This window comes from Amaranthus tricolor, chromosome 3, assembly GCF_026212465.1.
Source record: "Amaranthus tricolor cultivar Red isolate AtriRed21 chromosome 3, ASM2621246v1, whole genome shotgun sequence".
NCBI lineage: Eukaryota > Viridiplantae > Streptophyta > Magnoliopsida > Caryophyllales > Amaranthaceae > Amaranthus > Amaranthus tricolor.
In genome coordinates this window covers 28,753,679-28,869,341 of record NC_080049.1, presented here as the reverse complement: position 1 = coordinate 28,869,341, position 115,663 = coordinate 28,753,679, and the positions used below count along the sequence as shown (strand labels likewise).

General features: G+C 31.9%; 8 protein-coding genes across 8 annotated transcripts; 5 read left to right on the top strand and 3 right to left on the bottom strand.

Moving 5' to 3' along the window:
* Positions 1-8,121: 8,121 nt before the first annotated feature.
* LOC130807442 (serine/threonine-protein kinase STN7, chloroplastic) lies at positions 8,122-17,064 on the bottom strand. The gene is made up of 10 exons (XM_057672649.1): positions 16,216-17,064; positions 16,017-16,109; positions 15,024-15,143; positions 14,797-14,892; positions 10,966-11,134; positions 10,784-10,877; positions 10,205-10,298; positions 10,035-10,091; positions 9,069-9,482; positions 8,122-8,565 (listed from the first exon to the last, which is right to left on the bottom strand). Exons 1-10 carry the CDS (start codon positions 16,648-16,650, stop codon positions 8,404-8,406), a joined length of 1,734 nt encoding a protein of 577 aa, XP_057528632.1. The 5' UTR covers positions 16,651-17,064; the 3' UTR covers positions 8,122-8,403.
* Positions 17,065-24,555: 7,491 nt separating this feature from the next.
* LOC130807441 (peroxidase 57-like) lies at positions 24,556-27,185 on the top strand. Its single transcript, XM_057672648.1, has 4 exons — positions 24,556-25,067; positions 25,305-25,484; positions 25,578-25,737; positions 26,448-27,185. Exons 1-4 carry the CDS (start codon positions 24,726-24,728, stop codon positions 26,852-26,854), a joined length of 1,089 nt encoding a protein of 362 aa, XP_057528631.1. The 5' UTR covers positions 24,556-24,725; the 3' UTR covers positions 26,855-27,185.
* Positions 27,186-28,689: 1,504 nt separating this feature from the next.
* On the top strand, positions 28,690-33,105 carry LOC130807440 (uncharacterized protein At1g26090, chloroplastic). Its single transcript, XM_057672647.1, has 7 exons — positions 28,690-29,071; positions 30,427-30,570; positions 30,657-30,731; positions 30,824-31,017; positions 31,137-31,308; positions 31,388-31,807; positions 32,560-33,105. The coding sequence occupies exons 1-7, from the start codon at positions 28,838-28,840 to the stop codon at positions 32,689-32,691; spliced, it is 1,371 nt and encodes a 456-aa protein (XP_057528630.1). The 5' UTR covers positions 28,690-28,837; the 3' UTR covers positions 32,692-33,105.
* Positions 33,106-33,248: 143 nt separating this feature from the next.
* Positions 33,249-40,107, bottom strand: LOC130807439 (uncharacterized). Its single transcript, XM_057672646.1, has 11 exons — positions 39,705-40,107; positions 39,532-39,618; positions 39,289-39,456; positions 38,105-38,184; positions 36,917-37,005; positions 36,652-36,755; positions 36,492-36,573; positions 36,307-36,382; positions 36,093-36,207; positions 35,237-35,768; positions 33,249-33,579 (listed from the first exon to the last, which is right to left on the bottom strand). Exons 1-11 carry the CDS (start codon positions 39,949-39,951, stop codon positions 33,492-33,494), a joined length of 1,668 nt encoding a protein of 555 aa, XP_057528629.1. The 5' UTR covers positions 39,952-40,107; the 3' UTR covers positions 33,249-33,491.
* A 1,195-nt stretch (positions 40,108-41,302) lies between these two features.
* On the bottom strand, positions 41,303-47,598 carry LOC130807438 (protein decapping 5). Its single transcript, XM_057672645.1, has 8 exons — positions 47,309-47,598; positions 45,437-45,537; positions 44,384-44,464; positions 43,379-44,311; positions 42,394-42,465; positions 42,121-42,306; positions 41,847-41,957; positions 41,303-41,755 (listed from the first exon to the last, which is right to left on the bottom strand). Exons 1-8 carry the CDS (start codon positions 47,451-47,453, stop codon positions 41,606-41,608), a joined length of 1,779 nt encoding a protein of 592 aa, XP_057528628.1. The 5' UTR covers positions 47,454-47,598; the 3' UTR covers positions 41,303-41,605.
* A 3,575-nt stretch (positions 47,599-51,173) lies between these two features.
* On the top strand, positions 51,174-69,773 carry LOC130807437 (oligoribonuclease). The gene is made up of 8 exons (XM_057672644.1): positions 51,174-51,409; positions 52,833-52,967; positions 56,151-56,227; positions 58,283-58,364; positions 59,355-59,410; positions 65,169-65,255; positions 66,827-66,917; positions 69,151-69,773. The coding sequence occupies exons 1-8, from the start codon at positions 51,316-51,318 to the stop codon at positions 69,273-69,275; spliced, it is 747 nt and encodes a 248-aa protein (XP_057528627.1). The 5' UTR covers positions 51,174-51,315; the 3' UTR covers positions 69,276-69,773.
* A 1,446-nt stretch (positions 69,774-71,219) lies between these two features.
* LOC130807436 (nuclear matrix constituent protein 1-like) lies at positions 71,220-80,944 on the top strand. Its single transcript, XM_057672643.1, has 8 exons — positions 71,220-71,717; positions 72,935-73,144; positions 73,960-74,213; positions 74,361-74,631; positions 74,718-74,801; positions 75,762-77,791; positions 80,118-80,280; positions 80,377-80,944. The coding sequence occupies exons 1-8, from the start codon at positions 71,436-71,438 to the stop codon at positions 80,638-80,640; spliced, it is 3,558 nt and encodes a 1,185-aa protein (XP_057528626.1). The 5' UTR covers positions 71,220-71,435; the 3' UTR covers positions 80,641-80,944.
* Positions 80,945-92,373: 11,429 nt separating this feature from the next.
* Positions 92,374-96,497, top strand: LOC130807435 (piriformospora indica-insensitive protein 2-like). Its single transcript, XM_057672641.1, has 2 exons — positions 92,374-93,084; positions 94,885-96,497. The coding sequence occupies exons 1-2, from the start codon at positions 92,863-92,865 to the stop codon at positions 96,124-96,126; spliced, it is 1,464 nt and encodes a 487-aa protein (XP_057528624.1). The 5' UTR covers positions 92,374-92,862; the 3' UTR covers positions 96,127-96,497.
* The last annotated feature ends 19,166 nt before the right edge of the window (positions 96,498-115,663 follow it).

The following is a 115,663-nucleotide window of genomic DNA, read 5'->3' as shown; positions in this document are numbered from 1 at the left end:
AATAAAATATCATTTAAAATGGTTTGAGTATGTGCAACAACGAAGTATAAAATTTGAAAATAAATGTGAAATATACATAGATATCTTTACATGTCTATGTGTTATTCTCTACTTTTTTAAGGAAATGTTATTTGGCCATTAAATATTTTTTTGTGTCAATCTATTGTTACACTTATTTAGTAATATTTCGATTAAAAAGTTCTCACATCAAAATCAAAATGTGACTGATTGAGTTTGTTAGAGGAGTAAGTCGAGTGTCAAAGATTCAATAAGGGTATTTAAAGTTATCACACATACTACATCTCCTTTTGAATTAGCATCAAATAGAAATATAATATTTTAATAGGAAAAAATGGGTATGTGATAATATGAAAGAAAATGAATTGTACAGATAAAATTAATATATGAATTAATTAAAAAAATAATAAATTAATTTTTAGAAGACGGAAGAAATAAGTAATGCCCTACAAGGAGATGATTTGATGAATGAGAGCGACTAAGCCATGAATAGCTAGCTCTTTCTATGGACTTTGATGTTGGATTTGATGGAACAACGAATATGCTCGCATTACTATTGTCTTCAACTATGAGTAATTAATCTACACAATACTATTATAATGCTTTGTCTAATCAATAGAGCGTCTAATTTGTTTTAAAAAAAATCAATAGAGCTTTGAATTATACAAAAATCAATTACTATTATAAACTAATTATTGAAATAAAAAATTAGGTAGGGCAAGGTTTAAAGTTTGAATACATAAACTCTTATTTAGAAATTATACTTTTAATCTCCACAACCACAATTTTTATTCTAAAATGTAAAAAATATTTTTATTTTATAAAATGACTTAAAAATATATGGGAGTAGGAAAATCCGCCTCTAATGCGATTGACATATGTAAATTCAATTAATAAGAAATTTTTTAGGAAAAATTAATATTAATAATTCAATATTCACTCATCTGTTGTGAATAATTTCACCTTTGGATTATTTTTTAATAATCGAACCTTTATACTTAATTTGCTATCAGCATACTAATAGGGTATGTTGATAGTAGAGACAAAGGTTGAATTATTATAAAATAAAAAGTTATGCTGCTAGCAAACTAAGGACAAAGGTTAAATTATTAAAAAATAATTTAAAAATAAAATTATTCAAGGCGGATGAGTAAAAAGTTGAAATATTAATATAATTTTTCCAATTTTTTATCATTCACGAATTGTACTATTGCTATCATCATTGATCATTAACAATTGAACTTTAGCTAAAAATTCAGCGAGGAATTTCTTAAATAAGTGTCAGAAAAAATGAAAAATAAATATAAAAAAATTTAGTTGACTAAGTGGATAAACTATTATTGTTAATAACTAAATATTTAACCAATTTTAATGTTAATTAGTAATGTGTTGTTAACAGAGTGGACTATACTAAATAATTGTTTAGAAGTGCAAGTTATGACATTCACATACCCATTAATTTCTTTATTACTCCATTAACCCAAAACAATAATTACGCATGTTTTATTAATAAATTCTAAGTTTAAACCCTAATTAAAAATTGAGAGTTATTTTTAATATATACCACTAATTGCCTAATCTTGTGGTCATCTCCCATCTCACAAGGAAATGCAAACTCCAAAGACTTTCAGTTTTATTAAAAATAAACAATTTTGGGGCTTGCTTATTGATTTTAGGCTGTCAATTTTATCATTGATCAAGAGCTCAGGTTATTTCTTTGTTGCTTCAGTCACCTCCTTAATTCAAGTTCAAGTTTACTTTAAATTTATATGTGCATTTTTAGAAGAAATTTTTGTATTACACCTCATAGCCTCGATCATTCCATTTAACATAAAGAATTAATGTTTTCATCTGTTAATTTAAGTTTACTACATTACGTAAATTGAAGTGAATGTTATTTAAGTGTAGCGTAGCAAATTCAAATTGATGGAGAGAGTATTGTGCGTTGAAATCAATTAAAAATGGAAAGCAAAAATATTAGATAATCTTATATTCTACCAAGTTGCAGTTTGAACTGTATTTTTGTATGCGATAGAATGCTAGATAGTCGAGAGAATTGTTAAGCATAAGATGAAGTAGTAGAGATAAAAATGTTAATGTGGATGTATGGACAAGATTAAGAATCATAGTTTGAGAGAAAAGGCTATGGGAGTAGAGGTTGCACCCATTTAAGCAAAGATGCACAAAATTAGAATGAAAAGGTTAGGTCTGAGCATGTGCAAAGGAAGATCATGACAAACATGTGAAAAGAGCGGAAAATATCACAGTTGATGAGATAAATTGTGGTAGACCTAAGAAAATGTGGGAGAATCAGATTAAGAGTGTCATGATCAAGTTGCACATCTTTGAGGATTTGACTAGATAAACTAGTTGCAGACACCCAATTCGTGTCCCTAAGCTAGACCATCGATAGTTTCCACGCTTATTGTTTATACATGTATGATTGTTATTTATAGTTCTTTAGTTTCCACGCACTATCCATGTCATGTTTGCATTGTCTTACCTTGCTATTTGTCTTGTTTTTGATTACATTTGTAGGTCTTTTTAGATGAGGGTCTTACTTATTGCGGCCTACTTTGACAAAAAAGTTGTATGTTATCATATATCCTTCCTTATATTCCAGACCCTATATTCAGATCATAAGTTTTATGAGTTGGATATACAAGGTATGATGGTATGATGATGATAGTAGAATCATGTCTTTGAAACTACTTTACTTAAATCCTCAGGCCGAGTTACTAATCTAGTTTCTCAATTCTAATGTTAGATACAAACAAGTCACTAAATCTGATACTCAAACTGAATTACATAGATAGATCACTTTATGATTACGAATATTTCACCTAAAATTATAATTTTTCAAAAGAAGGGACAGCATAGATATGAAGTTAGCAAAAAAAAAAACAAGTATGCAAAACCAAAGACATAAGCATGCAACACTTGGGAAAAGAATGAGATGTGGAGTATTAGATACCCTAAGCATTGGAACTTCAACTTCATACCAATAAACTTATTTTAATTAATCCCTCCTTTGGACCATTATTTCTAATTTTTCTATTTCACTTGAACCGTCTCAAACTGGACTTCTAGTACAAAAATATCTTTTTAAATTCCCAGGTTTTTTTTCCCAATAGAACAACTTAGTCAGAGTTGCACGTGAACTTCTCGTGATTGACAACTTCGTTGCCATTCATACACTCCAAATTAAATTAATATTAAACTGAAAACAAAAAAAATAAATTTACATGGATCATAACGTTTGAATATTTGTGTGTAAAATTGACATAATGAATTGAAATTGTCTAAATTATTTATATAGAAAAAATTAAATTAAATTGTCCTTTTATTTTATATATATATATATATATATATATATATATATATATATATATATATATATATATATATATATATAACTGTTGAGACATCAAAGACATGTTTAGATATTTAAATGTACATACTCTTTTTGTTTTTTTTTGTCCTTCTCATTTACTTTTTATATAGTTTTTAAAGTAAATTTTAAAACCTCAATATTTCTAAATACGCATGATAAAAAATTATAAAAAAGTATACATTAAAACGAATCTAGTGAGATTTGACATGAATATATTTTATCTTTTAAATATGTCTCAAATACATTAATTAAATTTCTCTCTCCTAAAGGTAAAATATTCAAAATGAAAAGAACATTAAAGAGTATTATATTTTAGGTAATAAAAAAAATTTTAACAGTAGACTAATTTAAAATTATGAAATACTTAATGGTATTAATATTGTTAACATTGCCATTTGTACTTGTTGTTATTGTTACTTAAATTTGAAGGATTATTAATGTAACCATACATAAAATTATTCTGCCACTACGAAATGCTAATTAAGATACGTTAATCTCGATTAACAAACCATATTTGAAGGAATATGAAGTATTTGTCATATCTACAATATTTTATGTGGTTATTGTTTCATGATTTCATATAAAAATCGGAAACATCTGTCATCTGAGTGACATTTGGATTTGACAGGCTTTCAATTTGATTGGAATTTTAGTTTTGCATGTTAATTGCTTGGGTTTGATAAATGTTTTTTTTAATAAATAACTACTTTAAAAATCTCAATACTCTATGAGTTTTTTTTAATGTTCTTTTATTTGGAATATTTTATTTTAAATAAAGAAATTTAATTAATATTTTTAACATTTATTTAAAAGGTAAAATATATTTATGTGAGATTTTCTTATATTCATCTTAATGTATACTTTTTATTATATATTTTTTATATTTTTTTCTCATGTGTATTTAGAGATATTAAGGTTTAAAATTTGCTTTGAAAACTATATAACAAGTAAACGGAAAAGCAAAAAAACCGTAAATAATAAAAATCTCACTATGAATTAATATATAAATATTTTACCTTTACATCATTTTATTCATCTAAACTATTTTCCGTTCGTTTTTTAGTTGCATCTATTAAGTTTGTATAATTATAGCAAAAAATTCTCCTTGTAATGGATGACGTATTCACATTAGTAACTAAAAAAATGATATTAAGGTAAGAATTTTATATATTAATCAAATGTGAAATTATTATTTTTTTGGCTTTTATCTTTTTGGTTGGCACATATTTTGAGAGTGCTTAGCAAATGACTGTAAACTTTTTAGTTAACTTTTTTATCAGCTGGAGTGTAGGTGGTTGTTGGTTGGTTTTTAAGCTAATTGGATAAGCCAGTGATTAAAGGAGATATTTGGTAGAATTAGATTTTGCCTGTTGGTTGTTTATTGAAGAAAAAATAAGTTTGGCCAATAAGCAAAAAATAAATAAATAAATAAAATAAAAAAAATGCTTATAAAGTTAGCCTTTTTATTTTAGATTAAAATCCAACTTTATAAACTAGCTAAAAAGTCATTTACCAAATATTTATTTTTTTCTTTTTGACAATTCAAAAAACTAAAATCTAAACTTTAACCAAAAAATCAACTCAAAAGGCATTTACCAAACACCCCATTAGTTTTGGGTACTTGTATCTTTTTGAATTCCCGAACTTGAAATACTTAAAAATGAGTTAAATTAAAAAAAGAATTGAAAAAATTATATATTTATGTGTAGAAATATACACTTAAAAAATAGTTAATTAATAAAATCAGGTGAGTAGTAAATAGAATTACAAACTGATATTTCTCTATTGAAAAAATCCTGCTTTTATGTGTAGATATATATCCGATTAAATTATTGGACATTTTCAAAATTTAGTACGATAATTTTGAAATTTGATTTTTTTTTTTCATTATTTCAAGTAAAATTTCAACAATTTTAGACTGAATTGAGCTTCTGATACTTAAAATTGTCGAAGCATATAAAAAGTCATATTTATATCATTCATTTTTTCTGTTATACTTCTTATATTTAGCTTTTTACGCAATTTAATATTTTGATTATTTATACATTTTAACTTCCAAATCTAAAAATTATTCTATAATATATAAAATAAGTTTGAACGATAAATAGTATTAAGAACCACAATGTAACAAGTATTTCAGAAAAGAAGAAGTATATGATTGGAGTAGTATTTAGAGTACTAGACAATTTTTGATAATTACAAATGTTTATTTCCTGGACAAACAGTTCATTCCCAAGCAATATTTTCCAATAGGAAAAGACATTTATTTGTACAGTAAAAGCTAGGTTTCTTTTAGGCTTTTGGCCGGGTTTGACTATGCAATCATAGAAAAACAGCAGAAGATAATCGGCCCTATAAGTTTAGTTCATACTTCTACTAAAGTTTTAATATTCTCAAATTTTAGTCAAAAGAATGGACTTTAATAAACGATAGAAAATTCAAAATTTTAAAATCTCACATTACCCTTTCAGATAAAATTAATTTTATATATAAATTTAATATATAAAAATTTTATCATTTATCTATTTGAAATATATTATGATCGTTTTTTTATTATATATTTAAGTTTGTGTAGCTGCATTCAAGTTTCTTATCATTACACGACAAATCCGCATTGATAGAGAATCACAAGAACGATATCAAGAGGTAAAGTAACCGATTTCTATTTAGTTTTGAAGCATATAACACACCTCGTTGGAAAAGTAGCGTTCTAGAACTAAATGTACACTAGCTTAACTTGTTTTATACCAATGACCTTGACGATAAAAGTCGTTTCTCATGTATTGAACTTCCCATCATCCATTTCTTGGAAGGTCTTAAACCAATATTTGTCCTTTTGCATATGCCTTATTGTTTCAAAATCGATTTATAAAAAAGACTAGCCTGTACACAAATCTTATGAAAATTTACTGAAATTAATTTTATAGAAAAATTTACCTTAATAGACAAATTTTGTTTCTAAGTCTTGTACATCACCTTCCAAATATTTGACCAACAAAGTTAATTAGCACTCTCAATTTTAACGACTTTGTCCCATTTAGTTTGAGCACATTTGCCAAAGTAATTATTGACGTTTTAATATCTCTGATTGTGCATAATTAAAAATTATAAAAAATTAATATTAATAATCTTTGCATTAAGATGAATCAACCAAGATTCCATTTAACTATATTTTAACTTGTAAATTATAAATAAAACACAAATTAAGTGTAAATGTAAATAGTGTTAAAAAGTCAAATGTGACAAAGTTATTGAAATGGATGGAGTATATGATTTTTTAAACAATAGATTTAAGTATTTTACAAATGCAACATTTATCTTTAATTAAAATTTATGTACATACATATCCTAATATCCACGTCTTGCAACGAGATTGGTCAAGGCTCAACGTCCTTCATGATGCCCATATTGATGACTAAGACAAGAGGATTCCATCCTTATTTTTTCATTACTATCATTATTTTATTTTGCCATCTTTTCCTTATGACCAAACAATTAGTCACCAAAAGAGAACGGCTAAGGCATAGAAATAATCGTCTAAAATTGACCCAATTAATCGAAATTGAACATGATTTGATCTGAAAATAACTTGTATATAACAATCAAAATGAATTTGTCAGGAAATTGACATTATAACCTACAATTTAAGAAACAAAATTAACTTGATCTGAGATATTATACCCGACAAATTAACCTGATTTGAGATATTATACCCGACATCCATTGAAATAGACACCTCTAGGCAAAGATGATATAGGAGACGGTGATGATGATGGTTAGGAAAATGGTAACTCAAAACAAGAAGCAGCACTAACTGTCTAGGACCCACATATAGAATAAGGGTCCCAATGAGTAATGGGTTATTACTCAAAGTTGTCCAAATATGTCCAAAGTTGCCACATGTGGGTAGGTTATTGCTCATTTTTTTCCTTTTGTATTCATTGAATGAAAATGAACCAAACAGGAGATATGTACATTTCAGCAGACAGAATTTAAGTGTACCTTATGGCCTTTCTTATTCACTGGGCTCCACTTAATCAATACCCTTTGAAGTTTTGGAACAGGATCTAACCCCTCTATCCTTTACTCTTTCTCTAGGCTACTTATCCTTATACTTGGAAAATCTTGTTTTGTACTACCATTTATTGAGCTGTCTTCAAGAATTTGTCCTAGGAGATAATAAAATTGTTGGAAAATAGGCTCATCAAGAAGATAATTTATGATAAGGGTTAAGCGTGTGTTGTTAGATGCGAGCTTGCTGATTCGGCTGCACTCAATCCTTTTATTGTAGAACTATCTCTTTTTGATGATCTTTCATGATCCGAAGGACTCTTTTGACCGCATCCTTCTTTATGGGTATGAGTTGTTGTCTTATTTTCTTACCCAAATTTAATTATATTCCTATGGACGAAATACAATGAATACAACGATGATACTGATGATGATGGAAGGAAATTCTATTTTTTTTGTTAGGAGTTGTCATTGATTGCTATGATTTTGAACAAATTGAGTCAATTTTGATCATTTCTTTTGTTACTTAACAACAATGTCAAAGTCATAATTCTAGCAATGGATCAAAAAAATCGACCTATTATCATTGTTGGCCATTAGGACGGAACGCAGATCCAAAATGTGAATTAACAGGTGAATCATGTCACAGTGACATCGATAGATTTGCATAAATGTAGAGAAAGAGAACGCTGGACACATAAATTAAACTTCCACAGATCTATAAACATGGGGAAATTACACCCTTTAGTTGCTCTGACAATGGAAGGTCGGAATTAAGTAACATAGGAAAATACACTACCAAGTAATCTGTACATGATTGCTAGCTGTATATGATTGAAACCATAAAAATAGGCAGAAAGAAAATCTGACACCAACTAATTATTAAGTCTGGACTCTGGACCATATGACAGGTATAGACTTTACAAACTTAACATATAGATGTAGTTTTAAACTCAATATGTTCACTATATATACTGTTCTTATTCCTCTCTAGGGATCCATCTGCTCCACCACATACTCTTCCTTCCTTGATTGAGTTCATCGATGCTCTCGTTCAGTGTTTTTATGATCTTCCTTTGCAACCTAAGAACCGACGCCATAGCATTTCTTCGTGCACCCCCCTTCTTTCTTGGCTCCATTTCCTTCAAACACAATTAATACATAAAGCTTTCTCTGAAAATTTTGATTTTGAGGCTTTTATACATAACGTCATGTTGGTTATAGTTGGGAGTAGGGACAGTAAAGTTGGTATGAACGCATTCATTTGCAGTTGAAAAATGAGGTTTTACCCATTAGAAAAAGATAATGTCATCATCATCATATTACCCAGTGTATCCTGTTCATAGAAAACAATGATCGGAGTCTGGGGAAGGAAGGAATGTGGCAACCCCATACCCATAAGGAGAAAGATCAAAAGAAAACTCCTCAGAAAAAGAGGTTCAACGAAAAAGACCTAATGGAGCTTTTGCTCAAAGAACAGCAAAACCACTTGATTTTGAACACTTCCTAGATTAGGGAATATCCCATGACCGCCAATAAAAGAACACCATTGGTGCATTAGGGTTATATTTTCTTGTGGGAAATTATGCAAAAAGTGGTTAGAAAACAGTAACGGTAAAAAAACATCATTTCATTATATGCATACCCGGAGTTGCTGCAGCTCGGCTTCTGTGAATCCGCCATCTTTTTTAGTCCCTGATCTTGCCATCAACTGAGTAATCCATTTGGCAGCCTCCCCGTAGTCCTGTTGTGTTGCTCTGAGCAGTTGTAGCCTCAAACTTTGCATGAAGGATAAAGCTAGGAGGCCTTCTCGATCAAAATATGGGTGGGCCAGGGCAGCTTTTGCGCTCAACCGTTGTCTTGCTTTGTATCGAACCATTGATGTCAGGAGCTCCCATCCTATCCCTCCATCTAAATCTAATAGTTCGAAGCCTCTTTTAAGGTCAGCTGCTGCTCGTGGTTCAGCTGTACTCCTCCATGCATTCAGATCATATCCACACCTCTTCAACTGACGGTTGAACTGGATAAGGTTGCTGTCAGAACGTAAAGAAGGGAAGGCCTGCGCAAAGAAAATATTATTCACAAAGACCAATGATGAGATTGCGGAAAGAATTTTTTGAAAGACTTAAGTATATTTTAGGCCAGTAACAAACATCTCTATGGAGTTCCAGTTCGAGAGATGTTTCAATATGTCATCATCATCATCGCGCTCAAAAAACTATGATCAGGGTCTAGGGAGGGAGAAAGACGGCAACCCATACCCATAAAGGAGGATGCGGCCAAAGAGACCTTCAAAGACCCATACCCATACTTATCTATGGTTATCCAGAGAGCTCCATCTTCCGATGGCCTGAAGACTAAAATCCATTGTTTGGACGGTATCTGTATCTCTGATTTTAAGATAATCTACATGTTATTGTTGCTAGAAATCTGACTAGACAACAAAATGATTAAACAGTAGGCAACTGTTTATAGAGCGATATTTTCCGTCCATCTTTCGTGCAGGACTGCTAAAAAGTAGCATGCATGAACAACATTTGCTTATAAATTGTTTAGGTTTCTCATCCAATGATATTTCTATCATTCAGTTAAAAAAAGTCATGATTCTTACCATCTGTAGAAACATGAGGCCAGTGCTGTATATGTCAAACCTATCCGGTAAATTCAACTGTTAAGCACAAAAACTTCAGTAACGTCAACAGCCATATTACAGCATAAAAATTAAATTAAAAATAATAAGGCGTTCAATTAAATGTCAAAAGTTCATATATTTAACAGAACCTGCCATAGGACTGGGGAAAGTGCAGTGGCCACAGGAGGTGATGGTGCTGATGGAGTTTGAGTGCTCATGATGTATTGCTCTGGTGCAGCATATCTGACCATAAAACCCAACATAATAATTTTAAAAACTCAACGGGTATCAAGGACTAGGGATGATAAGAGACTACATCATCCAAAACAAAGATGGAACAAAATAACAAACCCATTTTGGTTTTGCTCTCATGAAATGGAATGTTTTGCTCAAGTTTTAAATTTTAACAGTATGAATATGATACGACAACTTAAATATGTTGCACATGACACCTCTATCATAGTGTAAAAACAAGACCACATCGCATCAGCCGCGTTGTAAAGATTTTAAAATCAAGGTCGCATCAAGGGATATCTTATGATTAGGCGTTAAGATAAGCCCATCACTCCCATGAACGCATCATCATTCCCGTTACGCAATCACGACCGTTAAAGCATTTTTACACTATGACATCTATTGCATCAATTTGAAGGAACCATGCGGGTCCAATCCTAAACCAAAACCAATAGGCTAACCAGGAGATACGATATACTGGGAATGGTATTCACCTTGGGTCTAAAAGGAACTCTTTAGGAATATAGTTGATGCCTACTCGTAAATCTGCTGCAGCCCCCAGATCAATAATCTTGAATGTGCGAGAACCTGGAAAAAAATTAATAAGAGGAATAAAGCAAATCAGTAAAGACAGAAATCAGAACCAACAAAGCATAGCGTACTCATGAAGCATCACCTTCAGAGAAAATTATATTCTGGGGCTTTATATCTCTATGAACAATTCCAGTTGAGTGAAGACCATCCAATGCGAATAAAAGTTGCCTCAGTATTGTTTGTATAATTCTATTCTCACGTTCTATTCCTTTGGGCAAGTTCTGCCGCTCTCCAAGGATTATTGTTTCAACCTATAAATCATGTAACCAAGTAACCACACAAATGATTGTCGATCATACCACGGCATTTTATATGAATGACGTTCATTAGTCAAAATAATTTATCCCAATATGCATTCAGAAATAGCAACAACTATACAATATAACCTGAGCAAGTGTGCTATTCGAAGCATAATAGGCAATGATGCTAGGCACTAGCAACTATTCATTTCTGATGATCAGTATGCTACATATCCAACTTTTATTATCCATTTGATATTCGGATTGCAATCACTTTCAGCAAGTATTTTATTAAAGAAGTTAAAATCACCAAACATCTCAGAACGAATCAATGTTTTGAAATCCCAAGAAATTCAGTGTTTGGGACAACTTGCAAGGCGAAAAAAGTGATTTAGGACATGTCACAACAATTTAATAGTTGCAGTCCAAAAACTAAGCACCCAGGAAACTTATTCAGAGGTCTACTAAAAAACAATTCTTAATATAGGAAAGTGAACAAACTTTCAACTTTTGACTTGTTTTCTCATAATAATCCTAACCACAAATTACTCCTATTTTGTAACACCCCGACAACAAAAGAGGCCTTCTCAAAATGAAATAGGGATGTAAGAGTTTGGTAGGTCAACTAATGATGTTTCGAGTTAGTGCAAGTGCAAAATCACCTATGCTTGGAGGTGATGTTGATGACCAAATGACTCAAGCCAAGGCACACCATGTTGTGAGCAATGATGGGAGTGCAAGGGGGTTGAGTGCATTCAATGGTGGGGCTTCAAGGAAGCAATGAAGGGGGTCTTTGATGTGCCATGGTGATGGAGCAACAAAGAACTTAAAGATATGAGTACAAGAAGGGTGCCTTGAACGAGGCAAGAAGGTTCACAAGAAGGGTGGATTTGTGTGTCATGGACGAGGAACAAGATTCTTGGATGATGCCTTAAACGACGCAGCCAACAACAGGATTCAGTAATTGGTGTTACTGTTACTAATTTTAGGCTTATTACTTGTTGCAATACTTTCCTTATATGCATTACTAAGTTGATTTGTGTGAGAGTGAGCAAAGTTCTGCTTGATATTATTTCCTATTCGTTAGGGACCTTAAGGGTAAGAATATTAGGCATAATATTTTGTTTTGCCAAGAGCTTGAAAAGAATCATAAGAGGAAGATTGCCCTTCTAGTTGTCTACTCAAAGTTGATCTTAAAAAGGTGTGTATAGATTGAAATTTTTTTGTATGAAATGCTTATTGCTCTAAGATTCCCTGATCCCTCGGTAAAAGCTATCTGGAATTGTGTTGCTACAACAAGATTTTCTGTCTTAGTCAATGGTCCCTTTTTAAACTTGTTCAGGTCAAGAGATGTCTTAATCAGGTGGCCGTATGCCTCCTCTCCTATATGTGATGTGCATGGAAAATTATTCTAAATTATTAAGTCAGCTGAAAGTCACATCTATTTAGATTCCATCATTAGTGCAAGTCCTTGGCTATTAATCACCTCTCTGCTTTGCTGATGACTTTATTATTTTCTCCAAGACGTCTATTTCTCTTATGGTTAATGGCCTTAAAATTTTTGTTAACATATCTAGTTTAAGGGTTAATGAGTCTAAAGCTGCTGCTTTTATTGTTGGAATATGAAGTATCCTAATGTGGTGAATAATATTGATGAGGCTGGGTTTGTTAGGGGAAAACTACCTTTCAGGTATCAAGGAATTACCAAATTCCCCTAAGTTTAAGAAAAAGATGGGGAAGAGCTGTTTGATACCTGATAGAATTACCTGAAGAATTAAAACTTGGACTAGTAGGCTTATGCAGTAAAGTCCAATTGATCAATTATGTTTCCTGAGAGTTGATTATCCTTCCTAAGGATATTCTTCACATGAATGCTGTTTGTAGGAACTTTCTTTGGCATGGAGGTCATGAGTACCTGACTCCTTGTAATGTGGCTTGATTCAGTTGTAAGCTCTTCCAAAAAGGAATGGAGTTTGGGAATCAGATGCACTGATTCTTGTGACGATTTTATATGGATCAAATGGGTACATGAGAAGTACATTAGAGATGGATATTGGATGGATTTTGATGCAAAGACCAATGTCAATTGGTCTGTAAAACAGCTGTGCAATATCAAATTGCAGGATTTGAACCTGGAGCATGAATTACTGAAGCCTTCTTATTCTGTCAACGGAATGTTTAATCTGATGCATTCTAAGAGAGCTCAACAGGGTTGGGCAAAAGCGATCTGGAGCAGACTATCTGAGCCTAAACATAGGATAATTCTTTCGGGTCTGGTTACTGATGCTTCGTGCCCTATCTGCCATGATAGTACTGGATCAGTGCATCACTTCTCCTCCAATGTCCTTTGGGGTGAAACTGCAGGAAGTGATGAAATGGGGGATGGAACCGTGGGGGTGGGGGGTCTTAAGGATAGTTTTAACCTTGATGCTTAGATTAAAAGATGCAAGAAAGTTGGTTCTAATAAAAGAAGAACGTGCTGTATGCTGCTGTACGGGGTTTGGTGTACTGGATATGGTGGTTAGGAATCAGGCTCTTTGGAATGCAACTGTCCACAGAAATCAGTTTATTGTTCAACAAATTAAGTCTGAAATTGGTATGAGGTTGAATGGTTTAGAAGAAAAAGAACATCGAGGAATAATGCTTATTGGTTAGAGAATTTATGAGCTTAGAGCTTGTTCCTTGTCCTGTAGTTTTGTGGTTTAAAGTTTGTTTCTTTGGCTAGGGGTTGCAACTCCTCTATTGTATTGTTGTTTGCTCCAATGGGTGATATAAAAATTTTGTTTTACCGAAAAAAAGATTTTTACCAAAGACTGAGTAAACACATACCATTGCACACGGAATGATGCACTCCTATCCCCATGCATCATATCATAACAGCTCTAGGGGAACCGATCACTAAACTTTATACATTTTAACAATCACCCCCCTAATTAGAGTATTCTCTAAAAGGCCTCAAAACACTTATATGCCAAACACAAACTTATTTCACATATAAATGCCGATGTCACTAATATTGAACAGACAATAAGTGAACCATGCTTGAGAAGCAATCACAAGCGTCAATATCCTTTCGTATTGAATCAACCAAGTGTATAAATGTATTTCATCACTTGAAGAAGTAACACACATAGATTAAATAAGCATACGCATCGTGCCCAAGACATAAAGGTCATGTATTCATATCTATTCATGAATTCACCAAGTCAGAAAGCTCATATTGGCAGTCAAACCATAGTCAAGAACAAGGTTGCAACACATCACATTGGCCACATTGTAAAGGCTTACTAAAAAGGAAACTGATATTTCCCATGTTTCAAAGTTGTGAAAAAATTGTGTTTTGGGTCGTTTCAAGGGCTATCTCATTCTTTCAATCAATATTTGGCGTTACGCTAACCTTATCACTAGAAGCTACCACATCACCGTGTTTGTACCATGATCGCAATCATTACCACATTTTTGCATTTTAGTCAAACTTGGAACTCATACAGGTAGTTTCTCAGTACATAATATTGTGTTTTTCAAACATGTGTAGATACTGATAGATAAAAACATCAAAATTTTCAAAAATTGAGTCTCCAGGAACTACCAATGTAAATACAACCATCGAAACAGACATATGAAGAAAAACAATTACTTATGTCATAATGCATCATATGAGACAGATTACCAACATTGTATGGGAAATCCCTGCTCGTCATCAAATCCGCCAGTGTTGACTCACCCTCAAAACGCCATAAAAGCCAATATTCATCTCCTCTCTTAGAACTCTAGGACATGTCCAAAGAAAGTACATTTAGCACAATAGCTAAAAAAGATAGACCATCATAACAAAAAAATGCAGTTGCACACCAACAGTAAGCAGGCTATAAAATTAAGCTACTTGAGAAAACAAAAGTACCTCCCTGAAACCGTACAAAAAATCAGCACAACTAATAGCACATGCCCTCCGCACACGCTCATTCATCCAGATTTCTACAGCACCATACTCGGTAGCCTTTTTTAAGACCAAATCACCTTCCTTTCATACGAAAATGAACACATTTTAGTATTTAAGTTAACAGTATTCTTTTCCCTCCAAAGTTAAATAAAAGAAATCTACAAAACCTCATGGCACTGCAGTAAGTACAAATTGAAAATAATCATACACAATATTACAAGATAATTCATATGCAAGAAAAACAATCTATAAAGAACTATAGTCATTAACGCTAAGGAGGTGTTTGGTAGCTCTTTTTGGAGGGTTAGAAATGAAATCAAATAAGCACATTCATTACCTAATGTTTGTTTTAGTTGTGTGGATGTTTCCATTACTTAGCCGTAAGTAATTCCTTTAATTTGTAATTGCCAAGGAACCAATTCAACCAAAAACTTAAGCTAAGGAAGGAGGCTCCAGGATATGTTATATACTCTAACACGACCCCCTCACACGAAAGCCCTTTGGGATAGAAGCGTGGATACAACAGGCTATCCGAATACCTGGTGTGAAATATTTTACTTCGAAATGAGGAGTGGATGAGATTCGAATCCATGACCTTCTGTCATGTAGGCTTCTGATACCATGTCAAGAAACCAATTCAACCAAAAACTTAAATTAATGGTTGAGGCCCCAGGTTATGTTTCATAGTCTAATAGTTACACCAATGACATCAAATAAACAAGCAAACTCATTCTCGTCATCTACTCTCTCACTCTTCTCATACAATTAACCCTCTTTATAACAAACAATAATACTTAACAATACCATTACCCATCATTTCCACTTCTCATACCAAACACCTTATAAGTATATAACATCAAAAACCATCAATCAATGTTTTACATACAAAATATGGTAATATAAAGCATAGCAGTCAAGAATTCTCAATTATTAGAGACTCCATTACTAAAGTACCTTCATAGAGGGCTTTGAGGTATTGGCTAACGAAACTTTATAAACAACTCCAAAAGCTCCTTCTCCCAATTTCTTCCCCAAAACAAGATCATCCTGTCAACAAAACAACAGAAAAGCAGTAAAATTAAGTACCATATCCAAATGAAACAAATGCAAACCCTAAAGCTTCAAAATCACAATAATCCCACAAATTTAAGACCTTTTTGAAGGTGGGTCTGAAAATTCTTTCAACAAAAGCAAGCACAAACATATCCCAGAATCCAGGAGCCACACCAGGTGTTGCCCAAAGGTAAGAAACAGCCCCCAAAGCCAATATAACTCCAGGAACAGTGAGTGTTAACCCATCTGACCTTGGAAGAGTACTTCTATAAATAATGTCTCCACACTCCATAACAGTACAAGGAAGCCCAACTCCCACACCCAGAAAAAGGTCTCGAATCGGGTCGAAAAACTCAGACCCAGCAGCAAAAATCAAGCATTTTCTCTTAGATTTTAAGGTAGATGAAGAACTGAATTTGGGTTTAAAGTAAATAGGTTTTCCCAAGAAAGAAGAGTGGGAATTTTTGGGGTTAAGGGTTTTAAAAGAAGGGTTGATTTGCCCTAATCCCACCCTACTTGCAGCAATTGTTGCCATTTTCTTGTGCCACTAAAAGGGGATAATTTTAGTAAGTTCTGGGAAACATCTGATTAAAGCTGTTTTGAATGTAAAAAACTAAGATTTGCATAAAAATTTACAACATTCCTCCTTCTTGGTATATAAAAATCTGGGTTATGATCATGATGGAAAATTACGTCAGTTAATTCTGGTATTTTTTGTGATTGGCAAGCCTTTGCAGCCATTATTTTTTAGAAATTAAAATTTTAGGTTTTGTTTATGTGGAGCTCAAGCATTCCTCACTTCTGACAGTGACAATATCTACGACAAATTTCGGGGTAGATTAACGGCAAATACACGCCACCCATTACATAGCCTTGAGGCATGAACCCTATTATATGGGTGGAATTTGGGTAGAAATCTAATTGGATTTATATTTGAACTCTAGTCGGAAACTCAAAGGGTAAAAAAAAAAAAAAGAGTTTTTGAAAAATATTAGTCAAAATAATAGTGGTTCATTTAACGAAATCAATATATTGCCAAAATAATAGTGGTTCATTTAACGGAATCAATATATTTATTTATAAGGTAGAGGATTGTTCTCTGTTACTAATAATGGTTTGTTTATAAGGTAGAAAATAAACTTAAAAAGTTATCAAATGGAATGATGTTAATAGTAACAGTGGGCAAGTGAGCAATTCACAATGTTATTACTGAAAAATTCTAGTGCTGCCATTGAAGAAAGAAAGAAAGATGTTGCTAGTTATGAACAAAATCAACATGTTACTGACATGTTTATTTATTGTGTCTGTAATTCAAAAAAAAAAAAGATATGTTACAATTTGCAAATTATTCAAAAATTAGTTATAATTTGGAAAATTTTATTGAGTTAGTTATGATTTGGAAAATAAGGTAGGTTCAAGGTAATAATTGAAGGTAAATTATTGAGTGGAAAATTTTATTCAAAAATTAATAATTGTGGTAAATTTTATTGTGGTAAATTATTCAAAAATTAGTTATGATTTGGAAAATAAGGTAGGTTCAAGGTAATAATTGAAGGTAAATTATTGAGTGGAAAATTTTATTTTGGAAAAAAAATTTCAATAGGAAAATTGTGCAATAGCATATTTTCATAGTTTAGTATCTTTCTCTGTATCGTTCAATTTTAAGTTCGCAATTCGACTATTCATAACTTAAGAATTTACCGAAAAAGAAATTTATGACAAATTATTCAAACCGACATAAAGTTCAACTAACCCGAATGATGGTCTGAAAGAGAGGATATCCTAACTGAAATATAATTGCTATTTGGATAATTAAAATTAATTATTGTAACTCAAACTCAAATTTCATCTAAGTTAATCTTATTGAACTCAAGTTAAGCAGATATATTGATATCATGCCTTCCATTTTGTAAATGATACTGAGTTTTTTGAATCACCAACAAATTTATTTAGCTCTGATACTAAATCAAAAACAATAGACACATGATTTATTATGAGTTGTAAAACTATGTATTTTACGTTTCATATGACCATTTATAATAAATTTTATAACTAGGAGAGATCTTAGAAAATAGGTTGTTATAACTTATAACCATCAACCTATTTTTCAAAACATCCTTTGACCGATAGTAAATTGGTTGAATTCTCTTATTGCAATAAACAAGCTAAGCACTTTGGAAATTATAAACAGATAGTCTCTTGAGAGATCGTCTCTTTGAATGACGAATTTCAAATCTAATTCATAAAAGATTAATATCTGTTTATCGTATCTATAATGTCTACTTACATTATCTTTAATGCTTACTTACATATCCTTAATGCCTACTTTTAATATCATAAATGTCTACTTACATCATTTTTAATGCTCACTTACAATGTTTTTAAAAATATATAATGGGCCGGCTCAATTAGAGATTGTCTCTTAACAATTTGTGAATTATAAATTCAAGAATTTTGAAGAGCTAACTTGTATATATGTTTATGGTATTCATCATAGGTATACTTCAAATATTAGTTGATAATTTCACTCAATTATTTTTTTCATGATGTACTCTTTTGTTAATTGTTTAGTAGGTATTTATACTGAATAATTTTTAAAGAAAATTTGATTTTAAACGTTTCACCTTTAGATGATTATATTTTAAAATCTGACCTTTTTATTTATTATTTAAAAATTTGATATGATTTTTCTCATAAATAAAATTTTTAGATGATATATAATTAGATTTTACTCAAACATGACGATTTTGCACTAAAAATTATTGCCAATTTATATGTAAGCAATGAGGTGAGCTAAGCTCCAAGAAACTATCTTTTTTCCAATCAATCATTCTTATCTACGAATGGAGTACATATTTTAAGTGTTTAAAATAATGGTGCTTATTATAAAAGACTTTTAACTAGTATCTCAATATATCCATTACCAAATCATGATCCAAACTCAATCACCACCAGCTTAATGTCTAACTGTATGTTAAGTGACAATAATTGGTACGGATTTCCATACTAACATTCTGCGTAAGTTAAAATAATCGGTTATTCTCACTAGTGGAAAAAACTTTATATATTACACAATATATACTGCGGTTTTATAAAAACGCAGTATAAAAATAGTAAAAAAATTAGGCAAAAAAAAAAAGGTATATGCTGCGGTTCTCAGAGAACCACAGCATATACCCTATTTTTTTGACAAAATTCCGTCTTTATTCATATAGCAGATTCAAAACCCACGAAAATATATTTATTTGTTTTCAAAACCCCCTTACTTCGACATTTGCTCATTTCTCTTCGTCTTCTTCAACCTTCTTCAACCCATGAAAATTTGTTGTTCTTCCTCTTCTTTTTCTTCAACCTTTAACTTCTTCAAAACCCACGAAAATTGTTGTTGTTCTTCTTCTTCAAAACCCACGCAATTGTTTCATTTTTTTAAGGTATAATTTCTTCTTCAAAACCCACGAAAATTGTTGTTATTCTTCTTCTTTTTTTAGTTTTTCAAGCTTTATGGTGTTTTAGGGCTTAGTTTTTATATGCAAGTTATGTGAATCTCACTTAGGTTTTTTTATAGTAATGGTATTCATTGTTGTCTTCATTTTTTAAGGTATATATTGTTGTCTTTGTTTTTTTATGCAAGTTATGGAAATCTCACTTAGGTTTTGACAAATTGGTGTTTGGAGATTGGTATGTGAAGGTATTCTTAGAAGCATACAATATATGAGGCTTCTTAAACAATCTAAGGTATAATTTCTTCAACCTTTTAGTTTTTCAAGCTTCATAATATTTTAGGGTTATTCAAGCTTCAACCTTTGAACATATGTTGTGTATGAGTTTGTTTTTGTGTATAAGTACGAATTTTAAAGTATAATTTTATAATTTGAATGTTGGGTATAACTTGAAATGTTGTGTATAAGTTTATTTTTGTGTAATATAAGTATGAATTTTAACGTATAAGTTTATAACTTGGAATGTTATGTTTAACTTAATTGTTGTGTAAAATGTCATTGTGTATAAGTTATACAAGTCATCATCATAATCCTACCCAGTGTATCCCGCTCATAGAAAAACTATGGACAAGGTCTGGGGAGGGAAGGACGGTGGCAACTCATAACCATAAAGGAGAGCGCGACCAAATGAATCCCCCGGCTCGAGAAAGATAATAAGATGTAGCTACACGGAAAAGATAAATGAAGAGCATATAAATAAAATAAATAAGTAGAACCAACTACAGAAGAAAACAAAAGAATACAAAACTAATAATAAAAGAAACGAGAGAAGCAAGATGGCAAGAACACCCGAAGATGACCTATGGGGACATCGGTAGTCTAAAACATGGATATGACACCTCCAACTACCCCTATCCCTAGTCAGGCTCTCAGATAGGTTTAACTCATGTAAGTTAAATCTTATTTGCTCATCCCATGTTCTCCTGGGTCTTCCCCGACTCCTCTTACCCTCTACTATAATGCTTTCTCTAGGTCAATGAATATCATATGCAGATCTTTCTTTCGCTCTCTATATTTCTTCATCAATCTCCTCAAAACATGAATTGCCTCAATGATTGACCTTCCTGGCATAAAACTGAATTTGTTCTCTTTAATCACCGTTTCCTATCTAATTCTCCTCTCTATTACTCTTTCCCACAATTTCATTGTGTGGCTTAGAAGTTTGATACCTCTATAGTTCCCGCATACTTGCGCATCGCTTTTGTTTGGAATGTTGTGTATATAGGTTTTTTTTGAGTATTGTAAGTATGAATTTCAAAGTATAAGTTTAGAACTTGAATGTTGTGTATAATTTGAAATGTTGTGTACAAGTACGATTGTAAGTATACGTTTATAACTTAAAATGTCATTGTGTATAAGTTATGTAAGTATAAGTTTATAACTTGGAATGTTATATAAGTTCGTTTTTGTGTATTAAAAGTATGAATTTCAAAGTACAAGTTTCTAATTTGGAATGTTGTGTATATGAGTTTGTTTTCGTGTATATAAGTATAAAGAAGTATAAGTATAAATTTTAGCGTTTAAGGCATTGTATAACTTGGAATGTAGTGTATAACTTGAATTGTTGTGTATAACTCATTAGCGTTTTGTAAGTAATTTATCCTCTTTCCCAACAATGTTTTTAAATATTCATGGTATATATCAAAAATGTTTGTGAATCTGATTTGGTTGAGCTCTTATGGATTGTTTTTGTTATGTGAATCTCATTTGGAATGTTGGCAATTTTACTAGTTGATGGATATATGAAATAAGTAAGAATTATAGTATTGTGCATGTATAAGTATGAATTTTAAAGTTTAAGGCATATTGAAATTGTGTTGTATTTGGTTGCAAATTGTAGTAGGTTGTATAAGTATGAACTTTAAAGTTTAAGGCATATTGAAATTGTGTTATATTTGGTTGCAAATTGTAGTAGGTTGTATAAGTATGAATTTTAAAGTTTAAGGCATATTATTTTTGTTTTAATATTAAGCTTGGTATGCACAACAAATTTCTTGTGTTATGTGTTTTGTATAACTACAGTGTTGAGTTGTCTTCCTTGACATGCATCAAGTTATCGATGAAATGAAAGACAACTTAGATCGTTGCGTTTCAACTGAATTTTTGCGTAAGGTATTAGTAGATCATATATATATATATATATATATATATATATATATATATATATATATATATATATATATATATATATATATATATATATATATATATATATATATATATATATATATATATATATATGATTAATTTGGATGATGATTGGGGAAATATTGAATGATTATTAGTGTAATAATTATTATGTATATAGTTATTAATATTTAGTGGTGAATTAGTATAAAATAAAAAATTAAAAAAAAATATATGGACTATATGTTGCGGTTCTCCTAAAACCGCAGCATATAGTCTCTTATATGTTGCGGTTTTGAACCGCAGCATATAATATTGTGTCATATGTTGCTATTACAAGTGTTGCGGGTCAAAATCGCAGCATATAACGGGAATAAAACCACAGCATATAAGTTTTTTTCCACTAGTGTCATATGAGAGACTGTTTATACAAATTATTGTTTAAAGTGATCTCACCGTAAAATGTAAATGTGTGTTATGTGTATCTTGTGCAAATTTTAAGAATAAATAGATACAAAATAAAATGTGAATGTGTAAAAGAGTGGTGGACCCACGTGTCGTAAATAATCCACATTTATACGATATTGTCTATTTAAGATCAGGCTTGTACGAATTATTTATAGACATTTTCTCAAAAGACCTTATACTAATTTCTAAGTCAGATCACTCAAGTTATATAATTATCCAATTTTTTCTTTTTTCCGATGAGGTACTTAGAATGTACACCCAATAAAAACGTAAGGAAAGCAATTTGATTTATGAATAAAAAGGGAAAATGAGGTGTGAATGTTACGTGGAGTATCCAGTGCAAATTTCTAAGGGTAAATAGATACAAAAGGGTGAGTTCAAGAGAATTTACATGATTCCAAATGATGATAAGATATATCGTTTTTATGTCATGAAAATTTATTTAGATTATCATATTTATTCATAAATTAGTGAAATTAATTAAGAAGAATTGTAAACATTTTAATTTATGTTTTGAAAAACTCATTTACATTTTTTCATATACTTTGACTATATACGATTTATATTTAAAATATGCATTCATGACATTAGTAGTGGAGCTAGGTTGGAGTCCACGGGTCAAGTACCCCTAGGCATTTTAAAAAAAAAATTAAAAATAGACTTTTTTATTGGTTAGAGTAAAAGTGTAAAATTGATATTAAAGTCTTTTGATGATAAATAATATTCTCTCATTTTAATAATTTTGTCTTATTTATTTATTTTATCTCATTTTTTTATTCGGTCAGTTGATTTATTTTGTTCCATTTCCTTTTATGATATATCATATTTAAAATTTTAGCACGTAAAGGTAAAATAGTTGTTAATTTTACGAATGAAACTCTGTCGAAATTTCGTTTATTAGTTGGTGCCCCTCTGGATCCGCATGACATGAATATTCAACTTACTATAATGAGCAAACTCATAAAAACAAAAAGAGGAAAATTGCTTTTAGACTTTTTGGGATATACCATTTATACAATTGAGACAATTTGAGTCGTTTTAGGTACTTTGATGGATAGACAAATTCAGAGACAAATGAGTTTTGATTACAATTCTTCACACCAGATAGCATTAAATTTTTCATTATTATTCATATATAAATTGTTCCATATTGAAAAAAAAAAGACATTACGGTCTACTACTGCTAACTATTATTAATTTTAATAGTAAATATCTTTAATGATTATAATTGCGTTATTTCTTCCTCTTCAAAAGAAATTAAATTACCCAAATTCATTTCTTCAATTCTTTTTTTATAGAATAGGATTATCTCCTAACCATAACTCCAAAAATCTTGAATAATACTTCCAAAAGTAGGCTCACATATTACTTAACTTCTTATGGAATTCTCATTATTTATTTTCTTGGGTAGCAAAATCGATCTTCAATTTGCCAACGCTAATAAGCACAAACCAATATCTCACAAGATTCGTCAGTGATCAGACTTATAAATTAAATTAAATTTATTTTATTAAAGGCCACCGAAATTTTAAAAATGCAATTATTCTATGCTGTTATTAATTTTGTAATATTCTACTTGTTTTGATGCGATTTTTCCGATGAATAATTGATATTTGACATTCTTCTGCAAAGAGTATGATATGTCCATCTGTACTTTTGATATTTTGCGAAAGTCCTTCCTGTCCCATATAATTTCCCTGTTAAATTTTTATTTTGAGTTGTTTTATTAATTTTGCATGTTTTTTTTTTTGTAATGATAGTCTGTATAATTTTTTTTATTCTCGTCTACAAATACTTACTCTCTTTAATTCTCATTTACTCAATTCTTTACTTCACTTATTTCACCAACTGCTAATTAACTTTAAGTGTTCAACACTTTAAATATGGTGCAAACTATTTTGAATTTGTACTTTAGTTAAAATTTAAATATATAAAAGTTTTTTGAATCTTATGATGCAAACTCAAATAAACAGAATAAGTATATACTTTCTCCGTTCTGATATACTTACTACATTATGAATTTTGGCACTATTTATTGTTCAAGCTTATTTAATATATTGCGGCTAATGTGTAAGAAAATATAGTCAAGTGGGATCTTGTTTGAATCGACTAATTGTATACTTTCATAATATTAACTTTTTATAACTTTTAAATATGCAAATTTAAAAACATAAATAATTAAAATAACACAAAAAATTACATAAAAATAAAATGTAGCAAGTAAAATATAACAAACAATGGAACTATAAAGTATAATTACGAAAGGATTATGTCTTATTCTGACATATATATTGGCATTGTTGAAAACAAGCATCCCATTGCATGTGTTTGCGTGATTTTTGCTACCAAGTTGTAGAAATGTGTTCAAATAATGGGATATGAAGTATATTATAGTATCAAGTAGACTATTTTAAATTGGATTCTTTAGCTACTACAATTCATATAAATTTATTACAAATATCAAATTTTCTTTCAAACACCCTTAGATAAATTATCGAGTTGAGAAAGCACAAAAATGAAGAATTTAGTAGTTATCGTTGTTATTGTTGGGATAATCTCGACTTTTAGTAAAGTGAGTCATTGTTATCGTTATAGAAGTAGTTTGCAAATAGGGCCTATCATAATTGGTGGAGGGGGACATTCTCGTTCACCACCACTTTCGCCACCACCTCCCCATTCGACTCCTCCTAGTCCTACTTCTTCTAAGTTGAAGGTAGGATTCTATAAGGGGTTATGCCCTAATAAAAGTGTTGATATTGAGGCAATTATTAGCGTTAAAGTTGAGGAAGCATTTGACAAGAAACCCTCTATTCTTCCGGCCCTTCTTCGCATGCAATTTCATGATTGTTTTGTCCATGTAAGTACTTACTCTTCAAAACTTCATGTTATTATATTCATTGCTTTTATTAGTCTTCTTAATCCCTTGGATTCGCCTCTAATTTTTAATTCTATATATAAGACAAAAAAATATGTTACTAGTATCAATATGTGTGTATTAGTAAATTATTATCATTAATTTTCATAATTGAAATTCTATTATGATTTATGATTCATTAAACTTAAGTTTGTATGTTGTTTTTGTTGAAAAATAAAGGGGTGTGATGCATCAATATTAATAGACGGACTTTCAAGTGAGAAAACCGCAGGCCCAAATCTTAGTGTGAGGGAATATGAGTTGATCGATGCTCTTAAAAAGGTTGCTGAAGCTCAATGTCCAGGAGTTGTTTCTTGTGCAGATATTATAGCTATTGCCACTAAAGAAGTCATTAAAAAGGTAAAATAAATATGATTTATTTAGCTATTAATTAATCGATATGTTTAATTAATAATTATAGAATAATAGAATAATAATTTCATTTATTAATAGGGTAAAGGACTTGCATATCCTGTAGAAACTGGACGAAGAGATGGACTCATAGCAAGAGCCCAAGATGTTAATCTTCCAAGTCCTTTTGGTTCCGTCTCTGAAAGCATTGCGGCTTTTGACAAAAAGAATTTCACTATTGAAGAAATGATCGTTCTTTTAGGTATATTTCATATAACTCACCTAACCCCTCTAATCTCATTCCACATAACTCACCCTACTCTTTAATCAAAATAAATTTAACAACACGTTTTATTTTGTTTTTCCTTTTCTACGCTGGGTGGGCCTCATTTAGGGCTGATCATTGTTGATGATGATTGATGAATTGAAAAATAACAGGTTTTGCGAGAGACCGTCTTACTGTGAAACCAATAACTCAATCACCCTAATTATATTCTTTTTGCAATATGCGATCAGTAATTGACCAATTTTAAGTTATAATTAATATCTTTAAGGTTAAAATTGATTTTTAAGTTATAGCTGATCATTTAATTGATCATTTTATATAATTTTGATTATTTTAAGGTTTGAATTAATTACTTTGAAGTCAAAATTGAAGACTTTAAAAAGATCATAATTGATCCATTATTTAACGTCAAAATAGATCATTTTTAGGTCAAAATTAATCCTTTTTATGTCAATATTGAATGTTTTTTATTTTAATTAATCCATTTAACGTTTATTTTAAGTTGAAATTGATTACTTTAATATCAAAACTGATACCCTTACCTTACGGTCAAATTTAAATGTATTTTATTTTGAGTTTGGGTCAGCCCATGAATATCCGCCTCATAATAACGCGGTGTCTTATGAGTTTTTGCTATTGAGAAATGATAGTCCAAATAATAAATTGTTGAAATAAATGAATAACAGGTTGCCATACAGTGGGAATATCACACTGTGTGTTCTTCGAAGATCGGCTATACGAAGGAAAAAGCCTATTCGACCCAGAAATGAACTCAACTCTTAAGGAAGAATTAAAGCAAGTATGCCCACAAAACAAGGGATCAGATAACTTCACTTTTCTTGATCAAAATCCAATCAGCTCAAATCTTGTTGATAACTCTTTTTTTGAACAAATTGTAAAAAATAGAGGAATCCTCCCCATTGATCAAGCACTTGCTCGAGACCCTCAAACTAAAGATTTTGTTAATCAGCTGGCACAAAATCCTAATTTATTCCCTACTTTGTTGGTTGATGCTATGATTAAGCTACAAGCACTTGATGTTCTAACTGGTGATCAAGGACAAATTAGGAATGTTTGTAGTAAATTTAATTGATATTTTTTATATCGCACTTTGCGGAAATTAATTAATTCTTACTGTAAACGGTGAACGGGATGATGATAACGAGTTGGTTATACTGTTTTGTAGACCAAGTTAGGTGAGTGGGTTTGAAAAATATACTCGTATGTTCCTTTGATTTTACAACAGATAGATTTATAAATATATAGTGTAGTAAAATCAAAACAATAAGGAGAATACATACTAATTTGTTACTCTCTATGTTTGTATTTAAGTATTTTCAAGTTTTTTTAAAAAAAAATTCTGATTTATGAAAGGAGTAACGTAGAGTTCAAGATAATGAGAAAATAACAATTTTATTCTTATTTATTAATGGTTTTATTCATATATGGATTTTTTATAACTCCATTTAATTATATAGTTTTTGTTCCTTTAGCCGTTATATTTATTATTTGGTATTTTTTAATTATTGATCAGTTAGATATTCATGTAATACACAAATGTATTAGATTAGTTGGTTAATACTTCCTCTTACTAATTAGCTTAGATGCATTCTTTTATGGTATTAAACGATCACTCATCGTGCATGTTGTATTTTACTCTTTTTATGGCTCAACTTTTAATATTTTCATTTATCTAACTGTAAAAGTTATAAAAATATTATTATAAAATTTGGCATCTAAAATATATTCAATAAAAGGATAAATTGAGATTAGCAATTCCAAATTTTACCAATCCGAAAAGAATTTACTAAAAACAGCTTTAAAATTTAAGGCTTTTAGAAATTATATAGCAAAATTTGTTTTTACGAGTTGTAACCACTAAGGTTCAAAAAGCAGAAGTACTAAAGCCAAATAGCTGAATTTCAGTGGCTTTGAACGAAGATGACATGTTTGACTTAATTTTTACTTTTGACTTTATATGAGTAAGCTTTGACTTTTTTATTTTAAATCTTTTTCTAATTCATTTCCTTTTTGTACAAATAAGTATAAACTGATTTTATTTTTCAAATAAAATCTGTGACCTTTGATTTAACATAAAAAAATTTCAGTTTTTAAATGAAAAACTAATGTGTTGTAAAAGGTCATCAATTTAACATGACTGTTTTGAGCAAATAATATATATTATAATTATTATCAGCGAATAAATAAAAGCTAATATTATTAATATTAATTTTATTCTACGGAATTTCATTTGATTGTATTTTTACCTATACATTTATTTATTTATTTATTTATAATTTAAGATAAATTGGACATCAATAGGTAGGGGTGTTTAAAACCGGATACCGGATCGACCCAAATCCGAAAATTCGGATACTTGGTTTTTCGGATAGTGAAAATCACTATCCGGTTCCGGTCAAAAAAACGGATGCCCGGAATCCGGATATCCAGTTAATTTCGGATTGAATATCGGATATCCGATTTTCAATTTTTTTTTGTCTTTTTTCCACATAAATATTTATGCTCACATTGCTTGTTTTTTTTTTAATCAAGCTTATTTTTTAAATCATTTCAAAAAAAACTGATTTTTAAATTTTGAAGGCAAATCATATAGGAAATATGGTTGGATTTTTAAAAGTCTAAATTAATAATAATAAATTAGTAATACAATTTAGTTATAATTGAGAATTGTACTATTAATAAATTTAATAACCAAAAAAACTATGAAAAAATATTTTATATTTTAAAAATAAAAATAATAAATTATAAATAAAGGTAGAAAACCAGATATCCAATTTTACCAATACACCGATTCGGATCTGCATCCAATTTTAAAACTGGATACCCGATTTTCAAAACCCAGATAATTTATCCGATTTGTAAAACTGAATACCAGATATTCCGAATTGGATTTTCCCATATTTTTGAAGAACCTAATAGGTAGCATATACTCCATAAGTGAAAATAAGTCAGTAGTTGAAAAAACGTTTAAAATCTCACCCATATCCAACAATCATCATCTTTGTAGAGCACAATCCTGTCCTGGATAGCTCTACTGTGATATTAACTGGCGTTAATGGCTGCCTTTCTACAACCTCTGACATTTCTTCCATTTCTACCTTCCCCAAACTCTGATTTCAATTTTACGCGTTCGAATCCCACCAGAAGTAGAAGATTAAGGAAAGCTAATGTTTTGATTATGGAAGCTAACTCCAGTAGTGAAATTACCGACGCAAAATCGACTAAATTGATCACTTTTCTGGGTAAAGGAGGTTCTGGAAAGACCACTGCTGCTGTCTTTGCTGCACAGGTTCATACATTTTTTATTTCATTTCAATTCAAACGGTATTCAGAAATATAATCGTTGAATGTTGACATTTGTTTCGGCGATTTTTATTCCTTTTTCTTAATATTTTTTTGTGTTGATTATTGCTATTGTCTAGATTAATTGAATATTTAAGGCATAGGATATTATTCATGGATTTTGATTTTTTTTTCAAGTTCTGATAATTATGATTTTGAAAATGTTGGAAATTACTCCTAATCTGTTTAAATTTTTGGATTGAAAACAGATGTTTCTTTCATTTCATTATGATCAGGCTTCAAATTTATGATTGATCCTCAAATTCTAATTATGATTAAGTGTTGGAATACATTATGATGCTGAGGCTTGAGATGCTTTAAGCAAAGCTAGAGAATGTAAATACTCCTTAGTTTGTTGGATAGTCAAGGGTTTTTCATTTCATTTGATTTCTTTATTTCTTATAGTCATATTTCAATCCAGGTGTAACATAATTCGCTCAAAATAGCAGTAAAATAGCCTAAATCCAACTATAATTTGCTTTTTTTAATTTATGATACGTTGGGAGATGAATCATGTCACAGTGATCTGGTGTAAATTTATACAAGAGAATGAGAGATCTGTATACAAGAGACATAAAATGACTAAAAAAATACACTGGGCATTACTTTGAGAAGGTAAGCCGAACTTCAGAATTCTTATTTGATCAGTATTTGGATAAATTCTTGGAGAAGTTTAAAATCTCGATTGTTATCTATTCCTAGCAAGTATAGTAATTTTTGTGTACATTTTTGTAATGGGTGAAAGATGTACACTTCTTAACATTAGATTACTAACATTGTGTTTGGTAAAAAAAATGACAGTAATGCTGTAATGGTCATGTATTTTAGCCTAAATTTAGTAGAGAAGTCCCATGTTTGTAGTGACAAATTTCTATTGCCACTCAATACCACCATTCCAAGTTGTGATAAATGGGAATGAATTTTATAAAGAAAAAGTGATTTTAAGGATTGCTAAGCATTGCCATGAAGCTGCATAGGAGTTTCCTTGTAAAATACAGTACATTTTCATTGCCATTATGACTCTTTATACCAAACAGGGCATAAGAATAATAAAATGCAGCACATCTATGCCTAACATTCTCCTGTTTGAAGAAAAATAATTCAATAACGGTATTTGTTCTGCAGTAAGATAAGCTTGATGTTAGGTTCATTTCCCTTTGCATTTATGGTTTTCATTGGAGTATGATAAGATTGCTTTTAAGTATACTATGTGTTTTCTTTTCGTGAAAATTATTCCTTATAATATACGCATATTTAGCTTTATTTTTAACTTCAATTAACATCACTTCTTTTTTCAACCAGCACTATGCAAAAGAAGGGCTTAAAACATGCCTGGTGACACATTCTCTGGACCTCACAACCGAATACCTTCTGAATTGCAAAATTGGAACCACTCCAGTCATATGTAGCGATAACCTTTCAGCTGTTAGATTGGAAACAACTAAAGTGTGTATTTTGTTACATCACCTTTTCTGTATCCAGAGGACTTTTGCATGTCCGTTCTCAAGCTAATATTTTTGCGATAATTGCAGATGCTCCTTGATCCTCTTAAGAGGCTAAAGAAAGCAGATGCTCATGTGAACGTGACACAAGGAGCACTTGCAGGGGTGGGTATGTGACAATGCTCTTCTTTTGAACTATATGGTAATAGTTATGAGCTTCATGAATGAAGTTCTATTTCTTTTTATTGTGTATCTAGATTGTTGGGGAAGAGCTGGGTGTGCTTCCTGGAATGGATTCTATATTTTCTGCGCTTTCCCTCGAAAATTTTGTGGGAACTTTTGGAATCAAGTCTCTGAGTACTGACTTCAAGAACAAGTTTGATGTAGTCGTATATGATGGCATCAGTACTCCGGATACATTACGAATGATAAGTGCTGCACGTAGTGCAAGGTGATGAGATTCCCGATGCTCTCACTCCCTATCTTTCTGATACCTTCAAACATAATGGAAAAGTACATCTTCGTTGATCTGACTTTTGTCTGTAATGGACTTGTACCCCTGTGTTGCAGGCTGTATGTTAAGTATCTACGTAGCATAGCTGAAAAGACAGATTTCGGAAGATTAATAGGTCCATCTGTGGTAAGATTGGTAAATGAAGCCATTAATCTGAGTGGAAGTAGCTCAAATTTCAATGGGAAAATGAGTTCAGAAATATGGGATGCTCTTGAGAGAATTCTCGAGGTATTAAAAATTCTTATCCGACTGCGATAGTTAACTGTCAAATATTGTTAATTGATTGGAATAGTTTTTCTATCTTCAGAGAGGAGCCTCTACTTTTGCAGATCCTCAAAAGTTTGGCTGCTACATTGTAACAGATACGAGCAATCCACTTTCTGTAAACACGGCATTGCGTTATTGGGGTTGTACAATCCAAGCTGGCGCTAATATTTCTGGTGTACTGGGGATCGCTTCCAAACCGTCTTCTGTAGAGTCTTTGGAAAGTGTCAGAGAGACTTTCCTTCCTCTACCACTTGCTTTCTTTCCAAATCTCTCGAAAAATTCTTCCTTGGATTGGGATATGATACTTTCAGATATTGAGAATAAGAATGCAAGAGATCTTCTGCATCTGCCATCTGTGAAGCCTAGCAACATTACGCCACCAGTCAAGTTTGATCCATCTAAAAGAAGTATCACTCTTTTCATGCCTGGTTTTGACAAGTCAGAGATCAAACTCTATCAGGTATGTCTGCAGTTGGATCAAATAAAACATTGTGAAGATCAAAGTGATTATTAAAGAACGTCCGATTAGTTTATTCATTTTTAGTAAATCAGGGAAAGTAGTATGAGTTTATTAACCATTTGCAATTCCAAATTTTCCTTCTATTTTTAGAGGTGGGTCGTATCATCGTATGAGGATTGGCAAAGACAGTAATGACTAGTGAGGACAGGAATCAACAGGACTGCACTAGCCCTTTTCTTTGACACTACTACCATCCCCGTTAAGCCTTGATTGATTCTTTGTGAGAATTTACACCTTCGGATGGGAATGGACCTATTTGAAAACAATTGGATGATGACAAAATTATTAAATATTGAGACTTTTTGTTTTACCCTACAACTTACCAAATCCCTTCTCATAATCAGCATGTATATAACCCACTTTTGGTCTAGTATAAAATGAACTTATAATCATGAAATCGACTCAATCATCAGATTCTAAATTACAAGTTCATAACCCTAGCCATTCCATTTTTTTGCAAAACAGATCTAAATTCTTTGATTCCGGTTAGTGCCTAAGTGAAAAAAGATGGATACAGTAATACACAGCAAAGCTACTGTCATCAAACATCATACGGGTGATCCAAGCTCTTGTATACATGCTTGTTCATTGTTTAACCTTCTTGCATATTGGCATCTCCATCTTTATTTGGTCTTGTAGATTTTACTTTTCTTTTGATCATTCTTAGTAATGCTTACCTATATAAAATGCAGTACCGGGGTGGCTCAGAGTTGTTGGTGGAAGCCGGGGACCAGAGACGAGTCATAGTGTTACCTCGTCAAATTCAAGGAAAAGTGGGAGCTGCAAAGTCTACAGACAGAAACTTAGTACTTACAATGCAATAGAGATTGTGCCAAGACATTTGGTGTAGGAAGAACAAGGGGTGGTGATCAAGTTCAAAACAAAATTTATGTTGAAGCTGACCCCTTTCATGAACGATAGAAAACATTTGTTAGTAACTCAACCATTTTATAGAGCTGCATTTGTTCTAATGCAAGGTGATCCCATTTGATCTTCGGAATGAATTTAGTGTTATTCTCTAGTGCAATCATCATCGAATGCTTCCGATATGACCTTTGTTAGATCTCCAATTTAACAAAAATAATAATACTAATAAATTAGATCAAAAAAACTGTTCACTACTAGCAATGAGCAAAATCAGAATAAGAAAAGAGCTTCACAGTCTACAAGCACTGAAAATAACTACCAAATATTGTCTCAATTCCATGATGGCCTTCTCTAATGTGAAATAGAAAAAGGTCAAATAACCTGAAATTAACCTTGTGATAAAATTTAAAGCTATTAAGCCGAATAGAAAAACAAACACAAGGGATGAAAGTTCCACACCAAACGACGTTTACAAGATAAATGTTGAGATGTTGAAGGGGATGGCAAGAGATCATTTAAGAGAAATAATTTTTTCATCATGATAACTCGTGCATAATTGCTTTACCGTCAACATATATATAAATTACAGAGTAGACTGCCAAAATCAAGTGACATTGTTCCAATTTGGTTGTTGTGCATGACTGCTACCGAAGGCAGAGGAACACAACCCTAGTCTAACCACAAATGTACATGGTCCCTATGACTTTGTGTACTCAAGCAACAAAAATAATTCTTTGTCCCAACTCCTAAAGCACTATCATCTATCCCATTTCCATCGTCGCCCCACCTCCTCAAGAACCTTCGACCGCGCTTGGCTTTTCCTTGCTTCATCTTCAATCCAAGATCTGCATTAAGAGGTAGCAGAAAAACCAATGAGAAAAACATGCATACGAAATACTAATCTCATAATCTGGCTCCTTTGCTGATGATTCTCAGTAAAGCTTTGCCAAAAACTCATGGCAACTGGCAAGAGTATGCAATAGTCCGACATGTCAGCAACTCTAAAGAGGGTGAATAGGTAACTTTGTGTTATATCCTTATAAAATAAATTGCAAGCAAAAGGAGTCTGGATGAAAGGAATAAGCATCACACGGGATTTTAAATGCTAAGATTACTGAGGTAACAAACACCATGCACTTGCACTCGGTAATCATTTGACCTTCTACAACGTCATTAGAAACTAGAATTGGAAGAATTTGTTTAATTTACAAACCAACCATAGAAAATCCAGATAATAGTGTCACATATGATGATTTCTGGGAGAATGATACAGCCAGTAAAGAAGAATGAAGATGAAGATAAAGGACGAAGATAGGGGCTGAAGATGAAAATAAAAATCACATTATGAGCATATGAGACCTAACAGTGAAATGAAAGTCTTCTGTTGGTTGTTACAAAGAAACGAAACGGATTTTCCAAGTTCGTTTCTGAAATAAGATTTTATAGGTAATTTTAGACAAAAAGTCACTTTTTACACATAGTTTATGACAACTTTTTTTCTTTTTTATAATTTTTCATTTGGGGAGGGTTTGCTTAACGAGTGTCAGACTCACAAAAAATACACAACTTTTTTAGCTTGTAAAGCATGCTAAATATTTACCTAAATAGGCTATATACATTGCACACACTTATTAAGATACTATCTGTGGAATTAGCTGTTACACTTGCATAATAACTACAATTCATCAAACAATATTGTTTTATTCTTTGTGTACAAGAATAATCATAGTCAAGTGGAATTCTGTTTGATTCATCTTAATGCATTCATAAAAATAACTTTAATACTTTTTAATGATATGCAACTAAAGATATTAAGGGTCAAAATAGCGCATTAGCATGAAAACAAATGGTGTGACAATTTTTGTATATTAATTCATAGCAGAAAACAACATCATTAAAACATTTTTCCCAAATAGTTGGGGCCATCAGCTTGAACTTCAATTTTAATAAACTACCCACTTGTAAAAATAGTAACATTTTCCCTTCTTTTCTGGACTCTACCATTCATTTACTATTCACTATTATAAAACCAAACACACGAGAGCTTAGAATGTAAATAAAAAGAAGGTTCAGCAAAGAATGCATAAAACCAAGGTGTAGTTGGTTGAGAAAGCCAACTAGTCAGCAGCAGGAATATGAGCATTTCCATTCAAGGCCTTTTTACCAAGTTGCTTTAGTTCATGACGGTTAAGGAATATAGATTGTTCCAATAACATCGATATTCTACTTGGGAAATATGACCACCATAGTAGTGACAAGTAAGCTAATAAAAAAACTCATAGGAGAGAATGACAACTTATTCTAAAGACTAATAGTTATCAAATAAAAGACCATGTTACCACAAAAGAAGCTCCAAATAATCCAAAGTCATTTTCGTGAGATCAATAGAGGTCAAATCTTTTTTAAAAATTTCATAAATATCTAAAAAAACAATAAGAGCTGTTTTGCATTATCCTAGTTATTAAATTTGCAAATCTTAACTTAAGTTGGAGAAAATTCTACCTCAAGATTCGAAGAGCTTCAATCTCAGCCTCAAGCAGAGACTTGGCATCAAGTATTCCTTCCTTCTTGGTTTGCAGATCAGAACGAAGAGTTTGAGCTGCTTCATCCTCAGAGATTTGTTCATTTCTCTCGGATACTAGCCTCACAGATATTTCATCTATTTCCTGCTTTAAAACTTCTAGAAGTTGCTTCTGGCAGTCCATTGCAGCTTTCTCCTTTACAAACCCATTTAAAGCATCCTGTTGAATAATCTTCTCTTGTTCCAACACATTGAGGGCATCTACATATGACTGCTGCACCTCAAGTCCATGTTTTTTCTCCTCTTCCATCTTCTCAGTCCAGTAACTCTCTATCGCCCCTCGATCTAATAATTCCCACCTAATTTCTTCTTTTGCTGCCTTCTGGGAAGATTCCTCACCTTGAATTCTTAACAGTTCATTCTGAATGGCCTCTGCCATGTGGCCACTAGTGAGTGCAACAGCAGCTTGTGCTATTGTTGACGGTTTGTTTGGTTGGAGTCGCCTAATTTGTCCTGTAATGATACAGACAATTAGACACAACTATACCTCATTAACATCCTTAGATGCTGAGAATAGCTTAAATACTAAGGATACCACAACAGCCAAAAGAGCTGCATAAAGACATAACATATGGGCAAATGCCATCAGCATGCATATCTAGAAAATTTGTAATCATTCAAATGGGAGTAGATAGTGTTAATATGTAGTACATGTTTTTTCTTGTACCAAGTCCCCCAGTCTGGTATACGACCAGGTTTATAAATAAGAATACATAAACAAAAGGCAAATATATATATAGGAGAGAACTTCAAAGAAGGAAAAAGCAATATACATACCAAAAACTCTTCTAAGCAGGCTTCTATCCCCAGCAAGCATGTCCATATAAATTCCTGGTAATTCATGTGGCCTTATCTCCCTCATATCCATTAGGTCCAATTTTGTTTTCAGTATCTGGACTGTTTAACAGTCAGACTTTCAAGCGTTGAAAAACTGCATTAATAAACTAATTATAGCCAAGCATCAACAACATGAGTCTCAAAATTTTTCTACCTCTTGATTTCCTGTGGTGGGAAAATAATATTCCAATTGGGATCTCCACTCTATAAGATCTTGCCGAGATAATAATCTGCAATATTGAAAATAACCAGTCAAAGCTATACATCACAAGCAATATATTTTTTCCTGTTATAACAATATAATCAGGCATTTGAATAGGTCCTAGATCCATAGGTTACCTTTCAGGAGAAAAATTCACGTATCCACAAAATTCAGGTGCAGGCGATAGTTTACTGGGCACAACACCAGCTTCTGCCAGGGCTGAAATACAAAGGTAGCTCGGCTATTTTAGAACAACTAGCCATATAGCCATATACCCAAAGAAAGATTGACTGTTACCCTGAATGGACTCGAAATCTGGGTCGTCAGCAGTCACATCTTCATAGGCAGAGAGTATAGACCCAGAGAGAGCAGCCGATGCAGTAATCTTAAATTTTGGGCTCCTACAAAGCATGCATAAACCACAAAACACAATAATGAGATGCACAAAATTATTCTAGGAGATCTTTGCAAGTCAAAACCATAAAAATGCAACATATTGTAAATTTGTAATAGCTAGCCCTCTAGAGGATATGACATATATATATATATATACATATGGTACCTTCCCAACAAAGAACTTGCCCGGACCAACCATCTTGCATATTCTCTTCGCGTGCAGAGCTCATAAGCCTCAACATTCTCATCTAAAATCTGCATATCTTAAACCACATTTCAATATGCTATCTCAACTCAATTTGTATAATTCACAATCATAACATACAAAGCCTTAAATTATTCAATTCATCATTTAGTTCACTACTTCAAAACTTATAGATAGGAAAAAGAATAAAGTTATAAATGTATACTAAACTAATTAAACACCACGAGCATAGGGATTGAAACCTATGTTAATCACCCACGGATGTGAGCACGCGGTATAAGTAAATACTCAAATGTTAAACATGTCAAATTAAACATCTTTTAACAGATAGACACATGCACTGGAACACAACATTTACAAAAACTTTGCCTTGATTTTGAATATGAGTCCTTCATGTAGACATACTTGCATAAAAATTTCAGCATAACTTGCTTGTCAGTTCATGTCAAATTTCAACCACATGCTCAATTTTTAGCACATATCAAATGATATTTTCTTCTCCGCATTTGCATTTTTCTCTAACGAAGAATGATTGCAAGATGATTGGAGAGTCAAATTTCACAATTGAAGCATCGAGAATGTATGATAAAGTATGACATCGGTAGTACACAAGGCAAAATGAAGAGTCGAAATAACAGATTAAAAACTATAGTCCCAAGAAACACAATGCAAGGATGTATAGTCAATAAGCATATCTATCACATTGCCCTTAAAATTATAGGATAGTCTTTTAAGCATTCTGAAACAAATGAGAATGTCAGGTTTTCATGAGTACAAGTCTTCCAAGTTGGTAGCAATCAACAAGATTAGAATAATAAATTCACTCCTCTCGAACAAAATGTTTGAAATTTTTAGCTAAGAAAGGCTTATAAGGCTGGAACCCATGAACCTTTTCTATCTTTCAAACGTGAGAAAAAATTAAACAAATAATTAACATATGATTCAAAGACTCCATCCTCAAAACATCAAAACTGTACAGCTATAAAATCGAAAAGAAAGAACTTATATCAACTGATACTACATCAAGAAACAATTGGCAGCATTAGAAAAGAATAATTATTTCATAAAAAACATACTTCATTATCTGGCTAAAAAAGTTGCAGCCTCCAACAAGTGCAAGACCATCAAACAACATAACTAAGAACAAACCTTTAATTTTTTTAACAAATGCATAGCTTCTAGCTGATTGGAATCCACAATAACATTAATGACACGAGGATGGAGCATTTCTGCAAATAAATTCAATTAATGGTGAGCATCAATTGACCAATCTACCTCACCAAAATAAGAAAAGCATCAGCCCATTACCCCAATTTAATCAAAGAAAACATTATTCAATACAAAGCTAAATCCATAAAATATTCCAATTATACAAGTTGCTTAGCAGTTAGCATGATCCTCTCTATGGGCACATCACAGAGGTAATGATAAAAAGGCTCAATAGAAAAATAGACTCAAAAAAGTCCCAACACTTTATGAACTAATATGAAAAACTAAGGAAATCAAGTAAATAAGACGCCATTTCCTAACAACTCCAAAAATTATTTGAGTTGATCAAACAAAAAATGGGTATAATAGCTTAAAAGAAAACTAATAGCATACTGATAGATAAACATGTACAAAAGAAAGTCTTTGTAAATTTGTAACAAAAAAAAAAGAAACATTTCTAAAACAACATACCATTAGGTTTGGGAAGATTAAATGTATGGAATCTTACCCTTTTAATGATAAAACTAACAAAGAGATTACTTTCGATTGACTATTGGTTGCAAACATCATGTGCAACTTCATATAAATAACAAGTGCACATAATTTAATAAATCATTTTACTTTAGTCCATTATAATCCAAAATCAAAAAATTATAAATCTATGACCCCATCGAAATTATGGACACTACAAAAGTGGGTCACTTGTAGAAAAATGCAACGCATTTCTGTAACCAGCTAGGTCACAAGAAGGAACCAAGCTTAAAACTAAGGTCAGAACACAACTCGTGACCAAGAGAACCAAGGACAGCACTGGAAACACACATACTCCACGTGCATACATGGGAACAAGTGCAAAATGATGCAATCGTGCAAAAGAAGTGCAGTACGGTATGGAATTTGGAAGGGACAGATATAATTCTTGAATAGTACATTGTAATTGTACAATTGTAATGTGATCAATTTCATAGAACAGAACTACAGAAGTAATAATTTGCAACAAGCCCACACTACTTCACCAACTAAAGTCCCTTTTAACTAATTACTACAGAAAAGGATTGTTCAAAAGTGTAGATACGGCAAAGTAAAACAACGAAGTATATCTTGTAATAAAAGCAGAATACTACCTGATGACGGAGGTTTTGCAACCACATCAGAAGAATCCACCTCAGACTTCTCTGCAACTTCATTTGCGACATCAGGTACATCAGAATCACTAATTTTATCGTCAGTGACTTCAACAGCAATTTCTACTGAAGAACCAGATGATGAACTAGTAAACGGGAATCTGAATTCTGGACCAAAACAAAACCCTAATCTTAGGAACCGTAAATGCAACAAATAATAAGCATAGAAACGAAGAATCAAACCAGTTTTTGAAAGCCTGAAATGAGCAAACGCAGCGAGAAGCAGAGCGAAAGAAGTTCCAATTCCAACAACCAAAAATGTTGGAAACCCTAAAAGATTCAAAAAGAAAATAATCTAATTAACAAATAATCAAAAGTAAAATCATCAATCCTTGGAATCAAAATCGAGGGAATACCTCTCTTTTTCTGGGGAATTGGAGCAAGAGGAAGTTGCCAACCCCCAAAATCATCGATAGGAGGATCAACCCAACAAAGATGGGAAGTGTTCTCAGCAATGGCGGAAGAGAAGCGGATGGTGGGTTTTCTGAGAGTGTAATGAGAAATAAGAGTGATTGGAGAAGTTCTACGATGAGCGCCATGGCAGAAAGAAGGGGCGTGAGTGAGGAGGAGGAAGGGAGAAATGGGAGTTGTTGAAGTTCCCATGATATGTTAGGAGATGTTCAACAACTAAAATGGAGATGGGTAAATTCTTAGGGTTTGGGAGAGTGATGATAAAACATTTGTGGTTTTAGAATGAGATGAAATTCATTAATTCAGATTCAGATGGCACTGCCACTGACTGAGACATGAAACATCAAGGACCGTGGAAGAAAGTAAAAGCTCGTCTTTTCTTATTATTGGTTTTAATATAGAATAATTATCATGAATAATATAATGTTTATTTTTATAATATTATCAATTAAATATTTTATTAACTATGAATAATAATAATTTAAGAGTTTTCTTCTAGAATAATATCAATTTTAGTTTATTAGTTAATTTATTTTTTAGTCCTATAATTTTCTATTGTTTGATTTTTAACATATTAGGGATATTTTAGGAAAACACCCCATAAGTTTGTATTATTCATGATAATTAAAAATTTATATTATTGTAGGAAAATAAGCAAATGATTATATTATTCTAGTGATTTTTATTTGATTAATTTTTCCTTTAATGTACTTTTAATTTATTGATTTTTAAATTTTATTTGATTAACAGTTAGCTATTAGAATTGATTTTTAATGGTTAAATTGATTTTTACTGATTTAAACTGGATTTTATTGATTTAAATCGAATTTTTAATGATTCAAATGTATATTAGTTATTGAAACCAAATTTTCTTAATTGAAATTGATTCAAAGTGATTATAACTGATTTTAACTCATTGAAACTAATTTTAAATATTTTTAACAATACAATAATAATAATAATAATAATAATAATAATAATAATAATAATAATAATAATAACTAATTTAGAGAAGTCAATTTTGTATTAATTGGAATATGTATTAGTTACTACTACATTTTTTTACAAAAAATATCAATTTGACTTCACACTGCCTTACTTTTTTACTTTTTTTCATTTCCTTAGCCTATCATGTACCAAAAACGGTAATAATATTCACATAAATTTAGTAGCAACAATAATAATTTTATTAACTTACAAAAGCATTATTTTAAAAGTAATATTATTAAGGATCTTGATAAGAACACCCTAAATTCGTTAGCGAGATATTTTTTATAATCTAAAATGCAAAAATATGTTTAGAGTAAAAGGTGTGCAATTATTACGTTGAAAAATAAAATATAGTTTATAGACGATTGGCATCTTTATTTTTGCTTGGTTTGTTGATCAATGAATAAAGAGTAGTATTTTTAGTGAATATTAATATTTAGATTAGTTATCATTAACTAATTAACAAAATTTAGATTAGTTCATTTCAAAAAAAAATCGAACGGACAATTAAACGATAAAAGCAAAGATGTGGTAAATAACCTTAAAATGATAATGAAGCAGAAAGGGAACATAAATTTATTAATCTTAAAAATGATCAAAACTAGAAAGACAATCACACCAGATTTACATGACATAACTTTATGTCGAGCAATAAAAGCTACAAGTTTCTTTCGAGAGTTTCTTGCTGACTGCTTGCTTACCAGTTACCCCCAAATAATATGAAACTAAGAGAAATACAAACCCACAAAAGAGCAAACAATACAAACTAGAAGCTTTACCATACTTAAATAAACAATTGTTTGCAACTTCTATCGCCTCCATCCATGTTGATATTTGTAAACACGGGCGGTATTAATCAGGAAGACCGATAAGACACACCACGTCCTCGGCCCCTACCAACGTTTCCATACCCCCTTCCATGATATGATCCACGACCACGACCACCACGACCTGGTGGCCGGCCACCACGCCCACCTCGATGATATCTAACATACTCACCAAATGTCTGCAACCATGAATTATATGATGTTATATCAATTTAAATTTACTAGAAAGTAGAAACACAATTAAATTCTAATCCTTTTTCTTTTATATACCTCAGCATCTATCTTCAACTGCTCGGAGAATCTTGTCCTCCCATTTTGTGAGTCATGATCACCAGTGTTGCAGGAAAGGGTATCAAAGAAGTCGTCCTTATTATAAACAGTCTGCCAATAAAATAAAACTAGACCTTGAGTGAAAAGAGATTTGAAATCAAGCTTCCATGAATGCATGGCTTTCCTAGATGTACCTTTGCATCGAGTTTACCTAGATGTATCGATAAATAAATATATATGTAAAAAGATAAGAGATTTAGTTCTTATAATGTACCTTTGCATCGAGTTGTGGAGATTCCTCTTCAGCATCCTCAAAATCATTCTCACCATTAACATCGTTGTCTCCAGCATGGGACTTGTTACTTTTACCAAGATGACCCCATACTTCGTCCTTTTTGAACTTCTCATTCATAGCCATGAAATCGAAGTCCTCAGTAAATTTGGTTACTGGACATGAGCTCTACAAAAAAATTGTAATAACATAAGAGACCGGAACGAAAATGCAAGCCTCTCAAGTTAAATCTTATCACAAAGAAATAATATTTACCCCACTTCCTCTTCCTCTATCACGTCCCCGGAAGTTGTAATTATGACGTGGATGAAAATTACCACCATTAGGCTGCACAGGAGAAATGACAATATAGCAATGTTAATCACTCACTAAAGCAGTAGTTATCAGTGTATCATGGACAACATGCATTGAAATCAATCAAGTAAAAGAACCGCGTGTTAAACTAAGAGGAATTGTTTAGGGAATGTTAAGCATAAAAGGCTGAAAAGCACCAGCTCATTCAGAATCATGAAACATGGTACACCCTTCTCAATAAAAAGTATTGCAAAGGATTTTGCTGCTAGTATGCTAAGTTCTATCCCACCCAATTTGCTACAATTTTCTTCTAATTTGACATACTGATTTTGCTACATTTTTATTTCCGTCTATGACTATACATAAGTTTTAAGAAAGCTCATCTAGGCACGCCTAAAGTTAGCACTTTGGGCGGGCAATGCATGGGGTGCCTTGATAGGTCTAGGCTAGGAAATTCCTTAAGGCGAGCACCTTTTAATGCCTAAAGACTGTTGCTTGTGCATCCTATACCTATGCTACGTATACAAATAAGTAACTTTACCCAGGTGTAATGTAATAGTCCTTTGGAGTCAGGCACATAAGTCATTATAATGGGCAGTTTATGTACGTACCTTTTAGATATAACATGGATGGACAATAAAAGGAATTTGTGTCTAATGTCCCACTTCGAATATCAAATAACCACCATATGAAACAAGAAATAAATAACATGCAACATTTTGAAATTAAAGAAGAACCATTAACAGGAATGTCCACAAAGCAACACATAATTACAGAGTTTATATAGAGCAACAGATCAAGATATCTAGTACCAGATGACTCTTAAAATAAAACCTTCAACGTGATTAACGTCAAGCTTGCATGAAACATACACAAACAGCAAAAAATAAAAAAAAATAAATAAATAAAAAATTGAATGTTGCAACAAAATTTGAAGGTAGATCACCTTGTGGAAAGACCTTGATGCAGGAGGTGGCAGAGGCAATATCGGTGGCTGTGCTTCCCTCACCAATTCTGCTTTTGCATCAGAAGACAAAGCTGATGACACTTGAACAACTTCCACATCTTTGTGAACAGTTTGTGAAGTTGAAGGTGAAGAAGTTGGCAATTGTCCAGACTGCACTAGTTGATCAGGGGTGACCAGAGAAGGCTTAGCAATTTCTGCCTGGCTTAAACCAGAACTGATGATGGACGAGGTTTGAGGATGGCTTGGGTTTAACAAGCCTGAATTAGAAATAGTGTTAACCTTGCTAGAGGCAGCAGGTGTTATAATACTAGCATCTGGAGCAGAAGAGAGGGCCGATTGAGATACAGTAGAGAAGCTAGGCGTTGAAAGAAGACCGGTATTGGCAGCCTTAGACACAGTAGAACTGGACGAGTTTTCAGCAACTAGACTGGTAGATGGCACAGAAGGTACATTCAATTGTGATATAGAGGCCTGTGCTACATTAGTGGATGTACTGCTTGAGCTAATCAGACTAGGGGGAATTTCAGGCAATTTAGAGCCAGTTAAATTTGAAGATCCTGCTGTCAAAGGCGAATTGAACCCAGAAAACAGCATTGGCTGCGACAGTGAAGGTGGCGCAGCAAGTCCAGGAGGTGGTCTGAGCAAGGGCTGTTGGGGCATATGAGGAAGACCGTTTGGAGGGCCATAAAACCCAGGCCAATACATAGGCATCGCAAGTCCACTACCATTCGCACCAGGTACAGGCGACGGCCCCCAAGACCCTATACCCCCAGGTTGATACAAAGGCAAATGACCTGGGAAACTTGACCCAGGGTGTCCAGGCTGTGGACCATGAGAATTAGCATCAGCTGATGGAGCACTGACAGCTGGTGGCAGATTAGTAGATGTTGACGCTGGACGAGGATAATGTGACTGTAAAAACAAACCAAACTCAGATGTCAAAGTTATTTACAAATTATGTAATTCAGCTGTGGTTCTCTTTACCTGTATGATAGCTGGATCATTATCGATGGATGACACAGGTGCAACTGGCTGAACAGGAGGGGATGATTTCACCTGCAAATCCTGCAAACATAGTTCAATAAAGACAAAACTCATCATTTCAAAGCCTTGTTTGGGACTAGTAGTCAGAATTGAAAAATTTATGAAAAAAGTGCAGCACCAAAAAAGCACAATGGCAGTATTTGCAACCTATCTTACACCAAATATGCTATATTAGCCATCAAGTCTCACTTTGATGGAGTGTGTTGCCCACACCAGAGCTTTGTGTCTAGTCTGAAAACCTTAGGGACTTATTCTCCCAAACTAATTGGAACTCTTTAAACTTGGAACTTATTGATCAGAGAACAATGAGAGCGAAAGTGATCTAATATTCTGATGTGAGCTTAACTTACTATATCTGAGTTAAAATTAAGTTCAGGACAACATGTCATCACTGTGTATTGCGCCTTATATGATCTATGTCTGTCCATTAATCTTACTTCACTTGAAAACTTCAATAATTGTTGCCCGAGAAATTTCTTCTCAAGGAGTCTTAACTGTTTTTGTCATAGCTGAAAGGGAATTGCTGAAAAATCTCAAGTACTAAAGCTTTGTTTTTTAAATTCATCACTTTTTTCTTTTGAAAAATTATTTGCCCTATAAACTAGGGTAACTCTTACTGTCTTACGTCCACTTATCGATCCTTGTCTAAACCTTTTTTCTTTTTCTTTTCCCTTCTTTTTCAGTGAGCCAAAATGTTGACTTATATACTCAGACTTGAATTTGATAGTAAAAAGAAGAAAGCCAAAATGTATTGGAAGATAGATATACTAGCTATATGGAAAAAAAAAATTGATGAAAGCACAGTTAAATCATGAAACCCAGTGCATATTGCATAGCAACCAAAGGCTTATGACAATTAAGGACACAAGCACTATTAAGTATTAACCCTTTACACAAAAAATACATGGCTTTTATAAATGTCACTGAATTGAGACAGTAGATCAAAGTAATGCCAAATTCACAATAATCAATAGTTATGTACTGGGCATTCACCTTAATATCACTGCCGCGGAAAAGTATGTATTCATAAACCTTATCACTCGGAGCTACTTGTGGGCCATCTTTCTTTCTTCCTTCAGTTCCGAATGATCTGACTGCAATATGAACATAAAGCCATTTCAATTAATCACAACAGCCATATTTCAGCAGGTCATACACAATTACCAACAAGGAAAAATCATCTGTTTCTTTTTAAAAGCTACCCTTTTCTTAAAAAGCTCAAACATAAAATGGAGAAGTGTAGAGCCATAAAACGGATGATAGCACATGAATGATTCTCACTAAGATGATCATGAATATGAAGACAATGAAAGCCACTAGAGAATCAAAGCAGTAAATATTGTTTAAATTCAAAGAATTACAGGATATTATAACTAGATTTAAAAGCACATTCCACCAAGAAAGAATGGTAAAAACCCAAATAACATAAACATTAAGTTCCTACAACAACAATCAGGGAAACAAAATCCATATTGGTTTATATAACAAAACACTCCATCAAAAAGTGGTCTTCGTTAGCCATGCCATGCAACAAACAGTGAAATCAACCACATACGCTTAAAAACAATAGAATCCTATTTGTCACATCCATAATGTCTGAATAGTGATAGAGAAGAACAAGCTCAGCCAACTTACAGGCTACTGTCAACAAAAACGACAAAACCCGGGTTCTACCACTACTGGGATAAGGGACCTTCTACCATGTGGAACAGAAATGTAAAATTGAACATAACCCGTCTACTTACGAACAATTTCCTTACAATAGAGTATCCTTTTATCCCCTTAATGACAAGGGCAGAGTTGAAACAATCACCTATAACACATAGCAATACCAAGTCAAAATAATAGTGTATTACCATCATCACAACTGCAAATAAGAAATATGCTATACATTCAGGCAAGACCAGCAGCCTCTACCTACTATAATTTTTTAAATATGCTAATCTAGAAATTGCTGCAATTCTGGTGTTTGAGACATAATTATCTCCCAAAAGTATAGAACTACCATCACACCCAGAAAAAGTAGAAGTGCGGTAGCAGTAATTTTCTAATTGAATTAACAGCCATAAAACCCCACCACGTTACTCCAAATCTCTAATCCTACCATTTGTCCACGTCCATAAATCAGTCAAGCATGCAGCACAAAACCAGCTGGAAAAAACAGGCAAGACTTGAACTGAAGATGAAATGTGCACAGCCCCTACCCTATCTGTTTTCGAGAATCTAAAAAACTGTAACCCTAAAGCTCAAAAACTACGCAGCTATAATCATGATCTTCATGCTTCAACCTTATGTTTAATTGCTCTTAGCTGCTACAGCTGTATGGATCTTTATTGAATCACAAATGTTCATTCTAACTCATTAGTCTTTACCCTTAAGCCTCAACTGCCATCATTCCACTTCTTTTACACTACAAAATTTAAAAGTGTTCTTCAAAATCCGTGCTAGCTATCAATCCTAAGCAAGCATTGCTCCTTTCCAGCTATTAACAAATCATCCTTTCACAACTGAATCTGGATGCGCGAATTAGAAACAAGTAATTGTATAGAAAATAGGATGTAAAATCAAATAAAAATCCTAAAGTTAATATTCCAATTTCCACGAAACTAGCCATCTATATAGCCAACTTCCAAATCCATACAAAACAGTTTCAGCACCAGCAACAATTTAATCACACTTTGCATAACCTAAAATCACTAATTCAGTCATACACAAAAAAGTTGCAAAAAAGTTCACATCCGTATCCTAATTCATCAACAAAACAACAATCTCCTTCACTCAAATCCTAAGTCGACGTAACAATTGAATTGCGAAAACGATCAAAAAACTAAAATTTGCAACAATTCAAATCTAAGAGATCAATACCGTTACGGAGGCCAATACTGGACTCATCGGTGTTGATGCTGTAGAGAATGCCTTCATATCTGATCTCACTCTTTGATGTGAGACTAATCAAACTGCCGATGTACGAATCGGCTGAGGATGTCGCCTTCGGAGGTTCAGCCGCCATGATTTCTGCTGCTTATCAGTTACGGAATCACCACATGAGGGAGAGATAAAGTATGGAGTATTGGTTTTTTGTTGACTCTTTTTTGGGAGATGGAAGTGGTTGATAATGATTATAATTATGAGTTTTTAGGGTTTTGTTTGGTAAATGATATCTAAATCCCTAATTAATGGTAAGTCGTTTTTAAGAGCTTTTAAGGTGAAAAAGCCCAAATAGTACACTTTAGTTTTTTGTTGGCTTAATTAAATGTGGTCCTATTTTTATTGTGTTGTCTTATTTTATATATTAAATAATTTCTAATATTGTTCTTAATAATTTTTTAATTACTTCAAATTGAACATGAAACAATATGGTTAATGAATCTGATTATCTAATTAATTACTAATTAAATGATTTTGCCATTAATATTAGTATTATTATTAGTCAAACTAAAATTATTATAATAATGACATTTTAAAAATAATTATTAATTAAAAAAAGAAAAACATTATAAAAAATCAAAAAATGACCTAGTCGCACGTTTTGTGCAACTTGATATAGGACGAGTCACACGTTTTGTGTGATTGAGTCCAATTTATTTATTTAGCTGTTGTGAATTTTGAATTGTTGCAAATTTTGAAAGGAGGAGTATTTATATTTATATTTTATTAAATTTTTAATTTTAGCTCAGTTGAAGATGTTTTACAAATATAGTTGCAAAAGAGAAGAAAAGTACTCCATTTAGGAGTATAATGCAAAAGTTTTATGCTGAAATTTAATACATATTCACTCCTTTGACTTAACTTTTGATAAGAAAGTTAGGTTAATGCAAAGTTTGCGGAGTTATAAACTAGACATTAAGAATTTTCCAACGATATATTATGACAACCAAGTAAGAAATGACGATCGTTTAAAGTACATGGGTAAATAGACACAGTGCACAAAATGTGGGAATGGACCACCGTAGTGTCTCACAAAACATGCGACTGGACCAGAGTCGAAAAAAATGTTAGCACCACTACTGGGTATGATGGTATGGTATAATATAACTCGTAAATATTTTGTAGGTGTAATTAATAAATAATCTTAATTTTGCGGCTATAATTTATAAATGAATCTAACAAGATTTCAATTGAATATTGTTTTGGTTATAAAACGATAAAATGAAAGAGACACTTGAAATACCTAAAGTGGAAGCATTATCAAAGTCAATTGGCAACGAACTGGAAGTGAGATGTAATTCTTTTGCAAAAGTGACCTGAAGTCTTGCAACACAACACGTTAGCCTTGCCCGGGGTGATCTTCCGGAAAACCCCTTCAACGCTCAAGTCAAATAAGAGATGAGAGATCAATCAATGAACGATAATAGGTTGAATGCAAGACTGTATATATCAGGGTGTTGGTTGATTATGTTTTGGTATGTTGATAAAAAATGATAATGAGTGAGATTTGAGCAGAATTTCGGTATACTATCTATGAGTTTAGGAGGCAAATGAGATACGAGACCTCCTTTTATAATAGTAAAGAGGGAGTTACACTAGAGAAGATTGGACTATCATGGGCATAATAAAGAGTAATGAGTAGTTATTTTAGGATTAGAGATTTTATTTACTTGATGACCAAACAAGGTAAATGAAAAGTCATAAAAACCCCTTGACTAAAGATCAAGGCCAAAGAGAAGTCAAAGAGTATAAAAGTAAAACTGCCATTAATAAATAATTAATTAAATAACTTAAATGTTACCATAATAAATACAATTTGTCTTATTTATATTTATATCTCAAAAATCTTATGTGAATTCCTATTTCCTAAAAGCATGAAATTTTAAATTAGAATAACATTTGAGAAGAGGGAGTACTCTTTTGGAATTTTGGGTTTATTGTTAGGTATTATTTGGAGAAAAAAAAAATTATAAATAGGGTAAAATTGATGATTAACTCATTATCAATAAACTAATAAAATATATTTATTGCTGGTGAATTGAATTTCACTGACTATTAATGTTTATTAGTAGTAGTAATTAGTTATTTACCCATTTGATAGATAATCAATATCCTGACCGCAAAGCCGTGGATGTCAACTGGGGAATCAAGTAAGTTTTCGCACAAATCCTAAAACTCATTTGATACAGCAATTCTGGTATAAATTCGATGGCTTCATTTAAACTCATATTACTAAAGCTCAATAATAGTAAAATAGTTTTGGAAAAACAAATAAATTGCTAAATATATTTGCAACATTTCTAATATATAGTTCTATCCATCTGAAATAGCAAGACTAAAAAAACTCTTACATATTTAAATGTACATGGGAATATTGGGTATAACCAACGCTAAAGAACTTTGTATTATATATCTTTGGTCATTTTGAAGAATGAATTTTCAATTTTGATTGTTGATAGGAAAATTTACCTAGAATAATCCAACTTTTTTATATTTTTCTACAATAATTTCATTTATTGATTAACCATGAATAATCCCAACATTAGGAGGCATTTTTCTAGAGTAAACTTAGGTAATTCATTGACCTGTTATCGTAATTCACCAAAAAAGTAAATTGAAAATTATTGTAAAATTAGAAAAAAATTTGGAAAATTTACATAAAGAATTTTGAATCATAAAAAAAGCATAATTTTTTTAAAACATTTTTTAATATTTTTATCGACACTTTATTTTAATTTATCTTTTTTTTTAAATAAAACTTGTTATAGCAAGTCAACGAGTTACCTAAGTTTACTCTCGGCAAATACCCCCTAAAATTGAGATTCTTCATGGTTAATGAATAGGTGAAATTATTATAGAAAAATCATAAAAAAGTTGAATTATTCTTGGCAAATTTTCATTGTTAATATTAGTAGTATGATTACTGCAATAATTGCATATTTTTAGTAAGGGACGATTATTATTATTTTCAATTTTTTTGAGTTTTATTATTTTCAAATTAAGAAAACTCATCGTGTTCAATTTAAGTTATTTTTATATTATTATGAATTATGATTATAATACTTTTTAAGTTATGAAGCTGTTATTTTAATATTGAATATAATTTTTGAATAATTATATAAAGGGAAAATTGTTGAAAGCTACATAGAAAACACATCATTTTTGTGAAAAAACTACCTAGAACAAATTTTTTTGTCAAACTGTACATAAAAAATTTATTTTGTTTGTCAAAAGGTACCTACTAACAGAATAATCGAGAGTTTTGTTAGTTTTCAATGAACTGGTCACGTGGCTTTGTAAGAACACTAATAAAGCAGCTTTCTCATCTTCTTCGTCATTCAACAAACAAAACCCAAGGTTTGGAAATCATTAAAAGACGCCTTTATTATGAAAGTGTTCGAAAATCAAGCCTTCAACACAAACAGTAAATTAAAATTTCGAACTTACCCGAGGAAAGAAGATTAATGAAATGAAGGAGGGTGGAGTTCATGACAACTTTGAAAAGATGAAGAACAACGGGTTTCTTTTCTCTAATTGATTTGAGGAAAGTTGGTATTTGGGAACCCTAGTACTATATTATAACTTTTGCATTTATTATTTTGTTAAAATTTGAAAAGCTAATAGAAATCCCAACGGTTCTGTTAGTAGGTATTTTTTTTCACAAATAAATAAATTTTTTAGGTATTTTTTGACAAAAAATTTATTCTAAATAATTTTTCACAAAAATAATATTTTTTTAGGTAATTTCTAACAATTTTCCCATATATAAATTATATAAATTATTTGATTAGTAGATGTTGAATGCATACCGAAAAATTAACGAACCGGCCCTTGTATTAGTAAACACAAGAACCCTAATTTGTTGTTCATGCACAATTTATATATGAAACTGACATAATTCATTTAGAATCCCAGATCGGTTGAACTTGAGAGGAAGCATACATATGGACCTCATCTCTAATGCTTTCGCAATTCTAGCCCTTGAAGATGCCGATGATCCTTCTCAAATGTCTTCGACTACCGTCATTTCTGACGCAGGTACCTCTTTTTTTCTTTTTATTTTATTTTATTTTATTTGAATGGCAAAATAAGCAATAATGTGCGACATTAATGATTTCAATTGGGATTTATTTGATAATTAAAGGGTTTACTTGGAAGTAGTATTAAGATATCAACTATTGAAAAGAGTAACGAACAAAAGCAGAGATTTTTCTTTTGCTATAAGTGTTGAATTGGGCTTTATTCCTTATGAACCCAAATGAATTTGATGCTTTAAAGTTTTAAAGTCTTGTCAACCACTATAGATTCATGGTATTGATTTGCTATTCTATTTGATAACTGATGAGTATTATGTTTAGAAAACGTTTTATGTTCCTTTGTTATGCTCTTAGTTGAATTTTTGCATATCAGCACAAAAATTGCTTTGGTGGTTGTGATTACTGTTCAAAGTCAAGATGAGAAGGTGGGGGAGGTTAAATTCTAAAAGTCTATGCGTGGTGTAGTGAAAATGACCTATGGTTGATGTAAGTTCCACGTACAAATAAGTCTCTAAAGCATGCTGATTTATGATGTCGACTTATAAGTTATAAGAGTGACTTTAAGTACATTTCTGTAGCACTCGAAGCAATGAGCTGGTGGACTATGTTATACATTCAATGAGACATGTCGGACATTTGTTTTTTATCGTTGCTTGTCTTTCTTTTACTTTTCCATGTTTTGTGCTTTACTCTTAGGAGGTGTTTTGTATGACAAATGAATGTAATGGATAGAGAATACATAAGTAGAGATAAGAGTAATATTCAATGTTACTATTGTTAATTGTTTGGTATAAAGAGATATAAGTGAATGAGAAAAAAGAAAGAGAACCAAAGAAATTGAATTAGTTTCTAGTGAGAAATGAGTGGTAACAATCTGGAGGTATCCATTATTTTTATGAAAGGGATTGAGTTAACCCATTCTCATAGCAATCACTAAGTAAAAGTGAATCCCTTTCATGAACCATAAGCTCATATCAAACACTCCCTTAGTCTTACTTTCATGCTTGCTATTTCTTTTTTTGGTTTGTGTGTGTGACATGAACCTCATGTGCCATTTTGAGTTCTGCTATCCCTTGATCTTTCATATTTTTTTTCATTTTCACACTTTTTATTTTAAGTTTTTTTAACACTGCAAGGTATGATCTTAATTTTTGAAAGGACTTGTCTTAAAGAAATTCAGTACTTTCTATAAATTTATAATTTGTCGAAGTATTGCAAATTTTGTTTTCTAGGATAAGTTAAATGACACTCTTTTCTTGGTTGCCTTATTTTAGTTTTTTATAAATAGTGCATCATTGACATTTCTCTATGGAGTGATAAGTAAAGGGTGCTGATGTTACTACTGTAAACCACCACAAGAGGGGAAACACTTTTTCTGTGAACAATGTAAAGCTCAGTTTCTAATGAAAATGTTTATGGCCTAGGGGGAAGTGGAAGTAATGATAAAAGCTCAAGTGACAAGCTGACAGTGGATGATGGAAGTAAAAAAGAGCAGAATTTGGGTGTAAATGCAGCGGGGTACAAATTACCCCTTGTGTGGATTGATCTAGAAATGACTGGTAAGTGGCAATGGTAAATCAAATAATTTTTCTTTTTTGTGTGGGTAATTTACTTATTATTTTTGCTTACGGTACCTAATGCCACAATGAAGATATGCGTTAGAAGGATTGTTCGGTGAAGTAATCATGTTTGTGTTCAAAATCGCTAAATAAATCATGCTTAGGTTAAAGTACAATGCAATAATAACTTGTGTTGTTTATGAAAGAAGATCTTCTGCTAACTCCCACACTTATGTGAACTAATGCTTTGTTTATGCTTTGTCTCCACCCACCTTATAACATTGCATTTGTTTATGCAAATGGATAATACTTTTAGTTTTTCATATGGTCTTATTAAATTGTTTGAAGTAGTGATCATAATTCATTTTTTATGGTAAAAGAAACTAAGTTATTTGAAAAGTGTACTTTTAATTATGATGTAGACCATCAAGTGACCATGTCTCTGCATGTCGCAGACAATAATAATTTTCTGAAACTACCATATCTTTCGTCTTGCTCTTTAGTCTCTCTCTCTATATATATTTGACAGACACAAAACACTTTTTATTTAGCAATATTATGCACATTAGTATATCTTTAACATATACTCCAACTTGTTTCGAAGAGGCTTAGACTGTGATCATGTGAACTAGCTTGACTAGTAGAACCATATACAGAAAGATCTATGAAGAACATCTCTATAGAAAGAAAGTAGTGAATTTATGTGTACAATCGTGGAATTTGTGTGTATGCGTGTGTTTGTACTAATAGAGTAATGACTAGAAAATTGTTGAAACATTTGATAGAGCTCGAATTTACGGAAAATATAGTCGACATTTGCAAAGAATGGGAACATGTCATTTACATTGGAAGCAAAGGTTCATAGTGCTTTTTTTTCCTTTTGTATTTTAACGGACTAGAGCTAAATGCTTCATTCAATCATATGAACATCCTATCTATGTCAACTTGGTCTTGATGTTTGCAATCAAGAGTCAATTGAAAACATTTTTGTCATTGCATGGGTAAGGCTCTTACAAGTTAATCTATGATATGAACCCCTTATTTTCTGAGGCAGGATCCACTTTAGTTTCATTGGTGAATGTATGGGATAAAGGAGTAGGGAAATTGGGTTACAAATTGGCCAATGGGTTGAAAGGTTTTGTGGGTTCCTTTGACCTTTCTTGATTTAGTTATTGGTATAAATTTATGGAGCTTTTGTAGTTTATCTTTTGAAACTATGTAGGGGGTATGTTCAAATTATTTTATTCTGTAGGGTTTTATTAGTGTAGCTTGAAGAATTGCCCAAAAGTATTGAAAGAGGTGGCATCCAAGTTCGAACTAATTGATTATCACATTATTTGAAGAAAGTACAAGACACCAATACTTCTAACAGGATTATGAAATCCCTAAATTCCGGCTTCTTGGTCATCCTTATCTGAATTGGCATGGAATTGCTGATTTCTCAAGAGATAGAACACCTACCTGACAAAAGATTGATTGTTCTTGCTCAAATTTTCCTTCTTAGAGATAAAACATTGGTCAGGATAAGATCATAGCATTATTGTATAATATAATAAGAGTATACTAAATCGAATCAGTATAAAAGGTTTGTAGTATTGCAAGTTCATATTGCTTTCTGGTAGTCTAGTTTCAAGCAATGCAGAAACCAATCGTGAACCTGTGTTGTGCACATAGTAGAAGATATGGTTCACCTTCTGGCCAAAACCAAATCATTTGTGCTTAAATTGAAGAGGAAATTTCGGTGACTGTTTTATCATAGGCTGAACTCAGGTATTCCAGATAGTGTTCGAGTATTAGGATTCTAAGGATAAGAAACCCGTTGAGGATGTATTTTTTATATGCTAAGTGCTCCATAGAGAGAAAAGGTTCTATACTTTACTGTGAGCGAGCTTTAGTGTCATGAATGAATTCTAAGAAGAGTATCTCCTTCCTTTTGCAGGTGTACCTTTGTGGAAGTGACCTTGAAACTCTTGCTATTAATTGTAATTGATGAAAGGAAGGAAATCAGCCAACAAATGAGATAAAATTCTAAGTATTTCTAAGGATTAATAGGGGTTGAAAGTTGGACTGTCCCTGCCAGTTGTCTGTACATTTCACTTCTGATCAATATGCTTTAGTAATCAGGTATGACTGGAAAGCAGAATAGCAGTTTAAAACCATTTCCATTAACAATCCTGACTTATTTTTTATTTGCAAGCCCATTACAGCATTACTTGCTCACATTGACAACTACAATTGTAATTTATCGATTCATTTGCTTCTTCACGCACAACCTTGTTGCTTTTGCTAAAACATTTGATTTCTATATGTCTAGATCTTTTGACTGCTTTAATTACTTCATTCATCTCGTATTTTGAAGGCAATTGTTGTAGTTGGCATAAATCAATGCAATGTACAGCCCGAGGCTCAAAAGGTTATGGGATCATATCAAAATAAAACAAAATTATACTCATTGCAGCAATACGATGATTGCCTAAAAAGTCTGACAATTTGAAAGTACCCAGAACGTTCCTTATCTCGAACGCATATCTTTCCCTTTCCATTGATTCAATAAGTGTCCAAAGTTTCTTTTTGCTAGGGCAGTAGAGACTCTAGACCGTATGTCTGCATTTGCCTAATATTTTTAGCTGGTATATATAATGTCATTCATAAAAAGAGAAATAGGTAAGAGAATTAGTTTTATTTCTTAGTAAGAATAACATTTTCCCTTCACATGAGACCTTATCTTGGTGGATGTTCTCCTATGCGCGTTTTCGATTCACTACTTTCTCTCACTCTCTCTTTCCCCCATTTCTTCTCCCCTCCTTTATCAATATAACTAGTTTTTTGGCTGATTGAATTCTAAATCTTCATTTTTTTATTTGTTGTAGTTTATCTGTTGTTGTGTCTATATGGAGCAATTTCTTTGTTGGTAAGAATTAGAACCCTACATTTGGCTAGACCCTTTAGGGGTTGGGGAATAGTGAGGTGAATACCTAGAACTCTAGAAGTGTCCCTGGTAGGGATTGATCCCATAAACGTAGACTTTGTTCCGCATGACGAATTGATTTTGTTTAAGTTTTTGTTTGGAATTTATTATCCGAATAAATTTTTTTTCTGAATCCGTGATTTCAAGTTTTTTCTTGCATGCCAATCTGTTCAGTTGATAACTTCTATCGTGTTGTTGCACTTGCTTTTATGCAGGTTTAAACGTTGAGGTTGATCGAATATTAGAGATAGCTTGTATCATAACCAATGGAAGTTTGTCTAAATCTGTGGAGGTGAGATCTAATATTCACCAAATTTTAGTTTGGAATTTTCATATTGAATTGCTTTTCCCAACATATTGGCTAGGATTGGCAATGGGTCAGATGGCGTAGGATCTGATTTGTACCAAATATTAAAGTCTAAACAAACTTCTAATTCACCTCTAACTCCATTACGGAATTGGAGTCTACCCAGTCTTGCCTCGATCTGAATCAGATTTCTTACGTTACCACAATCGCAATCGTTATCGCATCTTTGCACTATGTGTGTTACCTCAGTCCTCATTTCACTCGACCCATCATTGTCATCAATGCGGTGACTACTAAAAACTATAAATTCATTCAACAAGTCAATTTTGTAGAAAAAACTTGTAATAATCACCAGTTGCTCATGGAAAAGTTTGAGAAAAAAATTAAGTTGATGACATGACATTGGGCTAAGTGTAAGGAAGTTTAAATTGGGCAAAGTTCATGGAAAAGATACTTGGTAGTTGATGATGACGGTGACCTGTTTTAAGTGATAAAAGTTCAAGATTTTGGGTTGAAGTTAAAACGAAGGGAAATAGAGAAGGTAACAGATGGGAGTTACTATCAGTAGGTCATTAGATAATATCATGTTCATATAACCAAGTAATAATTACAGTTGACATAATTTTTTGAATGGTGGCTTTTTGAAACATATATGGTTGTTCAAGTTTCTTTTGTTTTTTTTTTTTTTTTTTTGGTAAAAAGAATGAAAAGGTGATTTTTTAAAAAACATTTATTAAGGAGGTTTTGTGAATGTTGTCTTATTTATTTATTTTCAATAGGTTTTCAGTATGTCATATGAAAAACATGTGGTGGTCAAACAACCGCCTATCTGTCAAACTTGGTGGCTTTTTAAAACGGATAGGATTATATAAGATGTTTTTTTTAAAAAAAATATAAGCTGGTTTTTTTTTTTGAGAAACATATGTTAAATGATGAAGCTGTGGAAAATTTTCCAAATCTTTATTACTATTCATAAACTGCATGTGGCTATCTAGTGTCAGATGATTGGCTCACATCCCCCACGGATCCTGATTGTATTTGACCGTCCTTAACTGGAGCTTGTTAGCTGGTCAATTCGCCTGATTTACAATTATATTTGGTAATCTTGCCAGTTGTCAGTAGCTTACATTTCTTTCTTGAATGTCTATATTGTGCTAAAGTATTGTATCCCATGTTCTGGACTAAAATTTCATGTTTGCTGCCTCATACCAGACATTATAACATCGGTGTATAATAAATTGTTGTTCCATCGCCTGAATAACAGATTTTGTGCTGCCCAAAGATAACCAGCTACTTGTTAAAGTTATTACTTGATCTATTTTTCTGATTGTACTCTTATCTTGATTTTGGTTTCTGAACAGCTAAGTCAAGTGCAGTTTCTAAGATTGTGAACTTATATTTAAAATAAGCCATGAACTTGTTGCTAAGGAATACTCTTGGTGAAATATTGCTATCTCATTGGCCTTAGCTGCCTTGTCATTCATAATGAACCAGTAGTTTCAAGAAACTTGTTCTAATGCAGGATATTTTACTAATTTTGCCACCTGCTTACATTTCTTTCTGAAATGTCTATGTTATGAATGGCCTAGGCCTACGGAAAGCAAGAGAAGGCATCACAACTTAGTCACATATGCACAACAAGCCTTTTCTAGAAAAGGAATATTAGTAGAATAAAGTTGGTTAAGAAAATATTCTCTAGGTTGTTATGTCGCACAACTTCAACTTGTATATATAAGGGAAGCTTGGGGAGATGAAATCATCATGGAAATATTCTAGAGTGTATTACTCTGGAAACTTTGAGTATGTTCGAAACACTCAAGTTGGCCATTTTCTCATCATATCAATAATTTTTCGTATTAAATTTCCATCACGTTCTGTTTTACATCATCTTTTTGGTTGGTCGTTGTTCCATTTGGACAAATCAGGTACATTGGGTGTGACAGATATGTAAACTGAGTATATTATTATGGATTGAAAAATAGAGTGTGCGGTTATTCGTTTTTTAATATTTAATTACTTTTCTTTTGGTCCATGATTTAGGGTCCGGATTTGGTCATTCATCAATCACAGGAATGTCTGGACAAAATGGGTGAATGGTGTCAAAGTCACCACGCAGCTAGTGGTAAGAAAGACTATACTATTGTGACCTATTTCATACTTCCTTTGGTTGCTACACTTCTTGTTTTCACACTATCCATTGCACTATTTTAACCCAAGGTGTTTTTAGTTTTGCATAATCTAAAAGCATAAAAAGTTGATATTATTGAAAGATGCACTGAGGCGGATCAAGCCGTTGACTATGTTCATTTTACTACATAAATAACAAATGTAAAATAAAACTGTTTTTTTTGTTAAACTATAATAGGAAGTATGTCATTATTTAATGCACATCATTTTATTTAGTTCTTTTTTCACTTTATTTTCATCGTTCCTGGGCTGCTCCTGAACTTTTTGGGTCCCCAGGCAAAATAGTTTTTTAGGGCCTTTAACAAATATCCGCATACTAAAATACAAAATTATAACATAGTAATTTAATTAGACAATCAATCGTATGAAATACAGTTATTACACAAACCAATTGTCAACTTTACCCATAAATTTTAAATTGAAAAACTAGTAGTTATTTTTTAATGCGAAATATGATATCCTTAGTCCTTAGATAAAAATTAACGCATTTCGAATAAATTATATACTTTTATTTTATGTACTCATAAACCCCACTAGTAACAACACTACACATTAATAAAAATCTTCCATAATTTTCCAATTATCCTGGATCTATTCTATACTACATTCCTTCTTATTCTTGCTATTTTCCCTATTTTTTTAACAGAACTCCAAAATCACATATTCAGGTTTATTATCCCTCTTTTTCAATCTTTTCTATACTCTTTTAAATTCTCTTGCTATTTTCCATAAGTTTTTTCATTACAAATGTTCGATAACAACTTATTTTCATTTTAGGCCCCTTTAATTGCTAGACCTTGAGCAGTTGCCCCTTTGGCCTACTTCCAGGGCTGGGCCTGCCTGTATAGAGTTTATTACGTTTCTTCAAATGCTTGTTTTACTTTATTTTAACTATTTACTAACACTATCACAAAATTAAATTTAGGGTTGACAGAGAAGGTTCTCCAGAGTACAGTAGGTGAACATGAAGCTGAGAAGCAGGTCTACTTAAAGTTTGATTGTGGCTCATTCATTTTTTTTCTGTCATCCTACAAGTTTCTTCTCACTTGGTTTTCCTTGGTTTTCCCTAATCCCCTAAACTATGTCATACATACTTTTTGGGCAAAAATATTGATTCCATTTCCACTAGAAAACTTCCCTCCCAAACATAGGGTTAGGGGTATATGTAGCAACCATATCTTGGTTTTTGGTCTCGTTTATTTTTGGGTAAAATTAGGTTTCAATATGAGGATTAATATACATCGCAAAAGAACCAAGAGGAAAAATATTTTCGGCAAGGGTTCTCTGAAACTTGTGTGCTTGAATATTTTAATCTCTTTGTGCCAAGATTATGGTCTCTACTTTTGGCAAATAATTCGAAGTCCATGATGTATCAATATAACATATCATATGAAACTGTATTTCACAATGATAATAGTAAAATTAAGAATTAGAAACCACCAAATGGTTTGTGTTGCATGGATTGATGGATGTCATTAAGTCTGGATTTCAGTATTGCTAGCAAGCTATTTCATGGAAAAATACTCGCAACTAATTTTTGAATTTACCAAAAGTCGGGTGTGTGGATAGGTAGTTTTTACCTTTATGTTGCTGATTATCATAAACCCAAGTAGCCAGAAGGCTGTGGGGATGGGGGGTAATTTATCGCTGTAAACTGTGGAAAAGGCCACCTGAGGTTGCATGTATGAAGAGTGAGGATCTAGAAGTTTCTTGAGCTAATTCCTTAATAACAAATTTTATCTGAAGTTTACGAATCATTAAGGGCTCAATGATTACTAACATTTTGAACCTTACAAAACTAAACTATAAACTTTTGAAGAATGTGTGTGAGGGAGAGAGTGGTGGGTAGACCTGAATTGAAATAACTTATTAGAATTGAACTAAACTTAAAATAAGTTGGAAAGAATATGCTCTTTTAGTGTGTTGAATGGATTAAAAGCATTGAAGGGAGAGTGCTGAGTAGTAACTTCTTGTAGGATCTGCCTCCACCTTAAAAGTTTGAAGTTTGAACTTGGTATTATCTTTTTGAGTCATAATGTGTTTTCTTATCTAAAAGTAATGTAGGAAATAATGTAGTAATTAAGTATATTTATAAATTAGGAAAGTAGTATTACTTGTTAATATTGTTTCCTTTATTAGGTGAGTAGTTTGTGTATAAATATCGGTGTTATTCATCATTAAGGTTTAATACAAATTAAGTATTCATAACCCAAAACCTAATCTTAATATTATTTCCGCATTTTGATTTTATTCATGGTATCAGACCCGAAGGTGGTTCCTGGTATGATGTGGCTCACACTTGAGGGGGAGTGTTGGAAATACTTCACATGTGAGACAAGATCCCACATCGATAAAATAGTGGGTTGTTGACTTGCTTATATATTGGTTGAGCTAACCTTCCTACTACCATATGGTTTTGGGAAACAGTGAATCTCACCAAGTGTATGTGCAAGTCAACGCTCTTGACCCGTGGGTTTGTGGGCCCGAGCCCACGGGTGTCTCGTGTCTACACGAGTGGGCCACGGTGAGATTATGTGACAAATTGTCACGGTTTAATATGGTATCAGAACTGTAAGGTTGATCCGGGATGGAACAATCAAATCGGTATTCATCATTTACCAGCAAAAATTTACCTCAAACGAAAGTCGGAATACGGTTGTCGTCACTAACTCTACTGTTGCAACCAAAGAGGTTAAACTCCAACAATGGAATTTCCGACACCGACGACTATTTTCCGGTGACAAAACCCTAATCAGAGGAGGGAAATACACCTACCTTAACCCGAAATCAAAAACCCAAAACAGATCCAAAAAAATGAAGAGACATGCGCTACTTCTCTTGCGCATGTTTTTTTATTTTCACTCAGAACCAACTGTACTCTACTTCGGCAACACCCTTTGACGGCCGCTGCCAAGGTAATGGTAACCCAGACTGGTGGCAAGGTGTGTCTAGCAGCTACAGCCAACACAAAGGGGCCGGATAAATGGGATAATCGAAGAAATTGCTGTACGAAAATGGCCAAAAATGAATCGAGAAAAGAGAGAAAGTAGTGGAGGAGAGAGAAAAACAAATGAGAATCCAAGCAATTGCAGAACACAAATCACAAAAATGAATAAAGAAGAGAAAGAAAGTGGCACAGGAGAGAGAAAGAGAATTGAAAACACAAATATTTTGTGTTCTGATTCTAATATTAGTATACCTATTTTTAACACTAAAACACCAAAAAAAAATGGTTACAACCTGTGTCCCATGAACCCCATGACCCAATTTTTTCAATGACCCAAAAATCTAGGCCCAAGTCCTTTCTTGCTGGTTTGGGCCTCGCATGTAAAACACCCAATTCTTCTTGGATTTTTGATTGTGGAGCAACAAATACTATGACCTTTGATTCATCTGATCTTTTGTCCAATGATCCTACTCCTTGAGCCCACATACAAACTGCAAATGGTGAATGTGTTAGTGTGGATCGGGCTGGAAGTGTTGATGTTTCTCTCTCGATTCACTTAAAAAATTGTCTCTTAGTCCCTAGTCTATCATTATCTGTTAGTCAATTGACTAGAGAGCTTAATTGTACTGTTCTTTTTGACTTTCGATTGTTGTATTTTGCAGGATGCTTAGATTGGGACAATCATTGGACGTGGTACTGAACGAGGAGGTTTGTACTATGTGGATGAGACGACTCAACACGGTCAGACTATGCTTACTCGTGGGTCTCCTGATCATTAACTGTGGATGTGGCATCAACGATTAGGTCATCCATCTTTGGGCTATTTAAAATGCTTGTTTCCCTCTCTTAAAAATTCTATTATGAATCTATCATGTGAAACTTGTGTTTTAGCCAAAAGTCACAAACATTCTTATTTTCCCAGTATAGCTCATACTACCCACCCAGGTGCTCTAATACATTCTGATGTATGGGGCCCTGCCCCAGCATGAACTCCCCATGGATTCTCTTATTGTCTTATTTTGTTTTATTTGTGGATGATTGTACTCGCATGAGTTGAGTTTATTTTTTGAAGCACAAATCCGAAGTCTATACTGTCTTTGTTAAGTTCTATAACATGTTTTGCACTCAATTTCACATTCAACCCAAAATTTTACAATCTGAGTGGGGGTGAATATATTTCCTTGCACATGAAACAATTTATCTCTAACCATGGCATGCTTCACCAAACCACATGTCCTAATATCCCACAACAAAATGGAGTGGCTGAACGGAAAAACTGTATTCTCCTTGAAATTACCAGAGCTCTTATGATTGAATCTCATGTCCCTGTTCATTTTTGGCCTGAGGCAATCGCTACTGCTACCTATTTAACTAATCGTCTTCCCACAAAGGCCCTAGACTTCCAAACTCCCCGTGATACCCGGAGTTCCCATGTTCCTTTTTTCTCCTCACATTCGTTACCTCCTCGTGTCTTTGGTTGTGTAGTGTATGTACATCTCCCAAAACAAGCTAGAAACAAATTTAAACCTCGGGCGGTTAAATGTGTCTTTGTTGGATATGAAATTAATCAAAAAGGTTATCGGTGCTTTGATCCTATCCAAAACCGATTATATACCACCATAAATTGTGACTTTTTTGAGCATTCTTACTACTATCCCCAGCCTGGTCCTCAAGGGGAGACATATAGTGATGACCTAAGCTGGTTAACATACCCAGTTGTGATTGATCTGGACCCAAAAGAGCAGACCACTGGCGTTGTTACTGAAAACATAGTATCTCCTCTTCTGCCCACTCAACTCCCATCTCAAGTCCCATCTGATGAGCATCCGACAACTCAAGATGTAATTCTTGAAACTCATGAAATTATTGATTGTGAAATAGATTCTATATCCAATATTGAGATACCAGACAGGTATGAGCTTCCTCCTAGAAGCACCAGGGGTGTTCCACCAAAAAGGTATGATTCGTAGTTTGAAGCCCAGCAATCCAAATATCCTGTGCAGAGGATCAGTGAAGAAAACTTATCCCAAACAACCATTGCTTTCACTACATCTCTATACTCCACTGATATTCCAAAAAATGCTGAGGAAGCCCTCAAAGATGAAAGATGGAGGAAAGCTATGAAAGCTGAATACACGGCAATGCAGTAAAATGAAACATGGGAAAAATGTGTTCTACCAAAGGGAAAGAAAAAGGTAGGATGCAGATGGGTGTTCTCTATTAAATATCAGACAGATGGAACAATTAAAAGGTATAAAGCTCGGCTAGTAGCCAAAGGATAACTCAGACATATGGATTGATTACTCCGAAACTTCCTCACCAGTGGCCAAGATAGACACCATTAGAGTTTTGTTCTTCGTTGCAGTAAATTAAGGCTGGCCTCTTCATCAGTTTGATGTGAAAAATGCCTTCCTTCATGGAAATATTTAAGAGGAACTGTACATGGAAGCTCCACCTGGATATTTCCAAGAGTTCAGTATAGGAGAAGGGTGTAGACTTAAAAAGGCTCTTTACGGCCTAAAACGATTTCCGAGGGCTTGGTTTGGGAGATTCACCACAACAATGAAAAATTTTGGCTATAGACAGAGCAACTCAGATCACACACTGTTTCTGAAGAAGGGAAAAGACAAGATCACCTGTCTAATAATCTATGTTGATGATATGATTATCATCGCAAATGATGTAGAGGAAATTAAAGAACTGAAAAAGAAGTTGTTCTTGGAATTCGAGATGAAAGACTTGGGTAACCTCAAATATTTTCTTGGTATTGAGGTTTTGAGATCAAAACAGGGGATTTTTATTCATCAAAGGAAGTACATTCTTGATCTCCTGGCAGAAATAGGAATGCTTGACTGTAAACCAGCTGAAACACTGATTGTGGCCAACCATGGGCTCCAAATCCTTGATGGTGCGAAATTAGCTGATTGGGAACAATATCAGAGAGTGGTGGGAAAGCTTATCTACTTGTCTCACACAAGGCCATATGAAGCATATGCTGTAGGAGTAGTGAGTAGATTCATGCATCTTCTACAAATACAACACATGACAGCTGTGATGAGAATCCTAAGGTACTTAAAGGGGACAAGCAGCACAAGCATTTACTTCGATAAGAATGATCACCTAGATATTCTAGCCTACACAGACGCAGATTGGGCCGAGGATCGTGATGGTAGAAAGTCCACTTTTGGATACTTTACCTTAGTGGGTGGAAATCTGGTTACATGGAAAAATAAAAAACAGAAGGTAGTTGCCCTTTCAAGTGCTGAAGTGGAGTTTTGAGGAATTGCTAAAGGGATAACAGAACGAAACAATATGTAAGCTTTATTGTGATAACAACGCAACCATTAGCATTTCAGGTAACCCAGTTCAGCATGATAGAACGAAACATGTCGAGATTGATAGACATTTTATAAAAGAAAAGCTTGAGGGGAAAATCATCAGTCTGCCATTTGTTAAATCGAAGGATCAACTTGCAGATATTCTCACAAAGGCCGTTAATTCTGAAGCCTTTAGTACAACACTGTGCAAGTTGGGTATTTGAGATCCTACGACCCAACTTGAGGGGAGTGTAGGAAATAATGTAGTAATTCAGTATATTTATAAATTAGGAAAGTAGGATAACTTGTTAATATTGTTTTCTTTATTAGGTGAGTAGTTTGTGTATAAATATCGGTGTAATTCATTATTAAGGTTTAATACAAATTTTAGGTATTCATAACCCAAACCCTAACCTTAATACTATTTCCGCATTTTGACTTTATTCAAGTAAACATGCAACTTTTCATTGTGCAGGTTATTGAATTTGTCAAAAGACATGTTGGTGCATATACACCCCATCTTGCTGGAAACTCTGTTTATGCAGATTTTATATTCCTCAAGGTATTTTGATTTTGTTACATTGCAGATAATTGGCTTCTTTTTCTCTAGTTATTGTTATGACTCATTCTATTGTTGTTATCAACACCGTCTCTTTTACTGTAGGTTTCCAACTTTAATCGCTGATATTTGACAATAATTAATTGATAATTAAGCTTACTAGTTCTTTCTCTTCTCTGTCGTTCCCACCATTATTGGCAATATCCACTGATTTTTGTTTCTCTTTTTTGAATGAGAAGTGTATATTGTAATACATTTATCTGTATATTAAATGGTTATACGTCAAATAGTGATGTTGTTTATTGGTATGGATTTAGGACTCAATGTTTTCCCATCTGAAAGGTAAATAGATTTCATTAAGAGGAGTGGGATGAGCCTAGGTTGTTTAATCCTCAAAATCAAACAAACTAAAAAAAACCAACTCCGACATCAGTGCAATGATGGCTTGAAAAATTGTATGCTGTGCCTCAGGTAATGCTGAGTTGAACCTTTCTTGGGGGAAATGTGATAAGATTTAGCTAAGCTGCCAGCATAAGGAAGAAATACAGAAATGACATTAGAATAAATAAGTGAGAATTTAGGATTATCAGCTTTTATTTTTTCTTGTTTTACTCAAAATCTTACAAGCACGACGAAGTGAGGTGGTAGGCTCTCCCAACAACTAGATAGAGATTGTTACTAAGTTTCTTGATGTCGTTGCCCCATTTTCATTACATCTATATATCACATGATTCTTGGTTTGCTAAATGATCCAAGCATTTTGACTACTTGCATTCGAATTTGAAACAGTCTTTCACAATGGCTCATTTCTCACATTCCATGGAATCTAACCAATTTTAATATTGTTCTGTGATTTACCATAGTAATTTCTCCTTGGATTCCTAAAGGATAGGAACTTGTGCATGCTGGTCTCTAGCACAATACAAGGTGCTCTAAAATCAATGTATGTATAAAATCAAGGTACACATAGAGCTCGGGATATAGCTTTTTAAGACAAGCCTCTCATACCACCGATAAAAAAGAAATGGTGCAACTAAAATGACATTTCCATGAATGGAGTGTTGCAACTAATAAGAATCGGAGGTAGTAGAGTATATCTAGCTTAGGGTGCATTATAGTTTTCCATTATGGCGTAGGTAGAATTTAAAACTCGTTATCAATTAATGCTGCCCTTGTGGTCCAGAGGGAGAAATTTATCAAATATTACAATTATAGTCTCTCTTCTAACTTGCTTGAACCATATCTTCATTAGTATAGATCTTTGTTCCTTAAAATCTAGTGCCAAGTCCATATTATTGGGATTAACGCGTTGGAGTTTTTGTTATTGCTCTTTATAATAGTAGATTGCATTCAGTAGTTTCCAGCTTTTGTAGGTGCAATAATATATTAACTTTGACAAATTCAAGTAGCTTTATTTTGATCAATGAGTAAACTAAGTTGTAGTGACAGCATTGTATTGTTTTTGCATCTCCTTGAGTACTTTGGACAGAATCAGCATCATAATTTTCGTTAAATTACTTGGCTTTTGAAATAAGAGGAACATGCTCCATGCTAACGTTGGTTATTTAATGCAGAAATATATGCCAGACTTGGCAAGTATGTTCTCTCATGTCCTTGTGGATGTTAGTAGTGTGAAGGCCTTGTGCGTGCGGTGGTATCCAGGAGGTAGATGTTTAGCATTTTCAATTATAGAAGTAGTTGATAGTGACCTGTTTTATTTGTGTTTCTCATTATGCTATTGCTAACATGCTCCTGGAATCACCTATAGTTGGCAGCAATTATTCTTTGAAAATAGAAGATTTTCATTTACCCAAATTATGAGTGGTTATGTTCATCTCCCATCAAATAAGTAAAATAAAATAAAATAAAATAAAATGAATTACAAGGCCGGACTAGGATGAACTTATATGCAACCTGTCTAGGTTTATGTAGTTTGGGTACACAAACATACCACTTGGATGTGCTAGATTATTGGAGCCACTAGTGCATAGTGCAAAAACAAGGTCGCACTTACTACTTTGTCTTATAGAGTTTGCCCCCTTTGACCATTTTTGTGAGAGCTTTTTTGTTCAAATGGGGCAAATTTTAAGGGATGGAGGGATTGAAGATTTTTTTTTAAAAAAGGGAACATAATTTCCCATGTTGTGAAGGTGTAAAAATCATGTTTTGGGCCGTTTCAAGTAATATGTCACGCTTTTGTTGATATTTGGCGTTACGATGAAAGCATCACTTTTGTATTATGCTAGTATGTTATATCATAGGGCATAATACACCCAAGTTTCATCATATGAATTGGTGAAAATGATTGTTTAATATATTTCCTAAATAAACCCTAAACTAGTAGGAAATTTTATATTTTGGATTTATTTTGATCCCCTTTCAAATCCATCTAAAACCTAAAGAGTTTTTCCTTCCTTCACAGGAGGAAGAAAAATACTGACATCTTTCCAGTGACAGCCACAACTTGTTCTTTTTGTAATGGGGAATTTTCTTTCCTAGTTTTGCTTCTTTAATCCCAAGCCCTTCATGGAGAATTACTCATTCATTTCCTTCTCCAGATTTCTCTAGCTTACATATTTCATGTCTAATAATCAACATATTGTCAACATAAAGAAGAATAGTAAAGTACTTTGTTAAACACATAACGATCTGATATTATCCTCTGATACACTCATCATGATCCTTCAGAAAAGATTCTAATTTTCTTCATCATTGTTGTGGAGCTTGCTTTTAAATTTACACTGTACATGCTTTTATTCCTTTCCATTAACTTAAAAGGTTGCTCCATATCTATTTTCCTGGTCTTCACTACTTTTTCTGTTCTTAAACATCATATTCTGCTTCCATGTTCTGACATCTATTTTGCTTACGTCGTGGTTTGTGATAACAAAAGCGCATGAACCTTTTGCTAGTGATCTTCCTTTAGCTTTAGCCCATTGTTATGAGGTGTGCCATTAACCATTATTTGACTTTTAACTACTGAACAACCCCATGATCATGTAGATGACATATCCTGTTAGATAGCAAAGACATATATGTGTGGAATTGATAAGTTTTAGAACTTGAGAGAAAGATTAGTAAATGACCTCTAATTCTGTTGCACTGCGGTTGTCATTTAGATAACTAAAATGGAAACTAACACTCATACATACCCCCGAATGAGGGGATTTTCTGAAGAAGTTGCTAAGCCTATAAAGTATGTTGTGTAAATGCTAAGCTGCATGGATAAGCTCTTTGATTATTATGATCCAGCCTCAAAGCTCTTTAGTCTCTTTTGACGTATTTTAGGCTGGTAAACACATATAATCAGAAGTTTAGCTGAATGCGTACTAGTAGCTTAATCCAAAAATTCGGTGACACTTCATTTTTGTGTCTTCGTTCTGTGATGACTTTCATTTAGGATCAATAGTACACTATTTTTTTGTAAAAAAAACTAATGATGGTGCATTGAATGCCAAAGTTAGTTGAATTCTGAGATATATCGAATAGAGTAATGTATCTACCATAGTACCATGTCGTCACAAGTGCTGCTTAGGTTTTGAATCATGGATTGATTCACAAATCCCTTTCAGAACCTTCGTCAAAACAGTAGGTTTTTGGTGGTCTATGATCTGAGCAAGCTAATACGACTTGCGTTTTTATTTCTAACTTAAGAGTATAAGATGACAGTCCTCAGTATGGTTTGTAAGTAATTTGAGGATGTTATGCTCTTTTGATTCATGAGTAGGAAATGCCATCATGCCAATGGTGTTTTCTTTAAACAGGTTTTTTGCTGATGTTCAATGTCAATTCCTTGGCCTTGCTGTTAATTGTTATTACAGTCTAATGTGCTTATCAGTTGTGATGGTTATGTGAGGATTTGTTCCTTTTTTCCTTATACTTTCTTGTGGTTGTCCAGTTCACAGGAAGGCCCCCGCAAAGAAAAATAAACATAGGGCTTTGGATGATATCAGAGAAAGCATCCTTGAACTTAAATTCTACAAAGAGAACATTTTTAAGACATCCAAAGAGATAAAGAGATGATGAGTAGTAGTATTTTAGACCATCTTTGTGTGCACCATCTTGTACTGTTTCCTCTCTTCATTGCTAAATGAAACAAACTATGTCTCTTTGTATTGGACCTTTGATAATAGAAGAAACGTGTGTGGCTGATTCGGTTAAATATATATCTTTTAGCTAGATATAAGATTTTATGGGTTAGCCTAATGATTGAAGGTTTTTTCATCCTTGTGATAGAGAATCGATTTCTCATCACTTACGAGGAAAATTAGTTTTCACTTCTATACCTGCTGCGTGTCTTTAGAGATTCTCTGGTCTTACCCGATATTAAAACAATAAAGAAAATAAGATCTCACATATTAGAGCTACTAAAATCAATTTCTTTATTCTAGAGAGCATATCCATCAAATATTACTAGTAATAATCTATGACATGTAATTAAATATTGCTAGTAATAGTCTATGACATGTTCTATGCTCAAGTTGCGTCAAATTTTTATGTTATTTTTCATTGGATGTAAAATTAATAAGTAATATAATTATATAATTAGAACTCAAGTAAAGTAACAAAAATATTAAATATTAAATATATAATAATAAAAAGTGGTTCATTAGTAAATTTAAAGTATAATATAACAATATTAGGGATTTTGTAAACAATTTATAGCTAATTGGAATGCTTGATATTTGATCAATTGATTTTGTACCTATTGCTACGAGTAGCTTATTCAAAAATATCTTATTAATAATAATTTGTTTCAATCAGCTAATTTACAAACACCTATATTAGATAATTTGACCATCCAACCTTCTGTTTATACCAATCATACCATCTAAGAAAAATATTGTAAAATTCCACATGACATTCACATAGTGATTTGCCATATGGATTAATTTTTACCAAAGTTAACATTAACTTATTCCTTAATATATGGGTAGTATATCACAATTAGATATGTTCTTTTAATTTATATTTTTTGAATTTAAAAGCTACATAACATTTCCAATCAAAGTTTTTTATATTATATATTTGTTGTATCTGCTAATTAATAAAATTTCTTCTTTAAAATTTTAATTTCAATAATATTTAATCAAGAAAAAAAAAGATACTTGATAATCAAAAATTATTTTGAGAGCAAAGAATCATTATGACAAAGATTACCCATATTTGCCTTAAAAAGTATCAGAACTTAATTAATACTTATAACGATAATCGAGTTTTTTCATTAAAAGCACTATATATTCTAAAATTCTTTCTATAAGAAATATTAATATAATTTTATACTAAAAACATTTTATTGCATCTATATTTAAAATTTATATTTATATATACTTTATAATAAAAATTTCGTGTATTGCACGATTTTCTATACTTGTATAAATTAAAAATATCCAAACAACTTTTTAGCCAACCACTCCATTTAAAATCTTATTAAACGTTTAATATACATGAAACATATTGCAACTTTCTTAGACGTATGGAGTACATTTGCCTAATGTTTGGGACATGTTTTTGGCCTCAATGTTTAGAAAATATTTTATCTTTTTTCGGTTTTTAAAATTATCTAATAACTTTTTTGTCAAGCACTCCTTTACACACCAAGTTATGTTACATATTTTTTCATACTCCCTCACATAAAAAACCCTTTGAAGTTTGGACTATAAGACAACTTCATCTAACAATTTGCGAAATTTAGAATACTCACCCCTGTATCATTTTCTATTTAGGTTTGTACTATTTACTTGCATCATTTTTATTCTTAGACAATGCTTCAGTACTTTCTTTTTAATGTCATTCATATATTTTAATTCTCTTTTTATTTAATTTTTATTATTTATTTATTTTTATTTATTTTTATTTATTATTATTTTTTTTACAAATAACTGAATTTTTCTTTGATGCAAATTAAAGAGGACAGAGTAGTATGTTTTCGAGGTGAAAATTCTAAAATTATTGGAAAGAATCAAACCCCCAAGTTTGGGGCAGTTTATTGATTCAAAAGCCCTTGTCAGAAAACTCAGGAAGTCAGGAACACACACGTCCGTCAGAATTGATTTCACTTCGCTCCGTATACACAGCCTTGGTTAGCCGTTACCGGCATATCATCATTTGAAATCGATTCCTTTTTCTGGGTTTAATTCTCCCTACCACTCCAGAAACCCCCCAAAACTAGCAGTATCTTCAATGTTCACTCCTCAATGGAAGACGCCGACATCTTCGGTGCCTAGAACCAATTCAAGATACACCCAAAGCATTTCAGCAAAAAACAAGGATTTCGCTATCTTCGATGCTCCACCTATGCCTCCACCCACGAATTCGCTTGCCGCTTCGGAAAGTTCTGGATTTGATGACGGCAATTTAGAGGATTGGAAGAGGTTTAAGGAAGCGGGTTTGTTGGATGAGTCTGCTATTGAGAGGAAGGATCGTCAGGCTTTGCTTGACAAGATGTCTCGGCTTGAAAAAGAGGTTTTCTTTTAATTTTTCAAAAATGTTCTTTATTGTTATAAGTAAATCTTGGTGGGTATTTACGAAGTATTATGGAAGTTAGATTCTGAAACAGGTAGGGTTTCTTGATCTTTATTGTTAATGCAATCAAAATTTCTTATCTATGAATCACTCATTTGTTGTTTTGGTGAATTGAGAGTTATGAAGTACTGGGCTTTAAAGGTAGAATGACCATAGTGGAAGCATAGGTGGAGGAGGTGGTGGTGGTGGTGGGGTGTGGAATTCCATATCAACATAAGAAATGATCTTTAGGTGAGGGGTAAAAATTTGGCAGGAGTATAGGGTATTTGAACAGTTTGTTATATTGACAACGAGACGAGTATTGTGGTTAACTAGTGATAAAATAACATTTTCAGTGATTTTCGAATGATAGGCCATGACCGACCTTTGCCCACTAGTTCCTCTGCCATGTCATAATCTGTTTGTTAAGCTTTAAAATTTAAGTATAACCTATGTTTGGAGAGGAGGAAATGAAGGAAAGGAAGAAGAAGAAAATCGAGGGATTGGATTTCCCTCATTTGGATACCAACAAAGGAAGGAATGGAAATGGAGGGAACGGAATTGGAATGAGGAACTCCGTCACATTTTAAACGAAGCAAATCCTTTCAAGTTCCAACATTGTAAAGATTTGGAATGATAACACACTCATCTACCCCACTTCCCCTTCCTTTCCTTCCGAAAATGGTGTCCAAAAGTGTAAATGTTACAAATATTGCTATACAGAAATTTATGTGTGGTATTACATTGAAGTTGAACAATTTAGACTTGGATTTGTTGGTCTTCTTTTGTTTATATATATGTTCTGTTGATGCTAACTACTGTTTTTAGAAAAAGAATATGTCACTTTTTCACATTCAGCTTAATGCTACACACACCTCCAAATTAGAAAGGTTTCATAGAGAAGCATGTAAATGATGGTATAGTGTACGGTGGCCTTGTGGGTCTAAGGAATTTTGTTTGTCTTAGCTAGGCCTTTTCATTCAAACTATGACCTATGATGTTTTTGAGTAATTTTTCCAAGTTTCTAACATTGTTAGTTGTGTAGTTTTTAGCTTCACATGTTGGTCAGATGCTTTCTATCTTACAACATGGATCTCTTGTATGTTTCTACTTAGCACTGAAGTCTTTTAATGCTTAGTGTGGAAGTCTAATTTAATTCTTTGTCTTCTTTTGAATAGCTTTTTGACTATCAATACAATATGGGCCTCTTACTTATCGAGAAAAAGGATTTAGTTTCAAAAGCTGAAAATTTAGAGCAAGAATATTCAGAAGCTCAGGAGATTGTTAAGCGTGAGAGGGTTGCTCATATGATTGCTGTTTCCGAAGCTGAGAAGCGGGAGGAAAGTTTCAAGAATGCTTTAATTGCAGAAAGAAAGTGTGTCGTTGATGTAAGATTTATCTTTATATATCTCTACCTTAGCTAAGTTGCTTTTTTTTAGTTGTTTAAATTTTGGTCAAATTTGTAAATCGCACCAATATTTGCATTTTGGTGTTCCTTGAGTAGCCTGTACATCTTTGGTAGCATGGGCGACTAGGACTTTTTTGTTTCTTTTTTTTAGTTTATAGTTTTCTTTAAATGTTCTTTTTTCCGATGAGAAATTTTTTGATTTCTTATATGAAGTAATTGCATTCCTTTCATATGATTTTTTTAATGAAGCATAGAGGAAACCACTTACGTTGGTTTTGGTTTTGTCATGTGCAAAGAAAATCCAAAATTGCATCAATATGAAAAGTGGTATTTTCTTTCTTTATTTTTATAATTTTTTATATTTTTTGTAATATGTATTTAAAACTGAAGTAAATCGTATTTTGCTTTGAGCCCCTGACTACTTTGATGGTCAAGAAATACCTGTAATTGGTGTTGGACTTGGTGGCTACTGTGGTATTTAGTTGCGAATCCATGGAATCATATATAAATAAATATATGAGTACATATTTTCCAGATTAGCTATAAGCCCACTAGTGCGATTCATTTTCTATGATGGTCCATATGGAGTTTTTATTAGGTTGAGCATTAATTCTAGTTTGTGGTGGTGTCTATAAGAGACTGTCTTGTAACCGCTGGTGATATAGTGGTGTTTCTCTCTTGATTCAATGTTTGTGCATTGTAAGCTCATAACTTGTTTCATCCTTCTTTGACATAATTATTATTTTCATACGTGGTGTATCTGAACTTTGGAGGCCTGTAATTTTCTACTTGCAGCTTGAGAGAGCTATGCGTGATATACATGAAGACCATGCAAAAGCTAAAGCTACATCTGAGACTACTGTGACTGATTTGAATGCCCACATGGATGAACTTCGTAAAAGAAAATTGGACGTGGAGGAAAAAGCTTGTTCAGTTGATGCCAAACTTGCTGAGCTAGATAGACAGAATTTTGAGTTAGACAGGAAGTTACAAGACTTGGAAGATCGTGAGAACATTCTTTATAGGGAAAAATTATCATTAACTCAAGAGTATGTTGTCTAATTTAAAGAATGCTTTAAGTTGAGTGATTAATGTAGGACTTTTATTTTGAATTAGTGATTTCATGTTTTGAGTTCATCTTTTAGCTTTGTATTATTCTTAATTTCTTTGCCTTCGTTGATTATTTGACATTTTAGTCGAGAATCACATGAGTCAAATTTTCGGAGGCGGAAGGAGGATGTGCTTGAGTGGGAGAGGAGATTACAAGAAGGCGAACAAAGGCTTTGTGAGAGTCGTAGAATCCTTAATGAGAGAGAGGAGAAGTTGCATGCAATTGATGTCTCTAGCAAAGTAAAGGAGTCTAAAATGGAGAAGTTACAAATGGAGATTGATTTGGCTAATGGAACTTTGAAGAAAGTAGAAGCTGATGTTAAGAATGAATTAACGGATTTGAATCTGAAGGAGAAGGTGAATTTCACTATGAGTGTTTGATACTTTTGTACATTTATATACTTAGCATCCTCTATACACTTATTAATTTTTTTACAATGCAGAAAGTTGAAGCTATGAAATGCGAATTGGAGGCAAGACAAAAAAAGGTGCATGAACAGGAAAAAAAACTTGATGCAAGGGAAAGAGTAAGTTGTATTTCTTAAGAGAGATTCTATGATCATTTTGCTGTCTTTCAATTTCAAGTGGAATGCAAAATTCATTCTTCTTTGAGTATTGGATTAAAGGAACTAGATTTAAATGATTCATCTTATTGTTTGTGAGCAGTATACTGAGACTCTGGTAATAAGAGTCGCTATTTGACGACCTCTTTGTTATTATGGAAGCAAGACTAATGCTGGAGATGTTAGTGGCAAAACTGACATAAACTAACATCATTTTGTATTACAGTTTGTGTTTCATTTCTGCAAAGAACTATAAATTTTATATGAATATACCATTACTAATTTAATTTTATCTCGATTTTATTTTCTGTACAAACAAAAAAAATTTTTGGATCTGGATTTGGATCCTAGATCTGGGGTCAGGTTCCTAGTTTTTTAGACCCTATAAATCTGGTTCCGGATGTGTGGGTACAACCAAAAAAATAGGATCCGAATCCACTTTGCCCAACTCATGCCCATCCCTACCCCTAATATGCGTTCAAAAAATGTCAAATAACTGGAGATTGGAGAATATGTCATCATATTGAATCTTCTGCTTTTATGGTTTTTATGTCCAAGATGGCTTTTTTCTCTGTTGTATGATTTGTTCTGGGAAAACAATCTGGTCATAGTTGTATGTGGATGCATAAAAATGCATATGATGCATCAATTTTTGTTCCTCAAGTGGTCCTTCTGTTTTCAATGTGTGCTTTTGCTCTTCTGTTTTCAAATGTATTGTGCTTTCTCTCATCATTTTCCTGGCTATAATAAAAATAATTTCAAGATATCACTTTTATCAAGTATAATTTGTAAATGTGGATTTTTGTGCTGTGGTGCAAAGTGCGCTTCTACTTCGCATTGTTTTACTGTTAATATGATAGAAACTTCTAGCATTTTTGGATTTTCATTGAAAAAATCTTTTTGTATTTTTCCATTTTGTCATAGGTGGAGTTAGAGAAGCTTCTTAATGAGCATAAGGTTGTGCTCAACACAAAAATGCATGAATTTGAGTCAGACATCAAACAAAAAGGAACAGCTCTTGAAGAGGAACTAAAAAGCAGATTGGAAGCATTGGATCAAAAGGAAGCAGAAATCAATCATCTCGAGGCAAAGTTAAGTAAACGTGAACAGGCAGTGGAGAAGAAATCAGAGAGGGTGAAAGAGAAAGAAAAGAACATTGAAGCAAATCATAAATTTATGAAGGAGCAAGAGAAATCTCTAAAAGCTGAAGAGAAACGACTGAAAATGGAGAAGGAACAAATTAATGCCGAGAAAGAGAGTTTCGAGACTTTAAGTAGGGAAATTGATATATTAAGAAACAATGTAAGGAAACAGGAATTGCATATTGAGGAAGAGCTAAAAAGCCTGGAAGATGCTGAAAAAGAAAGGACAGAGTATATTCGCTTGCAGTCAAATCTAAAGCAGGAGATAGACAGTGTGAGGCGTCAAACTGAGCTGATAGAGAAGGAAGCTGCAGACTTGAAGCTTGAAAGGGTAAAGTTTGAGAAAGATTGGGAAGCATTGGATGAGAAACGAGCTGTTGTGGATATTGAACTTAAGACACTAGCTGAAAACAAAGCCAATTTTGAGAAGTTGCGTGACTCAGAAGAGGAGAGATTGAAAAGGGAGAGAGCTGATGATGAGGAGCGCCTTCGTTTGGAATCAGAGAGCATCATATTACTGAAAGAATCATTTGAAGCTACCATGGAAAATGAGAAGTTAATGTTGGCAGACAAGGATAATAAAGAGTACACTCTCATGTGTGAAGATTTTGAGAAGCAGAAACAAGATCTATATAATGAAATGCACAAGAGACGGGAAGAATGGGGCAAGCTAATTGAAGAAAAGGAGAGAGCTTTCGAAGAAAGGCAGTTGAGGGAGAGAAGAGATTTGAAACAGTTAAAAGATGATGCAGAGAAAAGGAGGGGAGAGATGGAGCTTGAAAGACATCGTTTGGAGAAGGAAAGGGAGGAAATGGAGTTGAACAAGCAGCGGCTAGAAGAAACTGGTATTGATATATTTAAGGATATTGAGGTTCTTGAAAGCCTTAGTAAAAAGTTGAAGAAACAGAGAGAACAGTTGGTTTCTGAGAGGGATAACTTTGGTGCTTTAATTGAGAAGATTAAATGCTGCAACAACTGTGGGGATTCTGCTAAAGCGTTTCTTTGTAGTGATCTCCAGCTAGCAGCTGAGGAGGGGCCATTAGATTTCCGAAGTCTTTCTCGTGATACCCAGAATAATGTTAAGGATGAAGACGATGCTTCAAGAGATTTAAACAAAGGAAAATCTATCCTTCATGAAGCTGATAGGAATCCTCCTCAACTAAGTGGGCAGATGAGTGTGCTGCGGAAGTGTGCTTCGGTCATCTTTAATTTGTCTCCACAATCTGCTGCATACTCTCAGGCTGACGGAAATGTGAGGGAGCAAACTTCTGCTTCGGAGAATGTAAATGTGAGGGCACAATCATCTGCTATTGATGAGCTGGGACTAACGCATGAAATAGGAAAAGAGGGCATTTTATTTGCTGAATCTAATGATAAAGAAAACAACGTTGATAATTCTTTGCCAGTTGAGCCAAACTTTGACGAAGGCTCGCAAAAGTCTGATGTAAAGAATGGCCAACGTCAACCAGGAAAAAAGCGTGGGGCTGGAGTTTGGAGGACATATTCTGTCAAAGCTGTGGTGGAAGATGCAGAGGCTTTTCTAAGGAATGAAAAGCTGGAGGTGCAGCCAAATGATTCTACTAGTGGAAACCAAGAGAAAAACCTCAGTGATGACATCGCACCTAATACCAATGCCCGTAAGCGCCGTCTTTCTCAGGCCTCTAAGTTGACCGAAAGTGAGCAGGATGTTGATAATAGTGAGGGAAATGCTGATAGTGTGACAACTGCGAAACGGAAGAAAAGGGGACAAGGAGTTGCTTCTGCATTACCTACTCCTGGTCAAAAGCGATACTATCTTAGGCATCATGCAGTGTAAGAATGTATCTCTACTTGTCTCTTTTTAACATATTAGCTAATGAAAACTTTCTGGAACATCTGATACTTAACAATACAATCATCTGTTTTGTTTATATTTCTAATATTTCCATATATGATATCATTCATTCACACCAGAAGTTTTAATAAGAAAAATCCTTTTAAAGATGGCATAAACGTGAAAGAGCAATGTGCCATCATTTGTTTTGGAACTTGAATGTGTAACAGCATCATGCCATGAATAAGCTTTGCAGGGGTGGTTATGAATGAAAACTGAAGTTTTTATATAAAGATACATAAATTGGGATTTGCGAAAAACATATTCTTTAAGAGAGTTAGCAAAAATGGCCTTACCAGCGGTATTGAGGTTCCAGATGGAGTCGCTTTGGTGAAACTTGGTTTCATATCATCTTTCTTCAAAGTGTATCTGGAGCATATATCCTAAATTTATCAGTTAGATTAACTGAGGAGGCCTGCCAACCAAATCTTTAGCCTTTGAAAAAGTTTCGGATGTGGTTAGCAATCCATCAAAAGAGTAAATTGATATACTGAATGTAAAGCTTATTTGTGGATGTTTTATTTGGTATTAATTATGATGAAAATTTTCACATTACTTAATCATTGACAATTTGATGAGCAAAATTGGGGTAAACTTTCAGAGGAGGCGAAAAATACCTTAAGAACTTTGTAGATATTGTCATTGACGATAGCAATCTAGATAGATGATAATATGGGAGCCAAATCTCTTTCAAAACAAATACCAATTATGGTGAATTAACAATGTCAAGCTTTGCCTGTGTGAATTACCATTTTTTGCTTAAAATGTTCAGAAGCTGATACTCTTAAATAAATTACAGAGGGTAGCAAAAATTTTATGAAAACAAAATCTATTGGTTGCACTAAGAAGTACAAAAACAACCTAAGATCACAGAATTTGGTTACCCAAAACAATTGATCAATAATATAACAAAGTCAGCAGGTGATAAAATCTAATTAGACAGCTATTCTTTCTGCTTTTGGACATGATCCCTGTTTCATCCTTCTAATAAATATAATCTTCTTACCTTTTCATTACCTGTGCATCCTCATCTTCATTCATCTTCATCACAACCATCATGATGATGATGGTGATCATGACAACAATGATGACCATCATCATCATCATGGTCATCAACTTGATCACATTCTGTGTTCAACTGCTGATGAAGAACATGAACTTCACTTTCTACACTTGTAACATTCAGGTCTATAATTCTCAGCCCTACATTTTTAACATGAGCAAATGGGATATGATCTTGGATTTCTTGTGTTACTCTCATAAATTAGATTAGATGCACACAAAAACTTATATACAATTCTTCGTAGATTTACCCGAGTCTCATGTTACTCTCATAAATTAGATTACATGCTCCATTGATTCAGAATCTGTTCTTTGATACGAGTAATCTTACTCACATGGTGTTGGTTCTACTCTCTGCGCTCTGCCGATTTTTCCAAACATATGAATGTCTGTTGAAAATCTCTTGACTGAGCCAAAGAATTTTATAGTTAATTGGTTTCTGATTAAAAAGGACCATGGTAAAATGACTCGTTTAGTTATATACATTTCATATTTATGTGAAAATAGCATATGGTGTTTGCTATTAAGTGGGTCAATCGAAAACATCTTCTTAGATTTATAAGGGTAAAGTTTCCTACACCCAACCTCCCCGAACCCTGACTACATGGAAGTGGGGGCCACTTAAACAAATTTGGGTTATGGTATGTCTTATTAATGTCTAGCAATATCTGTCCCATATCATCAGGATTTTAGCTACAATGTGCCTTGGCCAGTTGGACCATGAAAATGGTATTGCTGAAGGTGCTAGAAGTAGAAGCTTTCATGAGGTTCTTGTTCCCTAGATCTGAAATATTAAGTTTACCGAGAATCAATCTTTTCGGTTGCTAAAATATCTTAACCTACTTAAATTGGTGACTTCATACCCCATTTATCTTGTCTCTTTCCTGCATTCGTTGCTACGGTTTTTGCTTCAATTACGGGTTATATATCCTGTTATTGGCTAACATGTTCTTGTAGGTTGCATAGTGGACGTCTGCTAGCTTAGTTAATAAAGCCTCGTGGAGGTGGTAAACAAAACGTGGGTCACTTTGTCTACACCACCGTTCCTGATGGCTCCTTACACTGCATTTGGGGCTGTTACTTGTTAGTACAAGCAATAAGTACTGGATGTAGCTGTTGGTAGAGTGTGTAGCATACTTAGTGATTAATATTTGCTTATGCAGATTGCTTTGTTCTGAAACTTTATCTTTTGATGTAAAACAGTCCAGTGACGGAACATAAGGTTACCCGTAAACAACAGACTAAGAAAGCAGTGCAAAACCTCGATGAAACACCTGTTCAGTCGTTGGATGTTGATGTTGAGAGCGACAGAATGTTGCATTTGGTTGAAATTTCGAATGCTATAAGTATCGAGTTCTCTGATAAGGTGAGGATATTAATTTTTCAGTTGCATTAAACCGCCTACTTTTGATAGACGGTGATAGTCCGACTTACATTTTCCCCATTTTTTCCTTTTTTGTAGGATCATGCGGCAGCTGATGCTGAGAGATCAGTAGAAAATAGATTAGTAAGTGCAGAAGTAAAGACAGCTGAAGATACTATGCCAAGGCCGAGCGAGATCAATGAAATATCGGAAAATGTCGAGGAAGATACCAGAAGCATGGTCAACGAGAATGAAGATGAGGATGATTATAGCGAGGTTGAGGAAGATGAAAATGAAGATTATCATGATCATCCAGGTCAGGCGTCGATAGGAAAGAAGTTGTGGAGATTTTTGACTACATGAATCACTTGTGTTTTTTTACGTAGTCGATTTCAATCTTTTGAGATTAAGGCTCTGGCATTGCTTTGATTTACTATCATTTGTTTGTTGTAGCTTGTAATTACAGGCGATTTAGTCGGAGACTTGCTTTAGTAATGTTTTTGTTATGAGTAACGATTATAAGTTTTTCTCATATACATGTGATAAACATAAGTCGGAGTTATGGTTGATGCAATAAAAATAAAGATTGTAATTTAATCAGCAATGGTCGAAGACCTGCTAATTTTTTATTCAACTCGAAATTTGATGGAAAATCGGTGGGCTATACTTCGAACTTTTGATCCGTAATTTGTCTTAAAAAATGAAAAATGATTAAAATTCGATCATAATTTGAACTTGATCGTTTTGAGTTTTTTTCATTTTGGTCAATTTTTTTATTTCCATGTCTATCACTTTATATTAGAATTATACATTTTATTAATTTTATTGTATAATAGAAAAATGAAGTTTAATTATGAGCATGTTATTTGTCCTTTTTCCATTGGATGGTATTAATAGAATTTCACTGATTTGTATTTTCACAATTATCATATTTACAAATTTATATTTTCGCAAAAGTCCATACATTAATGGATGCAATAAATCACAATTATTCTAATTACACTGATGTATATAAATGCACTATTTAAAAAATTATATTGAGATTTTACTAATTTGCGTTTTTACACTTACCATATTTACAAATTTATATTTTCGGATGAACTCATATTTATGGATGCAATAAATCAAGTTTATTCCAATTACACTGTTGTATATCAATGGACTGTTTAAAAATTATAATGGGAAATATATAATGTACTGTGTAAATCATTATATATTGTTTGATAAAATTCTGGAATTACATCACGTAGAATATTATGCTGCAGAATAAATTACTTATATTCCGGTGTAATTGGAATTACAATATTTAGAAAATTATACTCCAAAATTACACTGTGTGTAAAAATATACAACAATTTAGGGAATTAATTAATCATTAAAATCAGTCATTTACATTGTTAGTCATGGACAACTTTACGCTGCCGTTTCTAGAGTGACTAGCAGGAAATGACTAATACTTCTCATATGCGACAAGGATGATGAAATATGCCATCGTACTGAGAATGTAGTATATAAAAAGGTGTTTCAATACCTATAAACTCTTTATTAACAACCTATTTTATGTTTATTTATATTTATTTTTTTAATTACAATATACATATCTAAATACTTTATTACGTACCTTCATTTAATATTTTCATTCGCCTAAAGTTTCATTAAAATATTAACGTATTTAAAAATCCGTATATTGCACAGGGTTTCCATCCTAGTCTGCTATATTTCTAATTAAATTTTTATTTATAGAGAACAACCCTTATTTGGAAAGCAATAGTTTTCTGAAAGAACATAATTGCCCTCATCACTCCCTTAATTACCTAACTTTCTCCTTATAACTTTTTTATTAATATTAATTAAAATGATCCACCAAGTTACTATACATTGTAAAGTAAATTGATTCTTCTTTTCATATGGCTGCCTTTTAACCTCCAAATGTTATCATTATCATTAACTCAATATTCCATTTGTAAACAAGATCTGGATGAGTAAAGCTGATAAAAAATTCATATTTGTACTCCATTCAAAAATAGGATTACAAAACAGCAACTATTTTTATGAGAGACCGTCACTTAATAAGATGAATTAGAAACAAAGAGCTCATTATTCTCATAATTAGTATAATTTTTTTTTTGAATAAATAATTAGTATAAGTTGAGCTAGCTATTTAAATTATATATGAGATATGAGATGCAACAATTTGTGGAAAAAGAATATAGGAGTAGTATTAATTATTATCCAAATATTCAAAATTTAACAACAAAGGTCAAATGTATTGTTTGGCATTAAAGATATATATTTAGTGGCAAGTAATAATAACATTCAATGATAAGAATAATGAATTCAATAAATAATTTTAGTTAGCTGATAAATAAATAAGTTTTACAAAAAGGGTTTGGCAAATAATGTTATTTGAATTATTTAAAAAAATGTAAAATAAAATGTAAGGACATTAATATTAATTAGTTGCTTGAATAGTACATTAATTAACCACTACAACTGTCTTCATACGCCATTTTTCTATTCCAATCATCTCTTTATCAAACATTTTAATTAGTGGATTAAAAATGAAAAACAACTAAATATGGTCAAATTACTAAACATGACCAATAGTGTAGATAGAAAACTAAATAACTAGTCACAATACAATATTTGTTTAAATGTTCACTATTCATTTTGTAGACGATATTAAAACATTAAAACAATGAAAAAAAAAATTTATTGATTTAATTTATATGGAAATCTAACTACAGTATTGACTATTAATTACACACTTGTACAAAAAAAAATTTCTATTTTAAGGTATATATACATATATATATATATATATATATATATATAAAAGAAGTTCAAGTGAGAACCATTCTTATACGAGAACCGTGACAAGCGATCTGCCTCACAAAAGTGTTATCTTTTTTTGAAAAAAAATGATACTTTTAGACAAATAAGTGTTACTTTAAGAAAAAATTATGAACAAAAACTCACTAAAATGTGTTACTTTTACATAAAAAAGTGCTTTTCGAAAAAAACATGTTACTCTGAATTTATATTTTTTTTTCTGAAAGTAATACTTTTTGACTAAAAAGTACCCCTTTTTTTAAGACAAAGGTAATTTTTTTTTGTCCAAAAGTAAAATCATTTCTCCGAAAAAGTAAGACATTTTTATCGGAGAGATTGTTTTTACGGTTCACATATAAACTTAATTCTCAATGCGACTTGACTATATATATATATATATATATATATATATATATATATATATATATATATATATAAAATACTTCTATGTGAATTAATTATCAATAGGATTAAGTGCAATTTATTGGTCCAACTAATTTTACTGAAAAAGTAGTTAGAACATCACACGAGTGCCAACTGCCAAGTAAAGAATTGTAATACTTCCACGGTTCCATGGCTTGTGAAATACTTGCTACATTGTCATTCTTTACATTATTTACAGTTATATAAAATATTGTTTGAACCCTTTAATTGAATGAATACTGCTTTTTAATAATTTTTTATGCAAACATGGTACTACGTCACAAAAACAATGTAGCAACTATAATGAAACGAAGGAAATAGAAAAAAAAAATATAGCAGCTATAATGAAACGAAGGAAATAGAAGTATGTTAGGATAAAGTTGTTACTCAGATCATTTTATTTTGTTGATTACGTAAAAATAATTTAAAATTAGGTAAAAATTATTGTGGACATAAAACTCGATTTTTAATCGATCCGAAACACATGATTTAAAAATGACCAGATGACTCGAACGAACACCTCTAATTTTAATTAAAAATGTAAATGTAATAAAAGAAAAATAACTTTTTATTCCATTCAGAAAGTAAATATCACGTTTTTTAAAAATGTCGAATTTGGTTCTAATCTTTCCATCCTTCCCCAACAAAAAAAATATAATGAGAGAAAAAGACACGTCAACGGTAGACGATGGTAGGGGTGGGAGACTAGTTAGTGTGGGCTACAACCTCCCCAATTCTGACGCCTTTTACGGTACACACAGTACACAGTACTACACCTTCTGAGTTCTGAGTGTTATAGTCCAGACTATACACTCTCTTTCTGTTTGGATGTCCGTCTTTATTTAGTTTGTTATGGTACCCTTCATTTTTACGTTATACTTTACCAACCTTACCGCCTTTTTCTTTATTCTTTGCTTCCCCCAACTCCAACCATTCTATTCTAAATTAATTAAAGGATGTCTGTTTCTATTTAAGTTACTTGATGGGCTGCATACAACTTCTTGTTCACTAGCAACAGCCCAACAGTATTATTTGTAATGTTACTGAGAGAATGGTTAGGACTAAACTATATTCTTTATTTTGATGTATAATAAATAAATGGCTCGTTTTTAATACTGTTTTTGTTAGAGACCGGATACAATTAAGTTATAAATCTAACTTGAACTAGGGGTTTAGATGATGATTAGTATGCTGGTTGTGGGGTTTGTCTTTGCTAGCTATTTTGCTTTTTATCAAGTAAGACTATACACTTTCAATTACTGCAAAGATGAACAATCGTCAATCGACTCAAGAGATTGTCTTTGGGGACCACCTCTGACATTTGATCAAGTCAATAAATATACAAAGACATTAGGGCCTAGAGTGCCCACATTTAAGTGCACTATACTCTTAGCTTGTATGAACAACTAGGGAGTGTTTATGACGTGAAACTTTTGTGAGTTAATTTTCAATAAATGCAAGAGGAATTAGTGCCAAGTTCTGATAAAAATCTGATCTTGACCTCCTTAAATAACATTATTTAGAATAGTTATTTCTACTTTTCCCTTTAGCTTAAATATCTAAATCAACCGTCTGTTGACGTATTTTTCTATATTAGAACTAAACTAGGGCATTCAATTCAATGATTGATATATTTTGCCTAAGACGTAGAAGCAAGTGATAAACATTATTTTGCACTAAAACAAAATATCCCTCAGAGTTAAATACTTTGATTTAATTAGAGATTGTAATTAGGATTATATAGTCAAAACAATAATTAAGAACTAATAACCGAGTAGGGAGATATAGTCGTTTGATGTTCAGTGCGTAACTCAATTTGCTAGTGCTCAAGTGCAAAAATCTTAGCCTATTTTGGACAGCGTGGGCACGCATGGCTTGAAAAGGGATATTACACGTGTCACATCATTGATCTTTGCCAAGCTTATTCATCCAATGCGCGAGTGCGCATTTTAAATAAAGAAAGAAATATTTGCGAGCTTGCAACATTTTAGTTCCTTTCATTTTTTTTCCTTCTATTTGCCACATTTCATACCCATTTTATATTCATTCCATCTCTTTTATTATCCATTTCACCATGTTGATCATTTGCCTAGTTATTTTGATCAAACATGGTTGTATTATCTTTGGATTGTTCTATTTTAATTCCCAACGGATAGATACCTCCTTGTGTAGGGAATCATATTACCCCAAACACTTGAGCATGGTCGTAACACATGATTCACAATCCTTAAAGTGAGGTTTGATTGAATTCCTTGTGATTGGTTTTAAAGTCTATGACTTGTATATTACAATAATGATGTATTACAAATATGTGTTACAAGATAAATCTACACTATTTGTAATCTTTTGTATATGGGTTTGAACTCTTGTTGAATCACCAAGGAGACGATGAAGATACAGTTGCGACAATTAAAGAAGTCGCTCGGAAACTTGAAATGAATAGCAGGTATTCATGCACTTTTCGATTGTGATATTTCTCCCATAAAGGTGCTTGGGATGATAAAATGAAATTCATAATGAGATACAATCTACACAACAAAATCCTAGCACAAGGAAATTGTAATAGTAAATACAAGTGTTGTGGTGATTTAAGAACTTTGATGATATTGAGAGTTAATTACTCTTTCAATATTATCTCATGAAAGGAAGAACAAGAATGGGAGTATTCTTAAGAGAGATATAAGAAATGATATAGAGATGAGATGGAATGTCCCTTGGCATGCAACCTCTATTTATAGAGCTATGCATCAAACAATACCTCCTTTTGAAACCAAAGTAATGTTTCACCAAGCAAAGCTTATGAATCAAAGTAATGTTTCACCAAGCAAAGCTAACGAACCAAAGTAATGTTTCACCAAGCAAAACTTATGAATCAAATTAATGTTTCACCAAACAAAGCTTATGAATCAAGTAATGATTCATCAAACAAAACTTATGAATCATAGTAATGATTCATTAAATTCTTTGAGGCATTTAATTAGACTTAAAATAAATTTATTTTAGTCCCACTACTATACTAAGTAGTAAGTACGTAGTATATATAAATCTAGGTCTATATACTCTAAATGTTCAACAATCCTCCCCTATTTAGAGTATAACAAACCTCCTTCTTTCTTTACACATTAAGTATATAATTCCGTTTCATGCATTAATGTTAACGTCCCTACAGATTGAATTAACGCCTAGTATAAAACACTTCACAAGCGATCGAACTAGAATGATGTCCCTATGGATTGAATCAACTAGCCTATCCAACCACTTAAAGGTTAAATACACACAAAACCAATAACACATTGTCATTTATCTTGACACATTATATAGGGTCGTGTCCATATTTATTCATAAGTTTATCATAGTCGGATATGCCAATCTTGACTACTTGAAGCGACCAAAACTTCAAACTTATAAAGGTAGGTTCTCACTATGTAAAATATATCCCCATGATAGGATACCACCAAGAGCTCTTCACCCATGACCTTGAGAACTTAAGCGACCACCTTGTCATCATGGTCTAAAGCAACTATGGGTCATTCATCCTTGTTGCTTTCAAAGACTTTAAAGGATTTTACCACATTGAATTCAACACAGAATGCTACTTGTGTGTGAATTAGGACATTCCTTTAAACTTTATTGACATAAACCGATCTCAATTGACACTTGTTCAATTAAAACCTTACACATGGCTTTAGTGAAAAAATCAGCCAAATTGAACTTGGTGTTCACATAGTCAAGAGTTATGACCCCATGAATGATAAGATCTTGCACTAGACTATGTCTAATAGCAATGTGTCTCGACTTACCATTATACACTTGACTATAAGCTCTTCCCAAAGCCGTTGTGCAATCCGTATGAATTGCCACCAGTGAAATTGGCTTTGGCAACAAAGGTATCTCAAACATGAAAATCCTTAACCACTCTGCTTCATTTGCTGCCGAGGCGAGTGCAATGAGTTCCGCAGACATAGTGGAATCTTTTATTACCGTTTATTTCTTGGAAACCCATGAAATGGCACCTCCCCCATAAACAAACACTCAACCACTATTTGAAGAATTATCCTCTTCATTAGTGATCCAACTAGCATCGAAATAACCTTCCAAAATAGGAGGTTCACCACTATAAGTTATACCATAATTTATGGTTCCTTTCAAGTATCGTAATACTCTCCTTATCGTCAATGCTATGTCCGGCCTTGTATGTCATAGCATACATCAAAGATCAATGATCTTTGCATACTCTAATTGAGAAATTGGTTTTTCGGTATGCTTGGTAAATTTCATTCCTTGTTCCATGGGGCTTGAGATTGGTGTTGAATCTTGCAATTTAAACCTATTAAGCACTTTCTCAATTTGACTAAGCTTAATACGACCACCATCTCTTTTGATCTTTATGCCTAAGATCACATCGGCCTCCCCCATATCCTTCATTAGGAAGGATTTAGACACAAAATCCTTTGTCTCTTGGATATGTACTAAACTAGTACCAAAGATGAGCATTTCATCCACGTATGAGCAAATGATAACTCCATTGCCATGGTTATCAAATTTGCTATAAATGCATATATCCGCTTGATTCAATTTGAATCCAAAGGACAATATAGTTTCATCAAACTTTTGATGCCATTGTTTTGGTGCTTGTTTAAGTCCGTATAATGACATAACAAGTTTACACACCTTATTTTCTTGTCCTTTCAAAACAAACCCTTCGGGTTGTTTTATGTAAACTTTCTCATCTAGCTCACCGTATAAGAATGCGGTTTTCACATCCATTTGATAGATTTCTAGATGATAAATTGTAGCCAACGCTACCAACAACTTAATGGTGGTTATTCTTGCAACTGGTGTATATGTATCAAAATGATCAATACCAAGATTTTTTCTAAAGCCCTGTGCCACTAAACTGGCCTTAAACTTATCAATAGTTCCATCAATTTTCATCTTCTTGCGAAAGATCCAACTGCAACCAATTGGATTACAAGTCGGTGGGAGATGTACTAATACCCAAGTATTATTCCCCATGATGGATTGCATCTCATCATCTATTGCTTCTTTCCAAAACGCACTATCTTGTGATGCTATAGCATCAATAAAAGTCAATGGGTCTCCTTCCAAATTAAATAAATATGGAGCACTAGATGATATTTTATCTCTAGTTCCTTCAACCAAATATACATGGAAATCTGGTCTAAAACTTTTGGCTTTCCATTGTCTCTTACTCCTTATAGGAATAATTTCAATACTCTTCTTCATCATCTAGTTGTTGATTTATATCAACATCTAGAGGGGGTTCTTGTTGATCATTATGAACACTTTTTTCGGTATTAATTTGTAGATTCTTTTGTCTTCTCAATGATGAGAATCTATTCTCATAAAAAATGGCATTCCTAGACTCAATAATCGAGTGTATCAATATGTAGTGATTTTGTTCTACTACATAGAACCTATAAGTTTTGCGATGTTGAGCATAAACTATAAAGATGCATTCAAAACCTCGTTCACCGAGTTTCTTTCTTTTGTTTTCGGACACTCTGACTATGGCCCTACATCCCCAAACTTTAAGATAACTTAAGTTTGGTTTTCTTTTGTACCAAAGTTCATAAGGTGTTTCCTTATTGGTTCTTGTAGGAACCCCGTTAAGAATGTGACAAGCCGTCAACATTGCTTCACCCCAAAATCCTTCACTCAAACTGGAGTAGGATAACATGGTATTCACCATCTCTTGAAGAGTTTGATTCTTCCGTTCCGCCACACCATTGGATTGTGGTGCGTAACTGGCGGTGGTTTCATGAATTATAACCATAGATTGGAAATAAGTAAGATCATAATATTCTCCTCCCTTATCGGTCCTCAATCTTCTAAGATTACGTTCAATTTGTAATTCAACTTCATTTTTATATATCTTACAAGAATTAAGAGCTTCATCTTTTGCATGTAACAAGTACACATAACAAAACTTGGAATAATGATCAATTAAAGTAATCACATACTTCTTATTGCCTAATGATGGTGTACTATGAAAATCACATAGATCACTATGTACCAAATCTAAAATATCAGATTTTCTTAAAACACTTTTAAAAGGTGTTCTAGTGATTTTATTCAACATGCATGTTTTACAATTATGAGATTGTTGTGGACAAAAAGAATTAAATCATGCTTAGACATAATGAAAACTTTATCAAAATTCACATGTCTCAATCTTAAATGCCAAAGATAATGCAAATCATCAAATATATTACTAGGAACATCAATATTATACACATAGTTTTACATACAAGTGAAAGCTTCAATAAATTACATTGCAAATAAGCACGTCCTATAAACAAGTTTCCTTTAGAAATTATACATATATCGGCTTCAAATACTAATTTGTAGCCCAATCGATTCAATGCGGAACCCGAGACAAGATTCCTACTAATTTCAGAAGCGTAGCATACATCTGTTAACACCAAGAGATTTCCCGAAGTAAACATAAGTTCTACTTGCCCTTTTTCATGGACCTTGATAGAAGAGTTGTTCCCCATGTAGACAGACTCTCCATCAACCACCTTGTGCAAGGTTTTGAACAAATCTTTGTTGCCACATACATGTCTTGTAGCCCCTGAATCGATAAACCAAGACATAGGATCATCCTGCACAATACTAATGTTAGTATTCATTAAACAAACATCAAAACTAGATTGTTTATTTAATTTGGAATGATCACCTTTAGTAGATGGGTCCCCGCTTGTTGAAGCTTGATCCTTTGTCTTCTTTTATTTTTTCTTAAAAACAGAACAATGTTTCTTTAGATGTCCAGGCTTTCCACATTCTCAACACCCGTTTTCAACGGTTTTGGATTTGCCAGCACTCCCGTTGTAAGTCTTCTTACGCTTTTCACCATGAGAGGATTTTCCCTCTACCATGTTAACCGACCCAATATTTTGATTTGGGTCCTTTTTCCCCTCTTGGGCACGAATGCTAGACTCAACAATAAGATGTTGTCCAAGATCGGCAAGACTCATGTCTTGTTTCTTATGTTTTAGTGCAAGTCTAACATCCCTCCATGATGGAGGCAACTTGTCTATTATGCTACTTACAACAAATATCTCATCCATTTTAATGTCATGAATTTGCATGTTAGAGTGTAACCTTTGTAATTCATGAAATTGATCAATAATAAGGCGATTTTCAATCATTTAATATGCATTAAAGTTACTTACAAGGAATGTCTTTGAACTTGCATCTTCTGCCATGTATTTTTCTTCAAGTGCTTCCCACAAAAGTTTGGCCGAGTCATGATATTGATAAACATCAAAGAGAGAATCATTCATGCCATTCAAGATGTGTCCTCGACAAATGAAGTCGTCATTATCCCACTTACTTCTTTTCCCTGCTTGCTCCAATGTTTCATTTTCGGACTCCTCCGGTCTAAGAGTGCTAATAACGTAAGCCACGTTGAGGGTTGTCAAAAGAATTTTCTATTTCTTTTGCCAACGTCGGAAGTCGACGCCAACAAACTTTTCTAACTTGGTGAAATTTGAAGTGAGTTCCTTAACACTTGCCATGGTGAAGAAGATATCACAATAGATTATTACAATAATGATGTATTACAAATATGTGTTACAAGATAAATCTACACTATTTGTAATCTTTTGTATATGGCTTTGAACTCTTGTTGAATCACCAAGGAGACAATGAAGATATGGTTGCGACAATCAAAGAAGTCGCTCGGAAACATGATATGAGTAGAAGGCGTTCATACACTTTCCTATTGTGATATTCTCCCACAAAGGTGCTTGGGATGATAAAATGAATTAAATAGTCAACTAAATTAAATTTAAAAAATATGTTGAAAAGCGTTAAATAGTCTTATGTAGTAAAAATCATGTTTAAGGTAGTTTGTTTATACAATTTTATAGATTATTTTGTTACGAAAATCAACTATGCATACTTTTTCACAAATATTTCAAAATAATAAAATTTTCATTTAGAGTATTTTTTTTTTTCAACTCTTTCACTTTTGACAAGTGAATGTGTACCCATTATAATAACATATGAAGTGACCACCAAATTCCTCAACATAAAACTGTATTAAATTATTATAATGGAAAGACAGATCGTTGCACAAAACATCTGTGCATAATGATGATTATAAGTAGTCTTATTACCAAAGTGTAACAATCCAATAAATTATCGTAATGGAAAAACAATCTGTTGATCAAAACATTTGCGCAAATTGATAATTCTAAGTAGGATCTTACCACCAAATGTAACCGCCTAATATAGGCAACCTTGCCATATTTTTCTACAACATATGACTTTCAAAACTCAAACCCATTACCTTTTACTCATTTGAACGCTACGTTTAACTCTTCCAATTAATGTAGTTTGTAATAGATGATTACTCCAAATTAGTTTTTGGGGATGTTTGACAAACAAGCTTATTGGATATAATTAGAGGGTTGGGTGGTCAAACCAGCTAATGCTATATTTGGTAAATTATCTAATTGATACAACTTATTATTATAAATAAACTATTATTAAACAAGCTGCTCATAACAGCGGGTTCAAAATCAACTGGTTAAACTAATTAATAAAATTAGCTGGTTAAATCAGCTAACTGCCATTTACCAAATACCCTTTTGTTCCCCAACCCCAAGAAACACCCACCCATTTGGCCATTTCTACCTCCAATTCCAACCAAAACTTTTTGCATTCTTGGGTAGTTAAGGTGAGACCACCTTTTTACCCTAGAGTTACTATACTACCTTTTACCCTCCCAAGTCCCAAACATAAATGTTAGAGATAAATTTTGTTTCTAAAAGAGAATCACAAGTCTGTCCTAAGAAAAGAACAAGACTGTAACACCCTTTTTCAACTTTTCCCTTCTCAAAATCCTTCCCTTTCCCTTTCCCTTTCCCTTTCATAGCCCAACCTCTTCTTCCTCCTACACTTAATTACCCTTCTCATCCTTTCATTATTATCATTACTTTTTTAGCCTCAATTCATTGATAACTGCGCTCTTCTTTTCTCTTTCAACTACATTCTTTTTTTCTTTACTTATTTCTTTATCTATTCTTCTATTTTACATTTCTTTGCTTTTTCTATAAACATCTTTAACAAAACATCCTCTGTTCTACCTTCTGTTTCCCCTTACTATTTCATCCTTCTTCTTTCTCCAGTCATCTTATTCTCCTGTTTCATTTCGTAAAAATGTTATCTTTCCTACATTTTCTGTCCCCATATGGGTTATTTTAGTTTTTTTCTGGGTATAAATCAGTCGAAAAACTAAAAAGAAATCATCTTTATATCAAATCCCACTAAAACTTTTCTGGATTTTCAGTAAAATCAATGAAAAACAACATGAAATATACAAGATTTGTAATTTTCTGTCTCATTATCATATTCTTGAATCTATGTTTGTGCAAAGGAGAAACAAAAGAAGTTTCTGATGAAGCAGTAATGGAGAAAAAAGAGAAAGAATCTTTATATTCTGCAATTCAAGGATTTGTGGGTAGTTGGTGGAATGGCTCAAATCTGTATCCTGATCCTTGTGGATGGACTCCTATCCAGGTATTCATAAATTTTTTCCTCTTTTGTTTAATTAAACAGTAATCAAAATTACATGTTTTTATTTACTGAAGTAGAAGGATTTTTTGTATGAATATGTACTTTTTTCACATACTAAAAGCATGCTTGTTTCCATGTCCTTTCATGCCACTTTTACCCTGTTTCTTGTGTAATTCTTAGTATTTTCTGGGTTTCGTACATATTCTTCGATGGAGTGAAAAATGTGAGGCTATTGTTGAAAAGTGGATATTTTTTTTAAGTACTTTCATTATCTGTTTTTGGGTATTTTTAAGAACTTGCTCTATTATCTTGTAATTAATAAAGAATATAGTGCCTTTTGTAGATGATTAACAAAAATAGAAGATAAAAAGTAGTCTAAGTAGTGAATTTGTTGAAGTACAAGGTGTTCAAATGAGTTTGCTATATTTCCCTCTTTTGACATGAGCTTAGGGTATTATCTCTTCTCATCTTGTTTTTTAAACTCCATTTCTATTTTCATCTCATATGAAATATGAAATACATTTTATTATTCACTTATTTTTTCTCTTATTTATGCGGTAATAATTAACAAAACTAATAAAAACCTTCATGTACATAACCCATGGAGAATCATGGTCGACCTAGTAGTTAAAAGACTTTCCACCCTTGTGACAAGTATTTGATTCTAAACTCCTACCAGAAGAATTACTCGTAGTTAGAGGTGTTTATTTGGATTATCGAGTTGATTTCGAGTTAAGTGTTTCGGGTTACATAATTATTGTAAGTTATTGAATTCGGGTCAAATCGAGTTCGGTTACAAGGTCAAGTAAATTTCAGATCATCGAGTTTGTTTTGAACATTATTCTCCAATCTTATTGCGGTTATTAAAATGTTTACATCATTCCATAAAATTGTAACTAGTGTGCTAATTATCTTATTATTTTTTCTATTTTTTTAAAGATTTTCCCTTGTCAAGTTTACTATTTATTTGTACTTCCAAGTTGCCATTTAAAAATTGATATTTTCACAAGAAAGGGCAATAGCTGGTGTTTAGGATATCAATCAAGACATGCACAAGGAGCAATAACTACTTCATCCCCCAATTATTTGCTTAAAAGATAGCATGTGCAAAGTTTCTAACTTATAGTTGCTACCTTGATTATGCCCTTTTCATTTTCCTTTTGTGCTCAATGATATGGAGTCCCTACTTTCTATTTCCTTTGTCAAGTCTCTTATGTCATTGTATGCCTTTTTCTACTCTTGGGGGTACAAACTCATCACCATCATCATTTTTAATCTTTGTTTACTTTTGGGTACAGGTTTTCAAAATAGACTCGATAATCTAAAATTTAGCCGATCTTGTAAACGAACCCGATCTGATTCGAATTCAAAAATGAATTACAATTATGTAAAAAACAATATAGACACAAAACCCAATTTTAAATCGACCTGAAACATCTAACCCAAAATCAACCCGATGACCCAAATAAACCCCTCTACTTTTGGGTGTATAATGATTATTTCATATATATCAACATTTAAAAGTTTTCAGTTTACTACTCTGTCCGTTCCCTTTTGTTCTATTATAATAAGTTATACCAAAAAATATACATTGAAACGAATATATTAAGATCCACATAAATATATTTTTTCATATTTTCATCAAAAAGTTGAAGATTATTTTTCATCTTAATCTTTTTTTGTGAAACATGTCTATTTTGCTGGTGGTTGCATAATTGAATTACCATATATTTATAGTAATGTAGAAATTTTTTCAAATTTTTGCATATTTTGGTAACATTTCTCTGATATTCTGTTGTGCAGGGGGTTTCATGTGATTTCATGAATGAATTCTGGTATGTGACTGACCTCAACATCGGACCCCTTCATGAAAACTCCCTTTCATGTACACAAAACCCTGAATTTAGGCCACAATTATTTGATCTTAAACATCTCAAATCTCTAACTTTTTTCAATTGTTTTACTTCTCCTCATAATTTGATCACCTTACCTACCAACAATTGGGAAAAACTAGCATCAAGCTTAGAATCCCTAGAATTTCGATCGAATCCTAGCCTAATTGGCCTATTCCCATCAATTTTTGGCAATCTCTACAAGCTTCAGTCCTTGGTGTTGTTCCAAAATGGAATCAGTGGAACATTGCCCACAAATATTGGCAACTTGGTGCATCTAAAGAGACTAGTCCTTTCAGAAAACAACTTCTCCGATCGAGTTCCCGACACTCTTGGAAATCTCAAGGAACTTTTGATCCTTGATTTAAGCAGAAATTCATTATCTGGGTCTTTACCTATCTCAATTGGGTACCTAAATTCTCTCTTAAAACTTGATTTAAGCAATAATGGGATAATGGGTAATATCCCATATGAAATGGGCAACTTAAAAAACCTAACTTTATTGGATTTTAGAGGCAACAATTTATCTGGGGGATTGACAAAATCTATTGAAGAAATGAATTCATTACAAGAACTGATGTTATCTGGGAATTCATTAGGGGGTGACATTGCTAATTTCGATTGGAAAAAGTTGCAAAATTTGATGATTTTAGACCTATCTAATCTAGGGTTATCTGGTGTTTTCCCTAAATCAATGTTAAATCTTAAGAAGCTAAGATATGTGGGTCTTAGTAATAACAATCTCACAGGGTATTTACCCTTAGAAATTGCAAATATGCCTTGTGTTAATGCAATTTATGTGAATGGGAACAATCTAAAAGGGGAGTTGAAGTTTTCTAATGATTTTTATGTAAGATTAGGGAGGAGATTCGCAGCTTGGAATAACCCGAGTTTATGTTACACGAGTGAGTTAATGTCAAACGGGGATTCCCCTATCGGCGTGGAGCCTTGCAAACCCGAGGAGATGTTGGTAAAAACGGGTCTAAAAACTGAGTTGAGTAATCAAAATGGAAATATGTTACAAGAGTTTAATAGGCTAAATGAGGATGTTATATCCTCTTGTGGATTGTGTAGGTGTGGAATTGATGGAGTTTGGTGGGTAATTGTGGTTGAGTCATTTATGATGGTTGTATTATGGAATGTTTTGTTGTAATGTGGGAGGAGTAGAAATGCAGAAATTAATGGGAAAAAAGATGGTTCTAACACCAAAAAGTAACAAGAAAAAAGAGGAAAGTGTAAAAGTAGCTTTGATCTCTTATCTCTATCATGTCTTTAATGATATGAAAAAGGAGTATTTATAGTTATGATATAGTGTCAAACAAGATGTACATACTGTTTATGAGTAGATAGATAGATGATCTAAGGCTGCATCTTGTTTTATTTTATTTGTCTTTTTAAATTTTTCAGTATTTATGGTCTGTTTGATTATTGCTACTAGTATTGTATTAGTATTATACAGTAAAAACAGTTCGCTCAAGTAATATGAGACTTCCGCCATGACCAATTGAATTTTGTTTCTTTGTATGTTCTTAATTTTTCGTTTTGTTTAGCCTGGTTTGATTTTTATTCATTCATTTTTCAAGTATTCCTTTAGTTTGTATTGCGCAATTTATGATTTACTAAGCACATTCGAATCTCGACTTTTAATAGATATGTTTAAGTATTAAAATAGGTATTTTAAGTACTAAAGTAGGTGTTAACCATTTAAAGTAGGTATTTTGAATTACTAAAGAAGGTGTTTTAATCATTTAAAGTATGCATCTTTAAGTCCTAAGGTGTTCTTAAGTGCTGAAGTAGGTATTATAACCATTCAAGTGGAAAGTGAATAAGAGACACTTAAGAGCACGAATAAGTGTTTTAACCATCCAAAATAGATATTTAAAGTAATATAATTGGTATTATATGTATATATATATATACATATATACATATATATACATATATATATATATATACATATATATATATATATAGATATATATATATATATATATATATATATATATACATATATATATATATATACATATATATATATATATACATATATATATATATATATATATATATATGTTTTAAAGTAAGCAAATCGGTATGTTTTAAAAAAAGTTGGATTTTTTATTCATCCATTCTATTATTATCCTCTTTATCCTGCAACTATGTTTATCAATATCATCATCATTTAATCATCATTTGTTCATTCTTTTATTTTTAAAAATATATATACTTTTGATTAGCAGAGTTGTTTGGTTAATTTAGAAACGTAAACATATCAAATTGAAGCATTAAATCTATCATATTAATTCCTACGCAATGATTCAATTGATAAAACGTGATTTTGATTTTGTTTCGTGCGATTTTGTATGTAATTTTAGGATTAAATGGTTGAAAAATATGTTTGAGAGTAAATATAGAATAGTTTACGCCTAAAGGAATGTTATTTGTTACTTCTTAGTTGTTAATTTTGGGCAATTTCAAGATTAGTTTTACATTATTGTTGGCTTACTTATTTACCAAACTTGATAGATATGTCTTTATCAATACTTTGATTGTTCCACTAAAATTGTAGAATTTTCTTTTTATAAAATTTAGCACGCAAAAGATAAATAAATAAATGGGATGATTAATCTCTTTCAATATATAATCTTGCTCATTTCTAACGGTAATTCCATGTCATCATATTTTGTATTAATGGTATTTAGACATTGCCAAAACATATCTTTTGTTTGGAAAGCATGCAGGATCAGATCATAACTTTAGATCCTAATCAATAATCATATCCATTTTTTTCTTACTCTATTTTTTAAAAATAAAATGATACTCTCTCTCCGTTTCCATTTATATTTCGATAAAGAATGTTTATGAGAATTGTAGAATATTAGAATTTTTTAAATGATGGAGATATTTTATTGAATAAGTTATGGAGAAAAATAAGGACTATAAGCATTAAAAAATATAAAAATAAATTTTGTAGAAAAAATATGAAAAACATTAACATTAAAAATATTAAAATAAAATTAGTGAAATAAAATATGTGGAGACCATAAGCATTATAAAAATATTAAAATAAAATTAGTGAAAAATATATAAATATCATATTAAGATTAATTATGTCAAAAAAAAATAATGTAACAACAAATATAATTGTCTAAAATGGAAAATAAGAACATTAAATAGGAAACAGAGGGAATGTATAAGTAGTTACATTACAATTTACAACTTACAATTGCTTAGGAAGAAGTTCCTTTTTCACTATAGATACAGATACAATGTTAAAAAAAGATATAAAGAGTGTTTCACAAAATAATTTATTGGATAATTTAATCTTTTATAAATACAAATAAATATCATTTAATGCCGGTGTTTGCTTACTTGTTTTGAAACAATTTTTTGTTATAAATTGAATGATTTACAACAAATTAATTACTCATATCAGCTTTTTAAAATCGAATAGTTAAATCGGTAAAATTAGTCACAACTTACATATATGCAGGTATGCTTGGAAGTTGAAAGTTGGGTGAGTGAGAATATGTGGAAATAGAGGAGGGATCAATTTGAATTCCATATTGTCTGCTGAGTTCCTCTATTTTATAGTATCATCATCATCATCTCATAAGTCTATAACTAACCAACTCCTCAATTAATAATGTCAGTCATCACTCACACGTTTAATTGTACAATTCTGTGATTTCTGTCTTCTTTAAATTGCATCAAAGAAAAATTAGTGTATTTTTCAAAAAGTGGTAATATATAAAGAGAGAGAATAAATTATATAGATGAAATTAAAAGAGAGTTAAAATGCATAAATGAGATTATAAAAAGTGGTGAATCATTATCCAAAAGTAAAAATAATACAAATTAAGTGAGACGGTACAAAATCGAAAATAATGTAAATGCAATGAGATGGAAGGAGTATTTGTATATAGCAGGACTACAATGCAACTACAACGAGTTTTGTATTTCTTTCCCAAAATGATTCTTTTACTTTTTCAATGTTCTTCTACTTAATTGTTGGGTACAAATACTTCTAATATATGACATCTTCAAGTAACAAAACTTGAACAATTGAACATTAGAAAAGTGTCTATATGTTCAAGTTAGCAAGTACATGATAGTTTGTTGTGTTAATGACTCAACTCAACTAAAAGTTTAAGTTAATGGTTTAAGCCCAATGATATGTTTTATACTGTAACTAGTGATGGCCACGGAGCGGGTTACTTGGAACCGAACCGGTGCCGAACTGCTTGAAACCGTACCAGAACCGGAACCGTTTACTACAGGTTCCGAACCGGCCCGAATCGCAGAACCGTGAAACCGCCGAAAAAAAAGTTGCCCGAACCATGAAAACGCCTGAACCGGACCAAAGACCGCTTCACCTAGACCACCGGTTCCAAGGGAACGGCCCCGGAACCGGACCGGACCGGTTCACCGGGCCCAATGGTTCTGTGAAACCGGACCCGGAATCGAGCGGTTCTTTGGATGAAGATGAACCCGTAAGACAACCTTTTCCGGCAATGCTACCTCCTAGTGGTAGAGCTGTTTCACATGTGTGGTCGTATTTTACAAAAGAACCAACCGACAATCTGGATGTTTTCTTATGCACTTGTCAAATTTGTGAAAGTTAAGGGGTAAAGCTCTTAGTTTCATACAATTTCAGCAAAGGTAAATACTTTTAAAGTTTTTATACATACATGATATTTGTATTTTGTAAATCAAGAATGTATTAAAAATTACGTGTTAGGTGGTGGTACGTGATCTTTTAGCAAACATTTGGCAAAGAAGCATGGAATCACAAAAGAAACTCATGCAACAAGCGGAAGCAGGACCACAAGTGGAAGCCGACAGTGGGACATTCCCGGCGGAGGTATGCCTTTTAAATATAATCGTAATAATATGATTGTTGAAACTTCTAAATATGTAATTTGTGATGAATTGTCATTTAACCATGGTGAAAGTAAGACATGCGAGTATTACACTAGAAAAACTTTGCAACCATAATATAGAGTAAGCCCTAGAAACATTCTTAAACGACGCACAATAAACTTATATGAATCAAAGCGCTATGAATTAGTAGAAATGTTTAAATCTTTTAATGGTACGGTTAGCATAACAACTGATATTTGGTCTGCTCCCTCACATTTAGAACCTTATATGTATGTAACAGTACATTGGATAGATCAAAATTGGATTATTAAAAAAAGAATACTTGCTTTTGAGGTAATGCTCGAAAGACATACGAGTAAAAACATAAAATATAGATTAATAAAAATATGTAAAGAATGGAACTTGTTTGATAAGATATTTTGTTGTTCTAACGATAATGCAACCGCCAACATTAAATGCATCGAACTTTTGTATAACGAACCTGCTTTTACTTTTATCCTTGTTGGTAGATTATTATACGTACGTTGTTGTGCTCATATAGTTAACTTATCTTGCCAAACAGGTATTAGACAATTAAGTGATTTATTAGATCCCATTAGAGACATAGTGAATTGGCTTAGAGTTGGACAGGTAAAGAGAAGATATAAGCAATTATATGACCATTATCAACTAAAAAAAGTGTATTGGTCATTAGATACTCCTAGACGTTGGGGCTCAACCCATGATTTATTAGAAAAGGCTATTGCTTATCGTCCGATTATAATACAACTATATAGTGAGTGTACAGATAGCCGTATAAGTGATGAAACATGGGAACTAGCTATAAGCATACAGAAAATATTAGAAGCGTATGTCCACGCAACTAAGATTTTTCATATGTTTACGAACCAAACGTCCACTTAATAATAAGTGAATGTACTACTATTTTTTATCATTTTCTTAAACATTCGAATGTGTATACAAATATATTTTTAAAGCCGATTCTTATAGATATGATGGACAAGTGGAAGACGTATTTACTGATTTTCCTTTTATTTATGAAATTGCGACAATTTTAGACCCATGTTTTAAGACGAAAATCCTTACTAAAGTAATTGGGTTTTACTACTAATCATTAGATCGCCCACCTAGTGATGTACACAATTATGTTGGAAATTGTAAAAAACTTTTAGCAAAACTTTATGATTACTATTCTAGTGTATATAACCCAAGTCGCGATACGTCTAGGCGTGCTAGCGTCTCGGCACGTCCCACTTATTATAATCTCATAATAGCTAACATAATAAGCCAAGATGATAGTTTTGTAGGACCATCTTCTTCCTCACCCTTCGCTTCATATTTAGAATTAGAAAATTATCTTAAACATCACTTTGAAATTGACCAAGGTAGCTATAACATTTTAGAATAGTGGAAAGAAAAATCCATAAAATTTCTCATATTATCGAGAATTGCAAGAGAGTTGCAAAGGATATCCTTGCAATTCCTGCTTCTACGATTGTGTCGGAGTCTACTTTTAGTGCAGGTAAAAGAGTTTTAGACGAAAAGAGATCTCGTCTTGCTCCACATACTATTCAAATATGTGTTTGCAAGAAAGATTGGGATCATATGGAGCTCCGAACACAAGGACTCAAGAACGATGATGATCAAGACGATGATGATCCATGGATGATGATGGACACATTTGCATCATCGTCAGGAGGAGAGTCAGCGGAAGAATCTAACCAACAAGATGATGATGACGAAGACGAATAGGATCATGAATATCGGAAACGATCAATCAACATTCAACAACTACAAATAAAAGGTATGACAAAGAACTACGTGGGCTTTGATTCCTTCGGGATACGTAGGCAGCTTAGTATTCCTTCGGGTACTAGGTTCAACTCTATTTTCTCCCTCTTTTTTTATTAATCATCTTTATCGTTTCTTATTAATTTATTTTTTTCCTTCTTTTTAGTAAATATTTTAATGACGATTATAAACAATGAATTTCGTTAATAGTCAAGTATCATCAAAGGTACGTCCGCGTTATTATTGTATTTTTATATTATATTTAAAGGAAAAATAAGAATGGAACCGATGGTACGACCTGCACCACCCGAGAGTTGGAACCGCCGGAACCACCTCATGAACCACCAAGGAACCGTTTGGAACCGCAATGTTCGAATCAGGTTCCACATAGAACCGGAATGGAACCGGCCCAACCCGGACCGTGGCCATCACTAAGTGTAACACACCCCTTCACATGAGGGAAGGTTGAGATTCGAACCAATAACCTCATACCTCACGCTTAATATTCTATTTTTTATGAGGGAAGGTTGAGATTCGAACCAGTAATGTCTTGTCATGTTGGCTTCTGATATCATGTCAAAGAACCAACTCAACCAAAAGCTTAAATTAATGGTTGAAGGCCCGTTAATTAAAATGGTAAAAAAAAATTAATTATAAGACAAATTTATTAAGAAATAATAAAAGTTATAAATTAGAAAAAAAAAGTAACACCAAGCAACAAATTAGTATAAAAAGATGTCTTTAAGGAGGTTTGAGCAACTTAATGCAATCACATAACAATGCATCTATCTATTAAATCAATACATATATTATTATCTATAAGTATATATATTTTTATATATAAGTTAAATACTATTAGTTAACATTAACTACTTTTAAATCTTCCTCTAATACCCACCTATCTGTTTCGTCATCCCTTCTCATAGTGTTCACCTATTCAAAGTGTGTATGAATTGATTCAATTTTGCAATGTATTAACACCTTAAAAAAGTGCTCCCATATTTAAAATATAGAATACTTAAAATTAGGGGATGTTGTCTTGATTGGTCCTATTAAGCTAAGGTATACTGTAAACAAATAAAGTTGTATGAACACAAACGAAAATATAATTATTTTTATATAAGAAAAACTATTTCTTTGGTGAAGTTTAAAATGACATTATCGTTTTGTGATGGTGTATTGGTGTATCAACTATCAGCCATGGATCATGGTACTAATAGCGAGATCCTACGTTTCCGTGAAAATTTATGTTAGATAGGGAAATGCGCGAATTGAAAGACAAAGTGGCCTTGTATCTCTCTAATTTATGTATTTAATAGTGTAATTAGTTTAAATTTTGGACTTTTATATATGTTATATATATAGTTAAATTAATGTTAGATTTTAATATACATATACTTTTGCTATTATATATATATATATATATATATATATATATATATATATATATATATATATATATATATATATATATATATATATATATATATATATATATATATATATTTCCTAAAATATATTGGTAATTAATATTGTGATTTTTCATTTTGAAAAAAACATTGTGATTTTTTCGAGAGATGACAAGAGAGCTTTAGTAGGATATACATCATACATGATCACATGTACTCTGTATGATATTTGTTATATTTGATTTCTTTATGCATTTTTCTAGTATACTTAATACCTTAATACTCCCTCCGTTCTTTAATGTTCTTTTCATTCAGAATATTTCATCTTAAGAAGAGAGAAATATAATTAATGTTCTTGACACATATTTAGAAGATAAAATATATTTATGTGATATTTCGTTCGATTTGTCTTAATATACATTATGTATTTTTTATAATTTTTTATTATGTGTATTTAGAGATATTAAAGTTTAAAATTTACATTGAAAATTGTACAAAAAGTAAATGGGAAGAACAAAAGAAAATGGAGGGAATATATCTGTAAATACAATTAATAAACTTTTTTAAAAAATATATTAAAACTCTATATATACATTCACATAAATATATTTTAGGTTTAACCATCACGAAAAATCACGTTTAGAATTTCTCTGTTCATGTATAAATATTCTAAATGTAACCAATAATAAAAAAATAGGAGATGTTTTTAATGTAGCACAAATCTTGAAAAGGGACCATATAAGTTCACTTTACGTGTAAAGTGATGTTAGTGCTGAGCTTTATTACATATAGTCACATAAAGTCATGATTTAATCCTATCTTAATCTTCTCATGTAAACGTAATTAATGAACTAAAAGCATTGTATTTATACATTAATTAATAATAATAAATAAAACTAGCCAAATCTTAATTAATATTGACCAAAAAGAACAATTCCCCAAAGGGAGACACCATATCTAAGCCCGCACCAACCCACTTAATCTCATAATAAATAAATCATAAATTAGCATAAAAAAGTGTCGCCATACTCTTTCCAATATCCACTTAGTTGACATTATGTTCGTCTCTTATAATGTCCAAATCGATCCACAGCATATAATTTATTAATTAAAAGACGATTATTATTATTATTATTATTATTATTATTATTATTATTATTATTATTATTCTATTTCATGGCAAGACATTATATATTATTATTATTATTATTATTATTATTATTATTATTATTATTATCTTTTAAATAAATTGTAAAAAATAAAAACGACATTAATAGTCTCACTAATACTATTTTTTTTGAAAATCTCTTTCATAATGTTAAAATTATAAATATTATGACTAACTGTTTGGTGAATTTAATACTATAACAAAGAAATGTTAGATACTTTACTCATATATTTTGAATTCTTAATTTTTAATAGGCTATATTCCATCCCTACCATTTAATTTGCATTAATTTTCATTTTTAATTTTACTTATTTTACTTTATTTTCTCTTCTTTTAATCATAACCCTACATTTAAATTCTCTTTTAATATAATCCATCAAATTCATTTGCGATATTCATTTGATATTATATATTCACAACTTCACATACTTTTCTTAAAAATCACTGAGATTTCACACATAAAATTACAATAAAGCCCTTGTTGACATTACACGTAAATTCCATGAAATGTTAGCGTGTTACGTTAAAATAGTAATATAAATAAAAAACCCTAATTGTCAAAGATCTTATAAAACCCATATCAATTCTTTACATTCTCTACTTAAACCTTACAAAATCTTACCTTTCTAAACTCAAACTCTCCTTTTCTATTAAATGATGGCAACTAATCATTCATCATTAACATCAACCTACAAACATAAACAAATTAATTACCTCTTAATTCTTATTAAAATAATTTTCATTCTCATAATCTCCATAAATTCATGCCACGCCACCATTGAAGCAACAAGAACAAATTCATTTCAAATGAAGAATCCAAGAATCAAGAACAAATTCATTGATAGAAGGCTTGTCTTTAATTTTCTTCCTAAGGGACGACGTCGCGTACCGCCTTCTGGTCCTTCTAAACGCCATAATTCTATGGTGAATGACATACACACTTGATCATTTACCATATATACTTTTTATTATTATTATTTTTTTGTTGATTTTAAAAAAAAAAATTAATATTTTTTTATAATACTTTTGCCCTTTTTAGATGGAAGCAAGGGTAAAAATTAATTAATCCCCAAAAAATCAGATCATATGTAGAGCTGATTTTTCCATCTTCCACTTTTTGTTTATTATGATTTTTTAGTTAATTTTCATCTTTTGATTAATTAAAATATTTCTCTATTATAGATGTATAGACACACACTTTGTATAAAACTTTTTGGGATCTTTTTGATATAAATTTAAAGTTATACTCATTGATCTTGCGTTGTATTATATTTTAATTAATTAATATTGTAATTTACTTAATTTGAAAGAATTAAAATGTGATTATGTGTATAATGTATGACTGATTTCGACTTGTTTGCAATTGAAGGTGAATCCAACATGTGGTAGTTGATATGTATAGGATATTGATGAGCCAAATATTTATCAATGCATGCTAGTCGTTGATGAAGTTGATCAGTTTTTTCTTGTGAGATACTACCTCCTATTCAGCCTAAATGTCCCATTTGATTTTTGGCACTATTCACTTATCACTCTTAATTTGTATTTTACTCTTAATCTATAAGTTAAAACATAGTCATGTGAGATCTTGTTTGATTCGTCTCAATACAAGGATTATTAATATCAACTTTTTATAATTTTTAATTAAGAATAATTTAAGATATTAAGGGTTAAAATGTTGTCTCGGCAAGTGTGAAAAGTCAAATGAGACATTTATGCTGAATAGGAGGGAGTACTATTTTTCACTAAAATGGCCTCAAAATAAAAAGCCATTAGTTTATAATTTGCATTGGTTAACTAAATGAGACACGTTGTTAGGATTTATCATTAGTAACAATTTATAATAATATATATAATTCATTTTTAATAATGTTATTGATCAGCTGCAACCAAGTGCTTTTTGCTTTTTATTTTTTTTAAATTTAAAATAAACCCTTTTGAATTTTATTGAGATTTTTTTCTTGATGCCCAAGTATTAATTGTGACCATTATTGAATAATTATATTGCAAAAAGGTTAATTTACTTTAACTAGTTTACACTTTCGTAGGAGAGTGGTATATTTTAATGGATCTGAAACTCATTTTTAGCTGAAATTTGACTTTGTATTTGAATATTGAAATTTGAAGCATTCAACAAAATAAAGGCAATAGATTAGGATAGTATTTCTCAACAACTCTAACCAAGTGTGCAAGACTTGTCAACCTAGTCATTCAATTGAGGTGGCTGTGTCTTTTAGCTTGGGATGACTAAATGAGTGGGATGGTGTGATATGATCTCGCTCATATATATGCCAACCTAAATTTTACATATCTACCACCTACCCACCAGTTACGGTGGTTAAAGTTTTTATACTTACGTCTACTTACTTGAGTATGCATTCAAACTCATCCCACGATCAACTTGGTACACCCATCATGGAGATATACCCATCTTATACCTGCCTCACATTTATTTTATGTCTGCGTTATAGGCCGCATAAAATTAAAATTCACTGTAAATTTAATTGTATATCTAATTTTATTTAAAATATACAATGCAATTAAATGATACTAGAAAATTTAATAAAATTATACTAATGCATATAAAGTACTTCTAGTATACATTGTGGATATGGGGCCGACGAGTATGGAGCAAGTCAAGCAATTATGGGGCGGGGCGGGTAAGACCACCTATTCACTATTCATGACGGTAGAACTTTTCATACTCATGTCCAGCCACTAATCATTCAATTCATACTGTGCATTAATTAATCCTATTTGCTTATACTTTTTATGTATTACGTAAGTCTTATTTGATGCTCCTTAACGCATATATTCATAATATTAACTTTTTATAAAATTTTAACCATGTGTAATTAGAGATTTTAAATATTAAAATTATGCATTAAAATGCATAAAAAAAAGAAATGTAACAAATAAAAATATCAAAAAAAATATAATTTTAAAATTAATGATATTTGCTCTCTAACTGAAATAAGACTCAATTCTCACATAGTCCTCCTTTCCCGTAAAGCATACCTTGTAATAAAATAAATTAATGATGCAATCAAAGAATTATATGATAATTATTTATTTATTACTTAATAGTTACTTTTAGTTTTTCATATGCAATCTTATATTTAGCTTTATAATCAAATATATTAGGTTTAACTCAATATAAATAAGGTATAAACATAGTTATTCTACAAAAATTTATGCCTACGTAAGGATGATTAAGCAAGAGACGACGACTTTGACAACCCTTGTTTAGGCCGAATTTGGGTTACGTAGTATAATTACTTTATTATTTAGACTACGGTGAAATTAATTATGAAAGACCTTTTGGAAATTCTTGCTAATTAATATCTAAGTGTCTATTCACATGAGGTTACGTATTTTATTTAAATTTTTAAGAGAATCTAATCTAAAAATTGAAAATCAATTAATGTTTTATATAAGAATTTTAATTAACTTTCTAAGAAAGAATAAATATTAAAATAATTAAACATAGTTACATATTTATGTTTTTTAAGTAAAAATAATATTAAATTATATAAATTAAATACAAGAGTATTTCTATTTATCATTTTCCTAAAAGATACTATAAGATTGCATATATTGCATTGGCTATGTTCAATGTTCATTTTGTAAAAATAATTTTGTTTTGTAAAAATGTGTTAGATTTAGTGAATATAAATTTAGTTTCCAAAAATAACGAGTTCAGTATTTAAATTAATTAAGTTAATTAGGTTATGTTTAAAAAAAGTTTAATTTGGTAAACATATACTTGATTTAGTAAAAATAAATAATGAATTTAAATACTCAAGACAACAAAGCCTTATTTAAAACTTTGATATAAGAATCCGAGGAAAATTAATCCTGCAAGAGCTTAAGACCAACTAAAGTATTTGTTGTATATGAGATTTAATTAATTTCAAATTATGACTATCATTTTCATATAACTTTAGCAATTAAGGTGGCGGGTAGACTATATATTGGTACACAACTTACGGAAAAACTTAGTGGACACATTGGACTGAAATAGTGTCATTTAATTTAAATGTCATTATTTTAAATTTTTAATGGTATATATAATGAAATTAATAATATTTATTAGATCTTTTAACAACATAATAAAAATTCATGTTAAAAATTTTTGCGACATAAGATCTAGTAACATTTCTCATAAAAGCTATCATAGACTATAATAACAATTAGATATGTCACTAAAGGCCAAATAAAGCACTAAATCACTTTATAGTAGAACTTAAAATAAAAACCAACAATTATTATACTAAAAATATAAATCAATAACTTTGTTTAATTGTCACTAAATCTTATGTCGCGAAAAATTAATTTTTTTGTAATGTGTATAGTTACTCATTACCTAAAAAATAAAATATATTTGTAGTTTACTCGCCGAATAGATAAAGCAATGTCCCAACTTAAGCATTTGGTATTTTTTACGATACACCGGATACCGGATATCATTATGATGATGATGGGAAAGTGATTATGAATTTATAAGAAGAAAATCTAAAGTCATTGTTTGTTAACAAGGTTAATGATAGAGAGATTATTTAGTCTTCCACTCAAGTGAGCAATTCAACCATAGGAGGATTGTATTAGTCTTTTAAATTCAATTTATTAAAATTTAATTAAACTAAAAGATGATAATGGACTGACAAAATTAGGAATGGTCTCTCAAAGAAACCGTCTCTCACAAGAATTTGTGTTTCTTTTATGGGTATGAGTTGTCGTCTTCTTCTCTTCCCAGATTGATTTCATAGTTCTTAAGGACGGGATACACTGAATTGAATAATGATGATGATGTATTATTAGGCAAGTTATCCACAAGTATATAATATAAGGTTCATGATAATTAAAGAGATTATTTTAAATTGACCCTTAATAGCAAATAAAGTTTATATATAAATAATAAATATGAATGAGCGGAATAATCATTAGACTCTAGCGAGCTAATTTATATTAGGTTTTCGTTACATTTTTTTTATTTAACACCAATAATCAAACGAGTAGTAAAAGTATATATTGGATTCACAATTATCATGTGAGTTAACCCTGAAAACAGCATATTAATCTCGACATTCTTCGAGGAACCAAATCCCAAGACACGAAAATATGGCAATATTAGTGAACTTAAATCACCTTAATAGACGTTTAAAGATAGTTGAATGATACACTTAGCTTAATCGTTAAATAAAGTATTACTTCATCTTACCATGAAGATTGAAGAATTGCTTACTCCTTCACATACATTTTTCATTTTCAACGGAAGCTAAATAATTAATTAATACTATGAGTTTAGAATAAAGATTTTTTGGTTGCTTCAAGTTTTTTTTTTTTTAAAAAGACAATCATAATTCCCAAAGAAATAACTATAAATGTTAATGAGGTATATATAAGGAAAAAGTAAGGAGAACATAAACATTTATGTATTTTTTTACTAAAAATAGTAATGTGAAAGTAATTTATAATAGTAAAATAAGTAAAGTTTAACATGTATATATAATATTAATATTGTATTTACTTTCATTTAAAAAAAAGTTTGTATTTACTTTGACTTTACTATTTTATGATCCATGGCCACGTGTGATATAAGAAAGTTGACAAGAAGTTCATATTAGTCAAAAACATATGAAGTATTTTTAACTATGTCATCAAAGTGTATGAAACTTGAGCGTTGAATTTTGAGTTTTTTCGGTGGTTGTATTGGATATGAGAGAGATGTTTATTTGGGTTATTGGGCATAAAAGATATTATTCAGGGTCATTTTTGACATTTTAAAGGTCTTGAGAAAAATTTAAATTATGGGCCTAAAAATTTAAAATCACGTTCTATTACATTTTGGAATTTGTAAATTCATTTATCAATACTTTAATTAGTATAATTATTTTTTATCAATATATTAAAATATTGCTAAATTGTATAATTATATGGAATGAACAACTATTAATCATAATTTCAAATAGCCAATCCTATTAAGTTTAAAGTTTATACCACTATCATTACTTATCTTAAATGAACTAATAATAAAAGTAGTAAATTAAAAATCATCAAGAGAGATTATATTGCTCACCTACAATAATTTATACTAGTATATATCCTAATTATTCAATACAAGCTGATATTACAAATTTATTAACCAATTTATATGATTATCTTTTAAAAATAGATTGAATGTGAATACATTAAATTTTAAAACTCTCTTTATCCATTTAATTTTGCTACACAATGCACAAAAAGCTCGCAGTTTAATTTTAACCATATAGCAAATATATTTTCTATGAACGGAATGCACTGGGTATGATGATGATGATGATGATAATATAGCAAATATATGGTGCTCTCGTAAATGTTATGATATTGTCTCTCTTTTATTAATTGTAAAAAAATTTTTTCTCTTGTTCTTAGTAACAACGAACAAACTCTGACCTTAAGCTCGGATAAGAAGACCTTATTTTGAAAATTAAAATTTTCTTAAGCTTATTTTGAGTTTTTTTAAAGAAAATTATTTAATTCAATTTTTCACAATTTTACTTTTTAACAAAAACGAGCAGCAATGCAGCATGGCTATATTTTTCAGAGATGCGGACCTCGTGTTTTACGCCCAGTATGGATCATCACTCAATTGCGGGCCAGCAAGTGCGTTTGGGCTGATGCTCTAGCTTCAGCATTTGGTCCTTTATCCATCATCACAGTTTGCCCAATTGCAAATGCAGGAGGTAATGAATTTTATAGCACTACCTCTTTTGAGAGACCGTCTTTATAAGAGATGGGTCTCCAGGTCTATGCCCAATAATTGAAAAAAGAGAAAAACCTAAAAATTAACGTGCAAGTTTTACTCTATTGTAGTTGGTATTATAATCTATTGAAGTTGATATTATAACTTATTAAAGTTGATATTTGGAGTTGGTGTTATAACCTATTAAAGTTAGTATTTGAAGCTAGTATTATACCTATTTGGAGTTGGCGTTATAAACTATAAAAGTTCGTATTATAACCTATTAGAGTTAGTATAACCTATTAAAGTTGTTATTTGGAGTTGGTGTTACCATTAGTGTTGGTATTTGGAGTTGGTATTATAACCTATTTTGAGTTGGTATTATAACCTATTAAAGTTGGTTATGATACCAACTCTAATAGGTTATAATAGGTTAAAATGCTAACTCTAAATACCAACTTTAATATGTTATAACACCAACTCTAATAGGTTATAGTACCAACTTCAATAGGTTATAACACCAATTCTAAACAGGGTTACACAACGCCCGTTTTTTTTATAGTTGTTTTTTTAAGTAATAATGTACCTGTCTATTCGCGATTTATATATAGTGGGTGAATATAAGTATAAAAAGTCTTATCTAATATGGGTAATAGGTATGTGGTGAACACATGCGAGTCTAAAAATTTAATCCTCATGGATGGTAAGTAGATTATGGGTATAAATTAATATTGGGTATTATTATTCATCGCCACCCTTTTCATTTTATCGCCACCCCTACTTTAATGAAATGACGAAAATGCCCCTGGACTTTAAATTTGTTTAACACAATCTCACTTAATAACACTATTATCACTTTAAAAAGATTAATTTAAAAGTTTAAACGTAATCCCGAACATTTTTATCGCGATCCTATATATATTGAATTTCCAGTAGCGCCCCAGCATAATATATGAATTCAAACACGGTAATATCACTCTAAGAACGTTCTCTGAGTTTAAACAAGCTAAAAGTTGAAATCGATTTACAATGGCTAACGAAAGCAACTATGAATCTGATTAGGTACGTACTTTAATCGAATTGAATGGGTGTTTTTTTTTAAAAAAAAAATTGAAGTCGCAAAAAATGTGCGACTCATCCGTGGTCCAGTCGCACGCGACCCAATTTTTTAAATTTTTTTGATTATTTACATTATTATTATCTAAATTATATAAATAATTTTTTATTTATTTAATAATTTATATTATCATTATGTAAATTATTTTATAATTTATATTATTATTATTATTATTATTTAATATACGATGTAATAAATTATTTTATTTTCTAATTTATAGTATTTTTATTTAAGTTATTTAAAAAATTTTGTATTTATTTTTTAATTTATATTATTCTTAATTAACTTAATTTGTAGATTATATTATTATTAACTAAATTTATAAAATTATTTTATTTTTTAATTTAAATAATTTATAATTTATACTAGTATTATTGTTATTTTCTTCTTCTTATTATTATTTTTATAATTATTGTTATTATTAATATTATTATTATTATTAATTTAAATAATTTACAATAATAATAATAATAATAATAATAATAATAATAATAATAATAATTATTATTATTATTATTATTATTATTATTATTATTATTATTATTATTATTATTATTATTTTTAATATTAATCTAAATACTTTATAATTTATATTATTATTATTATTGTTATTATTTTCTTCTTCTTCTTCTTCTTCTTCTTCTTCTTCTTCTTCTTCTTATTATTATTATTATTATTATTATTATTATTATTATTATTATTATTATTATTATTATTATTATTATTAATTTAAATAATTTATAATTAATATTATTATCATTCTTATTTTGTTATTATTATTATTATTATTATTATTATTATTACTATTATTATTATTATTATTATTATTATTATTATTATTATTATTATTATTATTTTCTTATTATTAATTTAAATAATTTATAATTATATATTATTTTTTTTCTTATTATTTAATATTATTTTGTATTTTATTATTATTACAATTATTTTATTATATATATATTTTAATGTAGTTGAAATTTTAATTATTAAATTAAATTATTTTTTTTATTTAACATTGATTATTTTTAGTTTTAATGTTTGTTTGTATAATGTTTTATTAACCTAATCTATGGTTTATTTGGTATTTAAATTTTCAGGACTTTGAAAACTTAGGGTACAATATAGATTACTCTGGTAGATTTGTTACGGATAGAAAATTTAATTTCGTAGATGAATTATATAGTTGGGCCGATGAGATAGCAATAGGAATTGGTTTTCAATTTACACGTGCTTCTTATAAACAAAAAGAAGGACGTTTTAGATTTAGTTTGTATTTAAGATGTCACCGCTATGGTAATATTAGGGATGATTTGCATAACCTAGATAATGTTGCCCGACCTGGTTCTAAAAGTAGAACATGTCGGTGCAAATTTATGATTGTTGGAAGTAGTCGTAAACTAGGAGAAAGACCTTGGATGGTGAGGGTGTGTCCTGTGGAAAAAGGAAGACATAACCACCCGTTTTTAGTGTACAGAGATGGGCATGTAAGGGCAAATAGGTTGAATGTAGATATTCGGCAGCACATACGAGAGCTTAGTGCAACCGGCATGCAACCTGCCTTTATCATGACTTCAATTAGAGAAAATTTTTCTAGTTTTTTGGCTAGTATGAATCAAATATATAATGTTAGACAATCAATAAGGAGAGAAGAGATGGAGGGTAGGACTCCCCTTCAACACTGTCTTTATATGGCCACAGAGCATAATTACATGGTTTGGACAGACTTGGATAATGAAGGGGAATTGTGCAGATTATTAGTTGTAAATCTTACCTCCATCCAGATGATACGTACGTGGCCGTATGTTGTGTTGATAGATACAACGTATAAAACAAACAAACAAAAGTGGCCGCTGTGTGAAGTAATCGGAATGATGCCAACCAATCACAACTTCTTGGTTGCGTTTTGTTTAATGCGAGATGAGGTGGTTCGGTCATATTCGTGGGTGTTGCAGGGATTGAGAGATATTTTAGGCACAGCTCAGACTCCTAGCGTCACTGTAACTGATCGAGACGAGGGTTTATCTGCAGCTATTCGTGACGTCATCCCAGGTAAAAAGTTTTTGTTGATTAATTATTGTCGTTCTATTTATTGAATATGTCTTATTTACGTTCAACGTTATATTTAATGTAGTTGTGCAACATTTGTTATGCGTATGGCATATTGCCAATGACGTAGAGAACATGGTGGACAAATTGTGTGGCGGGATAAGAAATCAACAAGGGCAGATATTCAGGAAAAGTAGATGGAACCCCTTGGTTAACAGTTCTACACTCGTAGAATTTGAAGATAGATAGGAATCGATTGTGACTACCTAGTCAGTTAGAAACAGAAAGGTCGTTCGATATTTGGCTGGAACATGGATTCCACTTAAAGAGAAATTTGTGCGTGCATGGACGTATGACTGTTTACACATGGGTAACCAGACTACTAGCAGACTACCAGCACAGATAACAAATCAGCAAGCCAGGATCCGACAAGCGCTACCGGAATCCAAGAATTCTATTTCAAGGTCGTTGCGACATCATTTCTTTAGACCTTTATATTGCCATGTATCAATTTTTATCTTGGAGCAGTTGCGGCTTGAGCATAACCATATGTTAGATTTGAGTGATTATGTATTTGACAAATGCGGTTGTGCACTTCAAACCACCCATGGATTTCCGTGTGCTTGTTCTTTATATCTGTCGCTCAGTTCACAAGGTTCTTTGTATTTGGATGACATGCATCAATTCAAGAGAACTTTGACGTACACAGTGGTAGGATCTGACACCAACGAAGGAGTACGACACGCAAACGCCGACGACAAAGAGTACTTTCAATCATTGGTCGATGAAGTCGACAACAGGTTCAGATGCGCATGCAGTACTAGGGCCTACACGTGTGAACTTACCGTCGTGCCCGCGGCCAACAGTCCAATCCACTGGGCGACCAACAAAGCCTTGGTACTCATCATCATCATCATCATCACTAGAAACCCCCCAGCTACTTTAGAGGCTCCTAGTCTGGTCATTAAACCGAGTGCACACTTGATGCAGCGTACTCGATAGTTGGGCCTCACTGTGTCTGGCAGCCTCTTTCTGCCTAGCCCTCCTAACAGAACATGTAACCCCCTCTCATGAGGATCCCCTCTGAGTAAGGTAGGCCTAGAAGTATTCTCGCTCAACAAGTGTCTAAAATAATCCTTTCCTTTCCCTTGATTACCAGCCATTTAATACAATTTTGATAATTTAATTAAATATTATTAATAAATTAAAATAACAAAACGTTACGTGTAATTAACCACATGAATAAAAGACAATAATTAATTAACATATTAAACTAATCCTTATCAACAAATATAATTTAACAACAACAATATTAAACTAATCATTATCAACAAATATAATTTAACAACAAAAATTTTAATTATCATTATTTTCTAATTAATTTAACAACAAAAATGTAATTAATTTTCTAAATTAACAACAACAACAACAACAACAACAACAACAATAATAATAATAATAATAATAATAATAATAATAATAATAATAATGATAATAATAATAATAATAATAATAACAATAATAATGATAATAATAATTATAAATAAT

What these genes read in the sequence shown, in the direction of transcription:
- LOC130807442 (XM_057672649.1), bottom strand. Translation starts at nt 16,650, where the DNA reads ATGGCAACAATTGCTGCAAGTAGGGTGGGATTAGGGCAAATCAACCCT. An exon ending in GAGTTCCTTTTAGACCCAAG is followed by an intron (nt 10,299 to 10,783) that starts GTGAATACCATT and finishes TTTTATGGTCAG; the next exon opens with ATATGCTGCACCAGAGCAAT. An exon ending in CCGAGCTGCAGCAACTCCGG is followed by an intron (nt 8,566 to 9,068) that starts GTATGCATATAA and finishes TTGTGTTTGAAG; the next exon opens with GAAATGGAGCCAAGAAAGAA.
- LOC130807441 (XM_057672648.1), top strand. Translation starts at nt 24,726, where the DNA reads ATGAAGAATTTAGTAGTTATCGTTGTTATTGTTGGGATAATCTCGACT. An exon ending in CTAAAGAAGTCATTAAAAAG is followed by an intron (nt 25,485 to 25,577) that starts GTAAAATAAATA and finishes ATTTATTAATAG; the next exon opens with GGTAAAGGACTTGCATATCC. An exon ending in AGAAATGATCGTTCTTTTAG is followed by an intron (nt 25,738 to 26,447) that starts GTATATTTCATA and finishes AATGAATAACAG; the next exon opens with GTTGCCATACAGTGGGAATA.
- LOC130807440 (XM_057672647.1), top strand. Translation starts at nt 28,838, where the DNA reads ATGGCTGCCTTTCTACAACCTCTGACATTTCTTCCATTTCTACCTTCC. An exon ending in AGTGCTGCACGTAGTGCAAG is followed by an intron (nt 31,018 to 31,136) that starts GTGATGAGATTC and finishes CCTGTGTTGCAG; the next exon opens with GCTGTATGTTAAGTATCTAC. An exon ending in CTCTTGAGAGAATTCTCGAG is followed by an intron (nt 31,309 to 31,387) that starts GTATTAAAAATT and finishes TTCTATCTTCAG; the next exon opens with AGAGGAGCCTCTACTTTTGC.
- LOC130807439 (XM_057672646.1), bottom strand. Translation starts at nt 39,951, where the DNA reads ATGGGAACTTCAACAACTCCCATTTCTCCCTTCCTCCTCCTCACTCAC. An exon ending in ATTTGTTAAAAAAATTAAAG is followed by an intron (nt 37,006 to 38,104) that starts GTTTGTTCTTAG and finishes TAAGATATGCAG; the next exon opens with ATTTTAGATGAGAATGTTGA. An exon ending in GCAAGTTCTTTGTTGGGAAG is followed by an intron (nt 36,756 to 36,916) that starts GTACCATATGTA and finishes CATGCTTTGTAG; the next exon opens with GAGCCCAAAATTTAAGATTA.
- LOC130807438 (XM_057672645.1), bottom strand. Translation starts at nt 47,453, where the DNA reads ATGGCGGCTGAACCTCCGAAGGCGACATCCTCAGCCGATTCGTACATC. An exon ending in TCCGCGGCAGTGATATTAAG is followed by an intron (nt 44,465 to 45,436) that starts GTGAATGCCCAG and finishes CTATGTTTGCAG; the next exon opens with GATTTGCAGGTGAAATCATC. An exon ending in CATCAAGGTCTTTCCACAAG is followed by an intron (nt 42,466 to 43,378) that starts GTGATCTACCTT and finishes TCTCCTGTGCAG; the next exon opens with CCTAATGGTGGTAATTTTCA.
- LOC130807435 (XM_057672641.1), top strand. Translation starts at nt 92,863, where the DNA reads ATGAAAAACAACATGAAATATACAAGATTTGTAATTTTCTGTCTCATT. An exon ending in GTGGATGGACTCCTATCCAG is followed by an intron (nt 93,085 to 94,884) that starts GTATTCATAAAT and finishes TCTGTTGTGCAG; the next exon opens with GGGGTTTCATGTGATTTCAT.
- LOC130807437 (XM_057672644.1), top strand. Translation starts at nt 51,316, where the DNA reads ATGGACCTCATCTCTAATGCTTTCGCAATTCTAGCCCTTGAAGATGCC. An exon ending in GTTTGTCTAAATCTGTGGAG is followed by an intron (nt 56,228 to 58,282) that starts GTGAGATCTAAT and finishes TCCATGATTTAG; the next exon opens with GGTCCGGATTTGGTCATTCA. An exon ending in CGTGCGGTGGTATCCAGGAG is followed by an intron (nt 66,918 to 69,150) that starts GTAGATGTTTAG and finishes GTGGTTGTCCAG; the next exon opens with TTCACAGGAAGGCCCCCGCA.
- LOC130807436 (XM_057672643.1), top strand. Translation starts at nt 71,436, where the DNA reads ATGTTCACTCCTCAATGGAAGACGCCGACATCTTCGGTGCCTAGAACC. An exon ending in AAATTATCATTAACTCAAGA is followed by an intron (nt 74,214 to 74,360) that starts GTATGTTGTCTA and finishes TTGACATTTTAG; the next exon opens with TCGAGAATCACATGAGTCAA. An exon ending in ATTTGAATCTGAAGGAGAAG is followed by an intron (nt 74,632 to 74,717) that starts GTGAATTTCACT and finishes TTTACAATGCAG; the next exon opens with AAAGTTGAAGCTATGAAATG.